Source organism: Salmo salar, chromosome 09 (genome assembly GCF_965601325.2).
Source record: "Salmo salar chromosome 09, fSalSal1, whole genome shotgun sequence".
Taxonomy (NCBI): Eukaryota; Metazoa; Chordata; class Actinopteri; order Salmoniformes; family Salmonidae; genus Salmo; species Salmo salar.
Window position 1 is genome coordinate 6,543,797 of NC_138299.1, and position 144,179 is coordinate 6,687,975.

General features: G+C 42.2%; 1 protein-coding gene, 1 non-coding gene and 2 pseudogenes across 2 annotated transcripts; all 4 read left to right on the forward strand.

The window, feature by feature from the left end:
• Positions 1–13,972: 13,972 nt before the first annotated feature.
• On the forward strand, positions 13,973–103,862 carry eprs1 (glutamyl-prolyl-tRNA synthetase 1). The gene is made up of 34 exons (XM_014209991.3): positions 13,973–14,250; positions 16,454–16,538; positions 19,308–19,407; positions 21,801–21,957; positions 23,918–24,063; positions 24,311–24,408; positions 24,488–24,614; positions 24,902–25,094; positions 32,619–32,790; positions 33,724–33,957; positions 34,234–34,318; positions 35,966–36,025; positions 52,147–52,257; positions 63,377–63,513; positions 63,922–64,129; positions 64,396–64,508; positions 72,118–72,226; positions 75,166–75,522; positions 80,005–80,226; positions 80,691–80,909; positions 81,116–81,343; positions 81,523–81,779; positions 91,259–91,310; positions 95,826–96,035; positions 96,379–96,451; positions 96,784–96,863; positions 97,107–97,208; positions 100,077–100,232; positions 101,232–101,429; positions 101,568–101,741; positions 102,243–102,403; positions 102,599–102,677; positions 102,802–102,866; positions 103,046–103,862. Exons 1-34 carry the CDS (start codon positions 14,208–14,210, stop codon positions 103,194–103,196), a joined length of 4,962 nt encoding a protein of 1,653 aa, XP_014065466.3. The 5' UTR covers positions 13,973–14,207; the 3' UTR covers positions 103,197–103,862.
• LOC123724177 (uncharacterized) lies at positions 99,796–99,922 on the forward strand (annotated as a pseudogene).
• Positions 100,422–100,559, forward strand: LOC123724175 (small nucleolar RNA SNORA5). Its single transcript, XR_006756855.1, has one exon. It is a non-coding gene; the product is annotated as a small nucleolar RNA SNORA5 (small nucleolar RNA).
• Positions 101,978–102,103, forward strand: LOC123724176 (uncharacterized; annotated as a pseudogene).
• Positions 103,863–144,179: the final 40,317 nt, after the last annotated feature.

A 144,179-nucleotide genomic window follows, 5' to 3' on the forward strand; every position in this document is an offset into this window, starting at 1 on the left:
CACACTCCATAAAATTGTTTTCCAATCAAGCGGGTCATGAGCCCTTCCAACTCTTGGGTATTCATGTCTTTGCTCAACAGTCCTTAATAATAATCCACTAAGACCTGTCTTCGGGCATTCACTTCCAAGATTGAATCAGAGCACGCATAAACAATCATGCTAACTGTACAGGCTAAAGGTGTACGGAAACATATTTCCAGCCTGAGGTTACCTTGGGACACCACAGACAGATTTCCTGAGGTGTCATCATCAGGGGATAAATTGAAAGCATACAATGTGTAACCCTCTGCAAAATCATTTCTGTCAATTGGTAAAGAGAGATCTTTTAGATGCCTCCCGGTAGCCAGGAATAGATTGTAAAATTCTCGCACAGATATGTTGTTATTAAATTGCGGTTGGAAAGCCTTAGCAGGGACCTGACGTCCATCCTGACAGAGAGCTACATACTCTGCATTGAAGTGTTGAAAATTAAATGGGTTTTTATGTAAGCTGCCCGTATTAGAGGCGTGATCAACCAAACCTATAACCACATAGCGGGGTAAAGGGCCTAGAAAAAGGTTTTCTTGACTGCAGATTCCACTGCCCACAGGTATGCTAAAGGTTTTCATGGTAATTCTTTGGAGAGGGTAAAGGGCATTTCCTTTCATCAAAGCCTGTGTGACCCAGATGAACTGCCGGAGATACAGACACTTTTTTAATAAAAAGCGTTGCCCCCAACACTTTTAAACTAAAGTCACCGTCTTGGGCAGACATCAGACAAAACTCATCCTTGGCCCTGGTTAATTTGAGTCTTAAATCAACCGAATTTAAGAGTAAACGTTCTTGAAAGAAAATGTCAGAGTGTATAGGCCCTAGCAGATGAAACTCTCGAGATTCGGCACAGTAGCGAGCGCGTGCCTCCAGTCCTTTGTTTGCACCGGTGGAAGGGTCTATCGATTCCATAGAGACTCCTGCAGTATCCTTGCTAAAGAGCCCGGCACTGAATTGTGTCTTGAGAGTGTCTTCGGAGTAGTTGAGTAAACACTCCATGATGGCCCTATAGGGGTATGTGGCACTGCTTTGACTGATTAGACGTTCACCCAAAGTCACATCCACTTGGGAGAAGATGGTGGCCAAGGGGTAATTAATGAGACTCACTTTGGCATCGTTTGCAATATTAGTACCATCTCTTTTGGTCACTTTGAGACGTAAATGCACCAAGGTGTTGTTGAGGTCCGCATGTGTGTCTGGGGCGTATTTATAAGACGTCTGCCTCCAACACATAACCCCCCGGACATTCCTAATTCATAGACAACAACCCTAAGAGCAATAAAATAGAGGGGTGTGGGGTCATCCTCTTTGAAATGTTCAAACACAACCCCCCCAGTTCAATGAGGGCCCTACACATCAATCATCATGACAACTTCAAAGAGATGCAATATAGATATAACACACACTCTAACACGTGACAGAACAGGATAAAACTATATGACCCTAACCACGTGTCCAGACCGGATGCCCTTATTTGGGCATGTACGCCCCAGCCGGACATAGGGTCATAAATGACCGATGCCGTCTACTTTATTCTCTCTGTCACAGATTTGAGCATCAGGGCATTTGCATGCCTAGCCCTATAGGCTTAGGCGTTCACTGCATTATATACATTTTAAAAATGATCAAGGAAGACCAAGCTTAGGCCTAGCACCAGAAGAGAGAGAGCGATATGCCGGCAGCATGCCACCGATATTAATTTCTTTAAACTTATCAGATGGGCTGCATCTGCTATAGGCATACAGAAGGATGAATTCTTACATTTTTCTATTAGAATATTTTTTATAAAGATAAGCATGATATTGTTAGATTATAGGAGTAACTCTGGGAGGCCTAAAACATTTCCTCACCTCAATTTCAACTGACTTGAGGTGAGGAAATGTTTTAGGCCTGCAGTATAATAGGCTAATAGCCACACCACACCAAACCTTCAAAGGTTTTCAACATTATTAGGGTAATGTCAAAAGTAAGTCAAGCCATTGTTTATAGGGAAAATACCTTACCCAACAAATGATAGCAATAGGTTGATGATATTTATTTGACAACAGGCCTACTTATAGCCTATCTTAAACTAAATATGGAGCACACAATTAAAAATACAAATCTAACTTAATTTTGCCAACAAATGTCTCATTTTACATATTTAAAAAACTGTTTTAGATTAACAAATAGGCCTACAATAATAACAATTAAATACAATAATAATAACAATAAAACAAATTATAAAATACGAAATACACATTTTTGGACCTAAACTTCACAATTTCCATCCTACCTGAATAGTGAGTTGCTGAGTAGCCTGCATTTGGTCACACAAACATTCTTCTCATCTTTGTCCACTACAATATTAAAACCTGTTGAGGACAGACGTTCCGCTAGCGGAACACTCCTAGGACATTATGTTATACAATACATGCATGTTTTGTTCAATCAAGTTCATATTTATATCAAAAAACAGCTTTTTACATTAGTATGTGATGTTCAGAATTAGCATACCCACCGAAAACTTCCGGTGAATTTACTAAATTACTCATGATAAACGTTCACAAAATACATAACAATTATTTTAAGAATTATAGATACAGAACTCCTTTATGCAATCGCGGTGTCAGATTTTAAAATAGCTTTTCGGCGAAAGCACATTTTGCAATATTCTGAGTACATAGCTCGGCCATCACGGCTAGCTATTTTGACACCCACCAAGTTTGGGACAACCTAAACTCAGAATTACTATTAGAAAAATTGGATTACCTTTGCTGTTCTTCATCAGAATGCACTCCCAGGACTTCTACTTCAACAACAAATGTTGTTTTGGTTCCAAATAATCCATAGTTATATTCAAATAGCTCCGTTTTGTTCTTGCGTTCAGGTCACTATCCGAAGGGTGACGCGCGATCGCATTTCGTGACAAAGAAATTCTAAATATTCCATTACCATACTTAGAAGCATGTCAAACACCCCATTACACTTTCTGGCGGCTTTAGAGAGCCAATGGGAGCCTTAGAAAGTGTCACGTTACAGCACAGATGCTGTATTTTCGATAGAGATGCAACAGAAGGACAACAAATTGTCAGACAGGCCACTTCCTGCATGGAATCTTCTCAGGTTTTGGCCTGTGATATGAGTTCTGTTATACTCACAGACACCATTCAAACAGTTTTAGAAACTTTAGAGTGTTTTCTATCCAAATCTACTAATATGCATATTCTAGTTTCTGGGCAGGAGTAGTAACCAGATTAAATCGGGTACGATTTTTATCCGGCCGTGAAAATGCTGCCCCCTATCCCAAAGAAGTTAACTTGTCCATATGAAGGGTATTCCCCTTGTAGCAGGGCTCCAGACAAATAATTTCCACTGGTAGCACCAGCCCATGATTTGGTTGTGTAGGCCTATCATCTTATAAAGTATTTCACAGTGCTTTATCAAAAAGTGTAATGGACTACTGAGATGTTATTGAAGAAATAAGTTGCTTCATCATCTTTTCATGTTGTGATTCAAAATGTTTTTATGTCCAACTTAATCCAGTGATTTGTCATGCATTTTGGGTAAACAATTATGCTATTGTAGTAATGGGTGCGTGTTGGTGGCAGGGAAGTCAGGCGCAGGAGAATCGAACTTGGTATAAACGGAGTTGTTTGATCAGTGCTTCACAAAACTCCAAAAACCAAATTACATAATAAGAAAAAAGTGGGTACAAAACCCGTCGCGCACCAACACATCATACACAAACATACAATCAAACAATCTCCGACAAGGACATGAGGGGAAACAGAGGGTTAAATACACAACATGTAATTGATGGGATTGGAACCAGGTGTGAATGAAGCAAAAATGAAAAATAGATCAGTGATGGCTAGAAGGTCGGTGACGTCGAGCACCGCCCGAACAAGGAGAGGGAACGACTTGACAGTACCCCCCCCCCCCCCCCCCCCCGGACGCGCGGCTCCAGCAGCGGAGGGCGAGGTGCAGGGCAATCCGGATGGAGACGGTGGAAATCTCGCAGCATGGAAGGATCCAACACGTCCTCCACCGGAACCCAGCATTTCTCCTCCGGACCATTCCCCTCCCAGTCCACGAGGTACTGAAGGCCCCTCGCCCGACGTCTCGAATCCAGTATGGAACGAACGGAGTACGCCGAGGACTCCTTGATGTCCAGATTGGGTGGAGGAACCTCCCGCACCTCAGACTCCTGGAGTGGGCCAGCCACCACCGGCCTGAGGAGAGACACATGGAACGAGGGGTTCATGCGGTAATCGGGGGGAAGCTGTAACCTGTAACATGCCTCGTTCACTCTCCTTAGGACTTTAAATGGCCCCACAAACCACGGACCCAGCTTCCGACAGGGCAGGTGGAGGGGCAGGTTTTGGGTCGAGAGCCAGACCCTGTTAATTTGTGTTGGCGCAGACCGTCACCGCGCCAACTTTCTGGCGCGGTACAGCGCGCGGAAGGTGGACATGTTTCTTCCACGTGCCGGAACCAGTCGTCCACCGCAGGAGCCTCGGTCTGACTCTGATGCCAAGGAGCCAGAACCGGCTGATACCCCAATACACACTGGAAGGGAGAAAGGTTAGTGGAGGAGTGGCGGCGCGGGTTCTGGCCCATCTCTGCCCAGGGCACGAATGCCGCCCACTCCCCCGGCCCGTCCTGGCAATAAGACCTCAGAAACCTACCCACATCTGGTTAACTCTCTCCACCTGCCCGTTAATCTCGGGGTGAAAACCTGAGGTAAGGCTGACCAAGACCCCCCCAGACGTTCCATGAACGCCTTCCAGACCTTTGACGTGAACTGGGGACCCCGATCAGACACTATATCCTCAGGCACCCCGTAGTGCTGGAAGACGTGTGTAAATAGAGCCTCCGCAGTCTGTAGGGCCATAGGGAGACTGGGCAAAGGGAGGAGACGACAGGACTTAGAAAAACGATCCACAACGACCAGGATCGTGGGGTTACCCTGTGAAGGCGGAAGATCGGTTAGGAAATCCAGCGACAGGTACGACCACGGCCGTTGTGGAACGGGTAAGGGTTGTAACTTACCTCTGGGTAGGTGTCTAGGAGCCTTGCACTGGGTGCACACCGAGCAGGAGGAAACATAAACCCTCACATCCTTAGCTAAAGTGGGCCACCAGTACTTCCCACTAAGACAGCGCACTGTCCGACCGATCCCAGGATGACCAGAGGAGGGTGACGTGTGGGCCCAATAGATCAGCCGGTCGCGGACAGCAGACGGAACGTACAGACGCCCAGCTGGACACTGAGGGGGAGCGGGCTCTGCATGTGACGCCCGCTCAATGTCCGCGTCCAGCTCCCACACTACCGGCGCCACCAAACAAGAGGTGGGGAGTATGGGAGTGGGATCCATGGGCCGCTCCTCTGTGTCATACAGCCGGGACAATGCGTCTGCCTTAACGTTCTGGGAGCCTGGTCTATAAGAAGGGTAATCCCAAAACGGGTGAAAAACATGGCCCACCATGCCTGGCGAGGGTTCAGTCTTCTTGCCGCCTGGATGTACTCCAGATTGCGGTGGTCAGTCCAGATGAGAAAAGGGTGTCTAGCCCCCTCAAGCCAATGTCTCCACGCATTCAGGGCCTTGACGACAGCCAACAACTCCCGGTCCCCCACGTCATAGTTTCGCTCCGCCGGGCTGAGCTTCTTCGAGAAGAAGGCACAAGGGCGGAGCTTTGGTGGCGTACCCGAGCGCTGAGAGAGCACAGCTCCTATCCCAGCCTCGGATGCGTCCACCTCCACAATGAACGCCAAAGAGGGATCCGGATGGGCCAGCACGGGAGCCGAGGAAAACAAAGCCCTCAGGTGACTGAAAGCCCTGTCCGCCTCAGCTGTCCACTGCAAGCGCACCGGGCCCCCCTTCAGCAGTGAAGTAATGGGAGCCACTACCTGACCAAAACCCCGAATAAACCTCTGGTAGTAGTTGGCAAACCCTAAGAATCGCTGCACCTCCTTTACCATGGTGGGAGTCGGCCAATTACGCACAGCTGCACTCCCGTCGTACTCCTGTGGCAAGGAGAGACGGATCGCGCTGGGCTCAGGTGGGAAAGGGGCGCTCAGGAGAGACACCGGTTGTACTGGTGGAGGCGCTGGAAGAACTCCCTGTCTCTCCCAGCGGTCCATTGTCTGGACCACACGATCTATGGTGGCGCCCAGATGGTGAAGCATAACCGCATGCTCCTGGACACGCTCCTCCACCTCCATGGCCGGGGTACCTTCTCCTGCTGACTCCATAGATGGTCGGAGATTCTGTAATGGGTGCGTGTTGGTGGCAGGGAAGTCAGGCGCAGGAGAATTGAACTTGGTATAAACGGAGTTGTTTAATCAGTGCATCACAAAACTCCAAAACCCAAATTACAAAATAAGAAAAATGTGGGTACAAAACCCGTTATGCACCAACACATCATACACAAACATACAATCAAACAATCTCCGACAAGGACATGAGGGGAAACAGAGGGTTAAATACACAACATGTAATTGATGGGATTGGAACCAGGTGTGAAGGAAGACAAGACAAAACCAATGGAAAATGAAAAATAGATCAGTGATGGCTAGAAGGTCGGCGACGTCGACCGCCGAACACCGCCCGAACAAGGAGAGGGACCGACTTCGGTGGAAGTTGTGACAATTGTTACATTTCATAGGGCTCCCAAATGTTTTGTTTTTTTGTTATCTGGTGTCCTGTGTGAATTTAAATACGTTCCCTCTAATTCTCTCTCTCTCCCTACCCTCCCGGAGGACCTGAGCTCTAGGACCATGTCTCAGAACTACCTGGCCTGATGACTCCTGGTTGTCCCCAGTCCACCTGGTTGTGCTGCTGCTTCAGTTTCAACTGCCTGTGGCTATGGAACCCTGACCTGTTCACCGGACGTGCAACCTTGTCCCGGACCTGCTGTTCTCTCTCTCTCTCTCTACCGCACCTGCTATCTCGACCTCTGAATGCTTGGTTATGAAAGCCAACTGATGTATACTCCTGAGGTACTGTGAGGCGGCCAGCATCCCGGAGTCACCTCTTCACTGTTGACGTTGAGACTGGTGTTTTGCGAGTACTATTTAATGAAGCTGCCAGTTGAGGACTTGTGAGGCGTCTGTTTCTGAAAGTTGTCTGGAATGTCATTGTATGCTGTTGCATTACGATTTACCTTCACTGGAACTAAGGGGCCTACCCCTGAACCGCAAAAAAGCCCCAGACCATTACTCCTCCTCCACCAAATTTTACAGTTCTCCTGGCATCCGCCAAAGCCAGATTCATCCGTCGGACTGCCAGATGGCAGTCTGGCAGTTTCCACTGCTCCAGAGTCCAATGGCGGAGTGCTTTACATCACACCAGCCGATGCTTGGCATTGCGCATGTTGATCTTAGACTTGTGTGCGGCTGCTTAGTCATGGAAACCCATTTCATGAAGCTCCCGACAAACAGTTATTGAGCTGATGTTACTTCTAGAGGCAGTTTGGAACTCTGTAGTAAGTGTTGCAGCCGAGGACAGACAATGTTTATGCGCGTCCCGTTCTGTGAACTTGTGTGGACCACCACTTCGTTGGCTGAGCCATTGTTGCTCCTCGACGTTTCCACTTCACAATAACATCACTTACAGTTGACCGGGGCAGCTCTAGCAGGGCAGAAATTTGACGAACTTGCTTTTTGGAAAAGTGCCATCCTATGACGGTGCCATGTTGAAAGTCACTTAGCTTCAGTAAGGCCATTCTACTGCCAATGTTTGTCTATGGAGATGGAGTGCCTGTGTGCTCGATTTTATACACCTGTCAGGAACAGGAGTGGCTGAAATAGCCGAATCCACTAATTTGAAGGGGTGTCCATATACTTTTGTATATATAGTGTGTATTTTTGTAATACTTTCATGTAAGACTAGGCATGTGCCCTGGTGGATATGTGTGTGTATATATATATATATATATATATATATATATATATATATATATATATATATATATATATATATATGGGTACACCATGTCATTTCAACATGGATAGTTGAGTAATATTTGGTTGAGATGTTGATCAATGAGATTACAACCTATATTCACCCACACAAAAAGTCAAAAGTTTGTTGAATATCCAGCATGTTATTGCTATGCATTCAACCATCTAAAAGCCAAACCAAATTCCAATGGAAAAACAATGTCTGCATTTTGGTTTAGTTGTCACCCAAATATCTCTCACTGCGGTTTCAACCATTTAACGCTGGCATATGTAACTTCTTGGGCGACCGACCAAATGCACATAGAAATGTATATTATAGATTTTTCATTGAAAGCAAGTCTAAGAAGCGGTAGATCAGTTCTGTGTGCGCTGTTTACTTTCGGTTTTGTACACCAGCTTCAAACAGCTGAAAATACAATATTTTTGCTTATGGAAATAATATTTCACAGTGGTTTAGATGGTACAATGATTCTCTACACTATGCTTGACAATAAATCGTGTTAAGGAGGAAATCGACACCTTTGCATCCTGAATGGAGAATGTTTTATGTATTAATCGGTTTGGTGAGAACTCGATCCATTGGAATTGAGTACCACAGTATGAGTCATAATACCTAGCGGTAAAACACGGAAATGGTTCCAATAGTTTTTTCACTATACATTTTTCACTATACTTCATATAAGGTCTGTTTTTTGTGTAGGCTTACCCTGGCATAATGTTTTGATGCCTGCGCAAATCTCTCTCGGACAAGGTAACTGTTATCAATTATTCACCTGTAATTACCCCCCCAAAATGAAATGCTAACTAGCTGCTAATGTGGCTATCATACAAAACTACACATCCTGTAGCAAGGCACATTTCTCCATGCAAACTCATCGACAAGTAGCAAGTAACTTAGCAAGTAGATATTATATCATTTTTAGTTTCTCATGTAAATAATTGATATTGTGTATTCTTGTTTAGCATTTTTCTAAATACTTAGCTAGCGACCCTCACATTTTTTATTACTATACATTTTTTTTACCCTGGCCTTTGTAGCTAACTAGCTAACCTTAGGTCTCTTCATTGATCAGAAGAAAGGATCGTTCTGTGCTATGTACCGGATTGTAACCACTACTCCAATAAGCAAACGTGCATTTTATATTTTTCCGACCTCTGTAAGCGAGAGGCGTTGCTGGATCTGTGTGATCCAACGAGCAGTGGTGGACAGAACCCGTAGATAATGTTACAGATAAAAAAACCCAGCTCATGCAGAACTGATTGAGGTATTCATTCAGACACGAACCACTTTCACACTGGCGCTAGTCCCCTGACAGCTCTCATTCACTCAGTACTTAATAGTAATATCTCTTATCCAAATTCCAATCAGCTTAACAAACACACGCAGTAGTCCCAGACTACAGTGGTCCCAGACCACATAGACAATTCCCAGTAATGACTATAGACTCAGTAATCTCCCTTATTACTCCATGTGCATCTTCAACGATTATCTTGTTGTTACTTCCTATGCACATGTATCACCGGCTAGTATGGCAACTGCTTGGCCTCCGACTGCAAGGCACTACAGAGGGTAGTGCGTACGGCCCAGTACATCACTGGGGCCAAGCTTCCTTCCATCCGGGACCTCTATACCAAAAATGTTGTTGATATTTTTCTTAACTGCATTGTTGGTTAAGGGCTTGTAAGTAAGCATTTCACTGTGACAAATAACATTTGATTTGACCATATTTGACCGACTGGCTCGATTCGGTCTTATGTTGCAAAATAGTTTTTTTTACATTGGATAAAGGTAGAGACTCAGAGCTAGAGCTATGGTATATCATACACTGTAGTTGAGCAACAATGGGAAAGTAATTCTGCTTTGAAAATTGATCAACTTGAAACCTCACCTTTGAGAAAATGGCCCTTGAATTTTTGTTCACACCGTCTTAAGCCCTTGCCCCACCCATCTGTTTAAGGATTCACATATGAGGCCATGTACTAAATATCCAAAGATTTCAAGACTTAAGGCTGGTTTATACTACGGTGTGTTCATAAATTCAATCTGGAGTACCAGAGTGCGCTCAGAGTTAACTCTTGGCATTCATTAACTTAGAGCGCTTGTCAGATTGTCCGTTTGTAAATTCAGAGTGTTTCACTCTCGGAGCGTTCAGAGCGCACACTGGATGCTCTGGCCAAGGAGTAGGGTTGATCCGAGCGTTCTGATCGAACAGCAGCAGTCAAGCACCCAAGCTAACTGGCTAATGTTGGCTAGCTTGCTAGCTACTTCCAGACTCAAATGAGAGAACAGCTCACTCTGACCATTTTACTCGCCCACGCAGAGCTGGTTAGGGTGTTTTTGTGTTATCCTGGGCATTGGTGACCATAACTGTGCTGCTGGAAACAATTGAATTATGCTTTTTTGCCCACATTTACTGACACGGATGTTGCGCATTCGTATATTCATTAGATATTATGCACTCTAGCACACAGACAAGAGTGCTCTGAAATTGGAGTTCAAATGGCTTTCCTGTGAAGTGGTGATGTGCAACATACGCCTAGTTTCCTTAAACATGTCACATATCTATCTTCAATGGTTATTTTGCTGCTACTTGCTATACATATAAAATAACACTACATGCTCAATAACACCTTGTGCTATTTGTAGTGGCTGCAGACAACGTAGACACTTCTTCAATAAATGCCTACAGACAACTGTCTGCGGGGCTTTCCATGGTACCGTTACTCACCCTTGCTCTAGTCTTCTCAGCATAAGACACGTGAATTGCCTTCTCATAAGACTATGGGTACCTTTTTCATGGTTCAGTTTTATTGGTTTTATTATTTATTTGGAAACATTCATTTAAATTGACTTACTGAAATTCAGTCGCTGTGTCCCTCAATTGTTCGCGGATTATGTGTCTCCTCCCGGTCAGCTCAAAGTAAGAGTCTGGGCTGTGCTGTTAAGTTCAAGTAGGTTCTGGTTTTGCTAGGACGATGGGGATGGCATATGGGCATAAGCATTTACCTCAGATGCCAAAGGTTTCAAATTCAAATCCAGCAATAAAATGTTGTAATTGAGATTTTTCTTTTAAGCCTATCCCAAACCTTAACACTTACCTTAACCATTCAGAGTTAATGCCTAAACTTAACCCTAACCTTAAGAATTCTGAGTTAATACCTAAACTTAACCTTCAACACTCAACTTTGAAATGTAACGTTTGAGAAACATGGATGAATGCCTAATTCTGATGTGAGGCTGTGAGAGCTGGTTTATCTGCCTCTGATTCTAAAGGTTACAAGTTTGAATCCAGCAATTTAATTTTGTTTTTGAGATTTGTGTTTTAAGCCTATCCCAAACCTTAATCCTTACCTTAACCATTCTGAGTTAATTCCAAACTTTAAGATTTCGGAGTTAATGCCTAAACTTACCCTTAACACACTCAACTTCGAAATTTTACATTTGAGAAACATGGATGAACGTATAATTCTGAATCTAGACTGTGATAGCTAGTAGTTAGAGTGTTGGGCCAGTAACCGAAAGGTTGCTGGATCGAATCCTGAGCTGACAAAGTAAAAATATGTCGTTCTGCCACTGATCAAGGCAGTTAACCCACTGTTCCCCGATAGGCTGTCATTGTAAATAAGAATTTGTTCTTAACTAACTTACCTACTTAAATAAAATAAAAAGCTAGTTGCAGCAATCAGCCTCTGTGTCTGTGGATCCTTTCCCCTTAATGTATTTTTCCTGTCAGCCTGGCCCATCTTTTCAAGGAAACACCATTTATTTTATTTCAATCTCTAGTTGAGTGGAATAAGGAGTCAAATAAAATTTGATTTGAGATGATCCCAATAATTTAGGTAGTTTAGTAAACGATGCCCCCTTCTGTCTGGGACTCGTTGTTTACTACTTAAATTTATTTGACTTATTAAGTCAAAGACGAAATTAACTGCAATACACTGGTCTGAAATATATTAGCATTAGTAGGCTACACAGTAGTTGACTCAAAGAGGGAGAACGACAATAGTTGTCAAGTTTTTAACAAATTCATTTCTTCAAAAATGAAGCAAGAGAGATATTTCATTGTATTTTTTCACTCTCACTTAATCAGCTAGTGACTGCACATGGCTAGTTTAGCCTACTCAAACACCCAGCTCAAACAGAGAGGGTTGCTATGCTGGCTATGGCTATCCAACACTGGAACTCTTCCAAGTCAAGGTAAGCTTTTGATTTTATTAATTTATTGCCACCGGGGCCCACTGGTGTAACTGCTAAACTGCTTGCTGTGCACTATACTGCATGATTGTAGTGGGTTCAGTAACACGTTAGTTCTAGTAGCTTTGTTGACTTTGACGTTAGCTAATATGGTGACAACGGTGTAGCGGTTATGGTATGAAGATTTGGCTTGGAAAGGTTTTTTCACCTGGTCACAGACAACTCTTGTGCTGTGCAATAATATCCACAAGCGAAGGGAAAAGCTGAGAGGAAGAGAGTGAGTAGATGCAAGAAGAAATTATACAGCGAGCAAAGTGATCATGCTGTTTGCAGTGGTGTAAAGTACTTAAGTAAAAATACTTGAAAGTACTACTTAAGTAGTTTGTTTGGTTATCTGTACTTTACTATTTATATTTTTGACTACTTTTACTTCACTACATTCCTAAAGAAAATGATATACTTTTTACTCCATACATTTTCTCTGACACCCAAAAGTACTTGTCACATTTTGAATGCTTAGAAAGACAGGAAAATGTTCTAATTCACACACTTACCAAGAGAACATCCTGGTCATCCCTACTGCCTCTGATCTGGTGGACTCACTAAACACTTGCTTAATTTACAAATTATGTCGGAGTGTTAGAGCGTGCCCCTGGCTATCCGAAAATAAAAATATTAAATGGTGCCATATGGTTTGATTAATATAAGGAATGTGAAATTATTTATACTTTTACTTCTAATTTTGATACCTAAGTATATTTTAGCGATTACATTTACTTGTGATACTTAAGTAGATTTAAAACCAAATATTTTTTGACTTTTACTCAAGTAGGATTGTACTTGGCGACTTTTACTTGAGTCATTTTCTATTAAGGTATCTTTACTTTGACTCAAGTATGAATATTGGGTACTTTTTCCACCTGGCTGTTTATGTGGCTGCTATGAAAGTGAACTGTGTTTCAGTTGATAAAAACGTTTCTTAAATGGAATAAAATGGGCCTAAACATACCTAAATGTATCCAATAGAAACTGTCGTTTGCAACTGTTGGACTAATGATTACACCCTAGATCATCTAGATGCAGGCAAGTGTGTGCAAGGCAGTATTGTTTGTGTCACTGTCTGTCACCTACTCACCTCGATTACTCACATTTTTCTCTTGACCTGTGCACCTACAGTATGTTTTAAACTTGAATTTATAGGCTAGGTTGTTGCAACCTCATGATGGGTATGGGGAAAATTTGAGTATTATGTAGTAGTCTAAACCTTTTGACGTTACATTGAGCTTGGTGAATGGAATATGAAGAACAGTTATCCAATATGCTGTAATAGAAATAAGGCCATGCTCATAAAAAAAAGTAATCGTCCTCCCTCATCTTAAACGGCACCGACCGCCACAGAGACTATAGCCGGCTGCATGGATTCCCTTTGGCAGTAAGATGCTTTCAATGGTAGGCTATTCCCGTGTGTTTTGTCAATAATTAGGCCTATTTGTGCAATAAATATGACTCATCACTCTTTATCACTAGCCTTGTTTTCTTTGATTAAAATACGAAGAGTAATAAAATGTGTGTAAATCATGACTGGATATTCTTGTTTGAAATTATACTGTCACAGATGATGTTTGGTACTGTTTTATTGTATGCAAATTAAATATGAAATGTCATTTGAATATCTTTACAAACTGATATGAGCTTTACCCAATTATTGGCTTTACCACACAATCCATGTTTTTGCTATTCATTCATTAATCATTAATAAATGTGGTGATTTATTTATTCTGCCTCCACTTTTCTTTCTCTCCCACTTTCATTTATTTTTCTTTCTTTCCTAGGTCATGAAATAGCCATGATTTAAAGTAGTGGAACCTTTTATTATCTAGACCAATTTCAAGGGGGTTTCTAAAGCCGTTGCATATAATCGGAAAGGCTATGTGCTGCGTGGCCTTTGCTTGAGTTGAGTGCTATCCGCGAGCAGACTTTAGGAAGGTTTTGAAACTGTGCGAGAACTTTCACGATCAGAAAGGGAGGCGAAAGCATGGATTTAAACCTTACCATCAACAGCAGCAACCCTCCTTTAGGTATGCGTGATAGTATTTTTTTATTTTATTTTTTAGCTAAAACTAAAATAAATGGATAAGAATATTTGGCTAAAAGGAAGCTAACTTGCTAGCTTACGTTAGCATGTGCCGTCTGTAATGACCTTTTATTACAGAAGGCTGGCTAGGCAGGCTTCTGTCGTCGTGGCACAAATAAGCTATCCCCAGGATGAATAAAAAATATATTTGATGTAGCTAATAGATCATAGCTAGCTAGTTATTTTAATTTTTCATTAAATGTTGTAACGATATGTTGTAAATGCCAGCTGAATAAGCCACAACAATACAGCTGGTGATTATGTAGCTAGCTATTTGGATAACGTAATTATAACATTTGCTGCATTTATCTTGCAAGGTCTCAAAGCTAGCTACCTGGCTGTATCACTTTAGTCATTTCCCCTCATGATTATTATTTTGTATTTTTCTATGGAGAGTTGTGGCTTTGCAATCACTGCACTCCATACCCCTGAACTCAACAGCGCCATCCTGTGTGTCAGGCCGGTGTAACTGGCTGATGCAAGCGACATGAAAGAGACGTAAGGCAGCAGCGCTACGCTCTGAACCTTCTGTCTCCATAGTTTAAAGTATCCTTAAGCTAGCTGGACTGTCTTTAAACTGGTTCATGCATTCGAAACATTATTTTCTATTGCACTGTACATTGTCTGCAGAAAGTATTCATACCCCTTGACGTATTACACATTTTGTTACAAGTTTAACATGTTATTAGACATTTTTTACAAATTTATTGAAAATGAAATAGTAATCGAATTTACATAAGTATTCACACCCCTAAATCAATACTTTGTAAAAGCACCTTTGGCAGCGATTACAGCTGTGAGTCTTTCTGGGTAAGTCTCTAAGAGCTTTGTACATGTAGGATTGTGCAACATATGCCCATTTATTCATCAAAAAAATATTTCAAGCTCTGACAAATTGGTTGTTGATCATTGCTAGATTACCATTTTCAGGTTTTGCCATTAGATTTTCAAGAAGATTTAAGTTAAAACTGTAAACCGGACACTCAGGAACAGTCACTGTCTTCTTGGTAAGCAACTCCAGTGTAGATTTGGCCTTGCGTTTTAGGTTATTATCCTACTGAAAGGTGTCTTGTTTTGTACGCTTTGTACAAAATAATAAAACAGAACTACAGGATGTTTCTTAACATAACTCTTTATTAACTAGCTACAACTGCATGTTCGCCTATCTCCAACCACGATCAACTGGCCATGACCTAACCGTCTGGGTGGTCTTAACCAATCACCGCACAGTAGGGTACGGCGGTAAAATGCATCCAATTATAATTCGGTATGTATTCACATATGAATATTACAAAAGGTGAATTAATCTCTCTGTGTCTGGTGGAAAGCAGTCTGAACCAGGTTTTCCTCTATGATTTAGCCTGTTCTTAGTTCCATTACATTTGTTTTTATCCTGAAATACTCCCCAGTCCTTAATGATTACAAGCATACCCCCAACATGATGCAACCACCACAATGCTTGAAAATATAGAGCGTGGTACTCAGTAATGTCAGTTTGGATTTTCCCCAAACATAACTTTGTCCTGAATACAAAGGGTTTTGCCACATTTTTTGCAGTGTTACTTTAGTGCCTTGTTGCTAACAGGATTACTTTTTGGGAATATTTGTATTCTGTACAGGCTTCCTGTCTGACAATTAGGTTAGTATTGTAGAGGAACTATAAAGTTGTTGATCCATCCTCAGTTTTCTCCGATCACAGCCATTCAACTCTGTAACTGTTTTAAAGTCACTATTGGCCTCAATGAAATCCCTGAGCGGTTTACTTCCTCTCCGGCAACTGCGTTAGGAAGGACGCCTGTATCTTTGTAGTGACTTGGTGTATTGATACACCATCCAAAGCTTAATGCTCAGAGGGATATTCAGTGTCTGCTATTTTTTACCCATCTACCAATAGGTATTTGTATTTATTATGGCTTTATTATTATAGCTTTAAATATATTTAAAAGTCAGCAGACATACGTCAATATTGGCTTTGGGTGTCATTTTTGTCTTCTGTATGTGAGAACAAAGTTGTTTTGTGTATAGTCTCTGGAGTATCACACACACACACAAACTTTGTATTTAGGGCTCTCTGTCAAGGAATGCATTGAATGCGGTGACAGGTGGGGTCATTCATTGCCAATTACATTGTGATTCCTCTCCTGCAGGGGCGCTGTTGACAGCAGAGCATGTGAAGGGCAGTGTGAAAGTGTCTGTGGAGGAGGGCAAAGACAACAAGCTCTGCGTCTCACAGTGAGTACACAACAGCCACAACGTCTAGAAATGTCAGTTTCTTAATGTTATCATGACAATGTGTCATTGAGGTGTGAAGAGCTGATAAAGGAACCGTAATAGAGCCAGGTGTTATTTTTTTACTGAAGCTTCTGCGCATGTGTGGATCACGTTCTCCGCATGTTTCTTTACTACTATTTCACACACACATTTTTGTGTTCTCACTTTTAATCGTGAATGATAATTCTTCAAGTTTTACAGGCGAAACGTTCAGGCAGTTTAATGGGGTTATGCATTATGATGTTCTTGAGCTATACAGTGTTTTGAAGTAGCCTACAGTGTGTTTTGAATGATGTACAGTGAGCCAATTTTAAAGCAGACAGTGTTTTTTTCATATTATGTATGTGTGTATATGTGTGTGGGTGTGTGTGTGTGTGTGTATACGTGTGTGTGTGTATATGTATACGTGTGTGTGTGTGTGTGTGTATATATGTATACACGTGTGTGTGTGTGTGTGTGTGTATATATATATATACACGTGTGTATGTGTGTGTATATGTATACGTGTGTGTGTATATATACACGTGTGTATGTGTGTGTATATATATACGCGTGTGTGTATACATATGTGTGTGTATATATATACGCGTATGTGTGTGTGTATATATATATATATATATATATATATACGCGTGTGTGTGTATACATATATATATATATACACGCGTATGTGTGTGTGTGTATATATACGTGTGTGTGTGTATATATATATATATATATACACACACACACACACACACACACACACACGTGTGTACACACACACACGTGTGTGTGTGTGTATATACACGTGTGTGTGTGTGTATATACACGTGTGTGTGTGTGTGTATATATATACACGTGTGTGTGTGTATATATATACACGTGTGTGTATACATATGTGTGTGTGTATATATATACGCGTACGTGTGTGTATATATATATATATATATTGCGTGTGTGTATACATATATATATATACACGCGTATGTGTGTGTATATATATATATAGATATATATATATATATACATATACGCGTGTGTGTATACATATATGTGTGTGTGTATGTATGTGTACGCGTATGTGTGTATATATATATATATATACGCGTTTGTGTGTGTGTGTATATATATCTATATATATATATATATATATACATATACGTGTATGTATGCATGTATGTGTGTGTGTATATATATATATATATATATATATACGCGTGTGTGTATACATATATGTGTGTGTGTGTGTGTAGTAGTGTAGATAGAATATGTATATATATACGTGTTTGTGTGTGTGTGATATATATAATATATATACGCGAGTATGTATGTATGTGTGTATTATATATATGTGTGTATATATATATATATATATATATATATATCTATATATATATATATATATATATACATCTATCTATACACACACACACACACATCCAGTGTGTGTGTATATATATATATATGTGTGTGTGTGATTGTTGCTTCCATCATTGTTATTGCCTGCATCATTTCCAATCCCCCATATATTTTTTTCTATATATATAATATATATATAAATATTTTTTTTATTGTGTATATATAATTTCTCATACACTTTTTTGTTGTTGATATACCTTTATTTTTCCCTGCAAACCCTACCACCCTTCCCCCAATTGGAGTAAACTAGTAAAAGATAACACTTAGGCTTCTACCTTCAGTTTATACATCTTATACACATTTTACAGACACATTCTATTTAACAATAGTTATATTTTGTTCCTTTTTCTGGCCTTACTCTGTTTCTGATGTCCATCCAGTTTGATTTCTATTTGCAACTGTGCTATTTCACAAAAGTTCAGAACATATTCATTTTACAGATCCCGTATGTCTTGTTGTTATTACTCCCACCCTTCAGCTCCATTCAACCCCTCCCATCTATCTCTAAACACCATCCAGTTTTTATTTCTGTTTGCCATATATTTTTCAACTGTGCTGTGATGCTTCACAAAAGTACAGAACCTTTCTATTCTCATAGTTTCTAGAGATTGTAAATGAAAGATTTTTGTTGTTGTTGCTAAAATAATGATATTATTGATTGATTGACTATGACTTTTCAAATCACCCAGTATTGCTATCTGCATTGTTAGTTCTGGGTAAATGTTGCAATTCTTCAGGCATTCCTGGACCTGTGACCAAAAACAAGCTACATATGGACAGTACCAAAATAAATGATCTAATTACTCTGTCTCTTCACATCAAAATCTGCGGAGCTGGGAAGGTTGTATTCCTCATATATATAACATTCTTACGGTTGCAAAAATGTTGTATAATATCAAATGGTGTTAACAAACTGTAGTATGCCTATTTGTGTGTATTTTGCCTATTTAGTTTTGGCCACATGAGAGAGATGCGGTGGTGTTTTTCTCTTACAGTAACGTTATGCTATTTATATTTGGATTTGTTATGTAGAATACTGTCATTATGTGGTCTTGCAGACATTGATTGGGTTTTGACTTAACTTTATTAAACTAGCACCATTTGCCAGAGTAGCCTGTTCTCTATGAGTGGAGCAGAGACTGTGTAAAGTAGAGAATAAACACATGCGCACAACGTGATCTGTGTATGCACACAAGCTTCAGGATCTTCAGTTCAGCCAGATAAGAGTTCAGTCTGCAGCCACGCTGTAGAAAGTGTTTTATAAGGCTTAGCCTTTGCAAAGATCAAGTGTAATTGTCTGTGGTGTTTCTCCCCGTCTCGCTCCCTTAGGTCAGTGCAGTTCAGCGATTTGAACTCCATCACGCGCTACCTTGCCCGCATGGCTCCCAGTCTGGGCCTGTACGGCTCCAACATGCTGGAACAAACTGAGGTGAGACTAGCACTGACCCCAACGCTTGGGCGTACCCAAAATTTACCCTGCATTATTAGCTTGAGCTACTGAATGGAAAACCTGGAGGGCAGAAGTAGTCCAGAGGCTGCAATTCACTCAGCCAATCAACTGCTATTTAATCAATTTAAGGGACATAACACTCAAATCCCAATTTGTCAGATGTTTTCTCTCCTCAAATGGCACACAGTCGCATGGTGCACGTTCCGAAAGGCCATGGATCTAGTTACAGTGCTTTCGGAAAGTATTCAGACCCTTTCCCCATTTTGTAACGTTACAGCCGTATTCTAAAATGGATTAAATAAAAAAAATAAAAAATCTTCACAATATCTGATAATGACAAAGCAAAAACAGGTTTTTAGACATTTTTGCAAATGTATTAAAAATGAAAACAGATACCTTATGTACATAGGTATTCAGACGCTCTGCTATTATACTCGAAATTGAGCTCAGGTGCATTCTGTTTCCATTTAATATCCTTGAGATTTTTCTACAACTTTTTTTAAATTTTATTTATTTCACCTTTATTTAACCAGGTAGGCAAGTTGAGAACAAGTTCTCATTTACAATTGCGACCTGGCCAAGATAAAGCAAAGCAGTTCGACAACATACAAAAACACATAGTTACACATGGAGTAAAACAACATACAATCAATGATGCAGTAGAAGAAAAAAAAAGAAGAAAAAAAAGACTATATACAATGTGAGCAAATGATGTGAGATAAGGGAGGTAAAGGCAAAAAAATGCCATGGTGGCAAAGTAAATAAAGTATAGCAAGAAAAACACTGGAATGGTAGATTTGTAGTTTGAAGAAAGTTCAAAGTTAAAATATAAATAATATGGTGCAAAGGAGCAAAATAAATAAAATAAATAAATACAGTAGGGGAAGAGGTAGTAGTTTGGGCTAAATTATAGATGGGCTATGTACAGGTGCAGTGATCTATGAGCTGCTCTGACAGCTGGTGCTTAAAGCTAGTGAGGGAGATAAGTGTTTCCAGTTTCAGAGATTTTTGTAGTTCGTTCCAGTCATTGGCAGCAGAGAACTGGAAGGAGAGACGACCAAAGGAGGAGTTGGCTTTAGGGGTGACCAGAGAGATATACCTGCTGGAGCGCGTGCTACAGGTGGGTGCTGCTATGGTGACCAGTGAGCGGAGATAAGGGGGGACTTTACCTAGCAGGGTCTTGTAGATGACCTGGAGCCAATGTGTTTTGCGACGATTATGAAGCGAAGGCCAGCCAACGAGAGCGTACAGTTCGCAGTGGTGGGTAGTATATGGGGCTTTGGTGACAAAACGGATGGCACTGTGATAGACTGCATCCAGCTTGTTGAGTAGGGTATTGGAGGCTATTTTGTAAATGACATCGCCGAAGTCGAGGATTGGTAGGATGGTCAGTTTTACGAGGGTATGTTTGGCAGCATGAGTGAAGGATGCTTTGTTTGCGAAATAGGAAGCCAATTCGAGATTTCACTTTGGATTGGAGATGATTGATGTGAGTCTGGAAGGAGAGTTTACAGTCTAACCAGACACCTAGGTATTTGTAGTTGTCCACAAATTCTAAGTTAGAACCGTCCAGAGAAGTTGATTGGAATCTGGAGGAAACCTGGCACTATCCCTACGGTGAAGCATGGTGGTGGCAGCATCATGCTGTGGGGATGTTTTTCAGCGGCAGGAACCAGGAGACTAGTCATAGATCGTGGGAAAGATGAACAGAGCAGAGTAGAGATCCTGTATGAAAACCTGCGCCAGAGTGCTCAGGACCTCCGACTGGGGGTTAAGGTTCACCTTCAAACAGGACAACGGACCCTAAACACACAGCCAAGACAACCCAGGAGTGGCCTCGGGACAAGTCTCAGAATGTCCTTGAGTGGCCCAGGACTTGAACCTGATCAAACATCTCTGGAGAGACCTGAAAAAAAATTCACCTGACAGAGCTTGAGAGGATCTGCAGAGAAGAATGGGAGAAACTACTCAAATACAGGTGTGCCGAGCTTGTAGCGTCATACCCAAGAACACTCTGGGCTGTAATCGCTGCAAATGGGGCTTTAACAAAGTACTGAGTAAATGGTCTGAATATTTATGTAAATGTAAGTTTAAATATATTTTTTTAATACATTTGCTTAAAAAAAAATCTAAAAACCTGTTTTTGGTTTGTCGTAATGGGGTATTGTGAGTCGGTCAATGAGGGAAAACAATTTAATACATTTTAGAAAGCTGTAAGGTAACAAAATGTGGAAAAAGTCAAGGGGTCTGAATACTTTACAAATGCACTGTACATTATTTTCAGTCATAATGCAACTATATCTATGCCCCCCCCCCCCATTCTTCTTCCTCTGCCCCTCACTGCTTGTGTGCCTCTCTATTTTTCTTCCCAGGTGGACCACTGGCTGGAGTTCAGTGCACAACGTGTGTGTGGCCAGTCTGGCCTGGCTGCAGCCCTGGGGGAACTGGACAAGGCTCTGGAGCTGCGCACTTTTCTCGTGGGCCACAGCTTGACCCTGGCCGACATCTGTGTGTGGGCCGTGCTCAAAGGTCAGTGTTTCTCCCACCATATCTTATGCCAGGGGAACTCAACTGATACCTTACGAGGTCCGGAACCTGCTGGTTTTATGTTCTACCTAATAAATAATTGCGCACACCTGGTGTCCCAAGTGTAAATCAGTCCCTGATTTAGAGGGGAACAATGAAGTGGAACTGGCTTCGATGTCTAGAATTGAGTTTGAGGGTCTTAGGTAGTTTTGGCCTCCCCGCTTAGCTCTGTTGGGCTTCTGTTGGTTTCAATTTAATGTGTTGATGTTTTCAGCCCTGAATGCTACTTTGTATACCTTCTCTTGTATGTCCTGTCATTAAAATACATCTTGGGGAAAACTTGGCTCTTGTCATGTTCAGCTGATGTAATAGTCTTTTAACTTCTTGCATCTAGGCGTTCTGCTAGTGGAACGCCTAGCTAACAGCCAATGGAACAGCAGGGCGTGAAATTCAAAATATCAAAAATCTAATAATTTAAATTTCTCAAACATATGACTATTTTACATCATTTTAAAGATACACTTCTCCAGAATCCAACCACGTTGTCCGATTTCAAAAAGGCTTTACAGCGAAAGCAAAACATCAGATTATGTTAGGACACCACCTAAACAAGAAAAGCCACACAGCCATTTTCCTAGCAAGGAGATGTGTCACAAAAACCCCAAATCCAGCTAAAATGAAGCACTAACCTTTGACGATCTTCATCAGATGACACTCCTAGGACATCATGTTACACAATACATGTATGTTTTGTTCGATCAAGTTCATATTTATATCCAAAAACAGCGTTTTACATTGGCGCGTGATGTTCAGAAAATGATTAGCCTCCAAAACTTCCGGTGAATGACCACAATGTGCACATTCATTTACAGAAATACTCATCATAAACGTTGACAAAATATATAACAATTATTTAAAGAATTATAGATTTACTACATCTTAATGCAACCGCTGTGTCAGATTTCAAAATAACTTTACGGAGAAAGCACATTGTTCAATATTCTGAGTACATAGCTCAACCATCAATGCAAGCTATACAGTTAGCCGTCAAGCCACGGCGTCGTCAAAACTCTAAAATACTGTTATAAATATTTTCTTACCTTTGCTGATCTTCGGCAGAATGCACTCGGAAGGACTCCCACTTCCACAAGAAATGGTCATTTGTTTGATAAAGTCCATCATTTATGTCCAAATACCTCAGTTTTGTTGGCGCGTCCAGAACACTATTCCAAAAGGCACGAGACGGGGGCGCAAATCAATAGACGAAAAGCTCAAAAGTTCCATTACCGTTTGTAGAAACATGTCAAACGCTGTTTCCAATCAAACCATAGGGTGTTTTTAACATAAACAATCGATAATATTCCAACCGGACAATAGCGTATTCATTACAGAAGAAAAATAAAAAATGCTATCCATGCGTGACCGCGCATGAAGTAACTACATGACCTCAGACAGTACACTGCTTGAACTGGCTGTTATTCGGTCAAAATTCACCAAAGACTCAAACAACTTTGTAAAGACTGACATCTAGTGGAAGCCTTAGGAAGTGCAAGTTGACCCCACAGACACTGTAGTTTCAATAGAAAATGGTCTGAAAGACTACAAGTGTCAGACTTCCCACTTCCTGGTTGGATTTTTCTCAGGTTTTTCCCTGCCATATGAGTTCTGTTATACTCACAGACATCATTCAAACAGTTTTAGAAACCTCAGAGTGTTTTCTATCCAAATCTATTAATAATATGCAAATATTTGACTCTAGGCCCGAGTTGTAGGCCGTTTAATTTGGGTACGTTTTTCATTCGGCCGTGAAAATACTGCCCCCTATAGGGAAGAGGTTAACACTAAACGTGAAGATGGATGGGGTAGATGCAGCCATGTTGCCTAGGCTTCTACAGTCTTGTAATCCAGATTCTACTGCCCATCAGGACCTCTCTCTCTCTCTCTCTCTCTCATCTGTGTATAGGTAGCAGCGAGTGGCAGTCGATGCAGACGCAAGCTGGGGCCTTCTCCCATGTGGCTCGCTGGTTCTCCTTCCTGGGCTCCCAGGTGCCCTTCACCGCCGTGGGCCACAAGTACACCAACAGCAGGGCCACCTCACGCAATTCCAATGTAAGTAACACAACTGCCAATGGTCAACTCGCTGAATGTCTCCTCCTTCCATTGAAAATACAAGATTCTGAAAATACAAAATTCCGGTTGTTTTGTGGCCCAAGTAGTGAGCTATGTGAATACACGGTTAAGAGCAGAGTCCTAATTTGAGATCTGCACACTTAATGCAAATATTCACTTAAATCAAGCATTACTGCATTCCAATATCCCCTTGACTGTATCCTCCTCTCTATGTCCCTGTTCTCAGTCTGAGAAGGAGAAGCAGCAGGACGTGGGGAAGTTTGTGGAGCTGCCAGGAGCCGAGATGGGCAAGGTGGTGGTCCGCTTCCCCCCTGAGGCCAGCGGGTAAGGGGCAACTTCCCAAAGCAACGGTAATGTTCATTAGGAAAAACATAGAACTTTTGTACATGTCTCTTTTTTTCAGGTACCTGCACATTGGCCATGCCAAGGCTGCCCTGCTCAACCAGCACTATCAGGTGACCTTCAAGGGCAAGCTCATCATGCGCTTTGACGACACTAACCCTGAGAAGGAAAAGGAGGACTTTGAGAAGGTATCTCCTACACCTCAATCTTCTGAATTCATGTATAAACAATCCTGTGTGAAAACTGAGAATAGGCTACACGTTAAAGAAAATACAACTTTTTAGGAGAGAGAATGCTTTTATGTTCTACTATTGCCTGGAAGCATTATGTAAAAGCTGAATTACTTGATACTTGTTAAAAGAAAGGGAAATGATCGAATGTCTGACCTACTAAAACAACCACAAGTATAAAATGGTTGGGATGAAACTGCAGAAAAGGGATCTAGCCAAATAATTTTCCTTTGTGTCTGTCTCAGGTGATCCTGGAGGACGTGGCCATGCTACAGATCAAGCCAGACCAGTTCACCTACACCAGCGACCACTTTCCCCGCATCCAGGGCATGGCGGAGCAGCTGCTGAGGGAGGGCAAGGCCTACATCGATGACACACCCCCAGAGCAGATGAAGGCAGAGAGGGAGCAGCGCACAGAGTCAAGCCACCGTAGCAACTGTAAGGGCAATATTAGTGGTGCGATAGCTGAATTCAAGCTTGTCCCCTTGTCCGAATCCACCGCTTTAGATCTGAAACTGATTGGCTCTGAAATTTCAGAGGCAGTGGTGGTCGGTGCCGTTTCAGGTGAGGTGCCATTTCAGATGAGGAAGGACGCTAATTTCTTTGATTGTTTTTTATGAGCATGGCCTTATTTCTATTACAGCATATTGGATGACTCATTCATATTCCATTCACAAAGTTCAATGTAACATCGATAGGTTTAGGCAACTACGTAATACTCGAATTTGCCCTATACTCATCATGTGGCTACAACCTAGCATGTTGCTACAACCAAGTTGACAACGTATGTGCTCACAGGTCGAGAGAGAAATTCGAGGTGACAGACATTGGCACCTTCAATACCACCTTGCACACGCTTGCCTGCAACTAGCTCATCTACGGTGTAATCATTAGTCCAACAGTTGCAAACAACTTTTATTGTACAAATTCTGGTATTTTTATCCCCGTTTCGTTCGCTTCCATTTTAAGAAATGTTTTTGTTTCAACAGAATCGGTGGCATGAATAGGAACAACCCTGATCATACATAAACACAGTTCACTCATAGGAGCCACATTGTATACCTTCTCCCATCTATGTGCTCTCCTCCTCTCACTTTTTCCCTTCGCTTGTGGACTTCAATGCAAAACACATCAGCTATGTGTGACCAGGTGAAAAAAGCTCTCCAAGCCAAACCATATCATAACCTCTACACACAGCCTACATCGTTGTCCCCATATTAGCTAAAGTAACGTTGTAGTCAACATAGCTAATAGAACTAATGCGTTAGTAAACCTGCTACAATCATGCAGTACAGTGTACAGTAAGCAGTTTAGCAGCTATACCGGCGGAAGTGAAAGTGAAAAAAATACTAAATATCTCTTGCTTCTCCTTAATTTGTTGAAAACTGTTCAACTTTTGTCTTTCTCTCTGAGTTAACTACTCACCACATTTTATGCCCTGCAGTGCTAGCTAGCTGAGGCTTATTCTTTAAGTACTAGATATGTTCTCTGATGCTTTTATTAGGTGGACAACATGTCAGTTCATGCTGCAAGAGCTATGATACTTTGGAGGACGTCCTCTGGAAGTTGTCATAATTACTGTGTAAGTCTATGAAAGAGGGTGAGAACCAAGAGCCTCCTAGGTTTTGTATTGAAGTCAATGTACCAAGAGGAGGACGGAAGCTAGCTGTCCTCCGGCTACACCATGGTGCAACCCTAAAGAGTGCTGTTGAGGCTACTGTAGACCTTCACTGCAAAACAGTGTGTTTTAATTAATTATTTGGTGGCAGGTGAATATATTTTAGTATTGTTTTATCTAAAAAGGATAACTTTTGAAATGTTTCACTACTTCCTCCTCTGAGGAGTCGCCACTGTTCAGAGGGTATGTGGAAGTTATTACCACGTGACTTGCTCCATCATTCAGTCGCATTGACCCCAACATACATTTTGAGCTCTATACATTCTTGAAAAGAGGTTCTAAGCTTCAAAACGATGTTTAACTTGTGTTTCAACTCTCTAAATTGAGTTCAGTAGAGCTAGTTATAACTAGGGATGCACGATATATCGGTAAGCATATCGGAATCGGACGATATTAGCTAAAATTGTGCATCAGCATTGGCCCGATGTCTAGTTTAACGACGATGTGCAAAACCGATGTCAAAGCTGAGGTGCGTACCTATATAACGTAGGTACATGACGCCACGGAAAATATAGCGCTACACATGCAACACAGGATTCCTAACTTAGCCCACAATGTCTGCTGTGTGAATCGAGCAGTCAACAAGTCGAGCAGTCATTTGAAAGAGTAAGAACATTTCAGCGAGACAACTCAAAAGGCGAAATCCATTAACTTCTCTAGGGTATGTGGGATGGTAGCGTCCCACCTCGCCAACAGCCAGTGAAATAGCAGAGCGCCAAATTCAAAACAACAAAATCTCATAATTCAAATTTCTCACACATACAAGTATTATACACCATTTTAAAGACAATCTTCTCGTTAATCCAACCACACTGTCCGATTAAAAAAAAAAAGGCTTTACGGCGAAAGCATAGCATTAGATTATGTTAGGACAGCACCTAGACAAGAAAAACCACACAGCCATTTTCCAAGCAAGAAGAGGCGTCACAAAAACCAGAAATACAGCTAAAATGAATCACTAACCTTTGATGATCTTCATCAGATGGCACTCATAGGACTTCATGTTACACAATACATGTATATTTTGCTCGATAAAGTTCATATTTATATCCAAAAAACCCATTTTACATTGGCGTGTAATGTTCAGAAATGTTTTGCCTCCCAAAACTTCCGGTGAATGAGCACATCAATTTACAGAAATACTCATCATAAACGTTGATAAAATGTTCAACTGTTATTCAAAGAATTATAGATACACTTCTCCTTAATGCAACCGCTGTGTCAGATTTCAAAAAAGCTTTACAGCGAAAGCACACTTTGCAATAATCTGAGTACGGCGCTCAGTCACAAAACCAAACCCGCCATTTTGTGGAGTCAACAAAACTCAGAAATAGCATTATAAATATTCACTTACCTTTGATGATCTTCATCGGAATGCACTCCCAGGCATCCCAGTTCCACAATAAATGTTAATTTGTTTAGATAAAGTCCATCCTTTATGTCCAAATACCTCCTTTTTGTTCGCATGTTCAGTCGAGTAATCCAAATCCACTGTGCTCGCGCAGTGAGTTCAGACGAAAAGTCAAAAAAGTTATATTACAGTTCGTAGAAACATGTCAAACGATGTATAGAATCAATCTTCAGGATCCTTAGGAAGTGCAAAATGACCCCACAGACACTGTATATTGGATATGCAATCACTTGAAAAACTACAAACCTCAGATTTCCACACTTCCTGGTTGGATTGTTTCTCAGGTTTTTGCCTGCCATATGAGTTCTGTTATACTCACAGACATCATTCAAACAGTTTTAGAAACTTCAGAGTGTTTTCTATCCAAATCTACTAATAATATGCATATCTTCTGGGACTGAGTAGCAGGCAGTTTACTCTGGGCACCTTCTTCATCCGGATGTCAAAATACTGCCCCCTACCCAAGAGAGGTTAACGCCAAGATAATGGAATTCATTGCCCTTGACGTTCAACTGTTCTGTCGCGGAGGATGTTGGCTTTCGCCGACTGGTCGAGCACCGGTACACACTACCAAGTAGGCGCTATTTTTCAGATGTTGCCCTACCGGAGTTAAACAGTATTGTTGAAACTCACATCCATGAGCTACTTGCTATGGCTTCACTGCTATTAGCTTCACGACTGACATTTGGACCAGCATTGTCAGCCCCATGAGCATGCGGAGTCTGACAGCACAGTGGGTCGACGAGGATTTAGTACTGAGGGAAGCCGTATTGCATGTGCAAGAATGTGGTGGTTCTCATACCGCTGCTGCCATTTCAATGGCATTTGAGAAAATGTTTGAAACACTGAAACATGAACACACTCCGAGCTCCATTAGAACAACTGACTGGAGAAATAAGCTCATCAACTGTGTCTGTAGCAGACGTGACACCCTCTTTCATGGCATTGAAACGCCAGCTCAACAAAAATGCCAACACAGACCGTCGGGTTAACTTGGAAAAGTACTCTACTAGAGGCTGTGAACAAGCGATTTGTTGGCATTCTCTGTGAGCCTCTCTACTGTGTCGCCACCATGCTCGATGCTAGGTACAAGGACCGCTACTTCGATGCAGACAAGAAAACAGGGTTTACCTGAAATGTTACATACACAGCTGGACAAGATGGAAACGGACACAGTGACAGTGCGCACCGAGGACGAGAGGCCACGGACAGACTGAGCTGGAACTTCACTGTTTGACATGTATGATGAAATCCTGGTTGAGGATGAAATGACTGAACAACGAAACAGCACAGCAAGTAAGTGAGAAAAATAGGTTTTGATTGTTTTACTGGTAATGGGGACATATGTAAATGCCAACAACTTTTTGGTGTGTGTGTTCCAACTATTTAACTATACTAGAATGCTTAAAAGGCTGCACATTTTTTTTAATATTGGGTATCAGTATTGTTTCGTTTTTTTGGCAAGGAAAATATTGGATATCGCTATCGGCCAACAATGTCGAATCGGTGCATCCCTAGTTATAACAGAGTTATCCCTGATCAGATGTTTCATTTTAGTCATTAAGCAGCCCTTCTTAAGCATAAATCTTAGTCCACAGACGGTGAGACGCGATAGTCCGGTGTCCCATTGTGACATAGCTACGTGGCTCTGAGACCACCATCCGCCGGGGACTCATAGCCCGAACACGCACCAACGAACGCCCTCCGGTACACGTCCTCTGTTCATTTGAATGTTGACAGTTGAAGAAATTGCTTGCGCTGCGCTGAGAATTCGAAAAGTATGAAAGCCAATGGTCCAATATTCTCTAACACTGTTGGGCGTACATGTTTTGTACTATTATTGACCCTTTCCAGAGTGACTTACAGGAGCAATAAGGGTTAAGTGCCTTGCTCAAGGACACATTGAGAGATTCTTCACCTCGTCGACTCTGGGATTCGAACCAGCGACCTTTCGGTTACTGGCCCTATGCTCTTAACTGCTAAGCTACCTGCCGCCCAAAAGATGTTCAGAGAAAATCTCCCTTGAAATTGGTCCGTTTTCAGCACGGCGCTGTTTACATTCTGCACTTTGCGATGCAATTCCTACTGTAGAAGACATGTCTGTTATTTGGCAGGATAATGTGCTCGCTAGCTGTTTAATATGTCTACGAGTTAGTGTCCTAGCAAGCTAAACGGCTATAGTGCCTTCAGAAAGTATTCATACACCTTGACGTATTCCAAATTTTGTCACCAGCCTAAATTCAAAATAGATTAAATCGAAATTTTAGCAAATGTATTCTATATGAAATACAGATCTCATTTACATAAATATTCACACCCCGAGTTAATACTTTTTGTAGAAGCACCTTTGGCGGCGATTACAGCTTTGAGTAGTCTTGGGTATGTCTGTATCAGCTTTCCACATCTGGATTTGGGGGTTTTCTCCCATTCTTTCTTGCAGATTTTCTCAAGCTCTGTTATATTAGATGGGGAGGGGAGGTGAACAGCAATCTGAGTCTTACCACAGATTTTCATTCTGATTCTAGTCTTGGCTTTGGCATGCCTTTTTGCAAACTCCAGGTGTGCTGTCCTGTGCCTTTTTTTTCTCAGGAGTGGCTTCTGTCTTGGAGTAAATTGTATAGTTTCTGCTCTGAAATCCAATGTTAACTGTGGGACCTTTATATCACAGTAGGCTGCTGAGGAGAGGACATCTCATAATAATGGCTGGATTGGTAGTGAATGGAATGGTATCAAGTTCGAATAAATTCCATTAGTTTAGTTCCAGCCATTACTGAACTCAGCAAAATAGAAACGTCCTGTCACTGAAAACAGCGTTTTTTTTCCCCAGCAAACTTAACGTGTGTAAATATTTGTATGAACATAACAAGATTAAACAACTGAGACAAACTGAACAAGTTCCACAGACAACAGAAATTGAATAATGTGTCCCTGAACAAAGGGGGGTCAAAATCAAAAGTAACAATCAGTATCTGGTGTCGCCACCAGCTGCATTAACTGCTGCAGTACTCCTCCTCATGGACTGCACCAGATTTGCCAGTTCTTGCTGTGAGATGTTACCCCACTCTTCCACCAAGGCAAGTTTCTGGGGGGAATGGCCCTAGCCCTCACCCTCCGATCCAACAGGTCCCAGACGTGATCAAGGCTCTTTGCTGGCCTTGGCAGAACACTGACATTCCTGTCTTGCAGGAAATCACGCACAGAACGAGCAGTATGGCTGGTGGCATTGTCATGCTGGAGGGTCATGTCAGGATGAGCCTGCAGGTAGGGTACCACATGAGGGAGGAGGATGTCTTCCCTGTAACGCACAGCGTTGAGATTGCCTGCAATGACAACAAGCTCAGTCTGATGATGCTGTGACACACTGCCCCAGACCATGGCGGACCCTCCACCTCCAAATCGATCCCTCTCCAGAGTACAGGTCTCGGTGTAACGCTCATTCCTTCGATGATAAACGCGAATCTGACCATCACCCCTGGTGAGACAAAACCGCGACTCGTCAGTGAAGAGCACTTTTTGCCAGTCATGTCTGGTCCAGCGACGGTGGGTTTGTGCCCATAGGCGACGTTGTTGCTGGTGATGTCTGGTGAGGACCTGCCTTACAACAGGCCTACAAGCCCTCAGTCCAGCCTCTCTCAGCCTATTGCAGACAGTCTGAGCCCTGATGGAGGGATTGTGCGTCCCTGGTGTAACTCGGGAAATTGTTGCCATCCTGTACTTGTCCCGCAGGTGTGATGTTCGGATGTACCGATCCCGTGCAGGTGTTGTTACACGTGGTCTGCCACTGCGGGGACGATCGGCTGTCCGTCCTGTCATCCTGTAGCGCTGTCTTAGGCGTCTCACAGTACGGACATTGCAATTTATTGCCCTGGCCACATCTGCAGTCCTCATGCCTTCTTGCAGCATGCCTAAGGCACATTCACGCAGATAAGCAGGGACACTGGGTGTCTTCTTTTGGTGTTTTTCAGAGTCAGGGCACTAGAGGCATTTCTACTAAGTTTTCATAACTGTGACCTTAATTGCCTACCGTCTGTAAGCTGTTAGTGTCTTAACGACCATTCCACAGGTGCATGTTTATTAATTGTTTATGGTTCATTGAACAAGCGTGGGAAACGGTGTTTAAACCCTTTACAATGAAGATCTGTGAAGTTGTTTGGATTTTTACGAATGATCTTTGAAAGACCGGGTCCTAAAAAGGGACTTTTCTTTTTTTGCTCAGTTTATGAGCTCGTCCTTCCCAGTTAAGGTGCCACCAACCTCCTGTGCTTTATATAGACTGGTGTGTTTCTAATTCATGTCCAAACAATTGGATTGGCCACAGGTGTACTCATATCAAGTTGTAATGGCATCTCAAGGACGATCAAAGGAAATTGGATGCACCTGAGCTCAATTTGGAGTGTCAATGTTATATAAATGAGATTTTCAATAATTTGGCAAAAATGTCTTAACATGTTTTCACTTTGTCATTATGTGGTGAGAATTTGTTTGTATTTAATCAGTTTTGAATTCAGGCTGTAACATAATAAAATGTGGAATAAATCAAGGGGTAAGAAAGCGCTGTAGTTTGCTAGCTTGTCAGTTGACTCTTAGCAAGCCAAGTACTTGTTTTGAAAGTTGGATCTCATCAGAGGCTTTAAAATTGTACTTACACTTTGATGTTGAAATTAATTGGGTGGTTAGAAAACGTGGTGTTCTAGTGAATTCTGTTTTAATCCAAAAACAGACCATACCAATATTTTAGACTTTTTTAATAATAATTTGCTTTGCTTCAACTTATCGATTTGGAATTCAGTTGATAATGACTTCTTTACTCATCGCCTTTCTCCTCTTTCTCCCATGCCTCTCCCCCTCCTTCCTTTCTCCACCCCTCCCCCAGCGGTGGAGCAGAACCTAAAGATGTGGGAGGAGATGAAGGCGGGCACGGAGTACGGCCAGACCTGCTGCATGCGGGCCAAGATTGACATGGCCTCCAACAACGGCTGCATGCGCGACCCCACCTTTTACCGCTGCAAGAATGCCCCCCACCCCCGAACTGGCACCACCTACAGGTAGGGGGACATGGCACGCTACCGAAAAAATGTAGCAATTTATTTAATTAGTCCTCTATTTAAAATGTTTTGATATGTTTTATTTTATATAATCAGGGAGTTATGCTGAGACTATGATTTCGTTTGCAGATGGGCCCTGCATGAACACATCAATAAACAATAATTACACAACACATTCGGAAAGTATTCAGACCCCTTGACTTTTTCCACATTTTGTTACATTACAGCCTTATTCTAAAATGGATAAAATAAAAAAAATCCTCATCTATCTACACACCATACCCCATAATGACAGTGAAAAGAGGTTTAGACATTTTTGAAGATGTATTAAAAACTGAAATACATTATTTACTTAAGTATTCAGACCCTTTGCTATGAGACTTGAAATTGAGCTCAGGTGCATCCTGTTTCCATTGATCATCATTGATGTTTCTACAACTTGATTGGAGTCCACCTGTGGTAAATTCAATTGATTGGACATGATTTTGGAAGGCACACACCTGTCTATAGAAGGTCCCACAGTTGACAGTGCATGTCAGAGCAAAAACCAAGCCATGAGGTTGAAGGAATTGTCCGTAGATAGTAGTGATAGTGGCTTTATCGCAATACCGGCTGAATTTCTACCTGCTTGAATGACTATAGCTCAGATTAACATGAAATGACACCGGGAATCAATAGAACATCGCCCAGAGATGCACATAAACAATAGAAAAATCTAAATGGGTGTCTCTTTCCTTTAACAGAGCCGATATACCGGGTGTGTAACGTTCGCGTACGAAAAGCACCCCGTTGTTCACATGGTCAGTGCAGCAGGTTACATTTAGTAAAATGGGAGTGTATCACTCGTGACTCATGCCCTATTGCATGTCCTGTGTAGCAGCTCACTTAGGCGCATAACAGGCTTCACACGTTTACATTATATTTACCCCCCAGGGTGTACCCCACGTACGACTTCGCCTGCCCCATCGTGGACAGCGTAGAGGGTGTGACCCACGCGCTCCGCACCACGGAGTACCACGACCGCGATGACCAGTTCTACTGGGTGATCGATGCACTGCGCCTGCGCAAGCCCTACATCTGGGAGTATGCCCGGCTCAACCTCAACAACACGGTGCTCTCCAAACGCAAGCTCACATGGTTTGTTGACCAGGGTTACGTCGACGGCTGGTGAGTAAACCTAATACCCTTTCCATACGACAGGGTTATGTTTAGTACGGCTCACCTTAGCAACATTTTTGGCAATCCGTAAATGAATATCTGTTTTTATTTGACAAGTACAGTTTGTACCATTCTGTTTTTTTCCCTGCTGAACACAACACCTGGAGAAGATGGTCACTTCGCATTGCACTGATGGAGTAGATTTTTGATACCTGTTAGTAAAATAATCTTAGTTCTTCATTGAAGCCCAGATCCAAATCAAATGTTTTTTTCCCTCTGCCTCAGGGATGACCCCCGCTTCCCGACTGTCAGAGGTGTCCTGCGCAGAGGAATGACCGTCGAGGGCCTCAAGCAGTTCATTGCTGCCCAGGTGTGTGTGTTTCTAAGCTACATGACCATACCTGCTTGTCGAACATCTCATTCCAAAATCATGGGCAGTAAAAGTGATATCCTATGACGGTGCTACATTGAAAGTGACTGAGGTCCAGTAAGGCCATTCTACTGCCAATGTTTGTCCATGGAGATTGCATGTCTGTGTGCTCGATTTTATATACCTCTCAGCAATGGGTTTGGCTGAAATAGCCGAATCCTCTAATTTGATGGGGTGTCCATATACTTGTATTTATAGTGTATCAAAGGGAATAAGGTTTTGAAGTGTCTGTCCTTATATCGAGGAGATATAAGAAAGCTCAGGAAATATTTTGGTTGTTCTGGACACATACAGTGCTTTCGGGAAGTGTTCAGACCCCTTGACTTTTTCCACATTGTTACGTTACAGCCTTATTCTATAATTGATAAAATAATATTTTCTTTATTTAATATTTTCTTTTTATTTTCTCCCTTACCTTTCTACTCATTATTCCTTGTTAATAAAACAAATGTATGCTTTCATTTGATTCAAATAACTATAATTTACCTCATAATGACAAAGCGAAAACAGAGTTTTTGAAATGTTTACAAAGTGCATGTCAGAGCTAAAACAAGCCATGAGGTCGAAGGAATTGTCCATAGAGCTCAGAGACAGGATCCTGTCGAGGCACAGATCTGAAGGTCCCCATGAACACAGTGGCCATCATTCTTAAATGGAAGAAGTTTTTAACCTCTTAACTTCCATACATTTTTGTGGGTTACCTTCAGATGGGGGAAGTAGAGCAAAACATAGAACGCCATCATGTTCGCGAGTGTCCCCTTTCCACGGTGGGGTCATATTAGTTTGTAACCCAAATGGTTTGAACGCTACAGACAGAAATTTGCACATCAGCGCTCCCAACTTCAGACGAGTCCCATGGGGCTTGTAGTCCAAACCGTTTGGATGTAACACATGTTTTCGTGAGAAGAATTTTCGGGATGTCTCATGGTCGAGCAAACACCGCTGTAGCTCTGCCACCTTCCACTGTGGATGCGGAAGGACGACTTAGGTGTATGTGGTGGATTGAGATGCAGCCCATGCAAAAACAACTAGCTTAAACTGACAGATTTTGATGGGGATTTTTTTATTCTGTTACTTCAATAGACTCATAAGGCCCAGTGTAGTGATATTCCTGTGTTTTATATATATTTCCACACTGTAATTGTGAAAATTATGATAATGCCATTCTAGTGTAAGAGCTGTTTGAAAAGACTGCTGGAAATTTCATCCTGTTTTGGCCTGCTTGGTGTCATCACCAGGCGGTAAATTAGTTAATAGACCAATAAGAAACAGTTCCAAAGTATTCTGCCAATAACAGCTAATTTTCAGTTTTCCCATCCCCACTCACACCACTCCCAGAAAGTCCTAGCAAAATTCTTACTTGAGAAATTGCTTTCTTATAAGAAGCTATTTTTGTTTATTTTTGAGCACTTAAATTGAAAACAATCACATTAAGGTACTTGATTGTTACACAGATATGATTTGATATGAGCTAAAAATGGCTGCGTTGGACCTTTGTAATGAACTCTTATTGTCATGTTTTTAGACTGTTGCTCCTTTTATTTTGTTGTTGATTGCGTCTTTGAAACCGTCTGTTCTTTCATCCAGGGTGGATCCAGGTCTGTGGTCAACATGGAATGGGACAAGATCTGGGCCTTTAACAAGAAGGTATGCATGCATGTATTCCGATCTTCCCCTTTCTCTACACACTGATTTGGACTGATCTTGATTGAAACCTGCCCCTTTGAAAGCCACTGTATGGGAGAAGCTCTTTAGGTCAAGTCTAAGAATCCGCATATGAAAATCAGTGGCATGCTGGTAGATTTGACAAGACTGGTATTGTAGGTTTTAGGCATATTTAAACACTATTATTAATGGTTTGGTTGCCTAAATTGGTTGGAGCAGAAACAAATGCACTATATCCCTAAGGAAGCTTATTACATGCGTACACACACACACACACTTCGTTCCTCTGATAGCTCGCCTACTCACAGCTTGCATGGCTGCTGCCTTTTTGTTTTATGCTATTCTTCTCCCACTTTGCTTTCCCCCTCCCCCCCCCCCACCCCCCCCCCCCCCCCCCATCCCCTGCGTTCCTCCAGACCTGGGATAACTATAGTTTTAGCTATGCTTTGTGGAAAGTAACAATTTTGAATACAGAGCACCAAAAATGACAACTTTTTAAAACTATTGGAATACAGATCTCAGAAAGTGACTGCTTTTCCATACTATTTGAATACAGATCTGAGAAAGCACCTACTTTTTACAAATATTTGAATACAGATCTCAGAAAGTGACTACTTTTCAGAAACGACTGGATAGGCTGCCTTCAACTAATGGCAGGGTTCTGTCTGGAACTGCATGTTGAAGATAGGAATAGAGAACACATCTCACAAATACTATTCCAATCTCTCTGAAAGAAATGTATTGTTTAGATTAAATATGACTATCTGAATATTTTGATGATGTCCATTATCCTGAATGTCCATTGCCCCAGGTGTACCAAATCAACTGAAACCAATTATATTTTATGCCGATACGTATTGACACTAAACTACTTTATGATTTCTTTTCAACATACCACTGAAAAGCTTGACAGCTACAACTACTTTTATGATACACAACATGACCTAAAGTATGTGGACACCTGCTTGTCGAACATCTCACTCCAAAATCATGGGCATTAATATGGAGTTAGTCCCCCCTTTGCTGCTGTAACAGCCTCCACTCTTCTGGGAAGGCTTTCCACTAGATGTTGGAACATTGCTGCGGAGAATTGCTACTATTGATCCACGAGCATTCGTAAGGTCAGTCAGTGATGTTGGGCGATTAGGCCTGCCTCGCAGTCGGCGTTCCAATTTATCCCAAAGGTGTTCGACGGTTTTGAGGTCAGGGCTCTGTTTAGGCTGTTAGTTCTTCCTCACCGATCTTGACAAACCATTTTGTATGGACCTCGCTTTGTGCACGGGGGCATTGTCATGCTGAAACAGGAAAGGGCCTTCCCCAAACTGTTGCAACAAAATTGGAAGCACAGAATCATCTAGAATGTCATTGTATGCTGTAGCTTTAAGATTTTCCTTCAATGGAACGAAGGGGCCTAGCCCGAACCATGAAAAACAGCCCCAGACCATTATTCCTCCAGAGTCTAATGGTGGCGAGCTTTACATCACTAAACCCGACCCTTGGCATTCGCATGGTGGTCTTAGGCTTGTGTGTGGAAACCCATTTCATGAAGCTCCCGCTGAACAGTTCTTGTGCTGATGTTGCTTCCGGAGGCAATTTGGAACTCAGTAGTGAGTGTTGCCACCGAGGACAGACAATTTTTACAGACTACGTGCTTCAGCGCTCTGTGGTCCTGTTCTGTGAACTTGTGTGGCCCACCACTTCGCGGCTGAGCCGTTGTTGCTCCTCGACGTTTCCACTTCACAATAACCGCACTTACAGTTGACCAGGGCAGAAATTTGATGAACTGACTTGTTGGAAAGGTGGCATCCTATGACGGTGCCATGTTAAAAGTCACTGAGCTCTTCAGTAAAGCCATTCTACTGCCAATGTTTCTCTATGGCGATTGCGTCGTTGTGTGCGCAATTTCATACACCTGGCAGCAGAGGGTGTGGCTGAAATAGCCAATTCCTCTAATTTGAAGGGGTTTCTACATACTTTTGTTGATATAGTGTACCTGAAAATACTGCGGTGTTCTTGAATCAAACACACACTATACCATCTTTAAAGGGATAGTGGCTCAAGTGAAAGTCACCCAGTAAAATATTACTTGAGTAAAGGTATTTGGTTTTAAATATAGTTAAGTATCAAAAGTACATATAATTGTTAAAATAAAGTAAAAGTATAAAGAATTGAACATTTTCCTGGCCTGCTAAACATTCAAAATGTAACGAGTACTTTTGGGTGTCAGGGAAAATGTATGGACTAAAAAGTACATTATTTTCTTTAGGAATGTAGTGACGTAAAGTTGTCAAAAATATGAATAGTAAAGTGCAGATAACCAAAACAACTACTTATGTACTATTTGAAAATATTTTTACTTAAGTTCTTTACACCACTCCTCAGAATACAAGCTAACATGATTTTCAACCTACCTAGGCTGTAGTTGATTCAAGAAGGCAGTGTTGGAGTATTTAGTTTCTTTTCGACACTTAATATCCATATTCTGTGTGTATATACTGACATGTATGTGTGACTGATAGATGCATACACACACACGTGTTTTGAAATGAATGTAAGTTGTAAAGTATTTAGTCTATAATGTCTGTCGGACCCCAGTAAGTCTAGCTGTCTCCATTGGCGTCGGCTAATGGGGATCCTAATAAATCACATCAAATTGTTGCTGTTAGCAGCGTTCTCTGTAACATTTTACTTTACTGTTGTTGTTCATGTCTTATTACAACTAATTACTTTAAACAATATTTTATTAGCATGTTACGTAGTACTTTGGTAATTGTATCTTGCGTAGTTTTTGTAAAGCGGAATAGTGACTTATTCCGCTGATATATAATAACTCAATATTATGCAATTTCCAAAGTCCTATGTAACAACATTGCTTTTGTAATAATCGCAAACTTACTACACGTGTAAGAACTTGATGTCAAGTGTTACTGTATTGCCTTTTGTATCAGTCATTTTTAAAATACAGACAGACAGACAGACAGACAGACAGACAGACAGACAGACAGACAGACAGACAGACAGACAGACAGACAGACAGACAGACAGACAGACAGACAGACAGACAGACAGACAGACAGACAGACAGACAGACAGAGTTGAAGTTGGAAGTTTACATACAATTTAGCCAAATACATTTAAACTCAGTTTTTCACAATTCCTGACATTTAATCCCAGTAAAAATTCCCTGTCTTAGGTCAGTTAGGATCACCACTTTATTTTAAGAATGTGAAATGTCAATAATAGTAGAGTGAATTATTTATTTCAGCTTTAATTTCTTTCATCACATTCCCAATGGTTCAGAAGTGTACATACACTCAATTAGTATTTGGTAGCATTGCCTTTAAATTGTGTAACTTGGGTCAAATGTTTCAGATAGCCTTCCACAAGCTTGCCACAATAAGTTGGGTGAATTTTGGCCCATTCCTCCTGACAGAGCTGGTGTAACTGAGTCCGGTTTGTAGGCCTCCTTGCTTGCACACACTTTTTCAGTTCTGCCCACAAATTTTCTATAGGATTGAGGTCAGGGCTTTGTGATGGCCACTCAAATACCTTGACTTTGCTGTCCTTAAGCCATTTTGCCACAACTTTGGAAGTTTGCTTGGGGTCATTGTCCATTTGGAAGACCCATTTGCAACCAAGCTTTAACTTCCTGACTGATGTCTTGAGATGTTGCTTCAATATATCCACAAAATTGTCCTACCACATGATGCCATCTATTTTGTGAAGTGCACCAGTCCCTCCTGCAGCAAAGCTCCCCCACAGCATGATACTGTCACCCCCGTGCTTCACAGTTGGGATGGTGTTCTTTGGCTTGCAAGTCTCCCCCTTTTTCCTCTAAACATAACGATGGTCATTATGGTCTAACAGTTCTATTTTTGTTTCATCAGACCAGAGGACATTAATCCAAAAAGTACGATCTTTGTCCCCATGTGCAGTTGCAAACCGTAGTCTGGCTTTTTTGTGGCCGTTTTGGAGCAGTGGCTTCTTCCTTGCTGAGCGGCCTTTCAGGTTATGTCGATATAGGACTCGTTTTACTGTGGATATAAATACTTTTGTACCTGTTTCCTCCAGCATCTTCTCAAGGTCCTTTGCTGTTGTTCTGAGATTGATTTGCACTTTTCGCACCAAAGTACATTCACCTCTAGGAGACAGAACGCTCCTTCCTGAGTGGTATGACGGCAGGGTGGTCCCATGGTGTTTATACTTGCATACTATTGTTTGTACAGATGAACATGGTACATTCAGGCGTTTGGATGAACCAGACTTGTGGAGGTCTACAATTTTTTTTCTGAGGTCTAGGCTGATTTCCTTTGATTCTCCCATGATGTCAAGCAAAGAGGCACTGAGTTTGAAGGTAGGCCTTGAAATACATCCACAGGTACACCTCCAATTGACTCAAATGATGTCAATTAGCCTATCAGAAGCTTCTAAAGCCATGACATTTTCTGGAATTTTCCAAGCTGTTTAAAGGCACAGTCAATTTATTGTATGTAAACTTCTGACTCACTGGAATTGTGATACAGTGAATTTTAACTGAAATAATCTGTCTGTAAACAATTGTTGGGAAAATTTCTTTTGTCATGCATGAAGTAGATGTCCTAACCGACTTGCCAAAACTATAGTTTGTTAACCTGTTCAGGACAGACGTTCCGCCTGCGGAACACCTAGCCAACAGCCAATGGCATCCCATGGCGCGAAATACAAAACCAACTAAAATACCACAATTCAATTTTCTCAAACAATCAACTATTTTACACCATTTTAACCTGTTGGGGCTAGGGGGCAGTATTTGCACGGCCGGATAAAAAACGTACCCGATTTAATCTGGTTACTACTCCTGCCCAGTAACTAGAATATGCATATAATTATTGGCTTTGGATAGAAAACACCCTAAAGTTTCTAAAACTGTTTGAATGGTGTCTGTGAGTATAACAGAACTCATTTGGCAGGCCAAAACCTGAGAAGATTCCGTACAGGAAGTGGCCTGTCTGACAATTTCTTGCCCTCCTTGATCATCTCTAACAAATACAGGGGATCTCTGGCATGACGTGACACTTCCTACGGCTCCCATGGGCTCTCAGGAGGCGGGAAAAAGCTGAACGATGTAATTCCATCCCCAGGCTGAAACACATTAGCGCGTTTGGCAAGTGCTCTATCAGAGGGCCATTAGACTGAGGCTCGTGCATGAGGGGATAGCATGCTTTTACTTTCACTCTCTTTGTAATAAAAAAACGATTTCCCGGTCGGAATATTATCGCTTTTTTACGAGAAAAATGGCATAAAAATTGATTGAACAAAACATGCATGTATTGTATAACATAATGTCCTAGGGTTGTCATCTGATGAAGATCATCAAAGGTTAGTGCTGCATTTAGCTCTGATGAAGATCATCAAAGGTTAGTGCTGCATTTAGCTGTGGTTTGGGTTTATGTGACATTTAATGCTAGCTTGAAAAATGGGTGTCTGATTATTTCTGGCTGGGTACTCTGCTGACATAATCTAATGTTTTGCTTTCGTTGTAAAGCCTTTTTGAAATCGGACAGTGTGGTTAGATTAACGAGAGTCTTGTCTTTAAAATGGTGTGAAATAGTCATATGTTTAAAAAAATTGAAGTTTTTGCATTTTTGAGGTATTTGAATATCGCGCCACGGGATTACACTGGCTGTTGAGTAGGTGGGAAGCAAGCATCCCACCTAGCCCATAGAGGTTAAAGACAAGACTCTCGTTAATCTAACCACATTGTCCGATTTCAAAAAGGCTTTACAGCGAAAGCAAAACATTAGATTATGTCAGGAGAGTACCCTGCCAAAAATAATCACTCAGCCATTTTCAAAGCAAGCATATATGTCACAAAAACCAAAACCACAGCTAAATGCAGCACTAACCTTTGATGATCTTCATCAGATGACACTCCTAGGACATTATGTTATACAATACATGCATGTTTTGTTCAATCAAGTTCATATTTATATCAAAAACCAGCTTTTTACATTAGCATGTAATGTTCAGAACTAGCATACCTACCGCAAACTTACGGTGAATTTACTAAATTACTCATGATTAACGTTGACAAAAAACATAACAATTATTTTAAGAATTATAAATACAGAACTCCTTTATGCAATTGCGGTGTCAAAGTTTAAAATAGCTTTTCGGCGAAAGCACATTTTGCAATATTCTGAGTAGATAGCCCGGCCATCATGGCAAGCTAATTTGACACCCACCAAGTTTGGCCCTCACCAAACTCAGATTTACTATAAGAAAAATTGGATTACCTTTGCTGTTCTTCGTCAGAATGCACTCCCAGGACTTCTACTTCAACAACAAATGTTGTTTTTGTTCCAAATAATCCATAGTTATATCCAAATACCTCCGTTTTGTTCGTGCGTTCAGGTCACAATCCGAAGGGTGACGCGCGAGCGCATTTCGATACATTTTTTAAACAAATATTCCATTACCGTACTTAGAAGCATGTCAAACGCTGTTTAAAATCAATTTTTATGCTATTTTTCTCGTAAAATAGCGATAATATTCCAACCGGGCGACGTTGTATTCATTCAAAGGCTGAAAGAAAAAAATGGAGTAGTCTCCTGGACGCGCATCTCCAGTGTCACTGTTCCCAGCCTGACCACTAACAAATACTCCTGCTGTTCTTAGCCCAGAGACTGCAGACACCCCATTACACTTTCTGGTGCCTTCTGAGAGCCAATGGAAGCCTTAGAAAATGTCACGTTACAGCACAGATGCTGTATTTCCGATAGAGATGCTACAGAAGGACGACAAGTTGTCAGGCAGGGCACTTCCTGTATGGAATCTTCTCAGGTTTTGGCCTGCCATATGAGTTCTGTTATACTCACAGACACCATTCAAACAGTTTTAGAAACTTGAGGGTGTTTTCTATCCAAATCTACACTCATGTTTTTCAGCCAGGGGCTTCCTCGACATCATTCAGCTTTTTCCCGTGTTCTGAGAGCCTATGGGAGCCGTAGGAAGTGTCACGTTACAGCAAAGATCCTAAGTTTTCAATAAAAAGAGTCAAGAAGCCCAAGGAATGGTCAGAGAGGGCACTTCCTGTACAGAATCTTCTCAGGTTTTTGCCTGCCATATGAGTTCTGTTATACTCAGACACCATTCAAACAGTTTTAGAAACTTTAGGGTGTTTTCTATCCAAAGCCAATACTTATATGCATATTCTAGTTTCTGGGCAGTAGTAATAACCAGATTAAATCGGGTACGTTTTTTTATCCGGCTGTGTAAATACTGCCCCCTAGCCCTAACAGGTTAACAGTGTCCAAAGAAGGGCCAGAAGTATACAGAATGGTGTCGTCTGCATAGAGGTGGATCAGAGAATCACCAGCAGCAAGAGCGACATCATTGATGTATACAGAGAAAATATTATTTAAAAAAAACGGTTACCTTATTTATGTAAGTATTCAGACCCTTTGCTATGAGACTTGAAATTGAGCTCAGGTACATCCTGTTTCCATTGATCATTCTTCAGATGTTTCTACAACTTGATTGGAGTCCACCTGTGGTAAATTCAATTGATTGGACATGATATGTAAAGGCGCACACCTGTCTATAGAAGGTCCCACAGTTGACAGTGCAAGTTAGAGCAAAAACTGAGCCACGAGGTCGAAGGAATTGTCCATAGAGCTCCAAGACAGGATTCTGTCGAGGCACATATCTGGGGAAGGGTACCAAAACATTTCTGCAGCATTGAAGGTCCCCAGCAACACAGTGGCCGCCATTCTTAAGTGGATGTTGCTAGGAACCACAAAGACTTTTCCTAGAGCTGGCCACCTGCCCAAACTGAGCAATAGATGAAGGGCCTCGGTCAGGGAGGTAACATAGAACCCGATGGTCACTGACAGAGCTCCAGAGTTCCTCTGTGGAGATGGAAGAACCTTCCCAGAAGGACATCCGTCTCTGCAGCACTCCACTGGTCAGGCCTTTATGGTAGAGTGGCCAGACGGAAGCCACTCCTCAGTAAAAAGGCACATGACAGCCCTCTTGGAGTTTGCCGGAAGGCACCTAAAGGACTCTCAGACCATGAGAAACAAGCTCTTCTGGTCTGATTAAACCAAGATTAAACTCTTTGGCCTGAATGCCAAGTGTCACATCTGGAGAAAAACTGGCATCATCCCTACGTTGAAGCGTGGTGGTGGCAGCATGCTGTGGGGATGTTTTTTAGCGGCAGGGACTGGGAGACTAGTCAGGATCGAGGGAAAGATGAACAGAGCAAAGTACAGAGAGATCCTGGATGAAAACCTGCTCCAGAGCGCTTAGGACCTCAGACAGGGGCGACGGTTCACCTTCCAACAGGACAACAACCCTACGCACACAGCCAAGACAACGCAGTAGTGGCTTCGGGACAAGTTTCTCAATGTCCTTCAGTGGCCCAGCCAGAGCCCGGACTTGAACCCGATCGAACATCTCTGGAGAGACCTGGAAATAGCTGTGCAGCGTATGGTCCCCATCCAACATGAGAGATTGAGAGGCTCTCCAGAGAAGAATGGGAGAACCTCCCCAAATACAGGTGTGCCAAGCTTGTAACGTTATACCCAAGAGGACTCGATGCTGTAATCGCTGCCAAAGGTGCTTCAACAACGTACTCTGTAAATGGACGTTTTAAATGGGGTTCAGGTCAATGGGGTTCAGGTCTGGAGATTGGGCTGGCCATGACAGGGTCTTGATCTGGTGGTCCTCCATCCACACCTTGATTGCCCTGGCTGTGTGGCATGGAGCATTGTCCTGCTGGAAAAAAACAATCCTCGGAGTTGGGGAACATTGTCAGAGCAGAAGGAAGCAAGTTTTCTTCCAGGACTACCTTGTACGTGGCTTTATTCATGCGTCCTTCATAAAGACAACTCTGCCCGATTTTAGCCTTGCTGAAGCACCCCCAGATCATCACTGATCCTCCACCAAATTTCACAGTGGTTGCGAGGCACTGTGGCTTGTAGGCCTCTCCAGGTCTCGCACAAAATTTGGTGAAATTTGGTGGAGGATCGGTGATGATCTGGGGGTGCTTCAGCAAGGCTGAAATCGGGCAGATTTGTCTTTGTAAAGGACGCATGAATAAAGCCAATGCAATGCGTTAAAGCCAATGCAATGCTACCAAATACTAATTGAGTGTATGTAAACTTCTGACCCACTGGGAATGTGATGAAAGAAATAAAAGCTGAAATAAATCATTCTCTCTACCATTATTCTAACATTTCACATTCTTAAAATAAAGTGGTGATCCTAACTGACCTAAAACAGGGAATTTTTACGAGGATTAAATGTCAGGAATTGTGAAAAACTGAGTTTAAATGTATTTGGCTAAGGTGTATGTAAACTTACGACTTCAACTGTATGTATGTCATAGCTAGGGAGAACATTTGTTTCTCCTTTAAGCCTGTGGTATCTGCGATGAGGAGAGGGTGTGTGGTGGGGCCCTTGCCGAACCTCTTCTCTCTCGCGCTTCCTCATGTATTTGACATTGAACTGCATCTCACTCTTTCTGTTTCCAAGCTGCCAATTAGCTGTATCAAGGTACTCTTCTTACTCCTCCACTCCCTCGCTTCCTCCCTCCGCCCCTTCATCAATGTGCTTTCTAGTGCTGCACGGTGTACCAGAACTAATGTACTTTTTCGATGCCAGAACATGAAAAACGGTTTGGTACTAGAATTGGTTTCTTTTGTTACTTTTATGAAATATGTCATGTTGTATACTGATTGAGTCAGCGCAGCTGATGTCCCCCTTTAGCACGAGCGCACATCTCTTGCCTGTTCCACTTACTCATTGCTGGTGCTTGCTCTCTAACCTGTCCTGACAAGGAACCACTGCACTGGGATTCTGGGCTGTGTCATGTTAGCTCCACACTCGTTCTGCCTAGAAGTTAACACACTTTAGTAATGCACCTTGGCATGTCGAACTGTTATTTACTGTTCGCCAAACAATGTCCATAAAGCTAGAACACTTTATTTACAATGCAAGAAGATACAGCTTTAGGGGCTAACATTCCTTGCTAGCTTACAGCTAATGCTAAAATCAATTCACTACCCGAGTACTTAGTTTGTGACCATAACGCAGAATATGCTGATTTTCATCTTTATTCACTTAGTCCCGATGAAAACTAACCCTGCCTCGCATCTCCTTCACCGAACCAACTGACTCTGTGCAAAGCTTGTGAATGACGTCATTACTGGGTTAGACAGTGTGTTCCCTTTTTTGTTTGACCAAATTTGTATGTATTTTTTTTTTTTTTTTTTGGTGGGTGGGGGCTACAAGTACGCTACACAAACTTAGCTACACAAACTCATACAATCTCAAACGCAATTTGCATTGTCCTGTTGGCTGCCACTCAAAAATGAAAAATGATAAAAGTAAGTAAATATAAAGTTTTTATTTTACATTACATTTTACATTTACATTTAAGTCATTTAGCAGACGCTCTTATCCAGAGCGACTTACAAAATGGTGCATTCACCTTATGATATCCAGTGGAACAACCACTTTACAATAGTGCATCTAAATCTTTTAGGGGGGGGGGGTTAGAAGGATTACTTTATCCTATCCTAGGTATTCCTTAAAGAGGTGGGGTTTCAGGTGTCTCCGGAAGGTGGTGATTGACTCCGCTGTCCTGGCGTCGTGAGGGAGCTTGTTCCACCATTGGGGTGCCAGAGCAGCGAACAGTTTTGACTGGGCTGAGCGGGAACTATTTTATCATTATGATCATATTACCGAATAAAAATAAAAAAAAGTATTCACACCCCTTTTGAAATTTTCCGCAGTTTGTTGAATTTAAAATGGATTCAAGTGAGATTTTGTCACTTGCCTACACATAATACCCCTCAATGTCCAAGTGGAATTATGTTTTTAGAAATATTTATAAATGAAATCAAATCAAAAGTTGAAATGTCTTGAGTCAAAAAGTATTCAATCCTTTATGGCAAGCCTAAAAATGTGCTTAAGTTGCATGGACTCAAAATAGTGTTTAACGTCATCTCTGTCCACCAAATAAAAAAAATGATCTGTCAAGCAGTGAATTTAAAACAGATTCAACTCCAAAGACCAGGGAAGTTTTCCAATGCCTCACAAAGAAAGGCACCTATTGGTAGATGGGTAAAACAAGCTGACGTTGAATATCCCTTCGAGCATGGTTAAGTTATTAATTATACTTTGGATTGTGTATCAATACACCCAGTCACTACAAAGATAAGGCGTTACAGACTTATTCTAAAATGTATTAAATTGTTTTTTCCCCCTCATTAATCTACACACACAACCCCATAAAGACAAAGCAAAAACAGTTTTTTTTTTTTAAATGTTTGCAAATGTATTAAAAATAAAAACTGATTACATGTACATAAGTATTCAGACCCTTTACTCAGTACTTTGTTGAAGCACCTTTTGCAGTGATTCCAGCCTCAAGTCGTCTTGGGTTTGATATACTCATTCCAGTCTTTTTCTGAATTTTTACTATTTTCTACATTGTAGAATAATAGTGAAGACATCGAAACTATGAAATGTTTTTTTTCCGGATTGAATGACCTTCATGTCTTAAAGTACTGATGGACTGTCGTTTCTCTTTGCTTATTTGAGCTGTTAGTGCCACAATATGGATTTGGTCTTTTACCAAATAGGGCTATATTCTGTATACAACCTCTACCTTGTCACAACACAACTGATTGGCTCAAACGCATTTGGAAGGAAATTCCACAAATTAACTTTTAACAAGGCACACCTGTTAATTGAAATGTGTTCCAGGTGACTACCTCATGAAGCTGGTTGAGAGAATGCCAAGAGTGTGCAAAGCTGTCAAGGCAAAGGGTGGCTGGTTTGAAGAATCTAAAATCTAAAATATATTTTGATTTGTTTCACTTTTTAGTTTACTACATGAATTCCATACTGTATGTGTTATTTCATAGTTTGGATGTCTTCACTATTATTCTACAATGTAGAAAATAGTAAAAATTAAGAAAAACCCTTGAATGAGTGTGTTCAAACTTTTGACTGGTACTAATATATTAGTACCAGTCAAAAGTTTGAACACTTACTTTAAAAAATGGTTATATCTATATACATTTTTTAAATTTTTTTACAATATAAACTCAGCAAAGAAATGTACGTCCTCACTGTCAACTGCGTTTATTTTCAGCAAATATTTGTATGAACATAAGATTCAACAAATGAGACAAACTGAGCAATTCCACAGACATGTGACTAACAGAAATGGAATAATGTGTCCCTGAACAAAGGGGGGGTCAAAATCAAAAGTAAGTCAGTATCTGGTGTGGCCACCAGCTGCATTAAGTACTGCATCCTCCTCATGGACTGCACCAGATTTGCCAGTTCTTGCTGTGAGATGTTACCCCACTCTTCCACCAAGGCACCTGTAACGTTCATTCCTTTGATGATAAAAGCGAATCCGACCTTCACCCCTGGTGAGACAAAACCGCTACTCTTAAGTGAAGAGCACTTTTTGCCAGTCCTGTCTGGTCCAGCGACGGTGGGTTTGTGCCCGTAGGCGATGTTGTTTCCGGTGATGTCTGGTGAGGACTTGCCTTACAACAGGCCTACAGGCCCCTCAGTCTAGCCTCTCTCAGCCTATTGCGGACAGTCTGGGCACTGATGGAGTAATTGTGCATTCCTGGTGTAACTCGGGCTGTTGTTGTTGCCATCCTGTACCCGTCCCGCAGGTGTGATGTTCGGATATACCGATCATGTGCAAGTGTTGTTACACATGGTCTGCCACTGCAAGAACGATCAGCTGTCCGTTCTGTCTCCCTGTAGTGCTGTCTTAGGCGTCTCACAGTACGGACATTGCAATTTATTGCCCTGGCCACATCTGCAGTCCTCATGCCTCCTTGCAGCATGCCTAAGGCACGTTCACACAGATGAGCAGGGACCCTGGGCATCTTTCTTTTGGTGTTTTTCAGTCAGTAGAAAGACCTCTTTTTAGTGTCCTAAGTTTTCATAACTGTGACCTTAGTTGCCTACCGTCTGTAATGTGTTAGTGTCTTAACGACCGTTCCACGGGTGCATGTTCATTAATTGTTTATGGTTCATTGAACAAGCATGGGAAACAGTGTTTAAACCCTTTACAATGACGATCTGTGAAGTTAATTCGTAAAAATCCAAATTTTTGAAAGACAGGGTCCTGAAAAAGGGAGGTTTCTTTTTTTGCTGATTTTATATATTTATTTATGGGGGATTGGAAATGATGCAGACAATTACAATACCCCCCCCAAAAAAAATAATAGAAAAACTGATATTTTATGTAATTTTACTCCACAATACTAACCTAAAAGCCTGTACAGAATAGAAAATAGTCCAAAACATGCATCCTCTTTGCAATAAGGCACTAAAGTCAACTGCAAAGAAATGTACTTTATGTCCTGAGTGTTATGTTTGGGGAAAATACAACACATCACTGAGTACTGCTCTTCATACAGTGCATTCGGAAAGTATTCAGACCCCTTGATTTTTTTCCCCCACATTTTTTGTTATGTTACAGCATAATTCTAAAAGGATTTAAATAGTTTTTTTAATTCATAAATTTGTCTGAATACTTATGTAAATAAGGTATTTCTGTTATTTTTTTTAAATTAGCAAAAATATATAAACCTTTTCGCTTTGTCATTATGGGGTATTGTGGGGTATTTGAGGATATATTAAAAAAAATATATATATTTTAGAATAAGGCTGTTATGTACATCCTCTGCTGCCAAACTCCCCATCCTAACTGTCAGAGCTTAAGGATATGCAGAGGAGAATGGGAGTAACTCCCCAAATACAGGTGTGCCGAGCTTGTAGCGTCATACCCAAGAAGACTCGAGGCTGTAATCGCTGCCAAGTTTGCTTAAACAAAGTACTGAGTAAAGGGTCTGAACACACTTCAGTTTTTATTTATTTTTGTATATATTTTTTTTTGCTTTGTCATTATGGGGTATTGTGTGTAGATTGCTGAGGTAAGAGAAACAATTTAATCAGTTTTAGAATAAATCAAATGTTATTGATCACATGGTTAGCAGATGTTAATGTGAGTGTAGCAATGCTTCTAGTTTCGACAGTGCAGTAATCTAATAAATTCACAACGACTACCTTTATATACACACAAATGTAAAGATGTAATACCACTTGAGATTTTCTGGACTAAGAAATAATACATAAAAAAAACGTATTACAGCATAGTTGCCTAAGGACCTGAAGCAAGGTGACCATCTCTGTTGGCGCCATCTTAGCTGAGTGGGCGCCATTTTAGCAGACCGTAAGGCTGTAACATAACAAAATGTAGGAAAAGTCAAGGGGTCTGATTACTTTACGAATGCACTGTATTTGTGTGGTGGCTACACATTTTGGGTATGCTTGTCATATGCAAGGACTGGGGATTATTTGCGGGGGTAAAAAAACAGAATAGAGCTAAGCACAAGTAAAATCGTAGAGGAAAACCTGGTTTTCTGCTTTCCACCAGACACAAGTAGATTTAAGTCAAAACTGTAACTCGGCCACTCGGGAACATTCACGGTCTTTTTGCTAAGCAACACCTGAGTAGATTTGGCCTTCAGGTTATGTGTGATGAATGATGTCATTGCTGGGTTAAAGAGTTCGCACTTTTATCAAAGTGATACTTTATGCAAGTGTTTATTGGTACACCCCCCCCCCCCCCCCCCCCCCCCCCCAAATGTAAGGGAAACAGATTGTCATCTGTAGCGCTAATGAAATCAGCCAAAACAAGCTCAATAGACAGTGCATTCGGAAAGTGCTCAGACCCCTGTCCCTTTTTCCACATTTTTATGTTACAGCCTTACTCTAAAATGGATTACATTATTAAAAATCCTCATCAATCCACACACAATACCCCATAATGATAAAATGCAGTCTTTTATTTTTTTTTGATTTTGGCAAATTTATTACAAATAAAAAACAAATACCTTATTTACATGAGTATTCAGACCCTTTGCTATGAGACTCAAAATTGAGCTCAGGTTCCACTTGTAGTAAATAAGGCTGTAACGTAACAAAATGTGGAAAAATTCCAGTGGTCTGAATAATTCCGAATGCATTATATGCAACTTCTATGGAAATTGCATTCACCTGTATTGTGGCCCATGCTACATCTTAATTTACCCAGTTAATCAGTAGATTATTATTTAAATAAATTACTACCATTGTTATGCAGTTAGATTGGTAAAAACAAAGTCAAATTGAGTGTATGATTGTATAATTGATTCATTAATGCATACATGGCTCTTTTTATTATTATTTTTATTATATTTAACTCTGAAAATGCCAAACAATTGAACAGCTCTAGCTGAGTTCATCTCTGGATCAAGTGCCATTCTGTGACTTTTTTGCTGTGGTATCGTTTTGGTATCATGATGGTATCGAGTATTGCGATACAAAACCTGGCATTGGTATCGAAGTCAACATTTTGATATCATGACAACACTAGTGCTTTCCATCCTTTCGTTCCCACGTCTCCTCCAATCTGCGTCTTCATCAATTCTGAAACATACACATTTTGTTCAAATCTCACACAGAGCTAATTTGTAGCTCAGTAATGAAGTCTGACTCCCATTCAATTCTGAGAACATTCCTCCAAAAGTCACCTTCCTTCCCCTCCCCCCATCCTGCTCTCCTAGACACTCTTCTCCGATTGCTTATGTGTTTTCTTAGTAGTCTTTGAAAACTTATTCACCTGATATTTGCAGCCATTATTTGGGAGACTACTAGGATCTATAAACTCAGATAAGCAAAACCTTTGGCACTGGAATATCTGTAAAGAGTGAAGGCTGGGCATTCTAAGGGTCTGTTTTGAATAGGCTACAGGATGTGAAAAGTTCAAGGGACTTCACCACCTCATGGCCATGGATGCAGATTTCCTTTCAGAATGGGTCTTCTTTTCCCCCTTGTCTGTGCTGTTGGCAATGCATACTGAAAACTGGCTTCTCAAACTACTCTCCCTCTACTTTCTATCCTTTTCTCTCTCATCCCTGCACTCAGCCTCCGGTCCAATTGAAATGTCCTATGTCTTTAGTCAGGATATTGAATGAGAATTTCTTTCTCTACACAGGACACCATTGCAATAATGAACCTCTCCCATGTGTCTGTAGGTTGTCGACCCAGTGGCGCCCAGATACACAGCCCTGTCAGGATCCTACTCTGTCCCTGTTGTCATCCCCGACGCACCAGAGGAGATGAAGATGGCCGTCAAACACCCCAAGGTACATTGACTGTTATTTCCACTCTTGTCTATGGAATGGCAACCTATTCCCTATGATGTGTACTCCTATACTACCAAAGCCTGGCCAAAAGTAGTGCATGATATAGGGATTAGGGTATAATTTTGGACACACCCTGACTAGATAGAAGTATTGCATTCTTATTTAGTGTTCAGCAGCCAAAGCATGATGTGTATATTACTCTGACAATGCTAAAATGTATAGTTCCCCCCACAAGTCAAGTTGAGGATATGATGTGATGAGTAGTAAATAATCAACCAACTAAATCTTGCAATAATGAATGGCCTAACTGAGGGGTTTCTAAACTGCAGTCCACAATTGTATTTGTGACTAATTTCAGGAAACTAGGTGTATGTTGCGCGTCAGTACTTCACAGGATAGTTTTTTTGAGGGGCAGAAATGCCTTCGAACATGTGAACTTTCATGGAGTTTGGATTGGTCTACCATGTCGCACGCTTCTGTCTATTTGAACTAGAGGTCGACCGATTATGATTTTACAACACCGATACTGATTAATCGGCCGATTTTTATTTAGTTAATTTATTTGTAATTATGACAATTACAACAATACTGAATGAACACTTATTTTAACGTAATATAATACATCAATAAAATCAATTTAGCCTCAAATAAATAATGAAACATGTTTGGTTTAAATAATGCAAAAACAAAATGTTGGAGAAGAAAGTAAAAGTGCAATATGTGCCATGTAAGAAAGCTAACGTTTAAGTTCCTTGCTCAGAACATGAGAACATATGAAAGCTGGTGGTTCCTTTTAACATGAGTCTTCAATATTCCCAGGTAAGAAGTTTTAGGTTGAAGGAATTATAGGACTATTTCTCTCTGCGATTTGTATTTCATATACCTTTGACTATTGGATGTTCTTATAGGCACTTTAGTATTGCCAGTGTAACAGTATAGCTTCCGTCCCTCTCCTCGCTCCTACCTGGGCTCGAACCAGGAACGCATCGACAACAGCCACCCTCGAAGCCTCGTTACCCATGCAGAGCAAGGGGAACAACTACTCCAAGTCTCAGAGCGAGTGACGTTTGAAATGCTATTAGCGCGATCCCCGCTCACTAGCTAGCCATTTCACATCGGTTACACCAGCCTAATCTCAGGAGTTGATATGTTTGAAGTCATAAACAGCACAATGCTTGAAGTATTGCGAAGAGCTGCTGGCAAACGCACGAAAATGCTGTTTGAATGAATGCTTACGAGCCTGCTGGTGCCTACCATTGCTCAGTCAGACTGCTCTATCAAATCATAGACTTAATTATAACATAATAACACACAGAAATACGAGCCTTTGGTCATTAAAATGGTCGAATCCGGAAACTATCGATTCGAAAACAAAACGTTTGTTCTTTCAGTGAAATACGGAACCGTTCCGTATTTTATCTAACGGATGGCATCCCTAAGTCTAAATATTCCTGTTACATTGCACAACCTTCAATGTTATGTCATAATTATGTACAATTCTGGCAAATTAATTACTGCCTTTGTGAGGAATAAATGGACTTCACACAGTTCGCAATGAGCCAGGCGGCCCAAACTGCTGCATATACCCTGACTGCTTGCACGGAACGCAAGAGAAGTGACACAATTTCCCTAGTTATAAGAAATTCATGTTAGCAGGCAATATTAACTAAATATGCAGGTTTAAAAATATATACTTGTGTATTGATTTTAAAGAAAGGCATTGATGTTTGTGGTTAGGTACATTGGTGCAACGACAGTGCTTTTTTCGCAAATGCGCTTGTTAAATCATCACCCGTTTGTCGAAGTAGGCTGTGATTCAATGAGAAATTAACAGGCACCGCATCGATTATATGCAATGCAGGACACGCTAGATAAACTAGTAATATCATCAACCATGTGTAGTTAACTAGTGATTATGGTAAGATTGATTGTTTTTTATAAGATAAGTTTAATGCTAGCTAGCAACTTACCTTGGCTTCTTGCTGTCCTCGCGTAGAAGTCAGCCTGCCACGCAGGCTCCTCGTGGAGTGCAATGTAAGGCAGGTGGTTAGAGCGTTGGACTAGTAACCGTAAGGTTGCAAAAATGAATCCCCGAGCTGACAAGGTAAAAATCTGTCGTTCTGCCCCTGAACAAGGCAGTTAACCCACCGTTCCTATGCCGTCATTGACAATAAGAATGTGTTCTTAACTGACTTGCCTAGTTAAAAAAAAATATATAATATTAATAATAAAAAATACAAAAAATCGGCAAATCGAAGTCCAAAAATACAGATTACCGATTGTTATGAAAAACTTCAAATCAGCCATTCCGATTAATCGGTCGACCTCTAATTTGAACTGGTCAGTATGTGTAGGTAAGCATTTCTAGCGCATTTTTAAAATACATATCACTTAGTAGAACTTATAAGTGTTGCTCTCCACTTTCTGGAGGACTGAGTTTTGAAATCAGTGGAATTTAGAGTATGGTAGCTGGAGAAAATACCTGTCTCTGGATTTCATCTTCAAACTAAGGGCAACCATGGCATCCGTGACAGGGAGAAGTGTCCATCCATGATGTATTGGGGTAAGATAGTCTTGCTAGCTACATTTTCAGACATTACACGTTTCTAATTTTGTCAGTCATTTTAATTTCAAGTTGGTGTACTGTTAGCTGGCTGGCTCGCTTGCTAATGTTACGTGTATGATCTGTGTAGTCATATTATTCCTTTCTCAGAGCCATTTGCTTTGCTAGTTATATCCTAATGTTAGCTAGCTAACATTGAACCTGGTTGGTTAGCTACCTGCAGATTCATGCAGGGTAATAATGTCATGAGTTGGGATTATGGTTCTTTGTTTAGCTAGATACATGTCTAAATAGACTCCACTATGCAAGTAACCATTTCAATAGATTGTTCATGATGTCACTGCAACAATTGTCGATAGAAGTAGCTGGTAAATTTACTCTAGCTATCTACTCCGATTTCGTAAACGTTGGCAAAAAAAGCTTAGTTGAATTGTTGCCAGCAGCACAGTTAGTAACCAACGCTCTGGATAACATTAAAACAGCCTAACCAGCTAGGGAGAGTAAAATGGTCAGAGTGATGTGTTCTCTCATTTGTGTCTTGAAGTAGCTAGCCAATGTTAGCCAGTTAGCTTGACTGCTGTTAGGACAGAACGCTCTGATCAACCCTACTCCTCGGTCAGAGCATCCCGTGTGCACTCTGAATGCTCCAAGAGTGAAACGCTCTGAGTTTACGAACGCCCAGAGCACACGCTGGCACTCCAGATTAAATTTACCAATACACCCAAAGTATGAACCAGCTTTTATTCTTGAAATATTTGGTTGTTTACTACATGGCATCACATGCGAATCCTTAGAGGTAAGTGGGGCTAAAGCTTAAGAGGATGTAGACAACAAAAGAGCTCTCCAGTAGGTGTGCCAGAACATTTTTCTCAAAATTTAGGTTACAAGTTGATCAACTTTCAAAGCAGAATTACTTTCCCATTTTTCCTCAACTGGAGTGTATGATATACATTTTTTTAGCTCTGAGTCTCTACTTTTATCCAATGTAAAAAATAAAATAAAAAAATAAAATAAAAAACACTTTCAAATTTTTCTGCATAAGACCGACTCGGTCGGTCACCTTTTTTATTTTATGTGAAAAGTAATTATTTTATAAAAATCGCAAGCTGCAACAGAATACCATCGTGAATACTATTTTTATGTCTATGCGTCCTGTATAAAGAAAGTTGGATGTAGTTTCACGAGCTAATAATAACCAGCACAACAATTGGAAGTCTTCAGGAACATTTAGAATGCTAGCTGGTCCTGTTCATCTGACTCTGGGGAAGTAGGTAAATGGCTTCATTGCCAAAATCTTAAACTATCCCTTTTAATATGGAGGAATGTTTTATTTAAAATAAAAAAATTGTGTTAAATTCTTAGGCAGGTCGTATAAGTGGACATTTTCGGGATGGAAAAATCATGCCAATTTAAGCAACCAAAACCAGATAGGGAGCATGCAGAAAATCTACTGAACTATATACAGTGCATTTGGAAAGTATTCAGACCCCTTTTTCCACATTGTTACGTTACAGCCTTATGCTAAAATAAATGTTTTTTTTCTCTTATCAATCTACACACAATACCCCATAATGACAAAGCAAAAACACGTTTTTGAATTTTTTGTAAAAAACTGATATCACATATACATAAGTATTCAGACCCTTAATCAGTACTTCGTTGAAGCACCTTTGGCAGCGATTACAGCCTCGAGCTACAAGCTTGGCACACCTGTATTTGGGGAGTTTCTTCCTTTCTTCTCTGCTGATTCTCAGGTTGGATGGGGAGCGTTGCAGCACAGCTATTTTCAGGTCTCTCCAGAGATGTTCGATCGGGTTCAAGTCCGGGCTCTGGCTCGGCCACTCCAGGACATTCAGAGACTTGTCCTGAAGCCACTCCTGCGTTGTCTTGGCTGTGTGCTTAGGGTTGTTGTCCTGTTGGAAGGTGAACCTTCGCCCCTGTCTGAGGTCCTGAGCGCTCTGGAGCAGGTTCTCATCAAGGATCTCTGTTCTTTGCTTTCCCTCGATCCTGACGAGTCTCCCAGTACCTACCGCTGAAAAACATCCCCACAGCATGAAACAGCCCCCACCATGCTTCACCGTAAGGATGGTGCCAGGTTTCCTCCAGACGTGACGCTTGGCATTGAATCTTGTTTCTCATTGTCTGAGAGTCCTTTAGGTGCCTTTTGGCAAGCTCCAAGTGGGCTGTCATGTGCCTTACTAAGAAGTTGCTCCATGTGGCCACTATCATAAAGGCCTGATTTGGTGGAGTGCTGCAGAGATGGTTGTCTTTCTGGAAGGTTCTCTCATCTCCACAGAGGAACTCTGGAGCTCTGTCGGTGACCAAGTCATTTTTTTCTTACCCTGTTTTCTCCCCAATTTCGTGGTATTTTTGGACAATTCCGTTGACATGGCTTGGTTTTTGCTCTGACATGCACTGTCAACTGTCAACCTTTTTATATAGAGGTATGTGCCTTTCCAAATCATGTCCAATCAATTGAATTTACCACAGGTGGACTCCAATCAAGTTGCAGAAACATCTCAGGGATGATCAATGGATACAGGATGCACCTGAGCCCAATTTCAAGTCTCATAACAAGTGGTCTGAATACCTATTTTTACATTTGCAAAAATGTCTAAACCTATTTTCAATTTGTCATTATGGGTCATTGTGTGTAGATTGTTGACAAATATGTAATTCATGCCTCTTAAGAAGGTCCCATCAACTTTCTGTAGGCTAGGCCTACTATATTTATTTCATCAACTTTTCTAATAATAAGCATATTGCTTCTCTTTACAACAGCAGTATAGCCTACCAGGCTGGCATGAAAATGAACCACGGGAAAAGCGTCCTCCATGCACTATTTAACTGCATAGATGACATGTATTTTTTTGCCGCTGCCCCGTTTCGAGACAGGTGCATGATAATGATCCATTCCAAATCAAAACAAATTTCTTCACATGTAAAGACAAGATTCAATCAAGAATAGTGTAATGGGTGACTATTAGCCTATCACTTGTGAATGATATATTATCACTTGTGAATGCGCCTCGGAATTGGATGCGGATGCGCGCCGTTGCGTACCCGATGTCTGTCGGTCACTTGTAGCCTGTGAGAGACCTGATCACTTGACAGAGAGCCATGTAAGTGAGAGGTGTCTCGGCACGCAGCCGGGAGAATGGAATTACAATTATATTCAGCCGCAAATGGCATGGATTTTTTTTAGGGGGCGTTACTGCCACAAACGGGGATGCAGCCGGGAAATTCGAGGAATTATCAAGTGCTTGTCATATTGTGAATGAGAGACTGATGAAGTGTGTACAGCCTGCGCAAAAAATAAGCAGAGCTCATGCCTTTCATGCAACTGTTTTCCAAATCTTCATTAGTCGCATTATGCAGCCTTAGAATGTATTAAAAATCAAAACATATAGCCTAACGTTTGTATCACAACTGTTACATAAATAACTCTAAAGCATATAGGAGTACCTGTTCCTTTGTTAACCGCTCAACACAGAATATCTGCATGTGCGCAAATAGAAAATATCCTTTCTATCTTATTCAGCTATGTTCTATTGTATTCGTCATACCACAGACCTTTGGAACATATACATTTTATAAAAAGTTGAATAAATCCATGTAATATAGCCTACACCATCACAATAAATCAATTATTTATTTTAGACGTCATAAGATGCACGATATGAAGAAAATGTCTTATTTCAGAAGAACAGAATAGCATACTCTGAGTTGTCCTGATCTGGCTATGCCATATGGCTGTGGGCTACACTAGTTCATTTAGCAGACAAGATTTGCTTAGAATGGCATTATTTTATAGTATAAAGAATACAAAATTCAAAAAAACTCAGATGTGCGAGTGCCATTTTTTTTGCAGGTGCATGGTAGCGGCTGAATAAAATGAGAAAGAAGAAGAAACCCGCACACTGCTCTTGACAGTGTCACTGATCTTTAATAAGCTTTACGTATCGGCCTCACGGCCTTCGCCAGAGCTTTTGTGAGTAAAAAAAAAGAAGAAAATTCAACCTTATGTAGACCTATCCCCACCCACATCCGTTCGAATGGGGTTGAGTCGAGGGAAAACATAAGTGCTACCAAATATGCATTTCATAAATATTCGAATAAAGTGTGTACTTAAAACGTATTAAACACGTCTGTAAAACCACAGAGGACATCGACCTTCCAACAAGTGTTCATAAATCATTGACTGAGAATACAGAAGGAGCCTACAATAGGGAAAAACGACAACTTGCGTTCAGAAATGTAATGAAATCCTCAACAAATGTTCTTTTAGATTTAATGCTATTAATTGTTGAACATGTGTCGAAGGAAGTAAGAGGTTGAAGTCACACAGACTGTTTTTCTAGCCCGGAAGCAGCACAACAAAGCTCCACGAAAGAAAATAAGCGATGTAGGAGAGGTAAGTGGTCAAAGGGGGACCAGGAACACAGGCCGTGGAAACTGAGCTACAGCAGGACGCGTTAATTAACCTCTCCAAAAAAGATCTCAGACGTGCAAGTCTGTCTCATCTAAGGGCCTCTCTTTTCTACCTACATGTACAGACAAACCATTTGATATGAAAGTAGGTCTGTTTAAATGATTTCGCAAGATTAAACTTAAGCAAGTGTTTTCTCAAAATACTGTTTTGGGCCTAGAAACCCAAAAAGAACTGGTACCCATTTTTAAACCCCAAAAGCTAATTCTGTCCTATAGTTAACAACTCCTCAATTAATACCTATTAGGTTAGTGGAACAAGGTTAGTGGAACAAGAAGCCATGTCAGTATATATGAGAAAAACAAATCCCATTCAGAAGGACCTCACTAGGACAGAAGAACAGGCACTTAACCGAAGGTGAATCTTTCATTAGTTCATTGCCAAACCTGCAGACAAAAGGGGGTGCTGTGGACGTTTTAGACTACGAAAAATACAAAGAAGAGATTCAGAGACAACTCAGTAATGAACGTTTCTATAGAACTGAGTGTTGATCCCACACAGGTGTTCCAAAAGGATATATGCGCTAATCTGGAGCCCTATTAAACAACCTTATCTCAAAACCTGAATATGAATACCTTTGCTGCAAATGTGCCATAAGTCCATGCCTGTACATTTTGCCGAAATTACACAAACCTAAGACACAAGGCAATTATCCAGACAGACCAGTGGTTGCAGGAATAGGCTCAATGCTAGAACCATTGTCGAACTTCGTAGACTCTTTTATTAAATCTCATGTGCAAGCATTGCCGTCATATGTGAAAGACTCTATAAACTTCATAAACAAGATCTCACCAATAACGGGTTTATCAGAAGACTGTATTTTGGTCACATTCGATGTGGAGAGTCTATATACCAGCATTCCCAATGTGGGGGGGCTAGCAGCGCTAGCTCACTATTTGAGAGACTGAGATACTAACGAATTCCCACCAACAAACTTTATTCTAGAGCTGGCTGAATATATTTTGACATATAACTATTCCACATTCGCTCCGAGCTATGCTAAACTTTGTGGGTCTTTTTAAAGAACGTTTTAACAATGAAAACTAAAATCAATTTTTAAATAAAGTCCTGAAGTGGATATATTAACGAAATGTTTTGTATATGGGGAGTAACGGGAGAAGAGCTGTCAGACTTTATGGCATTACTCAATGACATTGACCCCAATCTCAAATTCACTTTTGAATGTGACACTACACGGGTTCATTACCTCTATGTGGGTTGAGAAATCAAATGGAACCCTGTTTACAACTCTGTATAGAAAAGAAATGGACAGAAATACTAATACTATTACAGGGGGACAGCTTCCACCCTGAGCCATTAAAAAGAGGACTTCCAAGCCAGTTTTTCAGACTGCGCCGTATATGCCACTCCACAGAGGATTGTCTAGAAAAAGCAGCGGAGATGCCAATAAGTTATTCTCCACAATGTGTGGATGAAGCTCTTAATTTGGCGTTAGGGAGAACACGAGATGAACTGCTACAAAAAAAGGCCCACTAGAGCTAAAGAACACTTTTGTAATGTTTACCACCACTTATACTTTGAACTCGTGAAAAGTGGGAAATGCTGTCAAGAAACACTGACATATTTTATCATCGGACCCAGCTTTGCCAGCTGAATTTAAGAATCCACCACTTATTGTGTATAGGACAGGTCACAATTTACGCGATAAATTGGTTCATGACAACTGCCAGCCACAAATAAAATACGCCCTCCTCCAAATGGTAGCTATAAATGGAGAGGATGCACATAGTGCAACAATATGATGAAGTGTGAATATTTCTGCCACCCACATACAGGAAAATGGTTCCAAATAAATGACATTATTACGTGTTCCACCACCCATGTTATTTACATTATTACATGTCCATGTGGGCTGTGCTATGTAGGTAAAACCTCTCGTTCTCTCAAACAGAGAATCAGTGGACATAAAAGATCAATCAGGATAAACGACAGGGATTATCCAGTCGCAGTACATTTTAATGACCTTAAGCATGCCATTTCTACCTTTTTAGATTTTGTGGCATAGAGAAAGTTAAGATATCAGACAGGGGAGGTGACATTAATAATACTCGACTGTGTGCGGCTGCTTGGCCATGGAAACCCATTTCATGCTGATGTTGCTTCCAGAGGCAGTTTGGAACTCAGTAGTGAGTGTTGCAACCGAGGACGGACAGAAGATCTTTACGCGCTTCAGCACTCGTTGCTGACAGGTGTATGAAATTGAGCACACAACCATGCAATTTCCATAGACAAACATTGGCAGTAGAATGGCTTTAATGAAGAGCTCAGTGACTTTTAACATGGCACCGTCATAGGATGCCACCTTTCCAACAAGTCAGTTTGTCAAATTTCTGCCCTGCTAGAGCTGCCTTGATCAACTGTAAGTGCTGTTATTGTGAAGTGGAATCAACTAGGAGCAACAACAGCTCAGGGTGCTAAAGCGCATAGCGCTTAAAAATCGTCTGTCCTCGGCTGCAACACTCAATACCAAGAACCAAACTGCCTCTGGAAGCAAAGTCAGCGCAAGAACTGTTCTTCGGGAGTTTAATGAAATGGATTTCCATGGCTGAGCAGCCACACACAAACCAAACCTAAGATCACCATGCGCAATGCCACAGGTCGTCTGGAGTGGTGTAAAGCTTGCCACCATTAGACTCTGGAGAAGTGGAAACGCATTCTCTGGAGTGATGAATCACGCTTCCCTACCTGGCAGTCTGACGGACGAATATGGGTTTGGCGGATGCCAGGAGAACGCTACCTGCCCCAATGTGTAGTGCCAACTGTAAAGTTTGGTGGAGGAGGAATAATGGTCTGGGGCTCTTTTTCATGTTTCCATCTAGGCCCCTTAGTTCCAGTGAAGGGAAATCTTAATACTACAGCATACAATGACATTCTAGATGTTTCTGTGCTTCTAGCTTTTTTATTTATTCTTTATTTAAATGGGCAAATCAGTTAAGAACAGATTATTTTATAGTGACGGCCTTTACCGGCCTAACCCAGACGACGCTGGGCCAATTGTGCGCCGCCCTATGGGACTCCAGATCACGGCCGGTTGTGATGCAGCCCAGGATCGAACCAGGGTCTGTAGTGACGCCTCTAGCACTGAGATGCTTCGCCACTCGGGAGCTTTGTGGCAACAGTTTGGGGAAGGCCCTTTCCTGTTTCAGCATGACAATGCCCCTGTGCACAAAGCGAGGTCCATACAGAAATGGAATGGTTTATCAAGATCGGTGTGGAAGAACTTACAGCCTGCACAGAGTCCTGACCTCAACCCCATCGAACACCTTTCGGATGAATTTCAACGCAGACTGCGAGCCTGTCCTAATCGCCCAACATCATTGCCTGATGTCACTAATGCTCTTGTGGTTGAAAGTCCCTGCATCAATGTTCCTTCATCTAGTGGAAAGCCTTCCCAGAAGAGTGGAGGCTGTTATAGCAGCAAAGGGGGGACCAACTCCATATTAATACCCATGATTTTGGAATGAGATGTTTGAGGAGCAGGTGTCCACATGCTTTTGGTCATGTAGTGTGTGTATATTATAACACATTTTATAACTAACAATCAATTAGACAGTCGGAGAATTGCAAGTTCCAAAAACCGTGCATTCAGGGCACATGCCCAGTGATTTGTTATGTTTGAGCAGAGGAACACAGCATTAGCCATGGCAAAATGCATAGAATTGCAGGAAATTGGCTTTAAAACGGCGTAATGTCCTTTATGCCACCAAGATACCCTTTCCAGCTAATACAGTTAGAATTTACACATCCTCTTCCAATGAACTGTGGAATCCAAATAATGAAATTATCTTCCAAATGTATTAATTTTAAATGTTGTTTACTTATACTTGCCATCATTTAACTGATAATAAGACGAGACATATATTTCTGCTAACTTATATATTATGGGGGTTGCCGATTTGCCTGGACGGGGGTCCCTGGGCAAGAAAAGTTTGAAAACCCCTTGCCTTACCAGTATAACCAAATAAACCGCCAAACCAACCAAATATAGTCAATCCAACATAACATCAGCAACTAAACCTGGCAAACTAACTTTTGAACCCTCCCAGAACACAGAGGTGGGTATGAAGGCTGTGTGGTACGGACCCAGGGTGCTGGTGGAGGGGGCGGACGCAGAGACCTTCACCGAGGGAGAGACGGTCACCTTCATCAACTGGGGCAACATCATCATCACCAAGATCCACAAGTAAGTTGAATAGATTTTTGGACGTGCAACTTTTTACAAGAGGGCTTGTGTTCACCCAGTCCCAGAAAGCTACATTATCAGTGCAGCAGTGAAACACCATATTGAACTAATCTAGATAAGTTGTACTGTTGCTCTCCAGACGCTGGGATCACAACTAGGATCACTAGCATAGATGGCATAGATACACTATGTAACTCGTCTCTCTTTCTCTGTCTCGCTCTTGGTCTCCTCTCTTTCTCGCTCTCTGTCTGTGTGTGTGTGTGTGTGTGTGTGTGTGTGTGTGTGTGTAACTGATGTATCGCATTAAAAAGGCTAAGTGAAATTTTACCAAATGTAGAAGGAAGAAAATACATTTCTCAATTCCCTAACTATTATCCCCTCATCTCTCTTTATCTCTGTGTGATCCAGAGATCCCAGAGGTAAGGTAACCTCCCTGGAAGGCAAGCTGAACCTGGAAAACAAGGACTTCAAGAAGACCACCAAGATCACGTGGCTGGCCGAGACCCCCCACGCCCCCCTCCTGCCCACAGTCTGTGTCAACTACCAGCACCTTATCACCAAGCCCGTCATGGGCAAGGAGGACGACTTCAAGGAGTACATCAACAAACAGAGCAAGGTGTGAATGTGGATGGGTCAAGCCTGGGGGTGTGTATGAGGGAGTGTGTGCATGTGATGTGTACTAAACTGTTACAAGAGGGCTTAAGTAGTTAGTAAAGATCATTATTATGACTAGAGCAGATATCATTGACCAGTATGAAGAATCGCTTGTAATCCTTCCTGAAGACTGAACAGGGATCCCTATTTCTCCCTCTTTCTTTTCCTCACATCCCTTTCATATTCTCTCTTTCCTTCTTCCTCTCTCCCATCCTTTCTTTTTCTCAGCTAGAGGAGAAGATGCTGGGAGACCCATGTCTGAAGGACCTGAAGAAGGGTGACATCATCCAGCTGCAAAGGCGGGGCTTCTACATCTGTGACCAGCCCTACGAGCCAATCAGGTTTGTCCTATCTTCTCTTCAAGGTCTTCATTAATTTTACTAGTTTTGGCAGGGATGCGTGGGTGAATGGTGAGTTGGATGTATGGATGGATAGAAGGATGGTTGGATGCAGACCTGGGTTCAAATGCTCTTTGAAATTGTTCAAATACTTTGAGCATTTGTACGCTGCCTGGACTCTCAGATCGGCAGGGTTTGGGGACTGTTCTATTGGTAGGGTGTTAGGTGATTCGACAAAAATTTGACACTAGGAGAGAATAAAATACAAAATAAAAACAGCTGTGATAAAATAAATGTTCACTAAATGTTAATAATGTGGTCTCAAAATACATAATAAATCATTTGAGAACATGAATGTGAAAGTTGTTAACCATGTCTAAATCCCAGTACTGTACTGTTTGTGCCTCACCGAGTGGCGCAGTGGTCTAAGGCACTGCATCGCAGTGCTAGAGGCGTCACTACAGATCCGGGTTTGATCCCGGTCTATGTCGCAGCTGGCCGCGACTGGGAGACCCATGAGGCGGCACACAATTGGCCCAGCGTCGTCCGGGTTAGGTGAGGGTTTGGCCGTCAGGGATGTTCTTGTCCCATCGCGCTCTAGCAACTCCTGTGGCGGGCCGGGCGCATGCACGCTGACACAGTTGCCAGTTGGACGGTGTTTCCTCCGACACATTGGTGTGGCTGGCTTCCGAGCAGTGTTTCAGGAAGCAGTGCGGCTTGGTTGAGTTGTGTTTCAGAGGACGCACAGCTCTCGACCTTCACCTCTCCCGAGTCGGTACAGGAGTTACAGCAATGGGACAAGACTGTAGCTAACAATTGGATATCAAGAAATTGGGGAGGAAAGGGGGAAGATAGATAGATCCCAATACTGTATGTTATGATATTTACACAATGAGCCCAAATGTAAAGCAAGTGCCGTGCTAACAACGTTCAATTCTGTGGGACAGCCTTTTTTAGGAAACGTGAAATCGGTGTGTTCATATTCGAGATTGTTATTCCTCATTGTATTGCCAACAAGTATGGGGAAGTCCTGAGGGTGTTTTACGGTCATCAGATGGCCTTGGACTGAAATATAAGATAAAAGTTCTTCCTTCACTTCTGTCCATCAGATGTTTTCAGAGATGAAAAAACATTGCAGGTTACAAAGTAGAGCTTCGTAGCAGCATTTTGGTGTGTGGCTTGTCGGGGATTGTTCCAAATTCACGTCACCACCCGTTTTCAAGATGAGATGCTAGTTAGCTGTGCAAGGGAGTTTTTGTTCGACGCTGTTTGCTGAGGTAACACTATTGTGCCAGCGGCAAATTTTGTGATTGATGGTTTAATTTGTTCAGGTGTAAACTACCAGAATTCACTAGCTACAGACCTACAATCGATAAAAACATAAATACCAGTGAATTGAAAATGTGTCCCATCTATCTTGCTGTGCAGGTGGCAGGCAAGCAGCTCAATCAGTCTCAGCCTAGGCTAATTATTTGATGGAAATGGTGCAGTTTATCCTCTCATCAACAGCAAATCTAACATTACAATGTAACACAACTCAGGTGTAGGCCTACCTTAGAAGTTATCTATGTTATTAGACTAGAGTAGCCTTCTGAGTTAGGCTGTGTTGGTACTGAATACAACATAACTGTGATATATAGCCTAACTGTTAGTAATAGGTAAATAGTTAACGTGCATTTAATCCCAATTATATGTACTCTATCACCCCTGGTATGTGTTCAAGGGTGTCACCTTGCTCCATAGTGTAAACATTCTTCATTGCTTAAGCATATGGCACTGTACACTTTATTTATTCTATTTTCTTTATTTTCCTGTACATTAGTACAGAACCAGTCAACAGTTTGGGCACACCTACTCAAGGGATTTTCTACATTGTAGAATAATAGTGAAGACATCAAACTATGAAATAACACATATGGAATCATGTAGTAACCAAAGAATAGTTAAACAAATCAAAATATATTTTGGATTCTTCAAAGTAGCCACCATTTGCCTTCATGGCAGCTTTGCACACACTTGGCATTCTCTCAATGAGCATCATGAAGAATGCTTTTTTCAACAGTCCTGAAGGAGTTCCCACATACTACTACTATTCCCCAGGTCGTTGCTGTAATTGAGAATGTGTTCTCAGTCAATTTACCTGGTAAAATGAGGGTTAAATAAATCAAATAAATATGCTGAGCACTTGTTGGCTGCTTTTCCTTCACTCTGCGGTCCAACTCATCCCAAACCTTCTCAATTGGGTTGAGGTCGGGTGATTGTGGAGGCCTGGTCATCTGATGCAGCACTCCATCACTATCCTTCTTGGTCAAATAGCCCTTACACAGCCTGGAAGTGTGTTTTGGGTCATTGTCCTTTTGAAAAATAATGGATTGTCTCACTAAGCGAAACCATACGGGTGGGTGTATCGCTGCAGAATGCTGTGGCACTCATGCTGGTTGTGTGCCTTGAATTGTAAATAAATCACTGACAGTGTCACCAGCACAGTACCATCACACCACCTCTTCCATGCTTCACGGTGGGAACCACAAATGCGGATATTATCCGTTAACCTACTCTGCCTCTCACACGCTACGGTTGGAACCAAACATCTTAAATTTGGACTCATCAGACCAAAGGACCGATTTCCACTGGTCGAATGCTCTTGTTTCTTGGCCCAAGCAATTCTCTTCTTCCTTATTGGCGTCCTTTAGTAGTGGTTTCTTTGCAGCAATTCGACCATGAAGGCCAAATTCACACAGTCTTCTCTGAACAGTTGATGTTGAGATGTGTCTGTTACTTGAACTCTGTGAAGCATTTATTTGGGCTGCAATCTGAGGTGCAGTTAACTCTAATGAACTTATCCTCTGCAGCAGAGGTAACTCTGGGTCTTCCTTTCCTGTGGTGGTCCTCATGAGAGCCAGTTCCATCATAGCACTTGATGGTTTTTAAGACTGCACTTGAAGAAACTTACAAAGTTCTTGACTTTTCCCGGATTGACTGACATTAATTTCTTAAAGTAATGATGGATTGTCGTTCATCTTTGCTTATTTGAGCAGTTTTTTTGCCATAATGTAGACTTGGTCTTTTACCAAATAGGGCTATCTTCTGTATACCACCCCTACCTTGTCACAACTGATTGGCTCAAATGCTTTAAGAAGGAAAGAAATTCCACAAATTAACTTTTAACAAGGCACACCTGTTAATTGAAATGCATTCCAGGTGACTACCTCATGCAGCTGGTTGAGAGAATGCCAAGAGTGTGCAAAGCTGTCATCAAGGCAAAGGGTGGCTACTTTGAACACTTTTTTTCTTACTACATGATTCCATATGTGTTTTTTCACAGTTTTGATGTCTTCACTATTATTCTACAATGTAGGAAATAGTCAAAATAAAGAAAACCCCTTGAATGTCTAAACTTGACTGTGTGTGTGTATATATATTATCAATGCTGCTACTGCTCATCATGTTTGCACTGTTACTTATGACCATATAAGTCGCCCTTGCTGCACTGAGTACCATATTAATAATGCACCGAGATACTGATATTTGATTTGTGAGAGAGAGACTCCCCCGTTGGTGTGTGGGGAGGGCAGTATTTTTCTGGTCTTAATGCCCTGACAAAAATGAACTGTCAACATCCTTATGGCGATTTAAGCTAAACTCAGCAAAAAATAAACGTCCTCTCACTGTCAACTGCGTTTATTTTCAGCAAACTGAACATAAACTGAACAAGTTCCACAGACATGTGACTAACAGAAATGGAATAATGTGTCCCTGAACAAAGGGGGGGTCAAAATCAAAAGTAACAGTAACAGTCAGTATCTGGTGTGGCCACCAGCTGCATTAAGTACTGCAGTGCATTTCCTCCTCATGGACTGCACCAGATTTGCCAGTTCTTGCTGTGAGATATTACCCCACTCTTCCACCAAGGCAAGTTTCTGGGGGGAATGGCCCTAGCCCTCACCCTCCGATCCAACAGGTCCCAGACGTGCTCAATGGGATTGAGATCAGGGATCTTTGCTGGCCATGGCAGAACACTGACATTCCTGTCTTGCAGGATATCACGCACAGAACGAGCAGTATGGCTGGTGGCATTGTCATGCTGGAGGGTCATGTCAGGATGAGCCTGCGGGTAGGATACCACTTGAGCGAAGAGAATGTCTTCCCTGTAACGCACCACGTTGAGATTGCCTGCAATGACAAGCTCAGTCCGATGATGCTGTGACACACTGCCCCAGACCATGACGGACCCTCCACCTCCAAATCGATCCCTCTCCAGAGTACAGGCCTCGGTGTAACACTCATTCCTTCAACGATAAATGCAAATCCGACTGTCACCCCTGGTGAGACAAAACTGCGACTCGTCAGTGAAGAGCACTTTTTGCCAGTCCTGTCTGGTCCAGCGACGGTGGGTTTGTGCCCATAGGCGACGTTGTTGCTGGTGATGTCTGCTGAGGGCCTGCCTTACAACAGGCCTGCAAGCCGTCAGTCCAGCCTCTCTCAGCCTATTGCAGACAGTCTGAGCACTGATGGAGGGATTGTGCATTCCTGGTGTAACTCGGGCAGTTGTTGTTGCCATCCTGTACCTGTCCCGCAGGTGTGATATGCAGGTGTGATATTCGGCTGTACCGATCCTGTGCAGGTGTTGTTACATGTGGTCTGCCACTGCGAGGACGACCAGCTGTCCGTCCTGTCTCCCTGTAGCGCTATCTTATGCGTCTCACAGTACGGACATTGCAATTTATTGCCCTGGCCACATCTGCAGTCCTCATGCCTCCTTGCAGCATGTCTAAGGCACGTTCACACAGATGAGCAGGGACCCTGGGCATCTTTCTTTTGGTGTTTTTCAGAGTCAGTGGAAAGGCCTCTTTAGTGTCCTAAGTTTTCATAACTGTGACCTTAATTGCCTACCGTCTGTAAGCTGTTAGTGTCTTAACGGCCGTTCCACAGGTGCATGTTCATTAATTGTTTATGGTTCATTGAACAAGCATGGGAAACAGTGTTTAAACCCTTTACAATGAAGATCTGTGAAGTTATTTGGATTTTTACGAGTTATCTTTGAAAGACAGGGTCCTGAAAAAGGGATGACTATTTTTTTGCTGAGTTTATATATGCAGTTATTAAGTTTCTTTTTTTCTTTTTTATTATTACTGGAGATTTTTTTGCATGCTTCAGAGGTATTGAAAAAGATAGGGTATTGTGTTATTAGGTCACCTGCTTATAATTGTAATTCTAATAATAAATTATACATTTCCCTTTGAAGTGAATGGAAGATCGCAATTCGCAGACTATACTGAACAAAAAATATAAACGCAACTATTTCAAAGCTTATACTGCGTTACAGTTCATATAAGGCAATCACTCAATTGAAATTAATTAGGCTCAAATCTATGGATTTCACATGACTGGGACGACAAATAGGCATCTGTTGCCTCATGCAGCACGACACATCTCCTACGCATAGAGTTGATCAGGCTGTTGATTGTGGCCTGTGGAATGTTGTTCCCACCTCTTCAATGGCTGGATATTGGTGGGAACTGGGACCCTGTCTATCCAGAGCATTCTAAGGCTGCTCAATGGGTGACATGTCTGGTGAGTATGCAGGCCATGGTAGAACTGGGACATTTTCAGCTTCCAGGGATTTTGTTCAGGTCCTTCTGACATGGGGCCGTGCATTATCACGAAACATGAGGTGATGGCGACAGATGAATGGCACGACAATGGGCCTCAGGATTTAGTCACGGTATCTCTGTGCATTCAAATTGCCATCGATGAAATACAATTGTCCATGGCTTATGCCTGCCCGTACCATAACCCCACCACTAGCATGGGGCACTCTGTTCACAATGTTGACGTCAGCAAACCTCTGGTCCATACGACGCCATACATGTGGTCTGCGGTTGTGAGGCCGGTTGGACGTAAATCTCTAAATCGATGTTGGAAGCGGTGTATGGTAGAGAAATACAAATAAATTCTCTGACAACAGCTCTGGTGGACATTCCTGCAGTCAGCATGCCAATTGCACACTCCCTCAAAGCTCCCCCAACTTGAGACATCTGTGTTGTGAGAGAACTGCACATTTTCTGGGCTTAACATGCTGTATTTTTTATTTATTTATTCCGTACATACTAATTAGCTGTGGATTTCGCTACACCCGCAATAACATCTGCTAAACATGTGTATGTGACTAATTAAAATTGGATTTGAAGTAGTATAAACAGTTGCATTCTAATTTCATAAATTGTTTCAAATTGTAACAATCTTTTCATTTTTGCATGAAGCATCAAATCCAATTTTATTGGTCACATACGCATATTTAGCAGATGTTATTGCGGGTCTAGCTCCAACAGTGCAGTAATATCTAACAATTGACGAAACGCACAAATCTAAAAGAATGGAATTAAGAAATAAGGACGAGCAATGTCGAAGTGGCATTGACTAAAATACAGTTCAATAGAATACAGTATATACATATGAAATGAGTAAAGCAGTATGTAGACATTATTAAAGTTACCAGTCGTTCCATGTTTATGAATGTGCAGGGTTTAGTAACTGTGGTAGCTGGCTAGTGATTGCTATTTAACAGTCTGATGGCCTGAGAGAGAAGCTGTTTTTCAGTCTCTCAGTCCCAGCTTTGATGCACCTGTACTGACCTTCCCTTCTGGATGGTGAACAGGCTGTGGCTCGGGTGGTTGATATCCTTGATGATCTTTTTGGCCTTCGAGTGACATCAGGTGGTGATACAGCCCGACAGCATGCTCTCAGTTGTGCATCTGTAAAAGTTTGTGAGTGTCTTAGGAGCCTCAGCCTCCTGAGGTTGAGGAGGCTCTGTTCCGCCTTCACAACACTGTCAGTGTGGGTGGACCATTTTTAAGATTGTCAGTGATGTGTACGCAGAGGAACTTCAAGCTTTTCACCTTCTCCACTGCGGTCCCGTTGTTGTGGATAAGGGCCTGCTCCCTCTGTTGTTTCCTGAAGTCCACGATCAGCTCCTTCATTTTGTTGACGTTGAGGGATAGGTTATTTTCCTGGCACCACTCCGCCAGGGCCCTCACCCCATAACATGAATATAATGTTATGACTACCCTACCTTAAATTATTGGTCTTAAATTATTGTAATTATGTATACCGTACTGCCTCATTGAGTGAACATTTCCATAATATTGCAATTTATTTTCATACATGTTTACTTTTATTTGACTCAACTCTGTTCTCCATCAGCCCTGAAAATATGATAACAATATGACAGCCCTATCTTCAGATATTGGACAAAACGTGTTGAAATCAAGTATACAGTCAGGTGACTTGGTGCCAATTTTTACTAGGGATTAACATTGACCAGTCCGCTGACATTTTCCAATCACTTGAAAACAAGCTATCTCAGCGTAAGTCTTGTCCTCATAAAATAAAGAACCACTGTTTCATGTTAGCCCCTAACACCCTGCTATTGGCTCCAAAATGCTAGTCAAGCTCAATCAAGATAATTATTCTTCAAAATAAGATTTGAACCCAGGTGTGGTTGGATGCTACATTTTTGAAATAGTTATCACAATGACTCTTTGAAATTAAGCCCTACTACATTGTTCCAGTGTGCCAGTATGAGTAATGTTACCCTGGTGTTGTGGCCCAGTCCCTACAGCTGTAAGGAGAGTCCTTGTGTGCTGCTGTACATACCTGACGGCCACACCAAGGAGATGCCCACCGCCGGCTCCAAGAGCAAGAGCCAGGCCGCCACCACAGTGAGTATTGTTACCTACCCGTCTACTAGAGTTCATTAGGGAAGGAGAGAGGAACTAACTACAGGCTCAATCTCAATAATCTAAAGTGGTTTCATCAAGTTTTCTCCTCCCATTCATCTGCACTGGTCCAAAGATATAGGATGGCTGATGCTCACCAGACAATTTTCTATCAACTGTCATGATCTTTCTGATTAATGCAGATAGGAGAGGCAGTTGTTAGTCAAATTATATTTGACGAGTTTGAATCACTTTACATTTTTCAGATGCACCCTGTATTCTTATATATTAATGTAGATTTGATTATTGTACAGTGGCTTGCGAAAGTATTCACCCCCTTGGAATTTTTCCTATTTTGTTGCCTTACAACCTGGAATTAAAATGTATTTTGGGGGGTTTTATATCAGTTCATTTACACAACATGCCTACCACTTTGAAGATGCAAAGTATTTTTTATTGTGAAATAAGCAAGACATAAGACAAAAAAAACTGAACTTGATGTGCATAACTATTCACCCCCCCAAAGTGAATACTTTGTAGAGCCACCTTTTGCAGCAGGTCTCTTGGGGTATGTGTCTATAAGCTTGGCACATCTAGCCACTGGGATTTTTGCCCATTCTTCAATGCAAAACTGCTCCAGTTCCTTCAAGTTGGATGGGTTCTGATGGTGTACAGCAATCTTTAAGTCATACCACAGATTCTCGATTGGATTGAGGTCTGGGTTTTGACTAGGCCATTCCAAAACATTTAAATGTTTCCCCTTAAACCACTCGAGTGTTGCTTTAGCAGTATGCTTGGGGTCATTGTCCTGCTGGAAGGTGAACCTCTGTCCCAGTCTCACATCTCTGGAAGATTAAAACGGGTTTCCCTCAAGAATTTCCCTGTATTTAGTGCCATCCATCATTCCTTCAATTCTGACCAGTTTGCAAAATCCCCACAGCATGATGCTGCCACCACCATGCTTCACTGTGGGGATGGTGTTCTCGGGGTGATGAGGTGTTGGGTTTGCGCCAGACAGCGTTTTCTTTGATGGCCAAAAAGCTACATTTTAGTCCCATCTGACTAGAGTACCTTCTTCCATATGTTTGGGGAGTCTCCCACATTCCTTTTGGCTAACACTAAAACATTTTTTTCTTATTTTTTTCTTTAAGCAATGGCTTTTTTCTGGCCACTCTTCCGTAAAGCCCAGCTCTGTGGAGTGTACGGCTTAAAGTGGTCCTATGGACAGATACTCCAATCTCCGCTGTGGAGCTTTGCAGCTCCTTCAGGGTTATATTTGGTCTCTTTGTTGCCTCTGATTAATGCCCATCTTGCCTGGTCTGTGAGTTTTGGTGGGCGGCCCTCTCTTGGCAGGTTTGTTGTTGTGCCATATTTTTTTCCATTTTTTAAATAATGGATTTAACGGTGCTCAAACGTTAAAGTTTTGTATGTTTTAATAACCCAACCCTGATCTGTACGTCTCCACAATGTTGTCCCTGACCTGTTTGGAGAGCTCCTTGGTCTTCATGATCAATCTAAGTGTCACATCATCTCAGTGTGTGTATATATATATATATATATATATATATATATATATATATATATATATATATATATATATATACCGTAATTTCCGGACTATTAAGCGCACCTGAATATAAGCTGCACCCGCTGAATTTAATTTTTTTTTTTTTTTTTTACATAAATAAGCCACATGTCTATAAGCCGCAGGTGCCTACCGGTACATTGAAACAAATGAACTTTACAGAGGCTTTAACGAAACACGGCTTGTAACAGAAATAAGTAGGCTTTAACGAAACACAGCTTGTAACAAAAAATAAAAAATTAGCAGTAAACAGTAGCCTCCCAAGAAAGTCATTGGTCACTATCTTCCTCCTCCTGTGCACTGAAACCACTGAAGTCCTCTGCTTCGGTGTCGGAGTTCAATAGCCTCAGAATTGCTTCATCCGATATTGGATCGTTTTCATTGTCGCTCTCGTCACTTTCATCCGGAGGCAAATCCCCCGCTGAGCCCTCTTCAACATGCAGCAGTCCAGCTTTTCGAAACCCGTTGATGATAGTGGATTTTTTGACAATGCTCCACGCTGTCAGGACCCACTGGCAGACTTGACCATAAGTTGCTCTTCGCATGCGGCCCGTTTTAGTGAAGGATTTCTCCCCACTTGTCATCCAAGCCTCCCGCTGAACATGGAGCGCCACCTTAAATGCACGATTTACACTGATGTCGAGTGGCTGCAAATACTTTGTTGTACCCCCCAGGAATCAGGGTGACAAAAAGACTACCGTAATCAGAATGATGGGAAGTTTGAGAGCGCTCGATTTAATCTAAACAGTAAACAAAAAAGATGTTTGACCTTAACCCGTTCGGCAATTTAATTGGTCTAATGAAAGCTTCATGCCGGCAAAAAACTTTTTGAAAAAAATTGAAAGCGGGAAAAATCCATATATTAGCCGCGTCATTGTTTAAGCCGCGACGTTCAAAGCCTGGGAAAAAAGTTGCGGCTTATAGTCCGGAAATTACGGTATATATACTGAGATGATGTGACAGTTAGATTGTACACAGGTGGACTTTATTTAACTGATTATGTGACTTTTGAAGGTAATTGGTTGCACGAGATCTTATTTGGGGCTTCATAGCAAAGGGGGTGAATACATATGCAGCACAACTTTTGTTTTTTTTTATTTTTTATTTATTTACTGAAACAAGTAATTTTTTTCACTTCACCATTTTGGATTATTTTGTGTATGTCCATTACATGAAATACAATTAAAATCCATTTAAATTACATGTTGTAATGCAACAAAATAGGAAAAACGCCAAGGGGGATGAATACTTTTGCAAGGCACTGTAGGTTTTTTTAAATCACTGTTCCTTTCCTACCCACTAATCTTTTCTGATGCCTTCTCTTAGATTTCTAACTCCTTGTCTCCTCTCCTCTTAGCCCGCCTCCCCAGCCAAGTGCAAAACCACCCCAGTCTCTGCCCCAGCCCCCCCTACCGCTAGCAACGCCGGCACTGTTTTCTCCTGCATCGTGGCTCAAGGCGAGAAGGTGCGCGATTTGAAAACCACCAAGGCCCCTAAGGAGGAGGTGGACAAAGCGGTGAAGGAGCTGCTCTCACTCAAGGCCCAGTTCAAGCATCTGACTGGCCAGGACTATAAACCAGGCATGGGCCTGCCCTCTAGTTCCGCCCCTCAGAAGGCAGCATCCCCTTCTTCTGACTCCACCTCCTGCCCCTTTGCTTGCGTCACCCAGCAGGGGGAGTTAGTGAGGAAGCTTAAATCCGAGAAGGCTCCCAAGGTTTGAGTCTATTTTTCTGTTTATCATTTGGTGCAATAACACCCCCAAAAAACTGACATGACATGCTATTGTATCGTTGCGGTAACATTTTTCCAGATTTGTAGCTACTCTAAATTTTGGGAATTTGTCTCTCTCTGTTAGTTCGTACGTTAGTTACATGTAATCTCAGATACCACTGGCCTGATTATGATGAAAATTTTGTGAATGATGCATCTTGCCATAGATCCAGAATGTACTGAATTACACTGATTGGATGCGGAGCGTCGCTACACAGCTATTTTCAGGTCTCTCCAGAGGTGTTCGATCGGGTTTAAGTCCGGGCTCTGGCTGGGCCACTCAAGGACATTCAGAGACTTGTCCCGAAGCCGCCACTCCGTTGTTTTGGTTGTGTGCTTAGGGTCATTGTCCTGTTGGAAGGTAAACCTTCGCCCCAGTCTGAGAACCTGCTCAGGAGTGCTCAGGACTTCATCAAGGATCTCTCTGTACTTTGCTTCGTTCGTCTTCGAATGAAACACCATTATGCTTGCCCAAACACTTTGTATTGTTACGTTCCCACAAGACAAACTCAATATGTTGCTCACAATCACTTGGACAGCCAAAACAAGAAGGGGTGGCAAAGCCACTAATAAGGGGTTCTAAAACACACCCACCATGGATGCCCACTAGGTTTGCCCCCGAAAAGACAAACTCAATGAAAAACCCTCAACTTAGGATAAGGTGTAAAAAGACTATTTAGCAGTTTTATTTATGGATTGGGGGTAGAAACTCTCTCGGATCCTGTTGGTCCGAGAGCCGATGCTCTGGTACCGTTTGCCGGAGGGTAGTAGAGTGAACAGTCTATGGTTAGGGTGGCTGCAGTCTTTGGCAATTTCTCAGGCCTTCCTCTGTCACCACCTGATATAGAGATCCTGGAAGGCAGGGAGCTCAGCCCCAGTGATGTACTGGGCTGTCGGCACCAACCTCTGTAGCACTTTGCGGTTAATGGCGGTTCATTTTCCGTACCAACTTGTGATGCAGCCAGTCAAGATGCTCTTTGGTGCAGCTGTACAACTTTTTGAGGATCCAAGGGCCCATGCCAAATCTTTTCAGCATCCAGAGGGGGAAGAGGCACTGCCGTGCCCTCTTCACGACTGTGTGGACCATGTTAGAGCCTTAAGTGATGTGGATGACAAGGAACTTGAAGCTCTCGACCCGCTCCACAACAGCCCCATCAATTTGGATGGGGGTGTGCGCTCCCCTCTTTTCCTGTAGTCCACGATCAGCTCTTTGCTCTTACTGACGTTGAGGGAGAGGTTGTTGCCCTGGTACCACACTGCTAAGGCTCTGACCTCCTCCCTGTAGGCTGTGGTGATCAGGCCTACAACCGTCCTGTTGTCAGAAAACTTGATGTTGGAGTCGTGCGTGGCCATGCCGTCGTGGGTGAACAGGGAGTACAGGAGGGGACTAAGCACACACCCCTGAGGGGCCTCAGTGTTGAGGATCAGTGTCATGGTGTTGGTGCCTAACCTCACCACATGGTGCCGGCCCGTCAGGAAGTCCAGGATCCAGTTGCAGAGGGAGCTGTTCAGCCCAGGGTCCTTAGCTTTGTGATGAGCTTGGAGGGGACTATGGTGTTGCATGCTGAGCTGTAGTCTATGAACAGCATTCTCAGAGTTATTTTCCTTCTTGGATTGGGTCTGGGATGATGGTGTGTCATGACCAGCCTTTCAAAGCACTTCATAATTACAGATGTGAGTCCTACAGTCGATATTAATTTTGGCAGGTTACCGTTGAGCTCTTGGGTACGGGGACAATGATGGTCAGCTTGTGAAACATGTTGTGATGACAGACTAGTACAAGGGGAGATTGAAAATATCTGTGACGACAATTGCCAGCGTTCCTGTGTATTCCGTCTGGCCCGGCTGAGCCTTGTGAATGTAAACCTGCTTAAATGTTTTGCTCACATCAGCCACGGTGAGTGAGATCACACTGTCGTCTGGAAAAACAGGGGCTTTCGAGCAAGGCACAGTGTTATATTCCTTGAAGCGGGCATAAAAGGCATTTAGCTCATTTGGGAGGTCTGCATGAATGTTTCCCTTTGTTATCCGTTATGGTCAGCAAGCCCTGCCGTATATGACCAGCGTCAGAGCCGGTGTAATAGGATTCCGCCTTCCTCCTATATTGTCCTTTTGCATGTTTGATGTCTCGTCGGAGGTTGTGGCAGGCTTTCTTGTATTCGTCCTCGTCCTGTTCTTTGTAAGCAGTAGAGCTACTGCTAGTCTTTAGGCCAGTGAGGATATTGCCTGTAATTCATGGTTATTGGTTTGGATACCTTCTTATAGTCACTGTAGAGACAACATTGTCTATGCACTTGCTGATGAAGCCCGTGACTGTTGTGGGAACTCCTCTATGCTATTGGTTGAATCCCGAAACATATCCCAGTCTGTACTAACAAAACAGTCTTGTATCCTCGTGTCTGCTTCATCTGACCACTTCCTTATTGATTGCATCACTGGTTTTTCCTGTTTGCGCTTTTGTTTGTAAACCGGAAGCAGAAGAATGGCAGTATGGTCAGATGTGCCGAAGGGAGGAGAAGGGACGGGCCGTGTATGTGTTTCTGTAGGTAGAATAAAAGTGGTCTAGAGTGTTAGTGGCCCTAGTGGCGCAGGATACGTGTTGGAAGAAGTAAGGTAGGACAATTTACAGTCTCCCCGTGTTAGTCTCTGCCCACCAGAAACACTGCCTCTGGGTGAGCGGTTTCTTGTTTGTTTATGGCCCCATTAAAGTTTCTTTGAGTGCCAGGGTGGTGTCGGCTTGTGGAGGGATGTAGACAGCGGTGATAATTACGGATGAGAGCTTACAATGGGGTATTCTATATCAGGTGAGCACAAGCTTGAGATTTCCTTCACACTGGAAGCAGCACGTCAGTTGTTATTTATGAAAATACACTCCACCTCCTTTCGACTGCCGCTGCTGTCCTTTCCTGCCGCTGCATGGAAAATCCACTGAGTACTACTTGCATAGCGTCATCATCCAACCACGTTTCAGTAAGACATGTAATATAGCAGCTTTTCAAGTCTCTCGAACGAAGCTCATCCATCTTATTCTCGAGTGACTGGACATTTGTCAATAGAACGTAAGGAAGCGCCGGACAGTTTTCTCTTTGCCTCAATTTCACCAGGACTCTACCTCGTCTGCTGCGTTTTGGTAGCCCATGGAACAAAGGAATAGGGTCCTTAATGAACAGTGGAACTTTTGAAGTTGTATTTGAAGTCGAAATCGACGTTAGTAACTATCAATCTGATGTCCAGAAATGCTTAGTGGTCATTTGTGATAATAGTATGAACTTTCTGTACCAAAGAATGTAAAGTGTGCTGAGGGGCCCCCGTGTTGAGGGGTGTGATTTGAGGGTCAGCACGGCGGATGTGTGGTTGCCTACCCTCACCACCTGAGCTGCAGTCAATGAACAGCATTCTCACATAGGTGTTCCTCTTGTCCAGGTGGTAGAGGGCAGTGTGGAATGCAATAGAGTTTCCGTCATATCTGTTGGGACGGTATGCAAATTTGAGTGGGTCCTGGGTGTTTGGGATGATGGTGTTGATGTGAGCCATGACCAGCCTTTCAAAGCATTTCATGGCTACAGATGTGAGTGCTACGGGACGATACTCATTTAGACAGGTTACCTAGGCGTTCTTGGGCACAGGGACTATGGTGGTCTGCTTGAAACATGTAGGTATTACAGACTGGGCCAGGGAGCGGTTTACAATGTCAGTGAAGACCCTTGCCAGCTAGTCAGTGCATGCGCTGAGTATGCATCCTGGTAATCCATATGGCCCTGCGGGCTAATGTGAGTAAGACCTTTAGGGTTCCACACAGTCGTCCGGAACCGCTGATGCTCTCGTCTTATGCATGGTTCAATGTTTGCCTCGATTAGCGTCAGAGCCAGCGTAGTCCGATTCTATGTTACTCGTATATCGATTTATAACTTATCACATAACGCACACACAGGGGCACACCTCTTTCGTGCCACATCTCCCAACAGAGCTATTCCTCTCGTCCCTCCTGTTGCTAGCGGCCCTTTTTACGGGGGGGCGCGCAATGTAAAAAACAATGGGGGGGGGGGGGGGAATAACGATGCATCACAATGTTTTATGGGTACTTAGTCACGATTGGACAAAAGTTGACATCGCCCAACCCTATTGTGAACTATCAAGTTTTGATTTCCAACGAGAGGAAAAACACTTTTTTTCCTCTCTCATTAATCCACGCAATTTAAGTTTAAATAATTGTCCAGGGGGAGCTGCATAATTTGTGGGGGACGACATGTTTACTGTTGGCTTGTTTTTAATTGATTACATTAGATTTAGAATCCTGAGGTGAAATAGCCTCCACAATTGTAGTTCCTCCAAGTAGAACATTTCAATTGTGTTTCTTTGTTTTGAGGTTTTCCTGCCGAAAATATATGATCGATTCCTTTTTTAAACTCTCTTGTGTTCTCTCCAGGACCAGGTTGATGCTGCAGTCAAACAGCTTCTGGCTTTCAAAGCTGAGTTCAAACAGATCACAGGACACGAGTACAATCCAGGGATGATCCCTCCTGACGCTGCCTCAGCCAAGAATGCCCCCACTGCCTCATCCCCCTCCTCCTCTCCCTCAGGCCTATATGAAAGTGTGACCAAACAGGGAGACTCTGTTAGGACGCTTAAATCTGAGAAAGCACCCAAGGTAAGGTGGAGAAGTGTTCATTAACGCTTTACTTTAACCCTGCCGGTATTGGATATTATTATGAGGTTATAATGGATTGTATAATGGACTCGTCACTCCTATTTTTTATCTAACCTTTATTTAACTACGCAAGTCAGTAAAGAACAAATTCTTATTTTACAATGACGGCCTACCCCGGCCAAACACTCCCCTAACCGGGACGACGCTGGGCCAATTGTGCGCCGCCCTATGTGTCCCCCGATCACGGCCGGTTGTGATACAGCCCGGGATCAAACCAGGGTTTGTAGTGATGCCTCTAGCACTGAGATGCTGTTCCTTAGACTGCTGCACCACTCGGGAGCCCGTTATTTATGTATTATCTCTGTATTTGCTCCAACTGTTCATAACTGCTCTATACATTTTTAGCTCCTTCATCCCTGATTTCTCCTCCCTAACCTCTATATTTGATCAATCGCTCCACAAAGGACCAGGTTGATGCTGCCGTGAAGGAGCTCTTAGCCTTGAAGGCAGAGTACAAACAGGTGACAGGTCACGACTACAAGCCAGGAGCTGCCCTAGCCCCTGCTCCTGCCCCAGTCCAGAGCAACCCAGCCCCCACAGCCACTTCTGGCTCAGGCATGTATGAGCACGTGACTCAGCAGGGTGACCTGGTGAGGAAGCTGAAGACCGAGAAGGCCCCCAAGGTGAGACCAACGGGAAGGGATGATAGGTTGGCATACATTAGGCACGCGTTGGATAAAATATTGAATGGACATCATGCCTGCTCTATTGCAGCATTTCTATCTGCAGAAATTCTTTATTTTATAATATGAACAGCTTTATTAAATTATTTTCGGTAGTTTAAAAGAAAGTGACATGAACCCTTTTATTTTTGTCCCCTCCCTCTCAGGACCAGGTGGACACCGCTGTCAAGCAGCTGCTGTCACTCAAAGCTGAGTACAAGCAGGCGACTGGCCAGGACTACAAACCAGGCGTGGCCCCAGCTGTCAGCCCTGCCCCTGTTCAGGCTAGCCCCGCCCCCCAGGACCAGTCTGGTTCCTCCCCTCAAGCACTCTTCACCCAGGTTGTCCAAAAGGGGGAGCTAGTGAGGAAGCTGAAATCAGAGAAGGCTCCTAAGGTAAGTGGGATTTTGTTTCACTTTGCAAACCTATGACCAAAAATGCTGAAAACATGTTATTTGCTAACAATTATTAATCAGATTTGTCTTAATGTTGTGATTTAGGGATAACCCTAATTGCTAGTAGATTGATGAAATGCCACAGGCAGACCTCATAACGCAATATAAAATGCCACCAGGACCAGGTGGACTGTGCCGTGAAGCAGCTGCTGGCCCTGAAGACTCAGTACAAGGCCCTCACCGGAGAGGACTACAAACTTGTGGCTGCCGCTGGAGCCTCGAGCAGAGAGGACAAGAACCGCAAGGACCGAGAGAACAAGTCTGAGAAACAGGCAGGAGGAGGAGGGAAGAAGCAGCCAAAGGGAGAAAAGGGCAAGGAGGCCTCGTTGGGAGGCACAGGGGGAGGAGGAGATGGTGGTCCCAAGAAACAGACAAGGTGAGAGAGCGGGATGGATGGAAGGGCACAGGGATGGATGAATAGAAATCTTTGGTACTTTAATGGAGTGAAGATTTGAAGATAGCAGGATAAATGGCAGAGATGAGAGAGAGAGTAGTGTTGAACATGGGGGGTGTACTGCTGAATGGATGTGGTCCTGTATGGTCAGTTGGTAGAACTTGGGGCTTGCAACGTCAGTGTAGTGGGTTCGATTCCTGCTGAGGTCACCAGTAAGAAAATGTATGGCAGCAAACATAATATTCTTACCTGTATGGTTTGACCTGCTGCGCATTAAGCTCAACACATTGCTCCTATAATTGTTATCGCACACAGTGGAATACCGTCAGGGCCTTCAAAGCATTCAGAGGAGGCCTAATAATATTTTAAATGAAAATTGCGTTAAGTTATTGAAAATTACTTGTGAAAATTCATTGCTTTGTCTGATGGGGAAGGGAAAAATTAAAAGTGGAATAGGTATTCAATAAGGATCTGGGGAGAAGGCAGAATTTTTTTTTTTTTTTTTAATTATATTATATATTTTTTAATTCCCACGGCTTCCGGACCCTTCTAGCTAGCAGGCTTTGATAAACGTCACCACTGTATTAAATCAGCCAGGAGTTGTTGCTGAATTTCTGCAGTTTTCTGTATAGCTAGCTGAAAAAAAGGTACACTATTGTAGAAAGCTTCTCTTGGATTTAAAAGCAAAGAACGGAACATCTTATGATTGACAATTTAGCTGGACCGGATGATACATTTATGGTGAGTGTTCTCACTGTTCCATATAGATGAGTTTGATTAATCAATTAGTCAACTGAGGGCAATTAGGTAATTGAACATTTGGTCATCGAAAACCAATTTAAGTGATTTTCTATTGCTGGACACTGGACAGAGATGACTCTGATTCAAAATATGTCTGGCTTCTGCCCCAGCAATAGACAAGTAAACGTACAGTACCAGTCAAGTTTGGACATTCAAGGGTTTTTATTTTTACTATTTTATACATTGTAGAATAATAGTGAAGACATCAAAACTATAAAATAACACATGGGATCATATAGTAACGAAAAAGTGTTAAACAAATCTAAATATTTAAGATACTTCAAATTAGCCGCCACCCTTTGCCTTGATGACAGCTTTGCGCCCTCTTGGCCTTCTCTCAACCAGCATCATGAGGTAGTCACCTGGAATGCATTTCAATTAACAGGTGTGCCTTGTTAATAGTTCATTTGTGGAATTTCTTTCCTTCATGCGTTTGAGCCAATCAGTTGTTACGACAAGGTAGGGGCTGTATACAGAAGTTATCCCTATTTGGTAAAAGACCAAAGACCATATTATGGCAAGAACAGCTCAAATAAGCAAAGATGAACGACAGGCCATCATTACTTTAAGAAATGAATGTCAGTCAATCCGGGAAATGTCAAGAACTTTGTACGTTTCTTCAAGTGCAGTCTTAAAAACCATAAAGTGCAATGATGGAACTGGCTCTCATGAGGACCGCCACAGGAATGGAAGACCCAGAGTTACCTCTGCTGCAGAGGATAAGTTCATTGGAGTTACCAGCCTCAGAAATTGCAGCCTAAATACATTTTTGATAGTTCCATTAACAGACATCTCAACATCAACTGTTTAGAGGAGACTGCACGAATCAGGCCTTCATGGTTGAATTGCTGCCAAGAAACCACTACTAAAGGACACCAATAATAATAAGAGACTTGCTTGGGTCAAGAAACATGAGCAGTGGATATTAGACTGTCTATGGAAATCTGTCCTTTGGTCTGATGAGTCCAAATTTTGGATTTTTGGTTCCAACCGCCGTGTCTTTGTGAGACGCAGAGTAGATGAACGGATGATCTCTGCATGTGTAGTGGAGGAGGTGGTGTGGGGGTGCTTTGCTTGTGACACTGTCTGTGATTTATTTACAATCCAAGGCACACTTAACCAGCATGGCTACCACTGCATTCTGCAGTTATACGCCATTTCATCTGGTTTGTGCTTAGTGGGACTGTCATTGGCTTTTCAACAAGACAATGACCCAACACACCTCCAGACTGTAAGGGCTCTTTGACCAAGAAGGAGAGTGATGGAGTGCTGCATCAGATGACCTGGCCTCCACAATCGCCCGACCTCAACCAAATTGAGACAGTTTGGGATGAGTTGGACAGTAGAGTGAAGGAAAAGCAGCCAACAAGTGCTCAGCATACACTACCATTCAAGAGTTTGGGGTCACTTAGAAATGTCCTTGTTTTTGAAAGAAAAGCAACATTTTTTTGTCCATTTAAAATAACATCAAATTGATCAGAAATACAGTGTAGACATTGTTAATGTTGTAAATGACTATTTTTAGTGGCATATTTAATGGAATATATACATAGGCGTACAGGGGCCCATTATCAGCAACCATCATTCCTGTGAGGATTTTATCATTTTAAAAGGCTAATTGATCTTTAGAAAACCCTTTTGCAATTATGTTAGCACAGTTGAAAAGTGTTCTGATTAACTTCTTGGGGCTATGTGGGACGCTAGCGTGCCACCCGTGGGTGCACCCTATCAACAGCAGGTGCATTTCAAGAGCGGCAAATTTGAAACCAAATAAATGTCAAAATTCAAATTTTTCAAACATACAACTATCTTACACCCTTTGAAAGATAAACATCTCCTTAATCTAACCACGTTGTTCGATTTCAAAAAGGTTTTACGGCGAAAGCATAAAGTTAGATTATGTTAGGAGAGTACATTGACAATAGCTGTGTGTAATGTTTTGTCAATTCAAAGCCAGGCGTCACTAAAACCAGCTAAAATGATGCACTAACCTTTTACAATCTCCATCAGATGACACTCCTAGGACATTATGTTAGACAATGCATGCATTTTTAGTTCTATCAAGTTCATATTTATATCCAAAAACAGCGTTTTACTATGGCATTGATGTTGAGGAAATCGTTTCCCTCCAATAACCGGCAGTCAAGTCAGCACCACAAATTAAATAATTAAAATTAGAAAACATTGGTAAAATATTATATTGTCATTTAAAGAATTATAGATTTACATCTCTTGAACGCAATCAACTTGCCAGATTTAAAAATAACCTTACTGGGAAATCACACTTTGCAATAATCTGAGCACTGCGCCCAGAAAAATATGCTTTGCTATACAGACAAACGGCCATGTTGGAGAGATCTAAAATCGAAAATACTATGTAAATAATCCATTACCTTTGATTCTCTTCATCAGATGTCACTTCCCGGAATCCCAGCTCCATAACGAATGTAGTTTTGTTCAAAAAAGCTCATCATTTATATCCAAAAAGATCCATGTTGTTAGCACATGATCTAAGCCAGCCGGACTTCTCGTCATGAACGAGGGGAAAAAATATATTTACGTTCGTTCAAACATGTCAAACGTTGTATAGCATAAATCATTAGTGCCTTTTTTAACCAGAATATGAATAATATTCAAGGTGGACGAATGCATTCTCTTTTATAACGTATTGGAACGAGGGTACCCAACATGAACTCGCGCGCCAGAGTCTAATCAGCCATCACCGTTCCATGGCTCTTGTTCGGTCAGATCTCACAGTAAAAGACTCAAAACACTTTGTAAAGGCTGGTGACATCTAGTGGAAGCAATAGGAAGTGCCAAAACATTAATCAACCCCTGTGTGTTTCAATGGCATAGGCTTAAAGGTAATTCAACACATCAGGTATCCACTTCCTGTCAGAAAATGTCTCAGGGTTTTGCCTGCCAAATGAGTTCTGTTATACTCACAGACACCATTCAAACAGTTTTAGAAACTTTAGGGTGTTTTCTATCCATATATAATAAGTATATGCATATTCTAGTTACTGGGTAGGATTAGTAACCAGATTAAATCGGGCACGTTTTTTTATCCAGCCGTGAAAATACTGCCCCCTAGCCCCAACAGGTTTAAAGAAGCAATAAAACTGTCTTTAGACTAGTTGAGTATCTGGAGCATCAGCATTTATGGGTTCGATTACAGGCTCAAAATGGACAGAAACAGACCTTTCTTCTCAAACTTGTCAGTCTATTCTTGTTCTGGGAAATGAAGGCTGTTCCATGCGATAAATTGCCAAGAAACTGAAGATCTCTTACAACGGCAGAGTTCCTCTGTCCAGTGTCTGTGTTCCTTTGCCAGAGCTGCAAAGAAAAAGCCATATCTTGACTGACCAATAAAAATAAAAAATTAAGATGGGCAAAAGAATACAGACAGAGGAACTCTGCCTAGAAGGCCAGCATCCCGGAGTCGCCTCTTCACTGTTGATGTTGAGACTGGTGTTTTGCAGGTACTATTTAATGAAGCTGCCAGTTCAGGACTTGTGAGGTGCCTGTTTCTCAAACTAGACACTCTAATGTACTTGTCCTCTTGCTCAATTGTGCACCGGGGCCTTCCACTCCTCTTTCTATTCTGGTTAGAGCCAGTTTGCTGCCGTTTCCAGCTACAATAGTAATTTACAACATTAGCAATGTCTACACTGATAAATTGTATGTTATTTTAATGGACAAAAATGGGCTTTTCTTTCTAAAACAAGGGAATTTCTAAGTGACCCCAAACTTTTGAGAGGTAGTGTATGTGGGAACTCCTTCAAGACTGTTGGAAAAGCATTCCAGGTGAAGCTGGTTGAGAGAATTCCAAGTGTGTGCACAGCTGTCAAGGCAAAGGGTAGCTATTTGAAGAATCTAAAATTGTTTAACACTTTTTTTGGTTACTACATGATTCCATATGTGTTATTTCATAGTTTTGATTTGATGTCTACACTGTTATTCTACAATGTAGAACATTTCAAAAATAAAGTAAAACCCTTGAATGAGTAGGTGTGTTGCCAAGAAAACTCAAATGTATTAGTTTAAAACTAACTTTGAGTAATCGATTACACTCCCCTAGCAAACAAACTAATCGATTCTGAAAAACGTCCGTTGAACTCATCACTGATGTTCTGTGTTTTAAATTTGAGTTAAGTTACCTAGCTAAAAGTTTGGCCTTCAACCTTGTTGTTGCTGTTAATTGACTACAGCTCAGTGTTCAACACCATAGTGCCCACAAAGCTTATCACTAAGCTAAGGACCCTGGTACTAAATACCTCCCTCTGCACCTGGGTCCTGGACTTCCTGATGGGCGGCCCCCAGGTGGTAAGGGTAGGCAATAACATAACTGCCACGCTGATCCTTAACACGGGAACCCCTCAGGGGTGCGTGCTTAGTCCCCTCCTGTACTCCCTATTCACCCACGACCGTGTGGCCAAGCACGACTCCAAAACCAAGTTTGCTGAAGACACAACAGTGGTAGGCCTGATCCCGACAACGATGAGACAGCCTATAGGGAGGAGGTAAGATTCTTGGCAATGTGGTGCCAGGACAACAACCTCAAGACAAAGGAGCTGATCCTGGACTACAGGAAAAGGAGGGCCGATCACGCCCCCATTCACGTTGAAGGGGCTGTAGTGGAGCAGGTTGAGAGTTTCAAGTTCCTTGGTGTCCACATCACCAACAAACTATCATGGTCAAAACACACCAAGTCAGAGGGCACGACAACACCTTTTCCCTCTCAGGAGACTGAAAAGATTTGGCATGGGTCCCCAGATCCTCAAAAAGTTATACAGCTGCACCATCGAGAGCATCTTGACCGGTTGCATCACCGCCTGGTATGGCAGCTGCTCGGCATCTGACCGTAAGGCGCTACAGAGGGTAATGCGTACGGCCCAGTACACCACTGGGGCCAAGCTTCCTGCCATCCAGGACCTATAGACTACTAACTACACTGCTGCTACTCGCTGTTTATTATCATCTATGCATAGTTACTTTTACCCCTACCTACATGTACAAATTACCTCGACTAACTTGTAACCCCACACATTGACTCAGTACCGTTACCCCATGTATATAGCCTCGTTATTGTAACTTTCTATTACATGTTTTACTTTAGTTTATTTATTAAATATTTTCTTAGCTATACTTCTTGTACTGCATTGTTGGTTAACCTCTTGGGGCTAGGTGGGACGCTAGCGTGCCACCTGTGGTGCACTCCATCAACAGCAGGTGCATTTCAAGAGCGGCAAATTTGAATCCAAATAAATGTCAAAATTCAAATTTTTCAAAAATACAACTATGTTACACCATTTGAAAGATAAACATCTCCTTAATCTAACCACGTTTTACGATTTCAAAAAGGTTTTACGGCGAAAGCATAAATTTAGAGTATGTTAGGACAGTACATTTACAAGAGTTGTGTGTAATGTTTTGTCAAGTCAAAGACAGGGTCACCAAAACCATAAAACCAGCTAAAATGATACACTAACCTTTTACAATCTCCATCAGATGACACTCCTAGGACATTATGTTAGACAATGCATGCATTTTTAGTTCTATCAAGTTCATATTTATATACAAAAACAGCGTTTTACTATGGCATTGATGTTGAGGAAATCGTTTCCCTCCAATAACCGGCAGTCAAGTCAGCGTCAGAAATTAAATAATTAAAATTAGAAAACATTGGTAAAATATTATATTGTCATTTAAAGAATTATAGATTTACATCTTTTGAACGCAATCAACTTGCCAGATTTAAAAATAACCTTACTGGGAAATCACACTTTGCAATAATCTGAGCACTGTGCCCAGAAAAATACGCGTTGCGATACAGACTAGACGTCATGTTGGGGAGATCTAAAATCGAAAATACTATGTAAATAATCCATTACCTTTGATTCTCTTCATCAGATGTCACTTCCAGGTATCACAGGTCCATAACGAATGTAGTTTTGTTCAAAAAAGCTCATCATTTATGTCCAAAAATCTCCGTCTCGTTAGCACATGATGTAAGCCAGCCGGACTTCTCGTCATGAACGAGGGGAAAAAATATATTTCCGTTCGTTCAAACATGTCAAACGTTGTATAGCATAAATCATTAGGGCCTTTTTTAACCAGAACATGAATAATATTCAAGGTGGACGAATGCATAGCCTTTTATAACGTATTGGAACGAGGGTACCCAACATGAAGTAGCGCGCCAGGTGTCTAATGGGACATCACCGTTCCATGGCTCTTGTTCGGTCAGATCTCCCTCCAGAAGACTCAAAACACTTTGTAAAGGCTGGTGACATCTAGTGGAAGCAATAGGAAGTGCCAAAATATTCCTAAACCCCTGTGTTTTTCAATGGGAGAGGTTTAAAGTCAATACAACACATCAGGTATCCACTTCCTGTCAGAAAATGTCTCAGGGTTTTGCCTGCCAAATGAGTTCTGTTATACTCACAGACACCATTCAAACAGTTTTGGAAACTTTAGAGTGTTTTCTATCCATATATAATAAGTATATGCATATTCTAGTTACTGGGTAGGATTAGTAACCAGATTAAATCGGGTACATTTTTTTTATCCAGACGTGCAAATGCTGCCCCCTAGACCCAACAGGTTAAGGGCTTGTAAGTAAGCATTTCACGGTAAGGTCTACACCTGTTGTATTTGGCGCATGTGACAAATAAAATGGTTTGATTTGAGCTGTGCGATATGGAGTTGTGCCAGAGAGGGCTTTGGCTGTGTAATTGTCATGAATTACATAGGCTATTTGGCATGATGATTAACTTAGGAGCCATGCTTCTGAAGGCCAAGGCCCAATAGGCACAGTCCACTACTGATCACACAACGTAAGCCAAATGCAAAAAAGCACAGATCAGAAATAAGACTTTAAACTCACTATAATCTGCACTGTGATTTAATTGGAAAATGTACTTAAACATTGTAGGTTCTAAGGAGCAGATTTTTTAACCTGGGTTAAGTAAACTCAACAATGCAAGGCATTGGATAACATGCCTTCCCATCGATTTCACATTTATTGGTTATTTTGCTAATTTCTCACTGCCATTTGCTCATGCAAAATGTCACCCTAATGATGTACAGTATCTCACAAAAGTGAGTACACCCCTCACATTTTTGTAAATATTTGAGTATATCTTTTCATGTGACAACACTGAAGAAATGACACTTTGCTACAATGTAAAGTAGTGAGTGTACAGCTTGTATAACAGTGTACATTTGCTGTCCCCTCAAAATAAAACAACACACAGCCATTAATGTCTAAACCGCTAGCAACAAAAGTGAGTACACCCCTAAGTGAAAATGTCCCAATTAGCCATTTTCCCTCCCCGGTGTCATGTGACTCGTTCGTGTTACAAGGTCTCAGGTGTGAATGGGGAGCAGGTGTGTTAAATTTGGTGTCATCGCTCTCACACTCCCTCATACTGACTGGTCACTGGAAGTTCAACATGGCACCTCATGGCAAAGAACTCTGAGGATCTGAAAAAAATAATAGTTGCTCTACGTAAAGATGGCCTGGGCTATAAGAAGATTGCCAAGACCCTGAAACTGAGCTGCAGCACGGTGGCCAAGACCATACAGCGGTTTAACAGGACAGGTTCCACTCAGAACAGGCCTCGCCATGGTCGACCAAAGAAGTTGAGTGCACGTGCTCAGCGTCATATCCAGAGGTTGTCTTTGGGAAATAGACGTATGAGTGCTGCCAGCATTGCTGCAGAGGTTGAAGGGGTGGAGCCTGTCAGTGCTCAGACCATACGCCGCACACTGCATCAAATTGGTCTGCATGGCTGTCGTCCCAGAAGGAAGCCTCTTCTAAAGATGATGCACAAGAAAGCCCGCAAACAGTTTGCTGAAGACAAGCAGACTAAGGACATGGATTACTGGAACCATGTCCTGTGGTCTGATGAGACCAAGATAAACTTATTTGGTTCAGATGGTGTCAAGCGTGTGTGGCGGCAACCAGGTGAGGAGTACAAAGACAAGTGTGTCTTGCCTACAGTCAAGCATGGTGGTGGGAGTGTCATGGTCTGGGGCTGCATGAGTGCTGCCGTCACTGGGGAGCTACAGTTCATTGAGGGAACCATGACTGCCAACGTACTGTGACATATTGAAGCAGAGCATGATCCCCTCTCTTCAGAGACTGGGCCGCAGGGCAGTATTCCAACATGATAACGACCCCAAACACACCTCCAAGACGACCACTGCCTTGCTAAAGAAGCTGAGGGTAAAGGTGATGGACTGGCCAAGCATGTCTCCAGACCTAAACCCTATTGAGCATCTGTGGGGCATCCTCAAACAGAAGGTGGAGGAGTGCAAGGTCTCTAACATCCACCAGCTCCGTGATGTCGTCATGGAGGAGTGGAAGAGGACTCACAAAATATTGACACTTTGGGCCCAATTTGGATATTTTCACTTAGGGGTGTACTCACTTTTATTGCCAGCGGTTTAGACATTAATGGCTGTGTGTTGTGTTATTTTGAGGGGACAGCAAATGTACACTGTTATACAAGCTGTACACTCACTACTTTACATTGTAGCAAAGTGTCATTTCTTCAGTGTTGTCACATGAAAAGATATACTCAAATATTTACAAAAATGTGAGGGGTGTACTCACTTTTGTGAGATACTGGATGTGTCTTTTCCTAATTCAGACTGGGGCTGGAGGCTAAGAAGGAGGAGAACCTAGCTGATTGGTACTCTCAGGTGAGTGTGTGTGTACTGTACATACAGTGCCTTCAGATAGTATTCTCATCCCTTAAACCTTTCCATATTTTGTGGTTACAAAGTGGGATTAAAATGGATTGATTTGTCATTTTCTGTCAATAATCTACACAAAATCTCTGTCAATGTGGAAGAAAAAATCAAGTTAGAATCACCATTGGCAGCAATTACAGCTGTGATCATTAGTCTTTTCACACCTGGATTGTGCATCATTTGCCCAGTTTTCTTTAAAAAAATGATTTGAGCTCTGTCACCATTGGTTTTTGATTATTGCTAGACAACCATTTTCAGGTCTTGCCATAGATTTTCAAGCAGATTTAAGTTAGAACTGTAACTCGGCCACTCAGGAACATTCACTGTCTTCTTCAACTCCAGTGTAGATTTGGCCTTGTGTTTTAAGTTATTGTCCTGCTGAAAGGTGAATTCTTCTCCCAACGTCTGGTGGAAAGCAGTCTGAACCAGGTGTTCTGCTAGGATTTTTCCTGTGCTTAGCTCCGTTCCGTATCTATTTTATCCTGAAAAATGTCCCAGTTAACGATTACAAGCATACCCATAACATGACGCATCCACCACTATGCTTGAAAATATGGAGAGTAGTACTCAGTAATGTTTTGTATTGGGTTTCCCCAAACATAACATTGAGGACAATCAGGGGAGAAGGTCCTTGATCAGGAAGGTGACCAAACATAACATTGAGGACAAAAATACTGCACATTTTTTGCAGTATTACTTTAGTGCCTTGTTGCAAACAGGATGCATGTTTTGGAATATTTGTATTCTGTACAGGCTTCCTTCTTTTCACTCAGTCATTTAGTTTAGTATTGTGGAGTAACTACAATGTTGATCCATCCTCAGTTTTCTCCTATCACAGACATTAAACTCTGTTATTGTTTTAAAGTCACCATTGTCCTCATCGTGAAATCCCTGAGCAGTTTCCTTACTCTCCGGCAACAAAGTTAGGAAGGACACCTGTGTCTTTGTAGTGACTGGGTGTATTGATATGTATTTATTTCTGATCCAAAGTGTAATTAATGTTAAATTCCTGGTTTAAGTTTCCCTATATTTCTGTTATTACGGTGCTATTACTCTGTTATTAGTGCACCTGCGCGGGTGTCTCACTGTTGCTGGGCCTGAGTGCAATGGCAATGTATTTTGGAAATGCGGTTTAGTAAATGTTGTTAAACTGAAACCTAGTCGTTGTCATAACTTCATCATGCTCAAAGGTATATTCAATGTCTATTTTTATTATTATTATTTAAAAAATGTACCCATCTACAAATACAGTGCATTCGGAAAGTATTCTAACCCCTTGACTTTTTCCACATTTTAAGTTACAGCCTTATTCTAAAATGGATGAAGACTTTTTCCCCCTCATCAATCTACACACAATACCCCATGATGACAAAGCAAAAAAATTTTTTTTAAATGTTTGTACATTTATATAAAAAAAATAAAAATGAAACATCACATTTACAGTATTCAGACCCTTTACTCAGTACTTTGTTGAAACGTCTTTGGCAGCGATTATAGCCTCGAGTCTTCTTGGGTATGATGCTACAACCTTGGCACACCTCTATTTGGGGAGTTTCTCCCATTCTTCTCTGCGGATCCTCTCAAGCTCTGTCAGGTTGGATGGGGAGCGTTGCTGCACAGCTATTTTCAGGTCTCTCCAGAGATGTTCGATCGGGTTCAAGTCCGGGCTCTGGCTCGGCCTCTCCTGCTTTGTCTTGGCTGTGTGCTTAGGGTTCTTTGTCCTGTTAGAAGCTGAACCTTCGCCCCTGTCTGAGGTCCTGATTGCTCTGGAGCAGGTTTTCATCAAGGATCTTGCTGTACTTTGCTCCGTTAATCTTTCCCTTGATCCTGACTAGTCTCCCAGTCCCTGCCGCTGAAAAGATCCACACAGCATGACGCTGCCACCACTAGAGGTCGATCAATTATGATTTTTCAACGCCGATACCGATTATTGGAGGACCAAACAAAGCCGATTTAAGTTCCTTGCTCAGAACATGAGAACATATGAAAGCTGGTGGTTCCTTTTAACATGCGTCTTCAATATTCCCAGGTAAGAAGTTTTAGGTTGTAGGAATTATAGGACTATTTCTCTCTGCGATTTGTATTTCATATACCTTTGACTATTGGATGTTCTTATAGGCACTTTAGTATTGCCAGTGTAACAGCATAGCTTCTGTCCCTCTCCTCGCTCTTACCTGGGCTCGAACCAGGAACACATCGACAACATCCACCCTAGAAGCAGCGTTACCCATGCAGAGCAAGGGGAACAACTACTCCAAGTCTCAGAGCGAGTGACGTTTGAAACGCTATTAGCATGCACCCCGCTAACTAGCTAGCCATTTCACATCGGTTATACCAGCCTAATCTCGGGAGTTGATAGGCTTGAAGTCATAAACAGCGCAATGCTTGAAGTATTGCGAAGAGCTGCTGGCAAACGCACGAAAGTGCTGTTTGAATGAATGCCTATGAGCCTGCTGGTGCCTACCATTGCGCAGTCAGACTGCTCTATCAAATCATAGACTTAATTATAACATAATAACACACAGAAATACGAGCCTTAGGTCATTAATATGGTCGAATCCGGAAACGATCATCTCCAAAACAAAACGTTTATTCTTTCAGTGAAATACCGAACCGTTCCGTATTTTATCTAACGAGTGGCATCCATAAGTCTAAATATTCCTGTTACATTGCACAACCTTCAATGTTATGTCATAATTACGTAAAATTCTGGCAAATTAGTTCGCAACGAGCTAGGCGGCCCAAACTGTTGCATATACCCTGACTCTGCGTGCAATGAACGCAAGAGAAGTGACACAATTTCACCTGGTTAAATTGCCTGCTAACCTGGATTTATTTTAGCTAAATATGCCGCTTTAAAAATATATACTTGTGTATTGATTTTTAAGAAAGGCATTGATGTTTATGGTTAGGTACACATTGGAGCAACGACAGTCCTTTTTTGCGAATGCGCACCGCATCGACTATATGCAACGCAGGACATGCTAGATAAACTAGTAATATCATCAACCATGTGTAGTTAACTAGTGATTATGATTGATTGATTGTTTTTTATAAGATAAGTTCAATGCTAGCTAGCAACTTACCTTGGCTTCTTACTGCATTCGCGTAACAGGCAGGCTCCTCATGGAGTGCAATGTAAAGCAGGTGGTTAGAGCGTTGGACTAGTTAACCGTAAGGTTGCATCCCCAAGCTGACAAGGTAAAAATCTGTCGTTCTGCCCCTGAACAAGGCAGTTAACCCACCGTTCCTAGGCCGTCATTGAAAATAAGAATGTGTTCACAACTTTAAAAAAAATAATTGTTATTGTTATGAAAACTTGAAATCAGCCCTAATTAATCGGCCATTACGATTAATCGGTCAACCTCTAGCCACCACCATGCTTCACCGTAGGGATGTTCCAGGTTTCCTCCAGACGTTACGCTTGGCATTCAATCCAAATGGTTATCTTAATTTCATCAGACCAGAGAATCTTGTTTCTCATGGTCTGATAGTCCTTTAGGTGCGTTTTGGCAAACTCCCAAGTGTGCTGTCATGTGCCTTTTTACTGAGGAGTGGCTTCCATCTGGCCACTCTTCCAAAAGGCCTGATTGGTGGAGTGCTGCAGAGATGATTGTCCTTCTTGAAGCTTCTCCCATCTACACAGAGAAACTCTGGAGCTCTGTTAGTGACCATCGGGTTCTTGGTCACCTCCGTGACCCCTGTCCAAGGCTCTTGTCCCCCGATTGTTTTGTTTGGTCAGGCGGCCAGCTCTAGGAAAAGATTTGGTGGTTGCAAACTTCTTCCATTTAAGAATGATGGAGGCCACTGTGTTCTTGGGGAACTTCAATGCTACAGAAATGTTTTGGTTCCATTCCCCAGATCTGTCTTGACACAATCCTGACTCAATGCTCTCCAGACAATTCCTTCGACCTCATGGCTTGGTTTTTGCTCTGACGTGCACGGTCTTGAATCTGTGTTTGAAATTCACTGCTCAACTGAGGGACCCAACAGATCATTTTATGTGTGGGGTACAGAGATGAGGTAGTTATTCAAAATCTTGTTGAACACTATTATTGCGTCCATGCAACTTATTATGCGACTTGTTAAGCACATTTTTACTCCTGAACTTATTTAGGCTTGCCATAACAAAGGGGTTGAATACTTATTGCCATTTCAGCTTTTCATTTTTTATCCATTTTTTATTTCATTTTTTATTAATTTCTAAAAACTTTATTCCACTTTGACATCATGGGGTATTGTGTGTTTTGCCACTGGCCTACAATCTAAATTTAATCCATTTTAAATTCAGGCTGTAACACAAGAACATTTGGGGGGGAAAATCAAGGCGTGTAAATACTTTCTGAAGGCACTATATGAAAGTGATGTTTTTTGTTTGTTTACCAGTCAATGTTTCCCTTCACGTCCTCACATGCTCGCCATTTACCCTTAACTCTGCCCTCCACCTTCCCTCCTCCTCTCCAGGTGATCACCAAGGCAGAGATGATTGAGTACTATGACGTGAGCGGCTGCTACGTGCTGCGACCCTGGTCCTACTCTATCTGGGAGTCTATCAAGGAGTTCTTTGACCGCGAGATCAAGAAGCTGGGTGTGGAGAACTGCTACTTCCCCATGTTCGTCTCGCAGGCTGCCCTGGAGAAAGAGAAGTCCCACATAGCTGATTTTGCCCCAGAGGTGTGTGTGTGTGGGGGGGTGGTGATCAAATCAAATCAAATGTATTTATATAGCCCTTCTTACATCAGCTGATATCTCAAAGTGCAGTACAGAAACCCAGCCTAAAACCCCAAACAGCAAGCAATGCAGGTGTAGAAGCACGGGGTGATGGGTGTTCCTGACATCTTGTGGTGAGATGTGGTATCAGTGTGTATCGAGCCCTATTGGAAATCCTGGTCCTCGCTTCTCCAGTGATTTGTGTGTGTGAGACCACCATTTTGTCTTTTTGGAATGCTCAAGAAGATCTCCTTTTAAATGATTTGACACATTTGTAGTTAACTGTGTTTGTGTCTTCTGGCCTCAGGTCGCCTGGGTAACACGGTCAGGGAACACTGAGCTTGCCGAGCCCATCGCTGTCCGACCCACTAGCGAAACTGGTAAGAGACACACACCTTCCCACCTTCTGTCAGTCCGTAAGGTAAAACTTGATGCATTGAATTTCCAGATGATTTTCTCTGTCTCAAAAGCTTTATTGTATGGGTGTATATCATGACACAACTGCTATATTTTTATCCATGACGCTCACCACTTCTACCCGGTCTCTCTTTCATACATTTCTAAATGTACTAATTGACATTGACCCATAGGGTATGCAGATTTTCATACCGTCATATAGTTTCTGTACCTTGCCTGGGTAGACGGTAATCCCGAATGTGCACACAAGGGGCACCCTACTAACCCATGTGTTCTTCCTCTCTTCTTTTTACAGTGATGTACCCTGCCTACGCCAAATGGGTCCAGTCCCACAGAGACCTACCTATCAAACTCAACCAGTGGTGCAATGTTGTGGTTAGTGTCCACTCCACTAATGATAATTGTCATATTCACCATCATCGTTGGGGTCAATTCCAGAAAAAAAATCTAAATGGAAGAGCCCAAACGTACTTAAAATGGAAGACGCCCAACCATGTCGTGTTTCCACTGTCTTTTGCATGGCAGAACCTTTTAGGATAACTTAACAGAATGTAGCCAGAGTTTTACTCCTTCTCTCGTTTTCTCATTTATTTATTTTTTTTTCATTTTCTTCCTCAGAGGTGGGAGTTCAAGCACCCCCAGCCCTTCCTAAGGACCAGAGAGTTCCTGTGGCAGGAAGGACACACGGCTTTTGCCACCAAAGAGGAGGCCGCGGAAGAGGTAACAAGGTCAATTTATTTTCAACTGTCCTTGAGACTAGTTCTTACTTTTCTGTCTTGAATGTTGAGTTTGGACTTGTCATGTCTGAGGAGTGCATTCAAACAATGCAGCAGCTGGGCCAGCCACCCTTTGATCAGTCAGTATCAGGCAGCTGGTGTTCTCATTTGCTTGTAGCCTACAAGCGTGTAGGCTACTCTACTGTATTGTAAATATGTATAAGCAGTAAAATATAATTATAATTTACATAGACAACGGAAGTGGCTTAATCTGCTTGATCTCTTGCTGTGCGAACACTTACCTGGAAATGTTGACCATCAGCAACTATAGGATTAATTCGCCATCAAAAGATTGCAATAGTAAATTTAACATCCAGTAGGAAAGCACTTAGCCCGCTAGCAACTCTGCAAAGTTTGCAAGTAAGTGCATGAATGTTTATTTGGCTGTAGCCTAATCACCCACCTATTTGCAAGCAATGTGTGTGTGGAACTAACATAATCTGTTTGCTAGCCAGCTAGCTAGCTTGCTTCACCTACCAGTAGTAGACAGAGCTGGCTTTCGTTATTATTATCCGCTCAACTAGCAAGAAAATATTCTCAATCCCTTGCTGAATGAAAATCGCCCACAATTCCAATTTTCATTTAGAAGTTCAAGCTAGCAACATCAAATCCTGCGCATCATCAGCTGTTGCACACAGACAGACGCACAGACAGATTTACAGCCAGGAGTCAATATTATTAACCGTTACAACATGCATTTGTCAGCTAAATTAACTTTTATTCTTTATCACTCTAATTGAAACTGAGTCTCGTTTGTAATTCTAGGGATATAGCTAGATGTATTGTTGAGTGTTGCTGTAGTCGTGGATGGATCAGAAGAAAAGAGAGCGTGCAACAGAGAAATTATCAATTTGCCTATGTGTCATAATTACTTGGAGAAATCTGACCTGCAATTTGTGAACAAAGCTACTGCACTTATCATTCATAAAACCGTCATTTTAATCACTTTGAAGTGACCCAAATGGCAAATGAATCTTTCATCTATACATTTAGAGATGTATAAAACCAGAAGAAAGTGACATATTTGGGACTTGTCTGGCTTTAATGTTTTGGTGTAAGTTGAATTAGGCACAGCTCAAGTATTTGAAAGTTTACGGTTTTGTTAACCTCTTGGGGCTATGTGGGACGCTAGCGTGCCACCCGTGGTGCACCCTATCAACAGCAGGTGCATTTCAAGAGCGGCAAATTTGAAACCAAATAAATGTCAAAATTCAAATTTTTCAAACATACAACTATCTTACACCCTTTGAAAGATAAACATCTCCTTAATCTAACCACGTTGTCCAATTTTCAAAAAGGTTTTACGGCAAAAGCATAAAGTTAGATTATGTTAGGAGAGTACATTGACAATAGCTGTGTGTAATGTTTTGTCAATTCAAAGACAGGCGTCACCAAAACCATAAAACCAGCTAAAATGATGCACTAACCTTTGACAATCTCCATCAGATGACACTCCTAGGACATTATGTTTGACAATGCATGCATTTTTAGTTCTATCAAGTTCATATTTATATCCAAAAACAGCGTTTTACTATGGCGTTGATGTTCAGGAAATCGTTTCCCTTCAATAACCGGCAGTCAAGTCAGCACCACAAATTAAATAATTAAAATTAGAAAACATTGGTAAAATATTATATTGTCATTTAAAGAATTATAGATTTACATCTCTTGAACGCAATCGACTTGCCAGATTTAAAAATAACCTTACTGGGAAATCACACTTTGCAATAATCTGAGCACTGCGCCCAGAAAAATACGCTTTGCGATACAGACAAACGGCCATGTTGGAGAGATCTAAAATCGAAAATACTATGTAAATAATCCATTACCTTTGATTCTCTTCATCAGATGTCACTTCCAGGAATCCCAGGTCCATAACGAATGTAGTTTTGTTCAAAAAAGCTCATCATTTATGTCCAAAAAGCTCCGTGTTGTTAGCACATGATCTAAGCCCGCCGGACTTCACTTCATGAACGAGGGGAAAAAATATATTTACGTTCGTTCAAACATGTCAAACGTTGTATAGCATAAATCATTAGTGCCCTTTTTAACCAGAACATGAATAATATTCAAGGTGGACGAATGCATTCTCTTTTAAAACGAATTGGAACGAGGGTACCCAACATGACCTCGCGCGCCAGAGTCTAATCGGCCATCACCGTTCCAAGGCTCTTGTTCGGTCAGATCTCATAGTAGAAGATTCAAAAGACTTTGTAAAGGCTGGTGACATCTAGTGGAAGCAATAGGAAGTGCCAAAACATTAATCAGACCCTGTGTGTTTCAATGGCATAGGCTTAAAGGTAATTCAACACATCAGGTATCCACTTCCTGTCAGAAAATGTCTCAGGGTTTTGCCTGCCAAATGAGTTCTGTTATACTCACAGACACCATTCAAACAGTTTTAGAAACTTTAGGGTGTTTTCTATCCATATATAATAAGTATATGCATATTCTAGTTACTGGGTAGGATTAGTAACCAGATTAAATCGGGTACGTTTTTTTATCCAGCCGTGAAAATACTGCCCCCTAGCCCCAACAAGTTAAAGTCAGTGTTTCCTTTGCACTGGCCAAAATGGCTGCCACAGTTTACCTGTAGTTCATGGGCCCTGCAGCTTTTTTTACATGGATTCTGGGGATACATTTGTACTACATACAATCAGGCTGAATATGGTACGATAAGTTTGTCAGCTAGTTAGTACCTACCAGTTTCAGGACATTATTCTCCCTAACATACCCTTTGAACCCCCCCCCCCCCTTTAGTCTTTTAATAAATACGGACTCATCTTCTCCCTGTCTGTGTGCATGTGTCCAGGTGTTACAGATCCTTGACTTGTATGCACGGGTCTACGAGGAGCTGATGGCCATCCCTGTGGTAAAGGGCAGAAAGACAGAGAAGGAGAAGTTTGCAGGGGGAGACTACACTACCACCGTGGAGGCCTTCATCTCTGCCAGTGGCAGAGCCATCCAGGTACACTTATAGGCTGCTGCCATATTTGGATTTTGTACCACAAAATTCCGGATTGAGACAGTAGTTGTTTAATGGCAGTAGGTGTAAGCAAAATGTAGGAAGGTCCTATAAAATTGCCATAAGTGCTTATATCCATCACGTTCATTCAGACATTAATTGAATTAAGCCCATCTCAAGTATTTGAAAGTCTGCAGCCTTGTCAAATTCAGTGCTTCCTTTATAATGGAACGCACTGGCCAAAATGTCTGCCACAGTGAACCTGTAGTTAATGGGCCTCACATCCCATTTTCCATGGATGATGGGGATACATTTGTACTACGAACAACAGGGCCTATTCGTTGATTTCATATTTTTTCCTAGCCCTTTGTAAGCAATCTATAGGAAGTTCTCCTAAAATGGCTAGAGCCTTCAACAGTTCTTGCCCATGGTTAGTTCTGACCCAAGGGGAAGAGGCCTAATAGAAGACGAGGGGAAACTTGGCCTCTTAGCCGAAAAACCAAACCAGTCACTAGCTTCTAATGTAGTTTTAGAAAGCACAGTGAAATCAAATCAAATGTATTTATATAGCCCTTCGTACATCAGCTGATATCTCAAAGTGCTGTACAGAAACCCAGCCTAAAACCCCAAACGGCAAGCAATGCATGTGAAAGAAGCACGGTGGCTAGGAAAAACTCCCTAGGAAAAACTCCCTAGAAAGGCCAAAACCTAGGAAGAAACCTAGAGACGAACCAGGCTATGAGGGGTGGCCAGTCCTCTTCTGGCTGTGCCGGGTGGATATTATAACAGAACATGGTCAAGATGTTAAAATATTCATAAATGACACTCTCTATCAGCAAAACAACCTCTTAGGCACACTTTTATTGATGCTTAAGTAAATGTTTCCTCTTCCTCTCAGGGTGCCACCACCTTTCTATCATTAATTCATCTGAATGTAAAAATATGAATTAAAAAAAAAAATATAAAAAAAAAACATTTTTTAAATGGTTCTCTTTCTCTCAGGGTGCCACATCCCACCACCTGGGCCAAAACTTCTCCCGGATGTTTAACATCGAGTTCGAGGACCCCAGGAAGCCGGGCGAGAAGCAGCTAGCCTACCAGAACTCGTGGGGCATCACCACCCGCACTATCGGCGTGCTCACCATGGTACATGGGGACAACATGGGCCTGGTGCTGCCCCCCAGAGTTGCCTGTCTCCAGGTATGTTTTGATTTACATTTTGATTCCACCTTTATTTTAACAGGAAAGTCAGTTAATAACGACATCCTGGCAAAAGGTATAGAATTTCACCTTTTATTGGCCCTAGTCAAATTATGTTCTCCTGCTCTTCTCTTCCAGGTGATCATCATCCCGTGTGGCATCACAGCCTCCCTGCCTGAGGCTGAGAAGGAGTCTCTGCTGGCCCAGTGCTCCAAGTACCTGGCCCGGCTGCAGCGGGGAGAGACCCGGGTAAAGGCCGACCTCCGAGACAATTACTCTCCCGGCTGGAAGTTCAACCACTGGGAACTCAAGGTAAAACCACCACTTGGTCTTGTGTGGCTCAGTTTGTAAGAACTGGCTCCACAATGTCAGGGTCGTGGGTTCGGTTGTCACTGGAGTCATACACTAAACATTTTGCAGTCACTGTACTGTGTCTCTTTGGATAAAAGTAGATCTTCAACGGTGTTTATTATTATTATTATTATTAGTATTATTATTATTGTTGTTGTAATACTCCCCAGAACCCTTTCTAGGGGCATTAGAAAGTTTGCAGCCTTGTCTCATTCAGTTCTTCCTCTAAAATGGACCGCACTGGCCAAAATGGCTGCCACAGTTCATGGGCCCCATGTAACTTTTCCATGGATGTTGGGGATAAATTTGTACTACTGACAATTGGTTGATTTCAGGGATAAACTTCTCGTCAGTCCAATCGAAACGAAATGTCTGCATCTCTATCCTCTCTCTCTCCTTCACTTTCTTTCTTGCTCTCCATCCTTCCCTCTCTCCACCCCTCCTTCCATCCCTCTCTCTCAGGGCGTGCCCATTCGCCTTGAGGTGGGTCCTAAGGACCTGAAGCAGGGTCAGTGTGTGGCTGTGAGGAGAGACACCGGGGAGAAGATCACCCTGCCCGAGGCAGACACAGAGAAGAGACTCATACAGCTACTGGAGGACATCCAGGCCAACCTCTTCAAGAGGTATGCGTATGCTGATCCACACACACACCTACTGGAGGAAATCAAGGCCAACCTCTTGGTAACACCCACAATCCCTCTCATTCTCTCTCTCTCGCGCTCTCTGAGCTACTGCACAGGTGCTAACGTGCACGCGCACGCACACACACACCTGTTAAATAGTGTGACTAATATGCCTCCTCTTCCTCTGTGTTGCAGGGCATCGGACGACCTGAACAAACACATGGTGGTAGCAGACTCTATGGAACAGTTCCAGAAAGACCTGGACCAGGGCAGGGTGTGTTACGTTGAAGTTTGTTTCTGTTAGATCCGATCATCAGATGAATCGTTTCCATGTCTGGCTGGCTTAAGTAATATAAACGAACTGACTTAAAAAAAAAAATGTATGTTGATAACCACAGATTGTCCAGATCCCCTTCTGTGGAGGCATCGAGTGTGAAGACTGGATCAAGAAGACCACTGCCAAGTAAGACTCACTCAAGTACCATTCAATGACTGGGATGCATGCTAACATTCACTGACTATACCAAACATTAGGAACACCTTCACATCAAGATGCGTTTTCTGCTCTAAGTGAAGTGTTACCAAATGTGGAATGAAGTTGATAAAATCGGTCACCTCCCTAGCCCCTCTGTCTCTCCCCAGGGACCAGGATCTGGAGCCCGGTGCCCCCTCCATGGGTGCAAAGAGCCTGTGTATCCCCTTCAAGCCCCTCAAGCCCCTGCAGCCGGGTCAGATGTGCGTCAGCGGCAAGGAGGCCGCCCAGTATTACACCCTGTTTGGCCGCAGCTACTAAATACAGTCTTAAGTGGCTTCCTCTCCTCGATCTGGGATATGAGAAAGAAGCGGATAGGTGAAAGAAAATACTTGTGAACAAAGATTTGTTTTCACCTATCATGCGCTTTCGAATCAGCAGAGATGGAGAAGAGACGAGGAGATGAAGTCTCTTTAGACTATTGAGATACACCCAGAGTCAACACCTTGTAGTGTGTTCCTTTCCTTTTGACCCTAACCTTGCAATGGTGGCCCAACCCCTCAAGATTGACAAGACACTCTCCATAGTCAGCTATTTTCTCCCACTAGCCCCAAATGTAACAAAAATGACTTTCTTTATACCCAATGACACAATCTTTATATTTTTGTCCCTTTCTCACTCCCACCCTACCTTATCTCAGGACCTTTTCCAGGTAGAAAGATGACATGGTACTCAGGCAAGATGTTTCAGTATCTCCCCACTAACTGAACTGATATCGTAGCTATTTGGGGTGTACTATAGGTGGGTGGTGAGGGTTGACCCCTGGAGGTTATAGCCACTAGCCACATTTGTCCCCAGTACAAACTCATAGGAATACTGCAACAACATGGAATAAGGAACTATCACATACATGTAATTACCTGTACTCTTGAGTTCATCTAACGCAATTCTAAAACTTTTCTACAATAAAAGGATTCTGAAATTCCACTGTATAGGCATTATCATTTGAGAGCTTTTTTTATCTGTACATTATCTGCACTTAATCTGTAAAGGGGCGGATTGTGTTGATGATCGTCCAAGCGAGTGCACACATCAGGAGGAAGAGGGACTTGTTCAGGTGCGGCTAGGACAGAAATACTTGTTTTATGTTCAGGTGTGGAAAAGTGAAACTGTCCACTTGCCCAGTTTTTATTCACATTACAAATGAATCGGTGATTCCAAAGTCAGGCAATCAATTGAGTTTTATTTTACTACTGTAGGCTACAGTAATTTTTACCTCAATATAATTGATGTGTAACATCATGCACAATGATGTGCCAAATATATGATTTACTGTGTTATATATCAGGTATTTCCAAACTGGGGTACCCGCAATGCCGTCGGGGGTAAGCCAAATAAAAAGAAGATTCACATTTAAAAATATATTTTTTTATTTGAATAGTTCTTCACATTTTCAAACAGCCCAATTATATTTTCCAACGGGGCTATACATTTGGGTGAGTTTTTTTTTCTCGCCTGAATAGCCTTGTTTCCCTGTCAAAAATAAAATTAAACCATCTAGTGTAGAGCGAAATAACAACACAATGTCAAATACAAGTAGCCTAGTCAAATAATTAACATCCAATCACATTAACTGTTACTCTCACGGGAATTCCACTAACGGTACGTATGTAGCCAAACGTAGCCACTGCTCATTCCGTTTGCTCGAAAATTGATAAATGATTAAAAAAAAAGTAGGCCCGCGTCCGTAGACACATACCAGCTCTACTGCTACTACCTGCAGAATATAAAAATACCTGCATCTGTCGACGACACAAGTTGTTCTGCTTCCACGAGCGCATCCACTGCTAGCATCAGTAATTCTAAATGTGTTGTTAGCCCAGCTAGCATGGACACTGACAGTTGTGAATCTGATGCAGCTGAAGAGCTACTGCCCCCTTACCCGGAAAAGCACCGAACAACAGGTGGGGACGTTGGACAATCGAAGAGGCGCAAATATGATGAGAAATAAACTCAGCAAAAAAAGCAACGTCCTCTCACTGTCATCTGTGTTTATTTTCAGCAAACTTAACATGTGTAAATAGTATGAACATAAGATTCAACAACTGAGACAAACTGAACAAGTTCCACAGACGTGGCCACCAGTTGCATTAAGTACTCCTCATGGACTGAATCATGGATCTCCTCCTCATGGACTGCACCAGATTTGCCAGTTCTTGCTGTGAGATGTTACCCCACTCTCCCACCAAGGCACCTGCAAGTTCCCAGACATTTCTGGTGGGGGCGGCCCTGTCCCTAGCCCTCACCTTCCTATCCAACAGGTCCCAGATGTGATCCAGGCTCTTCGCTGGCCTTGGCAGAACACTGATATTCCTGTCTTGCAGGAAATCACGCACAGAACGAGCAGTATGGCTGGTGGCATTGTCATGCTGGAGGGTCATGTCAGGATGAGCCTGCAGGAAGGGTACCACATGAGGGAGGGGGATGTCTTCCCTGTAACGCACAGCGTTGAGATTGCCTGCAATGACAACAAGCTCAGTCCGATGATACTGTGACACACCGCCCCAGACCATGATGGACCCTCTACCTCCAAATCGATCCCGCTCCAGAGTACAGGCCTTGGTGTAACGCTCATTCCTTCAACGATAAACGCGAATGCGACCGTCACCCCCGGTGAGACAAAACCGCGACTCGTCAGTGAAGAGCACTTTTTGCCAGTCCTGTCTGGTCCAGCGACGGTGGGCTTGTGCCCATAGGCGACGTTGCCAGTGAGGACCTGCCTTACAACAGGCCTACAAGCCCTCAGTCTAGCCTCTCTCAGCCTATTGCGAACAGTCTGAGCACTGATGGAGTGATTGTGCGTTCCTGGTGTAACTCGGGCAGTTGTTGTTGCCATCCTGTACTTGTCCCGCAGGTGTGATGTTCGGATGTACCGATCCTGTGCAGGTGTTGTTACACGTGGTCTGCCACTGCAAGGACGATCAGCTGTTCGTCCGGTCTCCCTGTAGCGCTGTCTTATGCGTCTCACAGTACGTACATTGCAATTTATTGCCCTGGCCCCATCTGCAGTCCTCATGCCTCCTTGCAGCATGCCAAAGGCACAGTCACGCAGATGAGCAGGGACCCTGGGCATCTTTCTTTTGGTGTTTTTCAGAGTCAGTAGAAAGGCTTCTTTAGTGTCCTAAGTTTTCATAACTGACCTTAATTGCCTACCATCTGTAAGGTGTTTGTGTCTTAACGACAGTTCCACAGGTGCATGTTCATTAATTGTTTATGGTTCATTGAACAAGCATGGGAAACAGTGTTTAAACCCTGTGAAGTTATTTGGATTTTTATGATTTTTAGGTCCTAAAAAAGGGACGTTTATTTTTTTGCTGAGTTTATAGACTACGTTTACTAGTTAAATATAAAATACTCCCTTGGCCTAATCAGACTTACAATATTAGAGATACATAGGCCTAAATTACTTGCACTGCTGTCTCAGTGTCTGATCCTCCAACATAGCTGCATAGCAATAAACAGATCCGTCCTCTGTTATCTAGCTGATCAACTTCATGATTAAGTAATGATAGTATTTAACCTTGTTAACGTGTACTGAATGGCATCAAGTCCAGGATTATCGGAGAGTAGAAGCCGAGTGCAGTCATTTAGTCTGTTTGCAGCAGATAAGGAAGTTCCTTCTCTCCATCTTCAGTTGTGGTGTTGTAGCATCAAACTGACTGAACACTGATTATTGAAAGGAGGAGCTAGGGAAATTGGCAGTTAAATTCGCGTGTGTAGATGTATATTTAGCAGCTGTAGGCGTTTAATTTGACGTGTGCAGGACCGCTTGCATCTGTTAATTTAGCACATGTTGGACCGCCTGCCAGCACATTTGCGCGAGCTTATTTGACGTGTGTCGGTGTTAACTTAGCGCGTGAAGATGTTAATTTAGCGCCTGCACCTGATTACTTTACGTAGCATAAAAAATATTGCGTTTTGACCACGTGCTTTTTGACCCAAATGGCGTTTCATAGTTAACACGCGTGCAAGCAGTTGCTCCCGATGCCACTTGGGTACACTGCAGCATCCACCGAGAGGCTCTTGCTGCCAAGGGAATGCCTGACAGCTTGAAAGACATTTTGGTCACTACAGTGAAAATGGTTAACTTTGTTAGAGCAAGGCCCCTGAACTTTCGTGTATTTTCTACACTATGGATTGATATGGGCAGCGACCATGTAACGGTTTTAAAACATACAGAAGTGCGCTGGTTATCAAAGGGAAATTGAGAGACGAGATTAGTTCTTTTATTTTTTTTACTGACCATCATTTTCACTTGTCTGACCGCTTGTATGATGACAAGTTTCTCACACGACTGGCCTATCTGAGTGATGTTTTTTCTCGCCTGAATGATCTGAATCTAGGATTACCGGGACTGTCCAACTATATTCAATGTGTGGGACAAAATTGAGGCTATGATTAAGAAGATGGAGCTCTTCTCTGTCTGCATTAACAAGGACAACACACAGGTCTTTCCATCATTTGTATGATTTTTTTGTTGTTGTGTGCAAATGAACTCAAGCTTACCGACAATGTCAAATGTGATATAGCGAAGCACCTGAGTGAGTTGGGTGAGCAATTAAGCAGGTACTTTCCCGAAACGGATGACACAAACAACTGGACTCGGTATCCCTTTCATGCCCTGCCTCCAGTCCACTTACCGATATTTGAACAAGAGAGCCTCATTGAAATTGCAACAAGTGGTTCTGTGAAAATTGAATTTAATCAGAAGCCACTGCCAGATTTCTGGATTGGGCTGCGCTCAGAGTATCCTGCATTGGCAAATTGCGCTGTTAAGACACTGATGCCCTTTGCAACCACATACCTATGCGAGAGTGGATTCTAGGCCCTCATTAGCATGAAAACTAAATACGGGCACAGAAAAGGATGTGTGTGGGAAAGGATTTAGGCCAGACTCTCCAATACAACCCAACAATGCAGAGTTATGTGCATCCTTTCAAGCACACCCTTCTCATTAACCTGGGGTGAGTTATTCACAATTTGATGAACAAATAAAGTTTTATATGTAAGTTGGCTAAATGAAGAGCAAAATTATTGATTATTATTTGTGCTCTGGTCCTATAAGAGCTTTGTTACTTCCCAAGAGCTGGGTCGTGACAACTCACACTCATTCTTGTGTTTCATAAATGTGTTGTGTGTGGCAGGCTTACAATGATGGCAAAAAACAACATTTGAGAGTGCGTTGACCCTGGTGCTAGAGGGGGTATGCAGCTGGAGGTTGAATGTTTGAAGGGGTACAGGACTGAACAGTTTGGTAACCACTGTTATAGGCAAAGCCATTAGAATAAACCACATCAATATTTGCATCCATATGATAATTGTCTATCCAGCAGCTGATCTGTCGTCAGTATTGTGTTCATGCTGTTAAGGTGAAGAATTTTAAGAGAAAGCAGAATCGGGTGCAGTTCTGTCTTCCTTTCAATCCTAGCAGTATCGACATGTTTCAACAATGCACTCAAACCGAAATGAGCCGCAAAGGACACATTAACATAGACTGTTGTATTAATGGCTGTATGCTCCTTGCTCAATGGATTTATAACCTTCAAGAAACTTCATTTTTTTTACCCCATGCAGTACTTTTGAGATTTTTTTGTTGTTTTTGTCACTCCTTGAAGTGATGTCACGTCATAAAGCACCTGTCGGAAAGCTCCATGTGTTTTCTTGTCTCATATTGTGAACGATATGAAAGCACCATGTGTTTTCTTGTCTCATATTCTGAACGATTTGAAAGCTCCACGTGTTTTCTTATCTCATTCTGAACGATATCAAAGCTCCATGTGTTTTCTTGTCTCATTCTGAACGATATCAAAGCTCCATGTGTTTTCTTGTCTCATTCTGAACGATATCAAAGCTCCATGTGTTTTCTTGTCTCATTCTGAACGATATCAAAGCTCCATGTGTTTTCTTGTCTCATATTCTGAACGATATTAGTGAAGACACTTGTCTACAGATCACTATTATATTCTCTACAGATCAAAGCCACACAATGGTATGTTATTTTACCATTTTAATAAGATATTTATGAGTAGAACATTTGAAGGTAGTCTTTATTATCGCATAGGGAAATGTGTTTTGCAGGCAGGCTGAAAATGAGAACACTGTAAAAACAATAATTAAAGGACTGGGCCGGTTTCCAGGACACAAATTAAACCTAATTCTGTGCTAAAATGCTTGGTCAAGGACTATGTAGGCTTAATCTGTCCAGGAAACATTAAGGCCAATGTGTTTATCTTCACAATACAAAGCTTTAATGGTGCCACGAGTAGTCAGTGGTGTAAAGTACTTAAGTAAAAATACTTTCAAGTACTACTTAAGTCGTTTTTTGGGGTGTCTACTTTACTATTGATATTTTTGAAAACTTTTACTCCACTATATTCCTAAAGGAAATACTGTATGTAAAGGTTAGACATGTTATTAACAAGTACACTCAGAAAAAAAGGTGGTTCTTCAGCTGTCCCCATAGAAGAACCCCTTTTGGTTCCAGGTAAAGGTTAAATAAATAAAAATGTAACTGCAAACTGGGTTTCACTGCTCTCTGTATCAGCATTCAGAAAATATCACAAAGAAACAGTGGATGTTTCATAATACCCATAAAACCTAGTAGTCAAACATGGAAATGGTTTCAATATTTTTTTCACCATTCATTTTTTTCCCTTGGGGATTTTGAAACCACTTCAAATAAGATCTGTGTTTCGTGTAGGCTTTCCCTGGAGTGACGTTTTGATAACCATGAAAATCTCAGACAAGGTGATTTTTGGCTCTATTTAACCTTTATTTGAAAATGCTAATTCGCTTCAAAGTACAAATCCCTGTTCGTGCATGTCCTCTTTAGCTGACACCTTTGGTGGCAGCAGGGCCTGTTCCATGCATAAGCAACATAGGCGATTGCTTAGGGCTCCCGGCCGCTAGGGGAACTCAGTCTGGGTCTCAATTTACTATTGAGAGAAAGAATAGTTGATAAAATACACTAGGTGCAATTTCAAAATGTATTTGTGCATCAGAAGTTTTTATCTCGTTTTGTCAGTTACAGTACCATCAGTCCATTTATATTTTCTAATGGGGCTATACATTTGGATTAGGTTTTTTTCTCGCTTTTTTCATGAGTAACCTCGTTTCACTGGCTTCCTTTTACAAATTGGTATTTAAATGGATTTAATTGTATTTCTTTTCATGATCTACTCAAAATACTATTTTTTTTGTTTTTTTAAGATTAATAAGTAGTCAACCCCTGAGTGAATACATGTTAGAATCACCCTTGGCAGCGATTACAGCTGTGAGTGTTTTTGGGTAAGTCTTTAAGAGTTTTGCACAACTCAATTGTACAATATTTGACCATTTCTTTTTTTAACTCTTCAAGCTCTGTCAAGTTGGTTATTGATCATTGCTAGACAGCCATTTTCAAGTCTTGCCATAGATTTTCAAGCCAATTTTAAGTTACAACGGTAACTACAGTAGGCTCCTCAGGAAAATTCAATGTCATCTTAGTAAGCAACTCCAGTGTATATTTGGCCTTGAGTTTTAGGTTATTGTCCAGCTGAAAGGTGAATTTGTCTGTTGGAAAGAAGACTGAACCAGGTTTTCCTCTAGGATTTTGCCTGCACTTATTTTAAGGAGGAACCATGGTTACGTACATAGGGTTGTATGCGTGGGTGTGTGGATGGGTGGTCAAAAGTAGGGGCAAAACAAACAGCCATCAATCTACTGTAATACACTTGTTCAAACAGGCGTCGCTGCGCACTCACGCTTATAAATCGAACAATTGGCACACACCAAGTTTCCCCCTGGCAATTTCAGACTATAGGCGGCATACTCTCTTCTAACGGCCATGGTGCGTAATGAACACAAACAAAAACACTTTCGTGGCACTGTCACGTGAGAAGAGAACTGGGGTTGTTTGAGTCCCTGTCAGTCTACCCTCCTATTTCGCTACAATGTTCTGCTGCGTAGCCTAAAGCGAACACCTTTGAAAAAAAATCTGTGTATAATGGCAACTATTAAATACAGGGGCGCAACTTTGGTTTTAGAAGTGGGGGAACCTAATTATTTGTATTTGATTCAGTCGGATAAACGCTTCAAACAGCCTACCCGACCACTCGGAGGCATCCGCATGGTCCTAAAGCACAACGTTGCCTCGTTTGTATCACACTCCAATGATAAAACGGGGGGGGGGGGCAAAAATGACATTTCAGGACATGTCCCCCCCCAGGTCAAGTGAAAGTTGCGCCCCTGACTAAATACCTTATGGTGCTTTAATAACATAATTACCCCCTTATGACAACTATAGGCTAGGAGGCTATGTGAGTGACCAATAAAACGACCATGAAACAAATTATCTTGGGATCCTGGAAACTGGGGGCTATGCATGTGTATGTCCCATGTCAAGCTGCTCTCTCCAAATTGGTGGCTACAACACCCTTATTTTGCAGCATATTATAACCCTATAGCGGCCCACTAGACTGTGTACACTAAACTGTAGGCTAATCATACATTACAATGGGCAAGTGAAAGTAAATTATAGGCCTATCCAATGGCTGCGGGAGGAATGAACAATGAAGCAGCTGTTTTACACAAGTGTCTGTGGGAGGAGAGGCAAGGCCCACTCCTGCATGAGCGAACCAGCTAATCTGAGGCGCTGTTTGAATATATTCATGGGTGGATTCTCTCTTTCTTGAAATAATTATCGACCTAAAATAAATGATAGCCTATTTAAGCAATAAGGCACGAGGAGGTGTGGTATATGGTCAATATACCACAGCTAAGCTCTGTTAGCCTTTACGGTGGTTCTTCCTTTAAAAGTTGCGACATACTGCAGCACAGCTTGTGGGGTGCCGCAGAATTCTATGGCACGTTATTCAAGTGTCAGCCATTGTTGCCAGAATGACGCAATTTACCACAATCTTCCACGATCTACCACAAACGGTCACGGCATAAGCTCAAAACTTTTAAAGGAAGAACCACTGCAGCCGTGGTATATTGGCCAAATACCACAAAACCCCGAGGTGCCTTATTGCTATTATAAACTGGTTACCAACATAATTAGAGCAGTAAAAATATGTTTGGTCTTACCCGTGGTATACAGTCTGATATACCTCAGCTGTCAGCCAGACAGCATTCAGTGCTCGAACCTCCCAGTTTATTAAAATAAATAATCACTGATCTGACATGACTTGGTTGGTAGCCTTACGTAATATCTCCTTTCACTATACATCTATCGGTCTTCAAGGATGTGAGGAATGAACGATGCATAGGTTATCCCAAAACAGGGGCATTGTCTCTGCTATTTGTCTCAGCAATAGGCTTTCACTAACCACATGGACTTGGTTATATAACCAGCACATCCAGAGATGCAAACTCTCATCATCACTCAGTGCCTGAGCTTACCTCCACTGTACTCGCACCCCACCATACCCGTCTGCACATTTTGCCCTGAATCTATTCTACCACGCCCAGAAATCTGCTACTTTTACTCTCTGTCCCCAATGCACTAGACGACCAGTTTTGATAGCCTTTAGCTGTACCCTCATCCTACTCCTACTCTGTTCCTCGGAAGGCATTTAAAAAAATAACCAGGCCTCCTCTACTGACGGGATGAGGTCAATATCCTTCCAGGATACCCGGGTCAGGTCGATTTAGAAAGGCTTGCTCGCTGAAATGTTTCAGGGAGTGTTTGACAGTGATGAGTGGTGGTCGTTTGACCGCTGAACCATTACGGGTGCAGCCCCTTTCAAAAAATGTAGAACTAAGAACAGATATAGCCCTTGGTTCACTCCAGACCTGACTGCCCTTGACCAGCACAAAAACATCCTGTGACTGACTGCAACAGCATCGAATAGTCCCCGCGATATGCAACTGTTCAGGGAAGGAACCAATACACTCAGTCAGTCAGAAAAGCAAAGGCTAGCTTTTTCAAACAGAAATTTGCATCCTGTAGCTCTAACTCCAAAATGTTCTGGGACACTGTAAAGTCCATGGAGAACAAGAGCACCTCCTCCCAGCTGCCCACTGCACTGAGGCTAGGTAAAACGGTCACCTCCGATAATCCATGATAATCAAACATTTCAATAAGCATTTCTCTACAGCTGGACATGCTTTCCTCCTGGCTACCCCAACCCCGGCCAACAGCTCCGCCCCCCCGCAGCTACTTGCCCGAGCCTCCCCAGCTTCTCCTTCACCCAAATCCAGATAGCAGATGTTCTGAAAGAGCTGCAAAACCTGGACCTGTACAAATCAGCTGGGCTAGACAATCTGGACCCTCTCTTTCTAAAACTATCCGCCGCCATTGTTGCAACCCCTATTACGAGTCCGTTCAACCTCTCTTTCATATCATCCGGGATCCCTAAAGTTTGGATAGCTGCCGCGGTCATCCCCCTATTCAAAGGGGGTGACACTCAAGCCCCAAACTGCTATAGAGCTATTTCTATCCTGCCCTGCCTCTCTCTAAAGTCTTCGAAAGCCAAGTTAATAAACAGATCACTGACCATTTCGAATCCCACCGTACCTTCTCCGCTGTGCAATCCGGTTTCCGAGCTGGTCACCGGTGCACCTCAGCCACGCTCAAGGTACTAAACGATATCATAACCGCCATCGATAAAAGACGGTACTGTGCAGCCGTCTTCATCAACCTGGCTAAGGCTTTCGACTCTGTCAATCACAGTATTCTTATCGGCAGACTCAATAGCCTTGGTTTCTCAAATGACTGCCTCGCCTGGTTCACCAACTACTTCGCAGATAGAGTTCACTGTGTCAAATCGGAGGGCCTGTTGTCCGGACCTCTGGCAGTCTCTATGGGGGTACCACAGGGTTCAATTCTCAGGCCGACTCTTTTCTCTGTATATATCAACGATGTCGCTCTAGCTGTGGGTGCTTCCCTGATCCACCTCTACGCAGACGACACCATTCTGTATACATCTAGCCCTTCTTTGGACACTGTGTTAACTAACCTCCAAACAAGCTTCAATGCCATACAACACTCCTTCCGTGGCCTCCAACTGCTCTTAAAACTCTAGTAAAACTAAATGCATCCTTTTCAACCGTTCGCTGCCCGCATCCGCCCGCCCGACTAGCATCACTACCCTGGAAGGTTCTGACCTAGAATATGTGGACAACTCAAATCAAATGTCTTTGTCAGATACACATGGTCAGCAGATGTTAATGTGAGTGTAGCGGAATGCTTGTGCTTCTAGTTCCGACCATGCAGTAATATCTAACAAGTAATATAACCTAACAATTTCACAACAACTACCTTATACACACAAGTGTAAAGGAATGAATACGAATATGTACATAAAAATATATGAATGAGTGATGCCCGAACGGCATAGGCAAGATGCAGTAGATGGTATAGAGTACAGTATATACATATGAGATGAGTAATGTAGGGTATGAAAACATTTATATATAAAGTGGCATTGTTTAAAGTGGCTAGTGATGCATTTAATTACATCAACATGGCAAGATGCAGTAGATGGTATAGAGTACAGTATATACATATGAGATTAGTAATCTATGTAAGCATTATGTAAAGTGACTAGTGATACATTGATTACATAAATGTTTCCATTATTAAAGTGGATAGAATTGAGTCGGTATGTTGGCAGCAGCCACCCAATGTTAGTGATGGCTGTTTAACAGTCTGATGGCCTTGAGATAGAAGCTGTTTTTCAGTCTCTCAGGTCCCTGCTTTGATGCACCTGTACTGACCTCGCCTTCTGGATGATAGCGGAGTGAACAGGCAGTGGCTCAGGTGGTTGTTGTCCTTGATGATCTTTTTTGCCTTCCTGTGACATCGGGTGGTGTAGGTGTCCTGGAGGGCAGGTTGTTTGCACCCGGTGATGCGTTGCGCAGACCTCACTACCCTCTGGAGAGCCTTAGGGTTATGGGCGGAGCAGCTGCCGTACCAGGCGGTGATACAGCCCGACAGGATGCTCTCAATTGTGCATCTGTAAAAGTTTGAGTGTTTTTGGTGACAAGCCGAATTTCTTCAGCCTCCTGAGGTTGAAGAGGCACTGCTGCGCCGCCTTCACCACGCTGTCTGTGTGGGTGGACCATTTCAGTTTGTCCGTGATGTGTACGCCGAGGAACTTTAACTTTCCACCCTCTCCACTACTGTTCCGCCAATGTAGATAGCAGAAGGAGCAGAACCCTGTTTCCTGAAGTCCACGATCATCTCCTTTGTTTTGTTGACATTGAGTGTGAGGTTATTTTCCTGACACCACACTGTCTACTTCCGGCGCCGACAGAGATGGCCGCCTCGCTTCGTGTTCCTAGGAAACTATGCAGTATTTTGTTTTTTTATGTGTTATTTCTTACAATGTTACCCCAGAAAATCTTAGGTTTTATTACATACAGTCGGGAGGAACTCCAAATACCTAGGTGTCTGGCTAGACTGTAAACTCTCCTTCCAGACTCATATTAAACATCTCCAATCCAAAATCAAATCTAGAATCGGCTTTCTATTTCGCAAAACAAAGCCTCCTTCACTCACGCCGCCAAACTTACCCTAGTAAAGCTGACTATCCTACTGATCCTCGACTTCTGTGATGTCATCTACAAAATAGCTTCCAATACTCTACTCAGCAAACTGGATGCAGTCTATCACAGTGCCAACCGTTTTGTTACCAAAGCCCCTTATACCACCCACCACTGCGACCTGTATGCTCCAGTCGGCTACATATTCGTCGCCAGACCCACTGGCTCCAGGTTATCTATAAGTCTCTGCTTGGTAAAACTTCGCCTTATCTCAGTTCACTGGTCACGATAACAACACCCACCCATAGCACGCGCTCCAGGAGGTATATCTCACTGGTCATCCCCAAAGCCAACACCTCCTTTTCGGCCGCCTTTCCTTCCAGTTCTCTGCTGCCAGTGACTGGAACGAATTGCAAAAATCGCTGGAGACTTATATTTCCCTCACTAACTTTAAACATCAGCTATCTGAGCAGCTAACTGATCGCTGCAGCTGTGCATAGCTGTTAAAGGAATTTTATATCTTGATGATAATAATCAATAATCAATTCGCCTTGACTAATGCCCAAGGTTTGTAAGACAATGGGTTAAAATAATTAGGCAAGGACTCAGCTTTCTGCAAAAGGTTTCTGTAGCTTTATTCAGAGAACGTTCTGCCGTCAGGATAACAAAACAGTCATTATATAGTTCTTGCTTACTTACGCACATGCATTTACACACAATCTGTTGGTGACCTGCAACCCCCATAAACTTCTCACACTGTTTATCACCTTCTGGCTCAGCCTGTTCCTTTCCTTCAAGGTTAGGAACTCTCTGAAGTTTTACTCCCTTGACCATCTGCTTCTGTAGCTATACTAATTGCATACACACATTTCTTTCCCTCTCCAGTGGTTCCTGGACTTTCCGGAACTAATCAGACCAATCGATCCCTACATTGATCATTACATTGATTATTCATTAACCATGCTGTATGACTAATCATTCATCATGATTTATTGATTCATTTACCTTTATTAGATAATTATTTTATCAATAGCCCATCTGTAAATAGCCCACCCAATCTACCTACCTCATCCCCATATTGTTTTTATTTACTTTCTGCTCTTTTGCACACCAGTATCTCTACTTGTACATCATCATCTGCTCATTTATCACTCCAGTGTTAATCTGCTAAAGTGTAATTACTTCTCTAATATGGCCTATTTATTGCCTACCTCCTCACGCCATTTGCACACACTGTATATAGCCAATTTTTTTTCTATTGTGTTATTGACTGTACGCTTGTTTATTCCATGTGTAACTTTGTGTTGTTGTGTCGCACTGCTTTGCTTTATCTTGGCCAGGTCGCAGTTGTAAATCAGAACTTGTGCTCAACTAGCTTACCTGGTTAAATAAAGGTGAAAAAAAAAAAAATCTAAAAGGTGTGGCGGTGAAATGACGAGTATGTTATAATACTGTTATTGCATCAAATGGTTGTTTTATGGAATAGATTAGGGTTCTTAGAATACTTTCATCTGTGTGTGTTCTACAGAGGATGGGCCTCTGGTGGCTTGATGCTGACAGTAGATTTACGATGCCTTGGTGATAAAAACCTAAATACCGCATTCCATTTGCATGAGTTGGTGTTTGTGTACTGGGAGGTACCAGGGTTGAGATGGCTCGGGTATGGATAATGATGTTTCCTTACAATGAGAACTGTCTTTTTCAGCAGATACTGTCGGCTCTAAATTATTAATTTATTTCATACAAATCCTAACCTTTTGACCCATTCTACACATCTGTTGTTTGTCATGTAGACATGTACAAAAGGTATTTGTATTCTTTGTCTCAGGGCTCTCAACCCAACAGTCAAGAGTGTTGACCAGCCATCGTTATTACTCTATGCTTTCCTTATTAGTACATTTTTAATAAAGTAATATCCTGATTGGGGATTGACCTTGTCTCTCTGCATTATTGATCAGAATTTCCACGACAAAGGCCAAATGAAAATAAGCTGTTTGTGCATCACCCAAAAAGCAGTTGCTTGCATTTGTAATTGAACCTCAATTCACCCATTATTAAAAAATATATCAAATTAAATAGAATTGAATTACAGTAGCTACTTAGGCTTGTTTGGGTGTGATCCATGCATTGATTGTATTTAGCTGGCCCAAAGAACAAGCTAAATGTATTTACTACGTGCATAATCATCCATGTTTCTCACATTTTTATTTTCATTGTATTTACAGTACCCTCCATTACCTAAACACCAGAAAGGAAGGGAGAGGTAATTGGAAAATAGGAAGAGGGAGAGGACATGCCATATCAATTAATCTTTCCTCGATTCCTTCTATCATATCTCAACTCCTTTTCACATTTTAGTCATTTATCAGATGCTCTTATTCAGAGTGACTTACAGTTAGTGCTTTAATCTTAAGATAGCTAGGTGAGACAACCACATATCACAGTCGTATCAAGTACATTTTTCATCAACGAAGAAGTTATAAGCAAAGTTAGTAATAGTAGGAAAATGCATAAGACTGACAGGTGTCTTTGAAGAGGAAGGGTTTCAGATAGGAAGATGGTTTCACCATTGGGGTGCCAGGACAGAGAAGAGCTTTGTCTGGGCTGAGTGGGAGCTGACCTCTTGGAGCCTCTGGCTGGCTGTGTTTAGCTGGAAGGTGGCAGGCCGAATTTGAGATGAGAGAAATTCCTTGCTATTGACTTTCAAATTAACTCATGGCTTGCATAGCTGTCCTCTTAGGGGAGGATAAATACCAGAAAATGCTAATCATTTCTTGAATGGCAAACCCAACTCGCCCCACTGGCGGTTGGAATTTATAGCCTTGGGCGTAGGGATAGCTTCCCCTTAAATAAATTGAATTAAATTGCCAAAATTATATAACCTAAGTAGCCTACTCCTGTCTATACAGAAATAAAATCATTCAAAATCGGCTACTACACCAGAAAGCATAATTTGTCCAGAGGATCATTAGCTTCTTTAAAAAATAAGCTGTGGATTGTTTTACATTGCATAACCTACATTCGGAAAGGGCCTGTAATTTGTGCAGCGCTCACAGCAAATAGCCTACCAAAATAGATGTTGCGAATGTCAGTGAAAAGCAGGGGGACCCAGCCAGGCATATTGAAATATTTCAAAAAACAATTGCGGAAAAACAACTTTTTGGAAAGCAAATTGGACAATAATTTCCTCTTCCAGGTTAGCCTACCCAGCTAGCACACAACATTCTGAGAACCATATGTTTCTTAGAGCTTGGTGAGAGTGTGGTTGTCCTTTGGTTATTTTGCACACAACCTTCCCACAACCAGAGATGGGCAGTAGTTCATATGTACAGTATTTCAATTACTTTGAGTATTTTGTCATTTGTATTACACTGATTTTAACTACACTTCAATGTATTTTGTAACAATATAATTTAGAGAGCTGTAATTTGTATTTTCAAAATACAAAATACTTTTCAACAGTCCTGATAAAATGTACAACCGCACTGGACAATATTGAGATAAAAAAAAAATGGCCTGGATTAAATTCCTCGGAATTCAGAAGAATTCACATTAATTTAAATGGAGGCAGGTGATTCTCGTTTACTGTGTAATTTCTCACTTGTAGTCAGTTACAGGTGCCTATATAAAAATAGCCATTCAACCAGTTTTGAAAAGACATTAAGATCGCAAATGCACCACTACATGCGTCTTCCTGAAGAAATTTGTCTGCCCACTTGGCTGCCTTGAATCCTCCACAAGGTAAATGTAAGCAGTCAGGATAGGTGACGTCTAAGTTACAAACATACACTATTTTGAAGTTTGAACAGGTCAGACTAAACCTACCCAATTCTGGTCTCCCCATTGATGACCGCTGGTGAGCAGGCAAGAGGTGAGACTGGAGGTAAGGTCTTTGCCAGTGCCCCATTGATGGGCATGGCAGCATAAATACTGGTCGGTCACACACGAACGCACACAGAGCACTGATTACACTATCAATTGTGGTTATAATTAGCATGGTGGAACCAACCTGATCTCTGCATTCGCTTTTCTATTTCACTTCAGCTATCATGATATGTGAAGTGAAATAGAATGGTAAACGCAGTGATCAGGCTGGTTTCACCAGGCTAGGTTAAGAAGGTGAATTGGGACAAAACATTTGACCAGGTCAAATGTAACCAATCCATTTATAGGTGCTTCATTCTAAAGATAGGGGACTCCTGATATCTCCAAGAGTGATAAGCATATATATTTTTGTCTTTATCTATTGTGGTATAATATTGTCTTTTTTCTAGCTAGGGCGATCTACTTAAAGTGTTGCCTATTTTCCTCGTGGCTGTACTTGGTGTGTGAACTGCTGACTGCTCATCATTTGCAGATAGTTGTTGACACATCAACCAGGATCAAGGGGCAGGGCAATTTGTGACTTGTTTCGGTAATCTGTGCCTGGTTTCACCTCTCCAATCAGCAATTAGTCAGGGAGGCGTGCTCTCCACTTCTGCTTTTAGGGTCTCCTAGGCAATTAGCAATTATTGTTAGTTCTTCAGTCTCCCCTACTTTCTCAGTGGTGGCTGTGTCAGTGGTGTTTTTTGTCGCTAAACAAAGACCGTCGCAGAAACAAAGACAGCTCTGTCGAGCTGTTGAAGGAAAGAGAGGGGAGGATCCACACTCTCACTTGAGTATCTTACCTAGTTATATACAGATTCTCGTTTTGCTATTTTGTAGCTTTGTCAACTATGTTTGTGTTTTCTATACCTGTTTGCACCTCTACCTGTAGGCTTTACAGATGCTCCCCACCCCTTGGCTGCAACCCTTCTAATTTAATGTTCCCTGCTTGCACAACCCATGTGGAATTCCAGGTCTCTGGTAACAGGTGGAACTGCCAATCTGTGGTCAAGAACTGTGAGTTAATCTCAACCTATGCTGCCCTTCAGTCCCTTGACTTGTTGGCACTGACGGAGACATGGATCACACCAGAGAACACTGCTACTCCAGCTGCTCTTTCTTCATCTGACTGTTTTCTCTCATAGTCCGAGAGCATCTGGTCGTTGCAGAGGCCATTACAACCACAGGGCTCTTCAGAGGATGGTGCGGTCTGCCCAATGGATCACCGGGGGCAAACTACCTGCCCTCCAGGACACCTACAACATCCGATGTCACAGGAAGGCCAAAAAGATCATCAAGGACAACAACCACCCGAGCCACTGTCTGCTCACCCCTTTATCATCCAGAAGGTGAGGTCAGTACAGGTACATCAAAGCTGGGACCGAGAGACTGAAAAACAGGCCATCAGACTGTTAATAGCCATCACTAGCACATTAGAGGCTGCTGCCCTATATACATAGACTTGAAATCGCTGGCCACTTTATTGAAGTGACTAGTGTCTCATTATTTATGTTTACATTACTCATCTCATGTGTACACTGTATTCTATTCTACAGTATCTTCGTTTATGCTACTCTGACAATGCTTGTCTCTATTTATATATTCTTGTTGTGAAATTGTTAAATATTACTACTTGTTAGACATTACTGTCTGAGCTAGAAACACAAGCATTTTGCTACACCCGCAATAACAACTGCTAAACACGTGTATGTGACCAATAAAAATGGATTAGTCATTACATTTCATGACAATTATGAATATAGGGGTCGGAACAGGGGTCTGAAACATGTAAAGAGTGTAAAGAGTGTATGGATACGACAGTGTCGACACTGGGCACTGCCTGTATCAAGTTTATAAAAAAAAAACAGGATCCTTCTGACTATTACCAATACAAGTGCCTTCTCATTTCTCTTAAGTGGAGATATTCTGATTTCTCCCTTTCACCTGTCCATCTCCTCATTTGAATGCCATACTGTCACTTGTCCACTCAAGCGTAACATTATTGTCATCTGTTGCCCTTGGAGAGCTCCTCAATGAGCTTGACACTTTGATTCCCCCTCAGGAAACTGAAAAGATTTGGCATGGGTCCTCAGATCCTCAAAAGGTTCTACAGCTGCAACATCGAGAGCATCCTGACTGGTTGCATCATTGCCTGGTACGGCAACTGCTCGGCCTCTGACTGCAAGGCACTACAGAGGGTAGTGTGTACGGCCCAGTAGATCGCTGGGGCTAAGCTGCCTGCCATCCAGGACCTCTACACCAGGCGGTGTCAGAGGAAGGCCCTAAAAATTGTCAAAGACCCCAGCCACCCCAGTCATAGACTGTTCTCTCTACTACCGCATTGCCAAGTCTAGGACAAAAAGGCTTCTCAACAGTTTTTACGCACAAGCCACAAGACTCCTGAACAGGTAATCAAATGGCTATCTGGACTATTTGCATTGTGTGCCCCCCCAACCCAACTTTTTACGCTGCTGCTACTCTCTGTTTATCATTTATGCATAGTCACTTTAACTATACATTAATGTACATACTCCCTCAATTGGCCCGACCAACCAGTGCCACCGCACATTGGCTAACCGGGCTATCTGCGTTGTGTCCCGCCACCCACCACCCATCAACCCCTCTTTTACGCTACTGCTACTCTCTGTTTATCATGTATGCATAGTCACTTTAACCATATGTACATACTACCTCAATCAGCCCGACTAACCGGTGCCTGTATGTAGCCTCGCTACTGTTATAGCCTCGCTACTGTTATTTTTCCACTGTCTTTTTACTGTTTTTAATTCTTTACTTGCCTGTTGTTCACCTAATACCTTTTTTGCACTGTTGGTTAGAGCCTGTAAGTAAGCATTTCACTGTAAGGTCTACACCTGTTGTATTCAGCGCACGTGACAAATAAACTTTGATTTGATAAGATCATTTCCCGACGATTTGTATTTATTATGGATCTCCATTAGCTGCTGCCTTTGCAGCAGCTACTCTTCCTGAGGTCTGGCAAAATTAAGTTATACAGTTTTAAAAACATTAAGTGTGTGCCCTCAGGCCCATACTCCACTACCACATATCTACAACCCAAAATCCGTGTGTATAGTGTGTATGTTATCATGTGTGTTTACGCATGCGTCTGTACCTATGTTTGTGTCTCGTCACAGTCCCCGCTGTTCCGTAAGGTGTATTCTTATTATTATTTTTTATCTTATTCTACTGCTTGCATCAGTTACAGTACCTGATGTGGAATAGAGTTCCATGTAGTCATGGCTCTGTGGTACTGTGAGCCTCCAATAGACTGTTCTGGACTTCTGGTGGCATGTATGCATGGGTGTCTGAGCTGTGTGCTAGTCGTTTAAACAGAGTTTGGTGCTTTCAACATCTCAATACCTGTTACAAATACCAATAGTGATGAAGAGAATCTCTCCTCTACTTTGAGCCAGGAGAGATTGACATGCATGTTACTGTTTGCTCTCTGTGTAAATCCAAGTGCCGGCCGTGCTGCCCTGTTCTGAGGAAAATTGCAATTGGCTAAGTCCCTCTTTGTGGCACCTGACCACACGACTGAACAGTAGTCTAGGTGCACAAAACTAGGGCTTGTAGGACCAGCCTGGTTGGTAGAGGAGCGCTGTATTATGGACAGACTTCTCCCCATCTTAGCTACTGTTGTATCAATATGTTTTTGACCATGAGTTTACAATCCCGGGTTACTCCAAGCAGTTTAGTCACCTCGGCTCAATTTCCACAGCATTTATTACCAGTTTTAGTTGAGGTTTGGTGTTTAGTGAATGATTTGTCCCAAATACAATGCTTTTAGTCCTAAATATTTCAAACTAACTTATTCCTTGCCAACCATTCTGAACCTAACTGCAGCTCTTTAAGTGTTGCAGTCATTTCATTTCATGTAATTTCAGTTGCTATAGTAGCTGACGTGTATAGTGTTGAGTCATCCGCATAGACACACTGGCTTTACTGAAAGCTTCCATTAAAGAACACCCTCTGTATTCTGTTACGGGTAACTCTTTATCAACAATATAGTAAAGCCATACCTAGTTTTTCCAGCAGCAGACTATGATCGATAATGTCGAAAGCCGAGCTGAAGTCCAACAAAACAGCTATCACAATCTTTTTATCATCAATTTCTCTCAGCCAATAATTTGTGTAATTGTTATACTTGTTGAATGTCCTTCCCTTTAAGTGTGCTGAAAGTGTGTTAACTTTTTACTGTAAAATAGCATTGTATCTGGATAAATACAAGTTTTTTCCCACAAAAGTTTAGTAAGGGTTGTAACAGGCTGATTGGTTGGCTATTTGCGCCAGTAAATGGGGGCTTTACTATTCTTAGGTAGCGGAATGACTTTTGCTTCCCTCCAGGCTTGGGGGCACACATTCCAGTAGTCTTAAATTGAAGATATGGCAAATAGGAATGGCAATATCGTCCACTATTATCCTTTCCATCCAACTTGCCCTGTGGCTTGTTATTGTTGATAGACAATCATTTTTTCACCTCTTCCACGCTCACTCCACGAATTCAAAATTACAATTCTTGTCTTTCATAATTTGGTCAGATATACTTGGATGTGTAGTATCAGCATTTGTTGCTGGCATGTCATGCCTAAGTTTGCAAATCTTGCCAATGAAAAATTTAAGTAGTTAGCAAAATCAGCCGGTTCTGTAATGAGCCATCTGATTCAATGAGTGATGGTGCTGAGTCTGCCTTTTTTCCCAGAATTTAAGGTGCTCCAAAGCTTTTTACTATCATTCTTTGTCATTTATCTGTTTCATAGTGTTGTTTTTTCTTCCTTTGTTTATTTTATTCAGATGATTTCTCAATTTGCAGTACGTTTGCCAATCGGTTGTGCAGCCCGACTTATGTGCCATTCCTTTTGCTTTGTCCCGCTCAGCCGTACAATTGTTCAATTCCTCATCAATCCACGGGATTTAACTTTTCTTGTTAGTAACTGGAATAAGCAATTTCATAAATGTGTCAAGTGTCTGTACACGCCACGGACCAACAAATATTCTTTACACCAACAACATACGGAATCACTACAACAATTTGCCAATCGGTTGTGCAGCCCGACTTATTTGCCAAATGTATTTATAAAGCCCTTCGTACATCAGCTGATGTCACAAAGTGCTGTACGAAACCCAGCCTAAAACCCCAAACCGCAAGCAATGCAGGTGTAGAAGTAAGGTGGTTAGGAAAAACTCCCTAGAAAGGCCAGAACCTAGGAAGAAACCCAGAGGGACCAGGCTATGAGGGGTGGCCAGTCCTCTTCTGGCTGTGCCGGATGGAGATAACAGAACATGGCCAAGATGTTCAAATGTTCATATATGACCAGCAAGGTCAAATAATAATAATCACAGTGGTTGTCGAGGGTGCAAAAGGTCAGCACCTCAGGAGTAAATGTCAGTTGGCTTTTCATAGCCGATCATTCAGAGTATCTCTGCCACTCCTGCTGTCTCTAGAGAGTTGAAAACAGCAGGTCTGGGACAGGTAGCACGTCCAGTGAACAGGTCAGGGTTCCATAGCCGCAGGCAGAACAGTTGAAACTGGAGCAGCAGCACGACCAGGTGGAATGGGGACAGCAAGGAGTCATCAGGCCAGGTAGTCCTGAGGCATGGTCCAGGGCTCAGGTCCTGAAAGAGAGAACTAGAGAGAGCATACTTAAATTCACACAGGACACCGGATAAGACAGGAGAAACACTCCAGATATAACAGACTGACCCTAGCCCCCCGACACAAACTACTGCAGCATAAATATTGGAGGCTGAGACAGGAGGGGTCGGGAGACCACGTGTAACAACACCTGCACAGGATCGGTACAGCCGAACATCACACCTGCGGGACAGGTACAGGATGGCAACAACAACTGCCCGAGTTACACCAGGAACGCACAATTCCTCCATCAGTGCTCAGACTGTTTGCAATAGGAGAGGCTGGACTGAGGGCTTGTCGACCTGTTGTAAGGCAGGTCCTCACCAGACATCACCGGCAACAATGTCGCTTATGGGCACAAACCCACCGTTGCTAGACCAGACAGGACTGGCAAAAAGTGCTCTTCACTGACGCGTCGCAGTTTTGTCTCACCAGGGATTTGCATTTATCGTTGAAGGAATGAGTGTTACACCAAGGCCTGTACTCTGGAGACGGATCGATTTGAAGGTGGAGGGTCCGTCATGGTCTGGGGCGGTGTGTCACAGCATCATCGGACTGAGTTTGTTGTCATTGCAGGCAATCTCAACGCTGTGTGTTACAGGGAAGACATCCTCCTCCCTCATGTGGTACACTTCCTGCAGGCTCATCCTGACATGACCCTCCAGCATGACAATGCCACCAGCCATACTGCTCGTTCTGTGTGTGATTTCCTCCAAGACACGAATGTCAGTGTTCTGCCATGGCCAGCAACGAGCTCGGATCTCAATCCCATTGAGCACGTCTGGGACCGGCCAGTCGGATAACGACAAGGCGGAGATGCATCCAACATGTGCGAACGCCATTCAGCCACCGGCGTCAAAGGTAAATATTCCACTCTGCGTTTCCCCAGTTTCTTACGTAGGCTGGCTAGTTGCGTGATCAAGGAAGCAGCCTCAAACCTATAATCCTCGGCAAGCAAACAATTGCTGCATTGGAACTCTGAGTGATCCAGTTTGTCCCGAAACAAAGAGTAATAGATAAAGCTTCTATAGCGTTGGAACCATTCATTTTTTTTGCTCCAGACATCCGCACTGCCAAAGCTGACTCTCTCCTCTGTTCTCATCCTCCTTGAGCTATCCGCCATATTTGACCATCAGATCCTCCTCTCCACCCTCTCAGGGCTGGGTGTCTCAAGCTCTGCACACTCTTGGATTGTATCCTACCTGGCAGGCCGCTCCTACCAGGCGACGTGGAGAGGATCTGTGTCTGCACCACGAACTTTCACTACCGGTGTACTCCAGGGCTCGGTTCTAGGCCCTCTTCTCTCTATGTACCAAGTCATCACGATTGACAACTCCACAGTGTCACCTTCCCAGAGTGCAAAAAACCTTGGTGGGACCCTGGACAACACCCTGTCATTCTGTGCAAACATCAAAGCAGTGACCCGCTCCTGCGGGTTCATGCTCTACAACATCCGTAAAGTACGTACCTCACACAGGAAGCGGCACAGGTCCTAATCCAGGCACTTGTCCTCTCCCGTCTGGACTACTGCAACTCACTGTTGGCTGGGCTCCTGCTTGTGCCATCCAACCCCTGCAACTTATCCAGAACACAGCAGCCTGCCTGGTATTCAACCTTCCCAAGTTCTCTCATGTCATCCCTGCTACTCCACACACTCCACTGGCTTCCAGTAGAAGCTCGCATCCACTACAAGACCATGGTACTTACCTATGGAACAGCAAGAAGAACTGTCCCTACCTACCTTCAGTCTATGCTTAGACCCTGCACCCCAACCCATTCTGCCAGCTCAGGTCTCTTGGCCCTCCCACCTCTACGGGAGGGCAGCTCCTGTTCAGCCCAGTCCAAGCCCTTTTCTGTCCTAGCACCCCAATGGTGGAAACAGCTTCCCCCTGAAGCTAGGATAGCAGAGTCCCTGCCCATCTTCCGAAAACATCAAAAACCCTACCTCTTCAAACAGTATCTTAAATAACCACCTCCTCAGTTCTCACCTACCTATCTTAAGATGAATGCACTAACTGTAAGTTGCTGTGGATAAGAGCGTTTGGTAAATTGCTCAAATGTAAATAGGAATGCTCACAGCGAGGGCATGTCTGCGTGATGCTGACTGTCCCCTTGCTGGTCTTTTCTATGTTGCATGTTCAGCTGCCAACTAGACATCTGCAGCAGGCAATCATAAGCAATGTACTTCAACTCCTTAAAAAATACCTTAAGCAGTTCAACTCTGAGCAGTTGGTTATGACCCTGTACAGTTTGGGGGGTACCTGTCTGTTTCTTATAAAAAAATAACTCCATAACTTGAAAGCCCTGATTGCTAAGGTAATGGGTGTGTACAAGAAGTGGATGGGGGTGGCAGAAAATGATTTCTAATGATTGCTTTTGACAAGGCACTAGTAATCGCCCCCTACTCAACCAATTTAGCCCTCCCACCATCCCATTGTCCAGTCACCAACACGTCACAATAAGTGAAGAAATTACCAACAGCAGATTGCTTCTGTATGATTACCACAATGGACTGATGGACTGTGATTAGTTGACCCCCAGCCAATCAGCTTTAACCTTTCAAGTAGGGTATTGTTGTTTTTCAACTAACTATCCATTAAACCTAACCCTAATCTTAGCAAGCATTTGCTTATCAACATATAGTTTGATGATAGTATGACTATCTGTTGATCATCTATATGGGACTATAGAAATAAAGTGTGACAACAGATACTCTGTAGGGTCTAGTATAGAGTATATTTGAAAATTGCGATTCTTTTTTTCTGAAGGTTTGATAACTTTACTCAGTTATCAGACCCCCACTCTCTTCTCTATAGATGACAAATGTCATGTGATTTATCATCTATAAATCACATTACGAGAGAAGGTCAACTGATACATTTCATTGTTAGACTCGTGAAGAACTTCAAAGGCAGAGAAAACAAGATGGTTTTGCTCAAAGGTGGGCCCCTCTCCACACATAATCCTACCATATGTACAATTTGATTCATCACTGGAGTAATTTTTTCTGATGAAGTAGCATTTCAAACTGCTGAGAGTAGAAATGTCATCCAAAAATATCATTCATTGTCTGATGGAGATTCTTGTATTTTGAACTGGCATCATCTCAAACAGGGTGTACTTTCTCTATCTATTCTTGGCCTCTTTCGAAATAATATCTTTACCACTGCAATAAGCAGTCTATGCTGGGTTAAAAAATATATATATATATTATATATGAGTGGAGCAGTCCCACTCCTTCCATAATTGTTTTGCTTTTTTGAAGAGATAGTCAAGTTTTGGAAAGACAGGGAGGATAGGGGAAGGTTGAGTCAAAGGGCAGTGTGCCAGATTCGAACCAACAGAACAATTGAGGAGACAGAACAACTGCTTTATTCAGAAAGCTGAGGTTTGGTTGCGTCTTGGCTGTAGTGCGAGCAAGCTGGTCAAATCTGAGGGTGATGTAAAAAAATGTGTGGTTGGGCAATTACATAATGGGAAGAATTTATTTAACTCTAAACTGATAATTGATTAAGTGTGAGTACATGTAGTCATTGTCGGATATAGTAGATAGCGGTGTGAGATTATCTCCTATGAGTGTGGGGAAAGAGTGTGACATAACAATCCAAACGTGCATAGTGTACAAAATAAATGATTAGTAAAGACGATACTATAGGTTGAATGAGATTTTAAATTACAATTACTCATCTTTGATTGTCTTTGACCATTACCTGATTACATTTATGTCGCTGATTACTTGTCTGTGAATCTACACAGCAGCATACCACCCACATCCCGCTTCTGAAGCTAAGCAGGGTTGGTGCCTGGATGGGAGACCAGATGCTGTTGGAAGTGGTGTTGGATGGCAAGTAGGAGGCACCCTTTCCTCTGGTCCAAAAAACATATTCTAATACCCCACGGCAGTGATTGGGGATAGTGTAGGGTGCTATCGTTTGGATGGGATGTTAAACAGGTGTCCTGACTCTCTGTGGTCACTAAACTTACTGTAAGAGTAGGGGTGTTAACCCTGGTGCCCTGGCTAAATTCCCAATCTGGTCCTCATACGATGACTGGGGTGGTTTCAGCTTACAATTGTCTCATTCATCCCATGTAACTATTCCCCAGGTTGTTGCTGTAAATGAGAATGTGTTCTCAATCAACTTACCGGGTAAAATAAAACACATGGTTGGTCTGCATTTAAACTCATTTTGTGTATGTTGGGCTCCCAAGTGGCGCAGCGATCTGGCACTGCATCTTAGTGCTTGAGGTGTCACTACAGACACCCTGGTTCAAATCCAGGCTGTGTCACAACTGGCCGTGATTGGGAGTTCCATAGGGCGGCGCACAATTGGTCTGGGTTTGGCCTGTGTAGGCCGTCATTGTAAATAAGAATTTGTTCTTAACTGACTTGCCAAGTTAAATAAAATGAATAATTAAATTGTCCAATCTAATAAAGGCCTTAGAAGTTCTTTGAAACACAAGAAAGTACAGTAGTGAGATACTTCACTCTTAGAAAGGAGGCATAAAGACTGAAATTCTTCTTCACTGTAATAGAAAGTCAAATTCAGCATGACTTACAGAGGCTTTTGTGCTCGCGGGGAACAGTGCCATGGCCTGTCAAAAATACAAAGAGAGATAGCTCTCATTGTCTGCTCAGCTCATCGCTGCTGGACGGGAAATTACATTAGGCGCGGCATCAGAATCTGCATGTTAGCCCATGTTAGCACCAGGGGGCCGAAACCGATTTGGAGTGGATTAGCAGTCTTGTTACAGTTCATATAGCCAGCCTGTTATTTAATGAGGATTGGCCCCTATGGCAGAGTTCCCAGACAGTTATAAGCAGACCGCACTGCCAGACTCTGTGGCAGCTTGATATTGTGTAGTATGGAAACACAGGCAAGCGCACATTACTTGCAACACATTCAATTAAATCCCCACCTCCTCCGTGGAACAAAAAAATTGTGTTTGCACATACCTCTATGGTGGAGATAAGTCAGAATGATGTTGCTTGTTTTTCCCAGATATTTTATCACAGTTGGCTGTTCTGTCCTGCAGATAGTGTATAACCCGCCAGCTGTACGTTCTTAATGTCGTCGTGCAGCCACGACTTGGTGAATTATAAAATATGACCGTTTTTAATGTCCCGTTGGTAGGATATACATGCTTTCAGTTCGTCCCATTTATTTTCCAGCGATTGAACATTAGCTAGCAGGACGGAAGGCAAAGGCAGATTAGCCACTCATCGCCTGATCCTCACAAGGCACCCTCATCTTTTTCCGCGAAACCTCTGTTTCCTTCAGCGAATGACGTGGATCTGGGCCTGATCTGGTGTCTGTAGTGGTATATCCCTCTCGTCCGACTCATTGAAGAAAAACTCCTAGTCTAATCTGAGGTGAGTAATCGCAGTTCTGATGTCCAGAAGCTCTTTTCGGTCATAAGAGACGGTAGCAGCAACATTATGTACAAAACAAGTCACGAACAACGCGAAAAAACAAACAAAATAGCATGGTTGGTTAAGAGCCAATATGATGGCAGCCTTCCCCTCCGGCACCATCACGTTGTACCAGTGGTTTTGCACCACACCATCGACTGTCAGGCATTACAAATCAAATCAAATGTTATTGGTCACATATACATGCTTAGTAGATGTTATTGTGAGTGTAGCGAAATGTTTGTGCTAGTTCCGACAGTACAGTAACATCTAACAAGTAATCTAACAATTCCCCAACAACTACCTAATACACACAAATCTGAAGGGATGGAATAAGAATATGTACATATAAATATATGGATGAGCGATGGCCCGAGCAGCATAGACAAGATGCAATAGATGGTATAATATACAGTATAAACATATGAGATGGGTAATGTAAGATATGTAAAAAAAAATGTAAGGTGGCATTATTAAGGTGACTAGTGATCCATTTATTAAAGTGGCCAGTGATTTCAAGTCTGCATGTAGGTTGTGAATTGTTAGATACTACTGCACTGTTGGAGCTAGGAGCATTTCACTACACCCACAACAACATCTGCTAAATATGCGTATCAATATGTAGTCAGCCTCTCTGTGTTAGTGATGACTGTTTAACAGTCTGATGGCCTTGAGAGAGAGTCTGTTTTTCAGTCTCTCAGTCCCAGCTTTGATGCACCTGTGCTGACCTCGCCTTCTAGATGATAGTGGGGTGAACCGGCAGTGGCTCGGGTGGTTGTTGTCCTTGATGATCTTTTTGGCCTTCCTGTGATGCTGTAGGTGTCCTGGAGGGCAGGTAGTTTGCCCCCGGTGATACGTTGTGCAGACCACACCACCCTCTGGAGAGCCTTGCGGTTGTGGGCGGTGCAGTTTCCATACCAGGCGGTGATATAGCCCGACAGGATGCTGTCAATTGTGCATCTGTAAAGGTTTGTGAGGGTTTAAGGTGACAACCAAATGTCTCCTGAGGTTGAAGTGGTGCTGTTGTGCCTTCACCACGCTGTCTGTGTGGGTGGACCATTTCAGTTTGTCCGTGATGTGTACACTGAGGAACTTAAAACTTTCCACCTTCTCCACTGCTGTCCCGTCGATGTGGATAGGGGGGTGCTCCCCCTGCTGTTTCCTGAAGTCCACGATCATCTCCTTTGTTTTGTTGATGTTGAGTGAGAGGTTATTTTCCTGACACCACATTCCGAGTGCCCTCACCTCCAACCTGTAGGCTGTCTCGTTGTTGTTGTTGGTAATCAAGCCTACTACTGTTGTGTTGTCTGCAAACTTGATGATTGAGTTGGAGGAGTGCATGGCCACGCAGTCATGGGTGAACAGGGAGTACAGAAGGGGGCTGAGCACGCACCCTTGTGGGGTGGAGATGTTGTTTCCTACCTTCACCACCTGGGGGCGGCCCGTCAGGAAGTCCAGGACCCAATTGCACAGGGCGGGGTTGAGAGCCAGGGCCTCAGGCTTAATGATGAGCTTGGAGGGTACTGTGTTGTTGAATGCTGAGCTGTAGTCAATTAACAGCATTCTTACATAGGTATTCTGCTTGTCCAGATGGGATAGGGCAGTGTGCAATGTGATGGCGATTGCATCATCTGTGGACCTATTGGGGCGGTATGCAAATTGAAGTGGGTATAGGGTGGCAGGTAAGGTGGAGGTGATATGATCCTTGACTAGCCTCTCAAAGCACTTCATGATGAAGAAGTGAGTGCTACGGGGCGATAGTCACATAGTTCAGTTACCTTTGCCTTCTTGGATAAAGGAACAATGGTGGCCATCTTAAAGCATGTAGGGACAGCGATAGGGAGAGATTGAATATGTCCATAAACACACCAGCCAGCTGGTCTGCGTATGCTCTAAGGACGCAGCTAGGGATGCCGTCTGGGCTTGTGAGGGTTAACACGTTTGAATGACTTACTCAAGTCGGCCACGGAGAAGGAGAGGTGGGGGCCGCAGTCCTTGGTAGCGGGCTGTGCCGGTGGCACTGTATTATCCTACATTGCTATACCATATGACCTATCCAAGCTTTGCGAGATCTGGCAAGCATCTGCAATGTAGTCAGGCATGAATGTCACCAATATGATATAGCGGTATATCAATCTAATGCCCGACTTCACAGTCGATGGAGTGGCCTGCAAATAACGTGCTATGCAACTATTGGTTGATGCATTATCTGCAATTTGGTCAGGGCCTGGAACATGACCCTCAACTAGCTGAATCAGGTATGTTAGGGTTGGACTGAATACCCACAGGATGGTAGATCTCCAGGAAGATGGTTAGGTAGTTCTGTTGTAACCTATATAAGTACTAGGTTGTATTTATTGGTGTGGACCATAGCAAAACTCCCTTTTGCAATGGAAAACTAAATACAAGCATTTCTTATAGGACAAGTTCAGGTGGTCCCTTGCAGTTTCAGTCCATTTTCATTCTGTTTGGTGCCTAGTGAATACGACCCTGTACTGCCTCCAACCAAGTCCCAGGCTTTTTCTGGGCACACTGCCCCACGACGGTTCATTTGCACTTCTATAGTTCCAGTTTTTGTGTACAGAGCATTCTCGCGCATTAGTCGTTGACCGACCCAGATTCTATTTCATGAATTCAGAAAGAATGCCACTGCTCACAGGAAAGAGAAAGAGGAATGATGTGACCATTGTGTCTTTAGATTGTTCTGTTACACTGGTCACAGCAAGACTCTTTATTGCCAAACAATCAGAGTTGGCGGTAATTACTTTTGGTACAGCATGACAGGCAAAAACTCTCACAAGGTTTTAATTAGAATTTATTAGCAGCCAAGTTGAAAATGTTAAGGCATAGTGTGAATTGCATTGACTCTTGAATTGCAAGAGACAAAACAAGGTAGCCTAGTGGTTAGAGTGTTGGACTAGTAACCGAAAGGTTGCAAGATCAAATCCCCGAGCTGACAAGGTAAAAATCTGTTGTTCTGCCCCTGAACAAGGCAGTTAACCCATTGTTCCTAGGCCATCATTGAAAATAAGAATTTGTTCTTAACTGACCTGCCTAGTTAAATAAAGGTAAAAAAAAGATATGAAAAAACTGACATTATACAGCACTGCCAAGAAAATAACCTCTCCCTCAACGTCAACAAAACAAAAGAGCTGATCGTGGACTTCAGGAGACAACAGAGGGAGCACACCTTCCATCCACATCGACGGGACCGCAGTGGAGAAGGTGAAAAGCTTCAAGATCCTCGATGTACACGACTGACAATCTGAAATGGTCCACCCACACAGACAGTGTGGTGAAGAAGGCACAACCAGTGCCTCTTCAACCTCAGGACGCTGAAGAAATTCAGCTGGGCCCCTAAGAGCCTTACAAACTTTTACAGATGCAGCATTGAGAGCATCCTGTCGGACCGTATCACCGCCTGGAATGGAAACTGCACCGCCCGCAACCGCAGGGCTCTCCAGAGGGTGGTGCGGTCTGACCAACACATTACCTGGGGCACACTGCCTGCCCTCCAGGACAATTACAGCACCGATGTCACAAAGAAATCAACCACCCGAGTCACGGACTGTTCACCCCACTATCGTGCAGAAGGCGAGGTCAGTACAGGTGTGTCAAAGCTGGGACCAAGAGACTGAAAAACAGCTTCTATCTCAAGGCCAACAGACTGTTAAATAGCCATCACTAGCCGGCCTCAACCCAGTACCCTGCCCTGAACTTAGTCACTTTCACTAGCCGACTACCACCTGGTTACTCAACCCTGCAACTTAGAGGCTGTTGCCTCTATGTACATAGACATTACTCATTTCATATCTATATACAATATTCTATTGGATTCTACTCAATGCCACTCCGACATTGCTCATCCTAATATTTATATATTTCTTAATTCCATTCTTTTACTTTTAGATTTGTGTGTACTGTTGTGAATTGTTAGATACTACTGCACTGTTGGAGCTAGGAGCATTTCACTACACCCACAATAACATCTGCTAAATATGTGTATGCGACAAATAAAATTGGATATATTATAGAATTATGTAGATGTTAAATGTATCTCTACCAGTATAGAGTCTGATTGCAGAATGTAGGGAATAGTTGGAATGGCTTTATCCTTGCAGATGGAACTGAGAAGCTGTGAACTGTCAATGCTCTCTGAGTAGAGGGAGGTCGTGAAGGGAGTGTGATGGATCTCTCATGTCTTTGAGGAGTAAAATGATGGCTTCCTATCTACATTCCGTTAAAGTCACCAACCATGGCCAAAAATGTGAGGGTAGAGCTGGGGAGCAGAGTGTCAAAATATAGCTATCTGCATTGTACTCGCTCAAGCTCCTTCTCTAGCTCTTTGGTTCTACTGACAAGCTGAACATCACCATACTCCAGCACAGTGTACTTCAATACATGAGCCCTTGTAATATTTTTTATAATATTCTTATAATCCATATATTGTATATCAGCACCATGTCACCAGGTCAAATTTCTGGTACATGTAAATGTTCTTGGTGAAGCTTGTTCTGATTTTACGGCCCATTGTTACAAAGTTATTTACAAACAGAAGCAAAATCACCATGTCAATAGCAACCCAATAGCAACATAACAATAGTGTACCGCATCAGCCAACATATCATGGAAATTACCTCACTAGTAAGTCCTAGCAATAATCAGTGGAGTAGGTTTTTAGTGTGTTACTGGCTAAGGGTGTGAAGCTTATACTGAAACATGCCTTGGCTGGATGTGAATAATGTTAAGTCAATATCATCTGCCATGGGCCTTGCCTTGCGTGTAATCTTGTGTTATGCCTTAGTGATTTCTTAGCTGTTTATGGTCCACTTCTCATATGAATTCTGTGAAATGTATATTGATCCATAGATAACACTGAATTAGGATGTGTCTTAACAAGTGTCATTCTCTTCTTTGGACAAAGAAGATCATCAATTCTTCCTGATCAAAGAGAGGTTTATTTGACAAGGGAATGACCAGGAAAGAGTCGCATCCGTTGTCTGAGGCAGCCACCAGAACTGGACTGTCGGAGAGTGTGGTGGTTGTAAGGGTCATTTAATGTTCTGTTTTGTATTCTGTGAACATAAGACAGGGTTTTGTCTCTTTGTAATATCTCTCTGGGTTCTGGGCAAAACATTTGGCTTCGGACTACTTCGGAAACTTCCTATGGCCTTAATGATGATTCACATTTTACAACAGCCTACGTCATCAGAGTGCGCAGCTAAACAATGTATGCTGGAAACACTCAGTTTGTTATTTTTGACTAAACATAACCAATATTCATTAAATATAATTACCAAACTTGTTTTTGCGTGGATTCCGCGATGCGGTTAGCTTTGAACAGCTGAGACCGCTATTTCTTGTCCCGGATTCCCGCTTAACAGACAGGTTGAAGCCTGCTTAACAGAGCCGCTAAGCTGCTAGCCATCAAGCTAACAAAGTTAGTCCCAGATGAGTTTTGCAATGGAGCCCTCTTTGTCTGGAGAAATAAATGAATGTTTCCAGCGCTGTAGGAGCTGTATCTACTACACTTTGTTTCTAGACAAACAGGATCACTCAGTGTTCCAATGCGGCAATTGTTTGCTTGCTGAGGATTATAGGCTTGAAGTGGCTTCCTTGATCATGCAGGTCGCCAGCCTACATAAGAACTGGGGAAAACGCAGAGTGGAATGTTCACCTTTTCTATGCCGGTGAATGGACGGCGTTTGCGCTTGCTGGATGCACCGCCTTGTCGTTTGTTGTTATTCGACTGACCGGTGTTGCCCGGAGCTCCCCATCTGATAGTGGAGTTGAAGGAGCACAGCCAGAGGAGCATGGAAATCAACGAGGTCGCATGTCACGAGCCGTGGAAGCTGAAGATTGCGGCCTCCCGCAAAGCACTCTACACTCCCAACGAGAGGCCTGGAGTGGATACAAACAACAAATAGTTTCACCGTCCTGGAGCCTGATCTTCCTGCACCTTCATCATTGGGAGTACGTGTGTATTGCGGTCGCAGGGCCTACTCCTACGATTTCAAAGTTGCCAACCTTCCGTCCCTGCTCTGGATCGAGCGGGGCTTCTCCATCTGTCGGAGGCCTGCACCAGGTGCCGGGAGCAACGAGCTCAAGTTATCCTGCCTCTCGCTCGTCCATAAAGGGTTCTCCAAATCATGTGAAGCGTGGGAGTGGGTGGATTTCCTCGTCCTTCTTGCCAGCCGTGATTTTGGGCAACTCCATGGTAAGAAATGTGACTGTTTTTGCATCAGGAACAATGTCCTATCCCGGAGCTCGAGTAAATTACATTACTGAACTGCTCCCGAATGTACTACAACAGGACATGGAAATTGATTCTATCGTAGTCCATGTGGGTTTTAATGACATTTTGAAAGGCAGCTCTGAACAGTTGAAACTGGATTTTAAAGAGCTGATTGCTGGACACTAATAAAATACCCATCATATCTGGATCTGTGCCCTCTTTGATTAGTGGCATTGAATGCTTTAGCAGGATTCTTTCTCTTCACAACTTTTTGTTGACAATTTCCATACCTTTTGGGAAACAAAACACGTTTTATAAGGAGGATTGGATCCACCCAAATAATTTGGGTTCCTGGATCCTTTCACAGCATAAGGCTGCGTTGAGACAATGACTTATCAATGACCCAAGCCCAGCTCAGTTAATCCCTACCATTGTGACGCTGAGTTGTCATAATTCTTCAGCAAATGTACATTATACCAAGGGCGTTGGTAGACACAATGTAAGTAACCAAATGTCCCTCTAACTGCCCTGAATGCCTCTGCTGATCCCACAGCTATTGTATGCAGTAATCATGTGCCTATGAACCAGATTTATACTGTTAGCACTGAGGCGTTATGCCCTAGTAGGAAGTCCAATGTGTGCAGCTCACCCTGCACTAACATAAATAACATGAGAATATCTACTTCTGCTAAGCTTCCCAGTAAAGCAATGAAAATAATCCAGCATCCCAGAAGAAAAGTGCTCAAAATAGCCCACGTTAACATATGTAGCTTAAGAAACAAGGTTCATGAAATCAATAATTTGCTAGTAACAGATGACATTCATATTCTGACTTCATATCTCTGAAGCTCACTTAAATAATACATTTTAATGCTACAGTAGTAGCAATACAAGGTTATAACACTTACAGAAAAGACAGAAATGTCAATGGTGGAGGTGTTGTTTATATTCACATTCCTGTAAAGCTTAGAGAGGATCTCATGTTAAATACTGTTGAACTAATATGGCTACAGGTTCATTTGCCTCACCTGAAGCCCATTCTTGTGGGAAGCTGCTATAGACCACAAAGTGCTAACAGTCAGCATCTCGATAACGTGTGAAATGCTTGATAATGTCTGTGATATTTTCTGTGTGATTTTAATGTTGACTGGCTTTCATCAAGCTGCCCACTCAAGAAAAAGCTTCAAACTGTAACCAGTGCTTGCAACCTGGTTCAGGTTATCAGACAACCTACCAGGTTAATTACAAACAGCACAGGAACGAAATCATCAACATGTATTGATCACATCTTTGCTAATACTGCAGAAATGTGCTTGAAAGCAGTATCTAGATCCATCGGATGTAGTGATCACAATATACAGTAGCCATGTCTAGGAAACCAAAGTTCCCAAGGTTGGGTCTAATATAGTGTATAAGAGGTCATACAAGAAGTGTTGTAGTGATTCCTATGTTGTTGATGTAAAGAATATTTGTGGGTCTGTGGTGTGTAATGAGGAACAAACACACTGCACTTGACACATTTATGAAATTGCTTATTCCAGTTACTAATAAGCATGCACCCATTAAGAAAATGACAAATTATAAATCCCTGTGGATTGATGAGGAATTGAAAAATTGTATGGTTTAGGGATGAGGCAAAAGGAATGACAAATAAGTCGGGTTGCACAACCAATTGGCAAACGTATTGCAAATTGACAATCATGTGACAAGTGAATAAAAATAATAAGAAACAAAGATGAATGACATAAAAAATGATAGTAAAAAGCTTTGGAGCACCTTCAATTACATTTGGGGATCAAAGGCAAACTCAGCTCCATCATTCATTGAATCAGATGGCTCATTCATCACAAAACCGATTGATATTGCCAAGTACTTTGCTAATCTTGCCAATTGAAGAATTATTCAACTTATGCATGACATGCCAGCAACAAACGCTGACACTACACATCCAAGTAAATCTGACCAAATTATGAAAGACAAGAATTGTAATTTTGAATTCCGTAAAGTGAGTGTGGAAGAGGTGAGAAATTATTGTTGTCTATCAACAATGACAAGCCACCGGGGTCTGACAACTTGGATGCAAAATTACTACTATTTGCGATATTTTCAATTTAAGCCTAGTGTGTACCCCAAGTGTACCCCAAGTGTGTACCCCAAGACTGGAGGGAAGCAAAAGTCTTTCTGCCACCTAAGAATAATAAAGCCTCCCTTTCTGGCTCAAATGGTGGACCAATCAGCCTGTCACCAACAGTTAGTAAACTTTTGAAATTGACAACAGACTTTCAGCATGCTTTTAAGGAAGGACATTCAACAAGCACAGCACTTGCACAAATTACTGAATATTGGCTCGGAGAAATTGATGATAAAAATATTGGGGGGTGGGGCTGTTCTGTTAGACTTCTGTGGGGCTTTTGACATTATCGATCATAGTCTCCTGCTGGAAAAACGTATGTGTTATGGCTTTACACCCCCTGCTATATTGTGGATAAAGAGTTACCTGTCTAACAGAACACAGAGAGTGTTTTTTAATGGTAACCTCTCCAACATAATCCAGGTAGAGTCAGGAATTCCCCAGGGCAGCTGTCTAGGCCCTTTCTTTTTTCAGTCTTTACTAACGACATGCTTTGAGTAAAGCCAGTGTGTTTATGTATGCGGATGACTCAACACTGTACACGTCAGCTACTACAGCCACTGAAATGACTGCAACACTTATCAAAGAGCTGCAGTTAGTTTCAGAGTGGGTGGCAAGGACTAAGTTATCCCTACATATTTCTAAAACTAAAAGCATTGTATTTAGGACAAATCATTCACTAAACCCTAAACCCTAAACCTCAACTAAATATTGTAATAAATCATGTGGAAATTGAGCATGTGGAGTTGACTAAACTGCTTGGAGTAACTCAGGATTGTAAACTGTCATGGTCAAAACATATTGATACAGCAGTAGCTAAGATGGGGAGAAGTCTGTCCATAATAAAGCGCTGCTCTGCATTCTTAACCCCTGTGCGGGGACGGACATCCAGCGAAAAATCATATCACCATTAGCATAACAAAATTTAATAATTTAGATGTTTTTTGTTTTTTTTCAAATTATATCGTTTTATAGATACACCTCTCCTGAATCGAACCACGTTGTCCGATTTCAAAAAGGCTTTACAGCAAAAGCAAAACATTAGATTATGTTAGAGGAGTATATCGTAAAAGTAGCCACATAGCCATTTTCCTACCAACCACATGCATCACAAATAACCAAAAAACAGCTAAATGCAGCACTAACCTTTGACAATCTTCATCAGATGACACACCTAGGACATCATGTTACACAATACATGCATTCTTTTGTTCGATAAAGTTCATATTTATATATAAAAACAGCATTTTACATCGGTGCGTAACGTTGACTAACTATTTTCCCTCAAATGCATCCGATGAAACAGAGCTACAATTTACTAAATTACTATTCGAAAACATTTTTAAAATGTAATATTGTCATTCTAAGATTTATAGATGAATATCTCTTGAAAGCACCTGTAATACCAGATTTAAAATTAACTTTACTGGGTAATCATACTTTGCGATGAAAGGGGATGCGATACTCTGAAAAATAGGCTAACGTTACATGTCAGCGCCATCTTGGAACAATCGCATATCACATCTAGTCTTGTATACTATTGTATACTATTACCTTTGGTTGTCTTCATCAGAAAGCACTTCCAGGAATCCCAGGTCCACAACAAATGTATTTTTGTTCGAAAAAGTTCATCCATTATGTTCCATTAGCTTGTTCTTGTTAGCGCGTCTGAAGGCTGATCCAAATCCTCCGTCGGGCGCGGGACAGCCATTTCGACAAAAAGCATTTTTTTCCCATTTAGGTTCGTTCAAACATGTCAAACGTTGTATAACATAAATCTTCAGGGCCTGTTTCAACAAGAGAGCCAATAAGATTCGAGGGGGACGATTGCATTGTGTTTCAAAACGTTTCGAAAGGGGAGGGTAACCAGGGGCGCCGGCGTCATAATGGTGATGGCCCTCTCCGTGTGACCACGGTCCACAGCGTCTCATTCATTCAATTTTAACAGTAGAAGGCTCAAACCAATGAACCATAGCTCACGGTGTGATTAATAGGCAACGTGATGAAGTTGAGTTCGCAATTCAGAATTCCACTTCCTGTTTCCATCTGTCTCGGGGTTTTGACTGCCATATGAGTTCTGTTATACTCACAGACACCATTCAAACAGTTTTAGAAACTTTAGGGTGTCTTCTATCCACAAGTATTAATTATATGCATATCCTAGCTTCTGAGTTTGAGTAGGAGGCCGTTTAAAATGGGCACAAATTTTTTTCAAAAATCACTTTAGCGCCCCCTACACTATCAACAAGGCAGGTCCTACAGGCCATGGTTTTGTCACACCTGGACTACTGTTCAGTCGTGTGGGCAGATGCCACAAAAAGGGACTTAGGTTAAATTGCAATTGGCTCAGAACAGGACAGCACGGCTGGCCCTTGGATGTACACAGAGTGCCAGTATTAATAATATGCATGTCAATCTCTCCTGGCTCAAAGTAGAGGAGAGATTGACTTCATCACTACTTGTATTTGTGAGAGGTATTGATATGTTGAATGCACCGAGCTGTCTGTTTGAACTACTGGCAGACAGCTCGGACACCCATGCATACCCCACAAGACATTACACAAGAGGTCGCTTCAGTCCCCAAGTCCAGAACAGACTATGGAAGGCACACAGTACTACATACAGTGAAGGAAACAAGTATTTGATCCCCTGCTGATTTTGTATGTTTGCCCACTGACAAAGAAATGATCAGTCTATAATTTTAATGGTAGGTTTATTTGAACAGTGCGAGACAGAATAACAATAAAAAAATCCAGAAAAACGCATGTAAAAAATTGATTAGCATTTTAATGAGGGAAATAAGTATTTGACCCCACTGCAAAACATGACTTAGTACTTGGTGGCAAAACCCTTGTTGGCAATCACAGAGGTCAGACATTTCTTGTAGTTGGCCACCAGGTTTGCACACATCTCAGGAGGGATTTTGTCCCACTCCTCTTTGCAGATCTTCTCCAAGTCATTAAGGTTTCGAGGCTGACGTTTGGCAACTCGAACCTTCAGCTCCCTCCACAGATGTTCTATGGGATTAAGGTCTGGAGACTGGCTAGGCCACTCCAGGACCTTAATGTTCTTCTTGAGCCACTCCTTTGTTGCCTTGGCCGTGTGTTTTGGGTCATTGTCATGCTGGAATGCCCATCCACAACCCATTTTCAATGCCCTGGCTGAGGGAAGGAGATTCTCACCCAAGATTTGACGGTACATGGCCCCGTCCATCGTCCCTTTCATGTGGTGAAGTTGTCCTGTCCCCTTAGCAGAAAAACACCCCCAAAGCATAATGTTTCCACCTCCATGTTTGACGGTGGGGATGGTGTTCTTGGGGTCATAGGCAGCATTCCTCCTCCTCCAAACACGGCGAGTTGAGTTGATGCCAAAGAGCTCCATTTTGGTCTCATCTGACCACAACACTTTCACTCAGTTGTCCTCTGAATCATTCAGATGTTCATTGGCAAACTTCAGACGGGCATGTATATGTGCTTTCTTGAGCAGGGGGACCTTGCGGGCGCTGCAGGATTTCAGTCCTTCACGGCGTAGTGTGTATACAAGTAACAAGCTGATATTAGGAGCACTCCCTTTAAGAGTGTGCTCCTAATCTCAACTCGTTACCTGTATAAAAGACACCTGGGAGCCAGAAATCTTTCTGATTAAGAGGGGGTCAAATACTTATTTCCCTCATTAAAATGGAAATCAATTTATAACATTTTTGACATGAGTTTTTCTGGATTTTTTGTTGTTGTTATTCTGTCTCTCTAAAATTATAGACTGATCATTTCTTTGTCAGTGGGCAAATGTACAAAATCAGCAGGGGATCAAATACTTTTTTCCTCACTGTAGAGCCATGACTACATGGAACTCTTTTCCACATCAAGTAACTGATGCAAGCAGTTGAATCAGATTTAAAAAAAACAGATAAAACAGCGGGGACTGTGACACAACACAAACGTAGGCACAGACACATGCATACACACACATGATAACATGCGCACTATACACACATGTACAGATATATTTATAATGTAGATATGTGGTAGTGGTGGAGTCGGGGCCTGAGTGCACACAGTGTGTCATGAAATCAGTAATGTTTTTAAAATGGTATAACTGCCTTAATTTTGCTGGTCCCTTGGAAGAGCAGCTGCTGCCTTTGCAGCAGCTAATGGGGATCCATAGTTAGTTAATTAATTGAAAGCATCCTAACCTTCTGCTTCCTTGGGTGGTATGGTTCGGCAGCGTCAAGTCTCAAAGCATACCATCACTCTACAAATCAAGAACCATTCATAAATCCAGACAATTTTACTAAGACACACCCACTATACGACCAGTACCAACTTCTGCTGTCAGGTCGAAGGTTCAAAACCTCACTCTGTAGAACAAACAGGGCACACAAGTCATTCATATCAACCAGCATCAGGTTCCTAAATCCAGGAAGAGTAAAACCGTTACCCACCAATACAGTATACCTCTATCTATTTGTCTGCCTGACCTTGTTTTGTGAAGTATGTCCTGTGATATTCAGACTATTGGATTCCCTTACCTGGTCCCAATGCACTCACTTCCCCTTGGCTTGCTATCAGAGCGTTATGACTTCAGATTCCTGAAAAAATAACATGCAATCTGGATCTTATCCTCTGCTGTTGTGATAATAATAATGATTCTTATGTTATTTAAACTTTTTCCACTTATGTGTGTTGCCTCTAGTTTCATATTGACACAATACAGATAATTCAATGTATATAAGGGTTCCTTTTTCAATCATCTGTTAGATAAAAAGCTAAGTTGGTGGAGTGTTATTTTTGTGTCTACTATTAATAGATTTATATGCAAGTACTCTGATTTGAAAATGTGATGCAGTATTGTTTACTATTATCTTCCTATTGTTTCCTCTAGAATTGGTTATGGAATGACAGAAGCCAAAGTCAAGCTGTCCCTCAAAATAAGCTCCACAAATGTAATGTGTCAGCTTACAACCTGTTTATGAGGGACCACCTTAAAGCAAAAGGTTCGTGCAGGTTTGGCATTAATTACCTGTTTGCAATTACAAGAGCAAGGCGGTGATTCAAGTATTGTGGACTGTATGCATTTCTCAATCGGTGTTTCTTTGTAATTATTATTTTTAGATGAATTATCAGAGGGGTTTCTCTTCAGAACTTTATGGGTCTAACAACAAATTCTAAAGTCTACTGACTCCATCTGACAATATTTTTACTTTGTTTCAACAAGTAAATGTTTTGTTGTTTTAATACCTTGATAGAATAGATCGATAAAACAATGGCACGTACACAGGGCAAATGGCAGGCATTACCACCACTACAGTGAGAAGGCAGATAAGCTACAGGTCAGGAGTTGAAGGGGAACCTGAATTAAAAGTCAAAGATTATTGAAGATGAAATCAATGGTGGCAATATATAGGGTCACAAAAGTAAGTCATGACATTTTTTAAAACTTTTACTTAAAAAAAAGTTATATATTTGGATTTGTTAGTTACAGGC

Excerpts from the sequence above, each read along its gene's own strand:
- eprs1 (XM_014209991.3), top strand. The coding sequence starts at position 14,208 with ATGGATTTAAACCTTACCATCAACAGCAGCAACCCTCCTTTAG. Across the intron at positions 24,409-24,487 it reads TTCCCCCCTGAGGCCAGCGG|GTACCTGCACATTGGCCATG; the intron begins GTAAGGGGCAAC and ends TCTTTTTTTCAG. Across the intron at positions 81,780-91,258 it reads GGTCCCAAGAAACAGACAAG|ACTGGGGCTGGAGGCTAAGA; the intron begins GTGAGAGAGCGG and ends TTCCTAATTCAG.